The sequence below is a fragment of the Triturus cristatus genome, chromosome 10, assembly GCF_964204655.1.
Source record: "Triturus cristatus chromosome 10, aTriCri1.1, whole genome shotgun sequence".
NCBI classification, from domain to species: Eukaryota; Metazoa; Chordata; class Amphibia; order Caudata; family Salamandridae; genus Triturus; species Triturus cristatus.
The window spans coordinates 288,596,259-288,740,437 of record NC_140593.1 but is presented as its reverse complement, the minus strand read 5'-3'; the positions used below and the strand labels follow the sequence as shown (position 1 = coordinate 288,740,437).

Genomic DNA, 144,179 nt, shown 5'->3' with positions numbered 1-144,179 from the left:
TCTTCATGTCAGTTTTTAGGGGCTGGTTGTGGAGTTGATATATTCTTTATGAAGTGGTTGGTTTTGCTGTTGAAGAGGATACCTGGCTGATGGGGGTGGCTTAGTAGTAGTAATGGTCACTCACTAAGGGGCATATCAGCAAGGGCCGGCGATAATTATCGCTCAGCGCTCTTAGCGCCAGGATAATTATCGCCGGCTAACGCTGGATTGTATCGCTGAGATAGCATGCTATCAGCAACGCTTATCTCAAAAGCGATACAATTCCAAGCGCAAGCTGCCGAAAGTGCGATTATCGCTGGAAATCCAGCGATAATCGCACAACGTTTGGCAAAAGCTTGATGATAGGGCAGGGTATACTAAGCCATTATATCCACCTTCCATTGGATATAATGGCTAAGTAAGATTGAAAGCAGGCCTAAGGAAAGTAGCAATAACCTAGGTTAGTGCTACTTTTCTTATCGCTATGCTGTTTAGCATGCAGCTTGTTAATTGGAAAAATGTTGGTTAGCAACATTTCTCACGCTATTTAGGTGTGGAACGCCCACTTTGCATCTTGTTAGAGATGCAAAGGGAGGCGTAGGGAAAAAGGGTGCTAACATGCGATTATGCATGTTAGCACCCTCTTGTTAATAGGGCGATAGCTTTATCTCCGCTTTTTTGGCTTTTAAAGCCAAAAAAGCGGAAGTAAAGCCCTTGTTAATTTGCCCATAAATGTGTAAGAGGTTTATACATTTGGGATAGGCAGTATTGAAATAGTACAAAGAGTTAAATAGTTTGTAAATAAGTGGCTGCTTACCTGAAGTTCTTATTTTGGAGATGCAGAAAATCTGGACCTTTCCAAGCACAGACAGACCCAATAGGCAGCACCCTTAACTTGCCTGGCTTGGACATCCAAAGCCCTTGGTTTGAATAATCCTGATGATCAGGTGACCTGGAGCAATGGAAGACTTAGACTTAAGAAACAATAGGACGCCAAGCCCTAAAAGATAACCAGTAAACACCTTACTGTGGGGACCAATCAGAACCAAAGCTCTTAACCTGAAAAATAAAAGCAACATAAGTCTTAGCCATAACAAACAATAGGAGGCCAAGCCCTAAACCCTACAGCGAATACAAAGCATAGCCCTAGCAAACAATGTGAGGACAAGTCTTAAACTGCAGAGGCTTGGCCAATGGGAGTTGCTGTGTGCTGCGTTTGTCCCTCTAAACTATTTCCCAATGCCTCTATGCATCTACTGATTGAAAGCCTGAGACTATAGAAAGATCTATATTTCTGTAATCTATTTCCAATATCATCAGATCTCACTTGGCTAATTTGATGTATTTTAAACAATGCTAAACTTCTGTAACAAACCTCTTAGCTTGTATGAGGGGATATAATACATATTACTTTCCTATGACTTGTATAACTTTATTGTAGTTGACTACTTTTGTACTTACTTTGGTATTAGTAAAGTGTAGGAAACTCAATTTAGTAAATTACTCTGTCTTAGAAGTGTTGTGTTAAATTAAGATGGTTTCTGTTTTGAATTTGCCACTGACTCTTCTTTCATATTGTATAATCCTTTTGCAGAGTCTCCCATTCAACATGAAAAAGAAACCTAATTTCCTGTGGCATCTTCCGTATTTGGGCCAGTGGCCAGTTAGGGCTTTGGGAAAATAACCCCCCTGCGGCAATAGATACTAATAGGCATTCAAAGAGTTGACTGCTGTCACTGTTCAGAGGAGTAGGTGGAGGGTCAGATTTACATTTGAAAGGGAAGTGGAATAATGTATCATCTATTTCATGGGTACCGCTACTTACTGGTGAAATCAGAGGAAATTCAGAGGGGAGCTCATACACAGTTATTAATAATGAAAGGGGGCTTAAATGACAAGCCATGAAAGAAAGATGACAATGCTGGTAGTAGAAAACTGCTAACAAGTCCCAAGATGCACTATTACAAATTAACCTGCAGAATCAATGTATTTAAATCAAAGAAAACTGGCTGATCACCCAATTCTGAACATACATTTTTAATGTTTGATAGATGACTTTGCTCTATGCAATGTATTTGCTTCTAGCAAAACATCAATTATTCTGGAGCACGTGTTCTTCAATATGTGCATAACTTGAATGTGTTCCAACATTGAAAACTCTGATACCCACTGCATTTCGGGTGGCATGACCCTTCATCAGGGGAAACTCGCATCAGCAATGTACGGTAGTTCGAAATGGTACTTCACATATCATGAACCAGTACAAAAATATTTAACAAGGTACTTATGGGAAAACTGTTTCACCCATGCGCTAATTCCCATCTTATAGCACTGTCTGTGTGTTAGTGAAATTTCATGCTCATAGCAGTGGTCACTAACAAATGATATCTGATGTTATCAAATGTCAATTGCCCCCATGCAAAACGCTATAAAAAGTCAACTGTAACCGGGCTCTGGAACATCATGTTCAAATAGTCGTAGTGAGTATCAGACACCACTTGTGGGCAATATATAGCAATGAAATTATGAAGATTACCTCGGATCCTCAAAACTGTGACCTCAATAGAACCCCTTGTGAATACCTGATGTGAGTGCGTCTTAGATGTTATTAGTGCTCATGCTTTCAGTAACTGAAAGTGTACTGCCTGTCGTGACCCTGAAAGCTGACAAAAGTAGATAGTATAAAAAACACAATATCAATGGAGAGTAGTTTGAATATCAGTTAAACCCTCTTCCATAAATAATAATAGCAAAGAATATCAAATCAAATAAAGATGAAGAAAAGAAACAATAGAAATTATAAAATACAAAAAATACAATGGACCCAAAACCACAATGGCTGCTATCTTGAAAAGTATTACACTTAATGGAAAGAGGACTGATACATACATCAGACACTTAACAGTGCATACATTGTGTATCATTACAAAACCTAACAGGATGGTGTAGCAAACCCTTAACAGATAAAGTGAAGAACAGGAATGGTGCATCTTAGAATGCTAAACAATGTTCTATGTATTAAAGAAAACATGACGATTCTAGTTTCTTATTAATTCCATTCGGTTTTAAAGTATCCGACCGCTTGATCCAAATTATTTATCTTTGTAAGAGTTTTTTGTAATTATCTATGTTCAATTGATCTTTGTGAATTTCCAGAATTGGAAATGCAGATTTTCCACAGTTTTAATGGGTAGAAAATCATGGTTTTATTAAAGGCACAGAGGCTAATATTATGCATAAATCCTGTATTGCTCCTCACACAGCAGCAACAAGAAATAGCTAGAATTAGAACATCTACCAAAGTCTAGAACATTGAACATGCATAAGAATCCAACACAGGCAGCCATCTTCCTTCTTTCAACTGCTGCGAACAAAAAAACAGTTCCATTAAATAATCGTGAGACATCAACCAAAATTCAAACTCCATTGCTCCTGCAGTCCACGCTTCTCAGCTCTGACCTACATAATTAAAAATAACAATACGGTGGGAGGAGCCTAGCGCGCAACCAAGATGGCCGCGTAGGTGCGAGGCTCCCGAGGACCTCCGCAACCTCCTACGTTTATCCTGTCTTCATCCTGAATCGGTTGAGGGGACTGTGTCGGTGAACCTGAGCCGAGGTGGTACCCGTTTTCCATTTTTGAATCGGACCCCGGGTGCAGGGGTGAGCATCGACTGAAGTTTGCGGCCTGCTTCTCTCCTGACCCCGGACTCGAGTTGGGGGGTGACCCAGTGGCGAAGTGAATAACAACGGCAGGCCGAGCCTGGCGAGTCGCGTACCCCACACTTTCACTTTCGCTTTTGAGTCCCCTTGCCGTCATCGCGAGTGGGACTACGGCGCTTCTTTGTGTGGTGGTGGCCTCGCTGGGGGACCCTGCCTGCCTGCGGGGACCCGCTCCGCCTTCCTGAGGTGACCCCCCGGGGCTCTCGGCCTTGATTGCTTGCTCTCCACTGCGTGACTAGTGAGGGTGCGAGATACACGACGATGGCCACGAAGCAGGATGGAGATCGGCTGAAGGCCAAATCGACCCGGCGTGGCACCGCACTTCAAGTCAACATTATGGATCGCTACACCCTCCCGAGGGGGTCTCCCGGCGGATCGCATAAGTCTTCCGAGTGTCCCACGGATGCCCCGGATTTGCCTACGGATCTGACCTTGCAGGACGTCATGGGCGCCATTGCTGTGATGAAGACCTCAGTGGGCCAACAATTCGACACCTTGGTGCACAAACTCGATGCGGTCCTCATCGATGTCAACCTTGTTAGAGCAGATCTATCTAAGACAAATGACCGGGTTGACTCCTTGGCCCATACCGCGTCGGGCCTCACGACTGAGGTAGCGGCCCTTCAGACGGAGGTGCGCCGGCTCCGGCAGGCAAGTGCGCTCATGGATCGGCGCCTGGAGGACTCCGAGAGCAGGGCCCGGAGGAATAACATTCGCATTATCGGAGTGCCCGAGGGACGGGAGGATTTGGCGGCGGATCTCTTTGTGGAGGACCTGATTTCTACCCATCTCCAGCCTCGAGGACTGAGTAAATTCTTTGCGGTGGAGAGGGCCCATAGAATTCCTGGCGCAGACCGAAGGTCGGAGCTCCTCCGCGGCCTCTTATTGCCCGTATCTTCAACTTTCGGGACAGGGATGCGATTTTGCAAGCTTCCAGACTGCAAGGGCCGCTTAAGCTGGAGAACATGGAGGTGAACTTTTATCCTGATTTCACGCAGGCGGTCCAGAAGCAGAGATTGAGTTTCATGGGCGTCAAGCGGCGGCTTCGAGACATGAACTTAAAATACGCCATGCTTTTCCTGGCCAGGCTGCGTGTGGAGGCTGATGGTCGCACTCACTTTTTTGACCGTCCTGAGACGGCCGGGGACTGGTTGGACACTTTGTCTGGGGGACATGATCGGGATGGGATGGGGGCGGCGGGAGGAGAGTGCCCACCGGACCGGGTATGAGGTATTGACACTGGGGCTCATTCCTGATGATGCCACTTTTCGGCCAAGCTTAGGGTCTCTTGACTGTTGTGTCTTGTTTCCCCTTCATTGGAGGTGGTGCTGTGTCTCGAGGGGGTTCTCTTTCCTCCTCTAGGGGGTCTTTGTAGTTTAGTTTACACAGGGGCGACAGGCACACTGCAAGTTGGGGGGGCTGTTTGGGCTCATGCAGGGGTGCAGGGAGGGGGGAGTTTTGTTTGGGATGTTGGGTTGGGGTTGGGTATTGTTTATTTGTGCCACAAGGCAGAAGTATTGTTGTGCTATCTCTAAAGTGCTCTCTTGGGGGAGATTGATCGGTTTTGGCTATGATGGGGGGTAGGGGACTGAGCCTTTTGTCCTGGAATGTTAATGGACTGGGGGACAGGATAAAACGGGGGGTGGTCCTGCAGTTCTTAAAACGAATTTCACCCGATATAGTATTTCTGCAGGAAACACACCTCATTGGAAACTCCTTTCGTGCCATGAACAGACGGGGCTATCGCCTTGTAGCCCACTCGGGCTTCACATCTGGTTCGAGGGGTGTGGGCATTATGGTTAAAACCTCGCTCCCGTTGAAGGTTGATGAGGTGCTCCATGATGATAGGGGACGATATACGGCTCTGGTGGGTAGACTGGAGGGTAAAGTGATTGTTTTGGTTTCTGTTTATGTCCCGCCAGGGTTGCAAACAACTACTTTTGCTGATTTGGGGCGCCTTCTTCTGGGCCTGCCGGAGGGGATTCTAGTTGTTGGGGGGGATTTTAACGCTGTAATTTCCGGAACTGAGGATCGTCACCCTCCCAGGGATCTCCCCGTGCCCAAGCTTGGTTATCTGGCCTCTTGGATACCCTGGGGCTGGTGGATTGTTGGCGGCTGAAACACCCTACACAGATACAATACACCTTTCATTCCGGGGCTCATGGCAGTCTTTTGAGGCTTGATTATGTTCTGATGCCAGCAGCACTGGCGGGGAGGGTTGGGGAGGTACGACATCTGGCTCGGGGTATTTCAGATCACTCCCCGCTCCTGTTGCACTTCGACATTGTCCCGAGGGGGGAGGGTGGTCCCGATTAATCCCTGGTACCTGCGCGACCCCACAATTCGCGCAGATTTGGTTAAATCTCTTGAGCGATATTTTGAAGACAATGTGGGGTCTGTGTCATCTGCGGTTTCTTTGTGGGAGGCGTTTAAGACGGTACTCCGGGGGGAGACCCTATCCCTCATTTCCCATTCCCGGAGGCGCGAGCGGGAGGAGGTGACCCCTATCGAATCTGAGATAACTGAGTTGGAGGGTGATCTGGAGTGTGGGGTAACGGATGACAAACTGCATGCTCTCCGACTCAAACAGGCGGACTACAAGGCCCTAGTCACGGAGGCAGCCAGGGGCCTGAGTAGAGAGCAACAGGGGCGACTGTATGATGTGGGTGATAAGGCTGGTAAACTGATTGCGTGGCTGGATAAAAAGGAGAGGGCGAGTCGAGTTGTCCCGTCGATTGAGAGACTGGATGGTGTGTGTGTCACTGAGCCGGAGGAAATTGTTGATTGTTTCGCTGAGTATTTCCGTGGGGTGTATTCCCCGGTATCTTCCCGCTCGGAAGAGGATTCCCATGACCTGCTTAAAGACATTGCGCTGCCTTCCCTTTCGGAGGAGGATAAATTGTTGTTGGACGCGGCCCCGACATCTGAGGAGATTGCCCTCGCCATACGTTCGGTCGCCTCTGGCAAGGCCATGGGTCCTAATGGCCTTCCCATCGAATTGTACAAATTACGGCCGGATACGCTGGCTCCGCATCTCCGTGCTATGTTCCTCGCGGCCCGGTCGGCGGGTTCCCTCCCGCCGGACCAGCGTCTTGCCACTATTGTGGTTATTCATAAGGAGGGGAGGCCGCGGGATCGGGTCACGTCTTACAGGCCCATTTCGCTGTTGAATGCGGAGCCGAAAATTCTCGCCAAGGTGCTGGCTAATCGGCTGGTTGGCGTGGTGTGCGATCTGATCCACCAGGACCAGTCCGGCTTTATCCCTCAGCGCAACACCGCGCTTAACCTGCGGCGTCTGCATGGGGTGCTCGCGAGGGTCCCGTTCATACGAGAGCCATCCATTTTGGCGTCCTTGGATGCCACTATGGCGTTCGACACGCTTGAGTGGCCATATATTTGGGCGACGCTGGCTAAGTTTGGGTTTGGCCCGGGACTCATTGGCTGGGTGAAACTGTTGTATTCCGGACCGCTGGCGCAGGTGGCGGTGAATGGTAGAGTATCGGCGCCGTTTGAACTGGGTAGGGGCACGCGGCAGGGCTGCCCGCTGTCGCCGCTCCTCTTTGCGCTTGCCTTGGAGCCCCTGGCGGAGTGGCTGCGGTGGCACCCTTCGATTCGTGGTCTCCGATGGACCCCCGAGTATGAGGATCGCGTATCCCTTTACGCGGACGATATTCTTTTGTACCTTGCTTCCCCGCGTAAATCACTGATTGTGTTAGTGGATGTGTTGCGTTCATTTGGCCGCAACTCCGGCTTAGTCATCAACTGGGCTAAATCCTGTGTGTATGTCCTCTCGGGGGAGGCTCCTAACCTTCCGCGGGGTTGTCCTATCCAGGTTGCTCCGCAGGGATTTAAGTACCTGGGTATCTTTATTACCCTGGACGCCGCGGCCCGATATAAACAGAACTTACTCCCCCCCCCCTCCAGCGCCTGAAGGAGGATGTGGCGCGTTGGAGGCGCTTGCCGCTCTCGCCGCTCGGCCATGCGGCACTGTTTAAGATGATGTCGTTGCCACGTTTCTTATACGCTTTACAAAACACGATGGACGTCGTCCCGGCGCGCTACTTTCGGGAGGTGGAGGGTCTGCAGCGCCGCCTGTTTTGGGATGGGAGGCCGCGTATCGCCCTCGCGAAGCTGACGCTCCCGTGGTATGACGGGGGGTCGCCCTCCCAGACATCAAACGGTACTACTGGGCCTCCCAGCTGGCTGCGATAAACCACGGCCTTTATGTGCCCGCCCTTAACCCGGCTTTTGAAATGGACAAACTGTTACTGCCGGGTTGCGACTATAATCGTGCGCTTTACTCTAGATCGCTCGACGCACGTTTGACGGGCCCTACGCGGGTCGCGGTACGGGTGTGGCGCGCGGCAAACTTGGCGATGGGGTGGAAGGATCGGTTGACCCGGGCGACGCCACTGTATGCATCTGAGCGACTGGGCTGCTTGTGGACCTCGAAAGGCTTTGAGAAGTGGGACATGATAGGCATCAGCAGGGTGGGCGATCTCTGGACGAGGGGGGGATTCAAAACGTTCGATGTGCTGCAGACGGAATTCCAGTTGCAGGACAGGGAGTACTTCCGATATGTACAGGTTCGTCACGCGCTGTGTTCCGTATTCCCGGATGTTGCCTCCATCCCGGAGTGCTCCCCTCTGGAAGATAGCGTGCTAGATGGGCATGTACCGGATGGCACTATCTCATTGATTTATAAAAAGCTCATCAACGATCGCTCGGGACTGCTGGCTGGCCTTCGTGAGGCATGGGTCGCCGATGGATTGGAGCTGGATGACGAGGACTGGGTGTCTGCGGTGGCCTCCCCGAAAGAGGTGGCCATACCGGCCCGCCTTCGCTTCGTCCAGCTCAAAATACTCCACAGGGTTTATGTTACGGGGCCGGGTCTGATGCGTATGGGATATGCCGTGAATGGGCTGTGTAAGCGTGGGTGTGGTATGTTAGGGACCTTCATCCATACTTTGTGGGAATGCCCGGATGTGGCGCTATTCTGGCGTGGTGTACATGTGGTGTTGCAAGCGGTCACGCATGTGACACTGTTTCCCGAGGCTAGGAGATGTCTGCTAAATGTGTGGGAGCCGACTGATTACACGGTGCCGCAGACATGGTGGGTGACTCTGGGATACATGGTGGCCAAGCGTGACATAGCACAATTGTGGGGCTCCCAGAGGTCACCAACGGTTTCGGTGTGGAAGGACAACATGGATTGGTGTATGTTTCGGGAGAAGGTAGTGTATGTGGCGAGAGGTAAGCCTGGGAAATGGGTGAAAGTGTGGGGCCCCTGGAACTCCTATCGTGGCGGGATTTGTGCCCCGCCGCTGATGCCTGACTTGGCAGTGGCCCAGTCTCCCTAGTCTGCTTGTCACCTTGGTTCTGGGTATTGTGTCCACTTTGTTTCTGTCCCGGCCTGTCCCCCCCCCTATTCCTGTGGATCGGTAGAGTCCTCCCCAGGGGAGCTCATAATGCTGCTTTGACTTTCGCTGCCTTGTGGATTTGTTTGTAGTTTCTTATAAAAAATGGAACCGTCATTTGGGGGGTCCGGACGGTGTGGCCGCCAACGCTTCCTTCGACTTCTGGGATCTTTATCACTTGCCGCTTGGGTTTAATAACTGTATTTTATGCTCTTACTGCTTGCTAGCGGCCGGCCTGAAGGTTGTAGGCCCATCTTTGTATATCTTTTGCATTCTGTAATAAAGGTTTCAAAAAAAAAAATAAAAAATAAAAATAACAATACATCAATAGGGTAGGGTAAAATTAGGGAGGGATAATATTAGCCTCCATGCCTTTAATAAAATTATGATTTTCTACCCATTAAAACTGTGGAAAATCTGCATTTTATGGCAAGGCCCAGAGGCCAATATTATGCATGTTCAAAGTTCATCCAAAACTCTGTGCAAAATATTTTCCACAGGTTTAAAGTAAAATCTTTTAAACGTAGTGTCAGTAGACCAATCAGAAGCTTTCAATATACCACTTAAACTTGATCCTCTCATAAAAGCCTTACTAGCCATCGCCCCTCTAACTGAATGTGCCCCGAATACACTCACATCAACCCCTGACTTCCTCATCACCTCCTCAACCCACCTAGCTAAAGTAGGAGCTGAAACCTCCCTAAAAGGATTCTTAAAAGAAATCAGAAGTTGTGAACAACCACACGCTCTTAAACCCTGTGTTCTTTTCTCATATTCTTTTAAACAATCAAGCACACACAAACCACTATGCCCGTCCAAGGTCGGATAAAATATCGTCCTTGACATCATCTTAGTCCTCCTCCTTATTTCAAAACACACATGTTCCGTCTGGTAACTCTGTGAGGTCACCTCTAATTCTCTAATGTCTGACACTCTTCTAAAAGAAACCAAACACAAAAGCACAGCCAACTTTCAAGATAACATCCTTAAACTCAAACCAGAATTTGGCCCCCAACTCTCCACTTCCTTCAAAGCGACCGACACATCCCAAAGAAAAGTGTACTTAGCTCTAGGAGGCATCTCCAAACGAATACTCTTTATAACTCTTTTTACCAAAGCATGTTGAACCACCGGCAATCCTCCAATCAGCACATGACCAGCTGAAATTGCCGACCTGCTCAAATTCACAGAGCTGTACACAAATCCTCTTCTAAACAAACTAGACAAATAATTCACAACCTCCACTAAATCAACTGAAATGGGATCCAAGTTCCTCTCAACACACCAATCCCACCACTTTCGCCATGCCGACTTATATGCCTTGGTTGTTCCTGGAGCCCATGATCCACAGATGAGTTCCGAAGCCTCCATCAATAAGCCTGACACCTGCCATACTCTCCTGAAATCAGACACCCCAGAAGCCTCAATTGCCCTGAAATCACTAGATTGTGAATGTTCCCCTGATCATCCATCAATAATTCCAGGAAACTTGGAAGCAACACCGGATCCTCCACCAACAGATTCATTACATCTGGTGACAAAACCTGAGCCTGCTAAAAGGGAACAATCAACACCATATTCGCCTTCTCTCTTCTCACCTTCAGCAACACTCTCTGTATCATTGAGAACGGAGGAAAAGCATACTTCCTTCCCGTTCCACACTCTTGCAAGAAGGCATCTATCGCTTTCGCCTCCGGATCCAGTCTCCAACTGTAAAATTCCCTCAACTGAGTATTCAACCTGTCCGCAAACAAGTCCACCTCTAATGGACCACACCTCTCCTGAAGACTCAGAAACACTGCCTTGTTCAATCTCCAATCGCTCACATCCCTCAAATACCTTGAATTCCAATCTGTTTTTACATTGCTCTTCCCTGGAATGTACTGTGCCTGGACCATAATATCCCTGTCCATACAAAACTTCCAAAACTCCTTCGCTAGCTCCGCTAGCCCTCGAGAACGTGGACCCCCCAACTTGTTCACATACCGAACCGCCGAAATGCTGTCAATCTTCAGCAATGCACAACATTTCACTTGCCCCTTTAGAAAACTCCTTATTGCAAATGATCCAGACCCCCTGTTGTTATTCCTCCACAACTCGCTCCCCCACTTTGCAAACTCGCATCCGATTCTATCACCATCTCTGGTTTCCCCCAAAAAATCACTCTCCCATTCCAAGCCTTCAAACTCATCAACCACCAATCTAACTCCTCCTGTGTCTCTGTTTCATTCTCACTTTCTGAGAATATTTCACTCCCTGCCGCAAATGATATGCCTTTAATCTCTGTAACACTCTGTAATGAAGAGGTGCTGGAAAAATTGCCTGAATTGACGCTGACAACAAACCCAGCAACCTGGCCAACTGACACAATGTTATCCATTCCGCCTCCTTCACTCTCTTCACCTCTCTCTGAGTCCTCTTCACCTTGTCCATCGGTAACTTCAATACACATTCCAATGTCTGTATCTTGAAACCTAAAAATTGAATTTCCTTTGCTGGAACCACACTCGATTTCTCCCTGTTTACCACAAATCCTAAATCCTCCAAAACCTTTATCGCCAACTCTGTCTGCTCCAAAGCCTAACACTTTTCCTCTGCCATTATCAAAATATTGTCTAGATATACAATCATCCGAATACCTCTTGGCCTCAACCATCCCACAACTGGTCTCATCACCTTCGTAAAACACCACGGAGCCGACGTCAGACAGAAGACTCTTGAACCTCCATCTCCTTCTGTTCCACCTGAACTGGAGATAATCCCTCTGTTCGACACACATAGGAACCGTCAGATAAGCATCCTTCAGATCCAACCTCGTCATCCAATCTCTCTCTCTTAACAAATCTCTTAACATGTGTATGCCCTCCATTTTGAAATGGTTGTAACACACCCAGTCTTTCAACTCTCTCAAATTTATTACCGGCCTCATCCGTTTGTCCTTTTTTGCCACCAGAAAAATTAGCACCCTGGAACATTTTCTGCAGGTTTTATCGCACCTATCTCTTCCAAAGCTCTCACTTCCTGTCACACTAACTCTTCCTGGTCTTTTGCAAACCTCAATATTTTGGACACCTTACCAGAACCGGAACAGCCATGAAGTCTATCTGATAACCCTGTACGGTCTGCAAGACCCAAGGATCTTGTGTTATTTCTTTTCACCTTAAAGTAAACTGGGCTAGTCTGCCGTCCACTTTTAAAAGGGTAGAAATAGGGTCTTTGCCTTACCTGAGGAAGCTCTTCCTCTCCGTTCAGATCGCGTGCCCCGACCTCTCCGTAGCCATAATTGTAGGGTCTGAATCCCCTCGAAAAAGAACCTCGAGTGATTCCTTGCCCGCGGAATCGACCCCGCATCCTCCTGGCCGATCCAAAAACCCTCTTAATATCTTTTTGGGCTTCTTGCAAACAGTTGAAAGTACCCACGTATCTAGACAAATCTTTAACAAACTCTTCTCCGAAGAGCATTCCCTCACTTCTTTCACCAAACTCTTTATTCGCCAGCTCTGCTAGCTTGGGATCAATCTTCATAAGAATACTTTTCCTTCTTTCAATGCACAATGCAGCATTTGCATTGCCCAAAAGGCAGATAACCCGCTGCACCCATTGGCGCATTTCATCCACATCAACACCTCTATTCCCAGTATGAGCGTCTTCAAACAAATCGAAAACCTTTGTCAAAGGTCTGAGAATATGTAGTAATCTGTCTTGACACCCTTTTAGGCCTTTGTCTAAACCCCTCCTAGGGTCTCTCCCTGATTTGTTAAAGAAACTCATCATCTTTGAATCAAGTTCAGGAGTGTATGCCACCTTATTTTCCAAAATAGGCCTTGGGCACTCCGACCGAAGCCTGGTCCTCACCTCTTTAGGAATTTCCCTCCTAATCCAATATGAAATATATTTTGCCACATGTTCAGCTGGCATCCATTGAGGTGATAATGGGTGTTGTATCAACAAAGGGTTGAACATCTCTTCGCCCATGGGATCCACAAAATCCCCTAACTCCAGCTTAATCTGTTTCACATCAGTTTTCCTCCTTTTTCTCACAACCTCCTCCTCATCATCACTATCCTCAAAACTTGTAGAACAAGTAAGTTCAACATCACCACTTGTCGAGGAGGAATCACACGCCACCACACTATGGCTTCTTTTCTTTGCCTTTATAGCGAACCCTTTGGCCTTTATTGCCCTCTCTTCTCCATGAACCTTTTTTTTTTTTTTGCAGAGTTTTATATAGCGCGAACTTGACCCAAATCCAATCAGGTATCAGAGCGCTTTACATAGCACCAGTTACGTTACATGAGGACACACATTCATTTTTGTTAGGCACGGGGAGATTAAGTGATTTGCCCAGAATCACAGGATGTTCAGCGTCATTACCGAGACTTGAACCCAGTTCCCCAGGTCCGAGGTCGAGTGCCCTAGCCGTTAGGCCAACTCCTCTCCCCCAACCTTACGTTCATGACCTTTTTTCTCCATGATCTTTTCCTTATTATTTTTCTTCTCTTTTCTCTTGACATTGGACTGATTTGAGTCACTAGCAACAACCTCTACCTTCTCGGTAGACCAGAATACCTCCTCTTCAACAGGCTTCCTCCTGCTACTCTGCTCGCTTTTACTCTGTTCGCCTAATTTTTTCTCCACTGTACTTTCTATCTTCTTCTCTAAATTAACAGACAACTCCCCAAACATCCTGTCCATGTAAACCTTAACCCTTTCCGTGCTCATGACGGAACCACTCCGTCATGAGCCACGGGTGCCGTGTGCTCATGACGGTGTGGTTCCATCATGCTGCGGCCGTTGGCGGCAGCTCCGCCCACGCGGCGCTAATTCCCCGCCTCTGCGGGCGATTAGCGCAGTGGGCGGAGACGTGACAGAACCACTCCGTCATGAGTACAGCTCACCCGTGACTCGTAACGGAGTGGTTCCGTCACGAGCACAGCGGCACCGCAACTGCCCCCAAACCCCCCCAGCGCCACGGCGGAATTCCTGCCGCGGCGAAGGGGTTAAACCTCTCCTGAAAGACTGAACCCTCACTTTGCTCCATCCTATCGAAACTCTCAATTTATAATACTCCTTAAAACAATACAACCTAAATCTCTCAATGAAAATTTTACTTTTCTTTCAAGGAATAAACTATTCCTCATAAAACTCTCCTTACTATCAGTCGCTATAGATAACCTCCTTTCGACGCTCCTGTCACAAACTGTATTGTCCCCACAACAAACTCCTAATCAATATCACACTGGCTTCCCAGATATATAGTTGTTCTTACACTAAATATCCCAACTCTTCAAAATGGCCGCCGTACACTACGTAACGCGTACGGCGGCCCGATGTTTCCAATCTAATTACCTCAGCTCTGAGTACACTCGCTGAGGTAAAAATCCACAAAGATCTCGTGCTGTGAAAACAAATGCACGCTCGTGCCCCTTCCGCTCTATGATGCTTCAAGCTCCACTTCTGACCCGCAATCTGCTCGAGCCCCGCCAGTTGCAGCATGCGCAATTAACCGCCAAACGGTAGGAGCTTAAATAATATTTCCTTAACGTGTAAAAGTTAAAGCACTCCAGTTTAAAACCTTTAAACATGCCAATCTTTCTATGCGTACAAAGCCATCTTACTGCAATTCTAAATACAGTATACACAATACATATTAAACACAACCAATACAATTCTACCTTATAAAAATTAAATCACATTAAAGTCCCAGTAAATTACAAAGGGCATTATTAAGAATGTACTTATCTCTCCGTGAGCAGCAACAAAAGAAGGAAGATGGCTGCCTGTGTTGGATTCTTATGTATGTTCAACGTTCTAGACTTTGCTAGATGTTCTAATTCTAGCTATTTCTTGTTGCTGCTGTGTGAAGAGCAATAAAGGAGTTATGCATAATATTGGCCTCTGGGTCTTGCCATAAAATCTAACTTCGTTGATATAGTGACAATGTCCCATCCAATGTGTGGCCACACTGTACATCTTGTTCTGATTTAAGTTACTTTTATGTTCTGTAATTGTGTTTTCAATTTTACTTTCAGTTTTCCCAACATAGAAAATGCCACACGGGCACTCCAGACCATAAATTACATTTTAGCAGGACTGGTGCTCACATGGACACTCCAAAACATTACATTATATTTTTTTGTACACTTATCTGATATTGGAGTCATAAAATTGAGTGCATCTACCAGTGTTCAGCTTAATTTATAGGCAGATGCATGACATTTGTTGCAAAAAGGTGGAGGCCCATATTGTATGTAACTTATTAAGGGAGTTCCGGGCACATGCATCAAGGTAGGATTTTGCGAGTCCTTAATTTCTAATATTAAGGAATCGCAATTAGGGACTCCCAAAAGCCTATACATGTAGAAATCACTATTAAAATAGCGATTTCTAAACATTCCTTAATTGCGACTCGCAAATTGCGAGTCGCAATTAAGAAATGGCTACCCATTCATTTTATGGGCCGGAATGAATGGGACAATGCATGCGCAATTTGCGAGTACCAATATGTACTCGCAAATTGCGCATGCAATTTCAAGGGTGCAAAGGTGTCAAAAGGACACCCTGTTGCACCCCTGAAATTGTGATGTGCACCCATGTTGCGCACACACATGCCCCAAGGGCATGTGTGTGTGTAACTGGAAACTTTGAAAAATGCATTTTAGTGCATTTTTCAAAGTTTTTGCAAATTACAGACCAGTTTGATTTCTCTGTTATTTGAGGTCCCAAATTGTGAAATCGCTATTTCAAAGTACTTCTAGCAGTGCATTTAAGGAATCACAAATTGCAAGTCCTTAAATGCAATCGTAATTTAGGAACTCGCAAAAAATTGTGAATTCTTAAATTGCGCTTCCCAAACACTTTCATGCATCGCAAAAGGCCAATTTGCTATTGCAAACGGGCAATTATTGGGAATTGCACCATTTGCGATTGCAGTAACCTTTGATGCATGTGTCACTTCATGTAGAAAGAGTTAGAGAGAGGACAATGGAATTTATTTATTGTTTGTGATGGGCTAGGTTTGGCCTTTACCAGTAGGTTGATGGACCTTCTCTTCTTTACTGGGAATACTATTGATTAACAAACAGTAAACACGGGGGTGGCTTGGACACCAAACATGGCGGTCACACTCTAATACCACTGTGTGTGGTCGCCTTTAATTAGACTGAATCAAGTTGTGGAAACTGCAGGCTCGGCTCCCAAGGGCCCCACTGAACTGATGAAGTGGGGAGGGAAGCTGTGGTTGCTTAGGTGGCCCCCTTGCTAATCTGCCCATGGTGAATAGGCCGCACTGCGTCAGAGAGGTGTGGTTGCATGCCCCGGGCTGAGGCAGGCAGCATGGTTTGCTGTGCCGAGGACCTTGTTTCAGGGGGTTGAGGAGCAGATCACGGGGAGTGCCATTTCTGGCCCCCCTGGTTTTCTACCCCCCTCTACCACTTTTTACATAGGAGACACCCTTAGGTTGCTCAGCTGGAAGCAGATGCACTCCCCCCTTGGAATCCACAACACAGCCGGAGGCTTGACCCATCCTGCAGCTTTGAAATTCTGACGAGGTGATCGAACATCAGCTCTGACATTCCCCTACCGGTTGCTCCCAGGGGCTTAGCAGCACATGCTAGTAAGGAGGCGGTGGGCCTGTGGTAATATGTTGCATGGTGAGTGCCTAAGGAGCAGGTGCTACTGGACTGTAGAGACAAGGCCCTCGTATTTGGGGGTCAGCAGTAGGATCACGAGGAATACCGCCAAAGGTGGACGCTCCCCTCTTGTGTTTCTTTACCACCCCTCCCCTTCCTGGTCGAAGGAGGCATTTTGGACCTCCCCATTGGATGTAGATACATCTTCTGGGCCAGTGTCCTGGCTGGGGGTTGGACAACAATCCGAGGCCTAGATCTACACACTAAAGGGGGCATGATTCGGCGCATAAACAGACATTGATGACATCCACGAGAGTTGCACATTGCTTACTAGTCGAGAGGCGGCAGGCCTCAGGGTGAATTGTGATGCATTTGCCACCTACGGAGTACATGGGAACCCTACACTGTTTACCACAGATCCTGTGTTGTTTGCTCCGCCTTGCTGGACACCATTATATCTGCTCATTTGTATGCTGAATGGGCTTTCCAGTGTATCAGTGGTAACCCTGTTAGGCATTGCGTCCCTTCTGTTTTACTCCAAGATTCTTCAGACCATTCCCTTGGGCCTTCTTGGAGGCCTTCAGCTTGCACTACCAGGAATGGCCGTGGGATCTGACTGCTCGTACAGCCGCACACGATAGGCCATGGTGGAGGCTTGGCAGGTCATTGACGCTGTTGCAAACCCCATCGACAAAGCAATTGTGTCCCCTACCATCATGGACAGGGACAAGGTCCCTCTCGGGCACCAAACAGCGTACTCTGAACAAATACTCACAACCCAGAGGTTCATCTTCTCTTGGTGGGGAATGTGGAAAAGATGATTCAGGTCCTGACAATGCAGCACTCCTGTCACCTATCACGCAGTCATGACATGTTGAATGCTAAAATCAGAGCTGTGGTGTTAATTTACTCCACCAGGACCTCAGAAAGGCCATTGAGCAGATTACGTAGGCAAACACTATGGTGTCTGGGGTGGAGGACTCAGTTGGCACCCTACAACAGACAGTGACTAAACTTACTCCTTTGAACAAGGAGCTGGCAGCGAGAGTTGAGGATGCTGAGGGCAGGGTTTGCCATGATAAACTGTGGTTTGAAGTCTTTCCTAAGGGGTGTGAGGGTCCCTCGATGGAACGTGTTCTTAACCAATGGCTCCACTTACTGATGCTTTCAGAGGCGCTGCCTCCTGCTTCATCATAGAGCGGGCCCATGAGGCTTTAATGCGATGCCCTCCACCTAGGGCACGGCTCCATCCTGCAAAGCTCTTAAATTATCTGGACAGAGACGCTATCCTTAAACATGACCAGCTACAGGACAAGATCACCTACCAATTCCACATCATCAGGTACATCCCTGACTATACCAGGATGGTACAGCAACAATGGCACTCCTTCTTGGTGTTGAAACAGCGACTTCGGGACCTCAGTATTCATCTCATGGTATTATATCAGGCTAAGTTAAAGGTCATATGCAATTCACAGACACTCTTCTGTGAGACACATGAGGAGGTCTTTCAATGGACTGATCAAAGTATTTATTTGAAGCTCCACACTCCTCCACATATGGATTTCAACTCGTCACAAGAAAACAGACTGATTCGACCTGCCAAAACCCTGACAAAGAACTGCAGCAGGTTTCGCTCCTCATGGAGTAGTTCCAGGGATGATGGGGGGGCCCTGGCTGATGGGGGGGTGCCTCGGAGATGCAGAGGGCAGCCTCATCACCTTCTACATGATAATGGTGCAGTACATAAATCCTTGTGGTGTCTGCAGTGACTCTTGAAGTGCTTCCTGAAGATGAGCAACCACTAAACTCTGAATCTGGTATACTAGTTTCCCCAGCTTATTGAACTTGTTGGGTTTGGAGTTCCATTGGGACGGGCCTGGTGGGGTCCCCTGTTGGGGCATGGCTGTGGTCTGCTTTGCGACAGATACTTCTAGTTTTTAAAGTATGGGTAGAAGGGAGGTGGGAGTTTGGGACTTGTTACAATTATTATTTTTGTCCTTATTATTATTATTATTTTGCACACCTAGTACACTCTTCTCCATTTGCCGGCCTTACCTGCGGAATGTTATGAGTGGCCCAACATTAGATGGCTCCCTGGATCAGGTTCAGGTGGTAACATGGAATGTGAATTGTCCACTTGACAAGGTCAAGTGAGGGGCAGTTTTTAAGCATGCTATGAGGGTGGGGGCAGATATCTAATTACTGCAAGAGACTCATCTGGCAAAAAGGTCCCTTGTCTAGCCCTGTTCAGCTACACACACGTTTATCATTCAGGATTCATGCAGAGACACCAGTATTTTGATCAGGAATCATGTTCCATTTCTGCATGTTAGGATATGGGTTGACCATCAGGGTCGGTGTATGGCTGTGACAGGAACGTTATATGGGGAATCCCTCAAGTTTCTCTGTATTTACGCCCCTCCTCTCCTCTGTCAGTCCTTTATAGACCTGATGACTAGGTTATGAAGCAAACTTCTCTATGCGCTCATGGTGTTAGGGGGCAACTGGAAAAGTGTCCTGGACCCTTTGATGGACTGGTGACATCCACATGGAGCATCCCGTGGACCTGATAGAGCCCATATGCCTTCTTTTGTGTCCTTTTTTAGGTGTGGTTAATGTTTGGAGGGTACACCATCCACTTAGGGGGAGCTGCACATTTTTCTCCCCAGCCCACTGCTCCTTTCCTGCCTTGATTATTTTCTTATTCTGCATTCATATTTACATAGAGTCTCAGGTGTCTCTGTCCTGGCATGGGGGCTCCCTGATCACTCCCCAGTGGCCATCCCACTATGCATGGGTCATTGGTGCTCAGTGTTCCGATGGCGCTTAGCACCTTGTCACTTACAATGCCCAGACAATAGATTCTATATAGAGCGCTCCATAGAGGCATATCTTGCCATCAACATTTATTCAGTAGCACCCCAGGCGATGCTATGGGAGGTCATGAAACTCTCACAGTGTAGGGTGGATATGAGGCACTCTACTGGGGAGCAGTGACTTCGGTCACAGGACTTAATAGATCTTGAAGCCCGTATGGTGACTTAGATGTATGGGGTCTTATGGATGATGGGCAGTTGGCATGTAGAAAACTGGGGGAATATGTACAGCTGAAGTGGTGGAGTGAGGCGTTAGCCGTCATGGCTTAACACCTCACTCCGCCTCTTCAGAAACTCAATGCTGCACCATATTTACGAGAATATGGTGCAGCCTTGCGTTTCCCCCTGCGCTGGCACTAAACTTAGTAGTGTAGCTCCAACACAGGCACCCTTGCACCATATTGCAAGGGTGTCTGTGTGCAGGGGAAAGATTGTTTATGTACAGGAAGGTCCCCCCTTCCTCTACATAAACAATCTTTAAATGCCATTTTGTCACTTCTATGTGTGCTGCTTAATGCAGCACACATGAAAGTCAGAAAATTGCATTTTTTTTAAAAGATTGTTTATGTGCAGGAAGGGGGACCTTCTTGTACATAAACAATCCAAGGCTTTTTGCTTTTTCCATGGAAAAAGCAAAAACGAGGAGAAATAAAGAATTTCTTCTAGTTTCACCAACTTAAGACCAGGTTTCCCTGGACTTAATTTTGGCGCTGCCTCCTATTTACGTCGCACTTGTCAATAGGAGGTAGCATCAAAATCAATGGGTATTGCGGTGGAACAATCATCACAACACCCACTGCCCGCCCTTTTCACGCTAAGCATTGCGTGAAAGGGTGCCTTATTTACTAGGTAGCATTAGGCCCCATCAAGTGGCTTAACGCTGCCTTGTAAATAAGGCAAAGCCCCTATTGCCATCACAATGTCACTAAAAGTGACGTTGTGATGGCAATAGCAGCTTGTACATATGCTTCTGGGTCTTTTGTAACAACAGTACCAACAGAACCTGATGTGGGAGACCAAACAGTCTTGCCAGGCAGCCCAGGGCCACAAATACCAATGGGGAGACAAGTCAAGCACAATGCTCCATAGATTGTGTCAGGGTCCTCGTCACCCTCCCTCCATTGCTCTCAAATGAGATTCAATGTATTTATTTATATATCTACTGAGTTTTATAAAGTGCCATCCAGGTATTAGATCACTGTACATATAGTAAAAAGGTCATACATACATGAAAACCAAGTGCCAGGAGCAGTGTAAAACAAAAACACATACAGTAAACCACAGAGGCTTTGTAGGGGCATGTTCCAAGTGGAGTGCTCGTGTAAATGATCTAGCATGGGGATTAAGTATATCTAATGTAGGAGACCTTCAACAAAAGCTTTTTATTTCTTTTTTGAAGAAGGCAGAAGAGGGAATTTTCCTAGTTTCTGGAGGAAGTGCATTCCATATCCTTGGGGCAAGACCGAAGAAGGTGCATTTGTTAGTCTTTTTTTCGTTGAACTTCTGTGGCTTCAGCAGTAGGGAGTTAGACCTTCTTGAGGAGAAACTACCCCCAGTTCAAGTTTTTGGGCCAGGTAGACAGGTATGTTGTAGTGAAGGGCCTTAGTAGTCATGCAAGCTATTTTCAGCTGGATTCTAGCTTCAAATGGGAGCCAGTTTAACTGGTTGTGGCCAAGGGTAATGTGCATGAATTGAATCTCCTGGATCCAGTGATGAACCTAGCAGCAGAGTTCAACGTGGCACATAGAAGGGCAAGCCTTACTTTGGGTAGGCTTGCCAGTGTAACAGTCCCATAATCTAAACGGTTGATGACCAGGGATTGGACTGCTAGCCGAAAGTCAGCTGGGGCAGGAAAGGTTTAAGTTTTCTCAGCAAATTCAGTTGGTAGTTGGCTTCCCTGGTGGAGGAACTGATGTGTTCTTGCATATTCAGGTATGTGTCCAATGTTAAACCTAGAGATCTAGTGGAATTGATCACCTGAGGGGCGCAGTTGAGAGCAGTGAGTTGTTTGAATCATTCTTGTACAGGGGCAGGGTGATTGTAAGAGGCAATCAGGAGGAATTCAGTTTTGAGTGTGTTATACCTGAGTTAATTGCAGGTCAGCCACTGTTGCGTTTTCAGTAGGGTACAGTTGAGCAATTTGATAACGTCCGGTGAGATAATTTTCAAAAACAGTTGTGTATCATCGGCGTACATGTGGTAAGGAATGTTGGAGAGCTTGAGAAGTTTGGTAAGTGGTTGAATAGGATGGGAGAAAGCGTGGATCCTTGAGGGACTGTGGTGTAGGTTTTGGTTTACTGTGATTCTCTCAGATATATTGTGAAAGAACAAGGAACATCACTTTAATACTGCACCACCTAGCCCAATCCTCTTTTCAAGAAGGTCGAACAAATTATCATGTTTTACTGTGTCGAAGGTAAAGGAGAAATCAAGTAGTATAAGCATGCAGGATTCGTTCTGGTCTAACATTCTCATCAATAATATGTGATAGTTTTGTTTCAGTGCTATGACCTGTTCTGAATACAGATTGATAATGATCAAGGAATTGAAATTGCTCGATGTGGTTGCAGAGTTGCAGGTTCACATATTCCTCTAATATCTTCGCTAGTGTCTGGATGTTGTTGATTGGGCGGTAATGGGAGAAATCGGATAGGTCCACATTCGGTTTGAAATAGGGGTGACCTGCCCTATCTTTAAGCAGTCTGGAAACTGAGCGAGAGATGCATTGACAATCTTAGTCCAAAGGGGGAGTAAGGAATGGCTGAGTTGATTGAAGAGCTTTGCGGGCAGAGGGTCAATGAAATGGTTAGAGGGTTTAATAGTAGTTAATATTTTGAGTAAAGAAGATTCATCCAGGATTTTGAAAACATTTCACGAGGCATTGTTTTTAGTAGTGTAGCCATAGGGAAGTGAGTTATCCTGGAGCCGAATAGGTGGGAGCTTCGGCTGGGTCTGAGTTAATAGAAGCTGTGAATTGCATAGGAGATCAGTTTCAATTCTCCTTATCTTTTCCATGAAATAGGTGGAGAAATCGTCATCACTTGGTAAGGAACCCTTGTCAGCCAAGTGAAGGTTAGAGCTGAAACTGTTTGTTGTTTGATGATTTTGAAGAGTTTCTTGGGTCTATTCTTGGCATTGTCTAGTTGTGACCTAAAATATTCTGCTTTGCAACTTCGCATGTCTTTATTGTAGGAATTTCTAGCCGACCTTAAGTGTTTGAGTTGTGTGGTGGAGGGAGATCTTCTCCGTGATTTTTCGGCAAGCCTTAATTTGCATCTTTCCTCATTGAGTCTGTGGTTGAATCAAGGTTTAGAGTGTCAGTACAGTATTTTCTTTTGATTGCTTAGGAGCAATTATATCACGGGTGTCTGTCATGAATTGTATGTAGTGTTCTGCAAGATCATTAACATTCTTAATATTTGCAGGAGGCCTCTGGAAGTTTTTACAAGTAGAAGTTAGATTGAATGGATTAATATTTATCAAGTCTCTGGACCACTGACTGGGTTTAAGAGGTTGGTCTTTTCTAGATAGCACCTTCTCCAGGATTAGGAAGGAGATAAGGTACTGGTCTGACCAATCACAGGTATTATAGATTCAAGTTGGATGTGATTAGATTGAGGGTGGAGCCTCTAATGTGAGTTAGGCTATGGCAAAACGGAGTAAGTTTGAGATAAGTGAGGATGGTCTTGAGGGTGGTCAGTATGGGGTCATTGTCATCATTCCAATATATGCTGAAGGAAGATATGATTACTATGCTTATCAGAGTTAGAGGAGATTGTTTAATTAATTGTTCAGTGAAAAGTAGGTCGTTTCCCAGGGGGTGATACATCGTGTGAGGTTTGCAAATTATCTTGTTATTGCTCCAAATTTCAATATCTAGATATTCACAGCAGGGCATTTGCACATTTTTGGAGTGTTTCAAGGTGAGCGTGGAGTGGTAATTGCATGCTGGTCCCCCCGCTATTCCTGATCTATCCAGTGTGATGATGTCAAATTTGGGGGGATTAGACTGTTCAAGATAGGTGAGGAGGTCTCCGTAAGCCACGTTTCCGTTAATATGATGAGGTCAAAGTCATGTGTGAAAATGAGATGTGAACTGTCAGCATCATGTTTAACCGCCAACCTGTAGTTGTAGTTGAGAAGCATAGACCTGAGATGAGATTCGGTTTCACAAGCCTCACGTGAGTAATAGGAACTTGAAGTAGGTTGTTCTCATTTAAGGATCTGTAGTTGTGACTTGGTTTTCTAAGTGGGTTGGTGGAAATAGTCTGGATAGTAGCTGACGAGGATGGCATATCTCCATTAGTAGAGGTATAAGATAACAGAAGGTAGTGGGTGTGGGCCTTAGATAGGTGGTCAGTAACCCTTTGGAGTTTGGTGATGGGATTGAGATGGGGTTGAGTTTTCTAAATCAAGTTCGGAGAATGTTCGCAGTATGATGGCACATGCCTGGAGTAGTTTGGCAATCCGATAAGGAGTGAGCAATGTTGTTTGTGACTGGGGTTCGGTTTGCCCAAGGAGTAAGGTTTAGATTCAAGAGCATCTCAAGATTTGAAGTGGTGCGAATAAGGTTCTGAATGTTGGCTTTAACTAGCTGAAAGCCTTGACTAAGATCAGCGAGCTTGTTCACAAGAGAAGTGGGGTAATCCATACCTAGGTGAATAAAGTGTGGCGTAGGGGCGGAGGATGTTTGTGCTTACTCCATGGTGTTCAGAAGGGTCCATGGTAAAGCGGTAACAAAGGAGGAGGGGGGGTGATAGGAGAGGTGATAGGAGGGTGAGGGTGGCTAGAGGAACTGCTATGGGTGGTGAAACAGTGGGCGGCCTTTGCGTAGTGTGTCACGCAAAGTTCAGCGAAACAGTAAAAAATCACTGCAAGCCTCGCAGAATTCCATGAGCACACGGAATTGCTTTTTCCGCCCTTTCGTGATGCGTTTCTCCTGTTCGGGGACGCTGTTTGTGAGCTCGGGGGGAAATATCTCGCGAACCTGACCATGCGGTCGCCAATCGGTGCAGCCACGTTGTCCTGCCCGCACCCGATGCGTGTTTCCTGTTCGCGACCGCGGATGTCCAATGGTGCGTCCGAATGATTTGTTCACAATCGCACACTCTCGCGGACAGATAGGAAAACTTGTCGGCGAACGCAGGGATCCCGGTAAGTCGCTACCGCGTGCGCGAACACGCATTTTAAAAGCACCAACTTGGAAATATCACGTTCTCCACAAAATGCGGAATTGCAAAAATTCCGCAAATTCCGCGAGCGGAGTGGAATTTACCACCCAGGCCTAGTGGTGATGGGAAGAGGGAAGGTGCTAGAAGTGGTCGTCTGAAGTATCATAAGATAATTTTCCCTCGGTGGCACGTGGTGTTGATGGGCCACTGATGACAAGTTGGTAACCTAAGTGGTCAAGAGATTTTCCCATTGGGTAATAAATGGGGAAGGAGAGGGTGTGTCATGAACAGGGGAGTGTCCATGAATGACCCCTGGCTTTGTTTGTTGCTGGCTCTAACACATTGGATATTGGATATTAGTGCTTCTGTGAGTTAAGAATCGGGGATGGTCAGATAGTAGGAGTGAAGGGGAAAGGCAAGGTACCTTTCCTCGAGTGGGTGGTAAGGGGTCGTCAACGACAGTTTTGGTGTAGGGATGGGGATATTGGTCATGATGTGAGAGAGGTGATGTGCTAGAGGAGGACCTGGGTGGTGCCTGAGTTTCCAACAAGGGTCTGGGAGATGCCTGAGTTTCCATCAAAGAGCAGGGGAGGAGCTGTGGACTTCTTGAGGAGAATGGGACAATATTCAGCATCTTATTTTTGATTCTCATGAATATTTTGTCAAAAAGCTCTAGGTTATGGCCTGAACATTGAATGAGTACATTTCTATTGTTGTAGAGGGAGATGGTAACTTTGGCCATGAAGAGCGGTGAGGGTGTTATAGATATTCCAAGGTCATGTGGTGTTTTACCTGCTGTGCTAATGTAATGGCTCTCCTCCATTGTGCTCTTTTATTGGTGAAGAAGATTAAATCAGTAACCACCATTCCTTTGTTGGGACAAAAGCAGGTATCAGAAAGGAGTGTTTCAGGGTTCTGTTTGAGTAGCTTATGCTTGAAATTATTTGTTGAATTTTTTAGAGGTGGGGGGGCAGTTAATCTTGAGCGCATTGCGGCCTAACTGTGCCATTTAAGCAGTCAGCAGGATTTAAGTTCTCTGATTCCATATTGGCTATTGATACAATAATTTATCAGTAAATAGTGGCCTACTGAGATTTTCAAATGCTGTGAACAAGTGACCAGTGCACAAATTAATTTTAACTGTCTCTATATGCTCATTACTGCAGTCCACTTGAGTAGCATAATTACTTCCTGTGTATGCTGGAGTTTTGATAGGTAGAGATGTTTTTCTGTAGGAGGCGTTAGGAGGTATAGAACTTGTGCGTTATACAGCATTGAAAGGCAAAAAAGGGCATACAGGGTAATACAATTTAAAAGATAGCATGGAGTTGGCAGGGAACCAATGCGGAATTATCCATATTAGGACTGATAAATACAGAATTTTGAAATAAGGGGTGGTGCTGCTATTCAGGTGTTCAAGCTAGAAAAGATTATTATTATTGAATTGAAAGGTAGCCTGAAGAGACTAGAGCAGATCAGATCATCATGAGAGAGAGGAAGCCAGCCCAATACAGTTGCAATATGGATGCTCCTATTGGGCTCCGGTGTTGTAGTCTAGTTGGTGAAGCTGAAATCTGAAGTCCTTCTTTCCTTATATTGTACCCAAAATATTTCAACTTCCTGGAAGTCACTTTTCAGTTTCTTGTAACTGTGTGTTAGTCCAGTCCTCTGTTCACTACAACTAATGGAGGCAAATCGCCATTTTAGCTTGAGGCCAGTATGCAGGGGAAGGGAGAGAGGTCCCCAACATGGATGGCTAGCTTCTGACACCCAGCTTCCAAAAAGTTCAACTCTGCTCCTGCAGTCCAAGGAAAGCACCAAGTCGAGATCCGCGTGGGGCCCAGGCTAGTGTACTTTACCATGATGCCAGTGGGGGTGTTGGAGAGCAGTTGAGCAGGAAGCCGAGAAACCCATTGAGTGGGCGTTGCTGCCAAAATAAAACAATGTGTGAAGTAGCGGGACTCCAGGATGGACCCCCACACAAACATGGCGAAAAGCATGTCATCCCAACACAATTCAGGTGAACTCAACATGCATTCATAGTTGGTTAAATCCTGCCGCCCATACAAAGAGGCAGCCTGGTCGACTGTTGGGAAGCAGGGAGAAAGGCAAGCGGGTCACCAGTTGACACCAACCCCGGTGGGCGCCTTAGAAAGGTGATTGGAAAAGTATTGCAGAGCCACCTCGCAGCCCATGGTGCAACCAGAAGATGGCAGAGGCACCCCACGAAGAGAGCCACAGGTCCAAACAGCTGCAGAATAGGAACAACCATAACACCACTGGTAAGGGTGACACAGCCAAATCAAAGGGCATTGTGCTTACTATCCCAGGGAGGTGGCCTGCAGTTTTTACTGCCCACTTAAAAAGATGTATATGCTCGAAAGGAGGTGTTTTCCTAGGAAGAGATAGAGAAATTTGTGACTGTGCTTCCCCTTAGAACTCTCTCATCGGCCAATCTGACTTGTTGGATGGTGCACCCACCGAGGAGGAGCTCTCATAGGCCCTGGCAGGGCTGCGTCATGGAAAGGCCCAGGAGTCTATGGGTTTCCATTTGAGTTCTTCAAGGCCTTCATGTCCAAATTCAAGGGACACATGTTGGGGTGACTCATCCCACAGTTCATGATGTCCTTCCATGTGACTAGCGACACACTGAGATAATAGTATTTCCTAAGCCTACACTGCCAGTAGAAGACCATTCCTTCAAATTTCCCTCTCAAATTTGGAAGTGAAGATCCTAACGAAGGCACTGGTGAACAGGTTAATATGCTTCATTCCCGACTTAGTTCATCCCACCCAAACCTGATTTATGTGTCATATAGTGGACCAAAATGAGGTACACTGCACACAGAGTCCTACAAAACCACAACTGACTTACAGAGGTGCAAATGATAACCCAAATACTCTCTTTTGTGTTAGTGTGAGTGAGCAGTTAGGCCTACCAGAGGGTAGTGATAAGCATTTATTGTACACACAAAGGCAGTAACTGAGACACACACTCAATAAAGAAATCTGAAACTAATTTATATAACAAACACATACTTTTATATGAATTTACATACCAAGATCATCGTAATCAGGTAGGTACTTTTCCAGTTAATAATTGTTACAGTTTTCAAAAATTGACAGTGCACTTTTTGGGAGTGGTAATGATAGCCTGTGGGGGAAATAATCTACTGCATTTGGGCACATAACAGCGACTTACAGGACTGATATTCTGGGCTTAAGGTGAGTATTGGGCAAGGTCCAAGGCCACCCCAACAGGTAACCTCAGGAGGCTCTGGGACATTTGTGTGCAGAGGTGTGTCCCGGCATTGGGTGTCCCATTCACTTCAATGGAAGCACGGTCTGCAACCAAAGCCCAGTTTTCTGCACTCTTTTTACCCAGTACAATATTCGATGTTAATATAATTAATTGACATTTACAAACAGGTTGAAAGGACCTCCAGTGGTTCTTCCTTCCGATATAGATAATGTCCTTCCACTCCATGAGTTGGATATATTTGTTCACATTTCTTTGCTGCTAAATTTCAGCCCTAGGTTTCACTCTTATCTTAGATTGTTGTACACTGATTTGACAGTGATGGTGCGAGTGGCTGAGACTTGTTCAGATTCGTTCCCAATTCAGCAGGAGACAAGGCAGGGATGCCCCCTATCTCCCCTGCTGTTTGCACTTGCCATGGAGCCCTTGGCAGTGTGCATGAGGATGGACACTCAGAGCCATTATTTTGAGTGGAGGCTGCACTCTCAGATAGAATAGCCCTATACACAAATGATGGCCTCTTCTTTCTGACCACTCCTATAGCTTTGGGGCCTTGTATTCTACAAATCATGCATATTTTTGGTGAATCATCTGGCCTGTATCTTAACACATCTAAATCTACTGTGTTTTAGGTTGGTAGTTGCTCACAGGATCTCAGTTGGACATCGGGATTGTGGATTGCCTCCGGTGAATTTAAATATCTGGGTGTTTTTGTGTCCCACGATACAGCATTGGTGTGGATGCAGAACTAAGAACCTGTACTGGCTCAATTATGGCAAGATATTTGAGTTTGGTCAGTTTTGCCATTGACCCTGAGTGGTAGGTCTGCAATTTAAAAAAATGATTTGCTACCCCACTTTTGATATCAACTGGAGAATTTCCCTAATGTCATTTGACAACAATGGTTCACTACTTTAAACTCAATTCTTAATAGTTTTGTCTGGGTGTTGGGGGACCGCCTGCATTGCCCTTGGTAAACATTTACAATCTACTTACTCACTCTTTGTCTTTGGTTCCTGCAGAAGGGAACAATCAGGACAGCTGGGTCACGGACAATGTGGGTCTCTCTGCACCTGAAGCCCCTCAATGTGCAGGTTGATTTTCCTTGGCGATGGTGTCCCGACTGGACAGATATTGAGCCCTAATCTACTGGTCATAAACGATTGATAGTATGATATCCAGGGCGAACCGCTTTTGCGTCTGAAAAATGGCAGATGGGGAATACTCCTTTCATTTCTTATCCATACGATGGGGTGAATGCAGTGGTCTCCCTCCGGCGACTAGAGTAGTCTTGAATTAATGGAGGTACTCACTCCAATGGATGAAGTGGTGGGGAGATTGACGCAGTGAACACTGCTTTGGCAGAGCTGTCTGCTGCCACATGCGGCTGCATTGGAAGGTTTCAGGCGATGTGATCTGATAGGGATCTCCACTCTGGGAGGTATCATGTGAGGGAGGTTCCTCAAGTCCAGGCAGAATACCAACTCCATCGTAGCCAGTTTCATTGCTACCTTTGGCTTCACCATGCACTAGCCTCATAAATTGTAGCCTTGTCTGGCATTCCTGAATTTAACTCTTTGGAGGGTAAGATTCTGGGGGATCTAGGTGACCACAAGATTGCAAAGATTTACCAAACGCTCATCCATCTCCTACTCCAACCATTCGGACATGCTCATTGCCCTCCATCGGTCATGGGAGTCTGATGTAGAGCTAGATTGGACCAAGGCATTGGAGGTGCCTAGGGCAGCAGCTATTACAGTTAGATTTTGGTTGATCCAGCTTAAGTATCTTCATTGGGTATATTTCACCCATCACTAGCTGTGGCAGATGCAGGTAATCACCTCCCCAACTTGTCTTTGCTGTAGCGTGGGGGATGGCACATTTTTGCATTCAGTATGGGGCTGCCATGACTTGGATAGGTTCTGGAGCAGGGTGACATCCTGTTTGGGTGGGGTCTTGAACATGACAATCTCAGTGGACCTAAATCTCACTCTCCTTCACATTACGGATACACTCGGGGTGGGGGTAACCAATGTAAACTGTTATTATTCTTCCTGTGTCTGACTCAAAAACAACACATAGCAAGAGAGTGGAAAGCCATGCCTTCCCCATTTTTGACTGTGTGGGAAAGTAGCCTGGATTATTTTATGGGTTTGGAGGTGACAGTGTATAAGGCTTGGGTTGTCCACAATTGGTGAATGATGAAAAGTGCTTGTTTATGGGATAAGATGGGGCTTGAAAAGGAATGGACTCGGTGATCTGGTTTCTGGACATGTTCTGTATCCTACTGATAGAATGGGGGTAGGGGTGGGGGGGAATGTGCAGGTATTTGCTTTTGTTTATACCTTCCTTTCCTATGCTTCATGTTTTTTTCATTTGGCCATATATATCTTGTAAAATCACAAAACTTTGTTTTTTTAAAAAAAAAACAGTAATGCACTGAACTAATAAAGAATGACTCTGTAATGTTTAGCATAATGATATGGATTGAAAACAGCAGCAACAGACCAACCCTCTTCCTAAACTCAAAATACACACTACCCCTTCCCCAACTCATACCACCCACAGCATACCTGCCTCTTCCCTAAACCCTAAACAATGATACAACCCCTTTACCAACACCATCCACAGCAGACTGACACCCCTACAAAAACATACCCCTCTAATTTATCTCAGTATGAGGAAGAAGCACTCTAATATTATTGTAAGACTAAAAGAATCATTGCATGGGGCCTAATATCCCAAAAAGAGTCCATTCACAAAGTTACATAGAGTTTCAGTCATTGAGTCATTGTCAGTGTTTTAAATTGGAAGTAAAGAAATAAAGAATGAACATTATGAATATATGTGTCTTGTGATGCTTGGACTCAATGAATGAAACTCTATGTAAATCTGTGCATGGACTCTTTTTGGGATATTAGGCCCTATGCAAAGTTTCTTTTAGTCTTACATTAATATCAGAGTGTGTATCCCTCCTGTTGTGATATTTGTAGTTATTGGGGCATTTTGGATGGTTGGTCCTGGGAGGGAGCACCTTTCTTGCGGGAACTGTACAGAAGAAGGTGATATTGAACCATAGCCATTCTAGATGTGTTTTTACAAACCTCTAATTTATCTGTTCTACCCTTAGTTCCTGCTGATCCTTAATCAGGGTCTCCAGGCACTCCAACACGTTGTACAATAGTGTCTCTTTAATTTTAGGGGGTGGGGGCTGTAAGTATTTGGGTATGGATTGGTGTGACTCAGCTGCCTGTGTCAGCTGTGAGGATTTGCCTGCTGTTAAGGTATGGGAGCTTCTGCTGCCATGGCTGCTCCTCCAGATCCCCCAGCCTATGGAAAGTTGGCACAACTGACTGAATTCTTTCGAGTCACAGCACAAATGGAGAAAATAACTGAATTGTATTGGTGAAACGTTCTCCAGACAACATTAAAAGATGTTTAAAAACATTTCTCTGCAAAGTGATATTGTCACAGAAGAATGCTATGCATTCATTTATGCACCAGTTTGTATTTGACTTTTCATGTACCAAAGTTAAGGGAGGTAACCTGGCCACATGGTTTTAGACAACATATGCCACATTATATTCATTCCACTTCCCATGCTCTTCCCATACCTAGCTACCAACCCCACACCAAACCCTATCAATAATTCATTATCAGTACAACAAATATTGTTACTGATTTAGGGAGAGAGTGTATGTTAAATAAGGTTGATTTTAGGCATATTACTTAGGATTTTAGGTATATAGTGGAGGTAGGTTTATGGATGATAGAAAACGGACTATTACATTGCATAAGAGGAAACATAGGAAGGAAAAGGTTAGAAATCTGGGATAGAGGTGTGGTAGAAGTATTCAAGTGCCATGACAGGAGGTGATGGGTGAAGATGAGCATCACACCCTCTTCTATCCATTAAATGGTGCTGAAGCAGAGACCCCCAGCATAGTATGTTGATTAAAGTGTTTGGACACAGGTTTAGCACCAGGGGACCTCTTTCTCCCATCATCCATTGCGGGTTCGGAGAACCAAACCTGGGTTTCTGAACCCTAAACAATCTGATTCGTTTGGCACAATCTGAAGAAAGATTTTGCTGTCACCATTGCAGGTTGCATAGGTTTGGTTACTGCGTCCTGATAAATGAAAATGAAGGCTCAATAAGGACACAGAAGGAGCACCTCCTGACCCCTAGCTCAGGGAGAGCAGCCCACAGAGAACCCTTATCGTTAAAATACATGAAGATTTTACCGCTGGGCCAAGGGTCCCTGAACTCATAGCAAGAAGTCATGGACCATTTGTTGGGTCAACTCACAGGTTTGCAGTACAGTTTGAGAACCATAAAGAGGTACAACAAAAGCTGACAAACCTCATAACAGGGTCAGCTAACCCTTATTTAAAAAAAGAATAATAATACAGGGCCTGGCCATAGGTGACAAATACTGCTGCCCAACACCTTCAACCCCATAATATTTATACTAATAAATAACAACATGAAAACGCACAACATCATTAAACAACAAGACATATTCAGACCAATTTATAATACTACATTCATAGTCATCTCATTTATATTGTTGTTGAGAATGTGATGTGTATTCTCATCTGTACAATTATTGAGGATAGTTGTAATTGCATCCGTCACATCGAGGTTGAGGCCAAGAGTACTGCATCTGGTGTTCGGGTTGTGGATTACAGGGCTGTTGTTTGACTTTTAGAGTGTTTGTTTTTGTTTTGAAAAATAAATTCACTTTTACTGTGGATTTTAAGAGAATGTTTTTAAGATGTTATAACCAATGGAATAATTGCTTCACTTTAACCTTCTTTAAAATCCACAGGTAAAAACTGACTTTTTAGGTCTGGCTTGCGACAAACATTTAACAAGGAGAAAAAAGGAAGAAAGAAGAGAAGGCTTCTCTTCTTTCTTCCTTTTTTCTCCTTGTTACTTGATGCTTATGCAAGATGATTATCAATATGAACATTCCATATAGAAAATGTAAGATTGTTTAGCTGTTTTTTCAATGTGGGGTCCATTGAGAGATTATGGACATGAGGTATAACGCAACAACTTTCATTATACCTGTATTGGATCGTAAATCATTTCTCTGAATTTAGAGATTTTATGAAAAATGTTTGTCGCAATGTAGGCTTTGTGTATTAGATTATCATCTAGTGTATGATATTTTTAATTGTTAGACTTTTTTGTAATTGTAATTATATATCTATGTATTTTTAACAGCCCTGAAGAAGTCCTGTGTCAGGACGAAACGCGTCGGCTGTATCGCATTGTATTGTCCATTGAACTTGGAATAAAGAGACTGAAATCAAGGAATACTCTGTCTTCTTGAATTGAATTTGACATATATATATTGTTATTATTGGATTGTTTTATAAATTTGTGGTGCATCTTAGCTTTTGTCTGATTCAACTGATTATGTTCCCTAGGGAACTAGCATTGTAACAATGGGTGCTACTCAGAATGCACACATACCCTTAATCTATGTGTGATAACATACTATTGAGGGAAAGACACTAAAGGGTGATATTAACATCAGGTGCTGGCAAAATAGAAGGTTCCATTGCTAGTCTCATTGGTATTTTTGTAAAATCTGACAGTTGTTTAGTGGGGTAGGTTTACTACTAGTTATATCGAATTTTGAGCAGATCTATCTTGGGGAATGATAAATTGAAGGGTTGCAATTAGAGTTTCATGTACTGATAGCTTTGAAGCAGTTTAATTAATCTGCATGGAATTTGACACTGAGAAAATTAACCCTGATGCAAGACCAGGAAAGCCCTTCAGCCAACCCCTGCTGCATACAGCCAGAGGTGGTTGGGCACACACCTGGTTGAAGGTTGTGCACAGGGCTGGACTGGGAACATTTTGTCAGACCAACCCTCGTATGGTGCATATTGAATGTACGCAATGAGAGAGTGTGACAACTGCAAGGGAGGTTGTGGGGGTTCTTATTACATTTTTTATTATATATTCAATAGAATTTGCTTTTAAAGCACAGTAAATGATGAACTTACAGTGCACCAGGATATGCTAATCTGTATTTGGACTCTTCAGTGATTCCCTCCCTATCAACCGCCAGCAGTGCCTCTCATCTCTCCATAGCGTCTCTCTCACATGCATTTATTTGTTTTATAGCACCTATCATACCAGTGCAGGGTGTTGGAGCACTTGGCATCACACACACATACAGAGATAATAAATTACACGTATAGGAAATGTTACATAAGACAAAGGATACCACAAGGTGCAGATGCACATGTTATCCACACTGGTAGGCATGTTTTAAGAGTGGCCGGTTTGGAGAAGCACAAACTCGAGCTTCAGAATGTAACACAGTGGTCAAGGTTGACTTTACTAGTAAGAATTTATTTCTACCCAAATGAACCTGTTTTAGCAAAGGTAGAATAATGAAAGACTGGGAGAACCACAACTTTCTAATCTGTACCATGCAGTTTACATGCAGCTCGTTGAAAGCAGTTCATAGCTCAATGTGCTAGATTACGATTGTAACTTATGAACTGCACAGTAACAAAAAAGATCTCTGTGACAAATGCAGTGACCCCCTAAACTATGCACATAACATACTGTTCTGTGATCTGCATTGTACACTTTCTTTGCAGCATGCAAAGCAAACCTGGGCCATGTTCTCAAGGATCAATCGCCGAGTTATCGGCACTTTATCTCTTCGAAAGTCGCGATAATTTGATAGCCCCATTCACAAGCTGGTGCAAACAGCCGATATCACCAGTTTTCCGGCGATAGCATCCTCAAAAAACATCTCCACAGACGACCCCGACAACTACCGCTAATGAGATGCAGAGTAGGCGTTCCCGAGCAAAAAGCCGTGACAACAGCACTCCAAAACATTCTCAACGACCAGCCACATCGGTGATAAGATCACAAAACAGGCGATAAGGCATGGTAGCACCAGGAAACTAACACCTGCTCTGACCTGGTGTAAAGTCAGATGACAACAGGCACCAGACAAGGGAGCACAGCCCAAAGCCAAACATGAAGAACAGATGCCTCCGGGCAACTGAAAATGCAGCCCGGAGCCCCAGTAGGGTAACAACACCCACCGCCACCACACACAGCCCCCCCCTGAACCCCCATCCCTCCGGGCCACCACAGAGACTTCACGGGCAAAGACAGCGGACCCACAGGAAACGCACCAGCCTCACAGACTCAACACCAGAGGATGCCATTGCCCACTACAGGCTCAAGCATCCTCCACATCCTGACCATCATTGACCAGCCAGCCGACTGCACCAACACAGCGGACAAGCAACATCCCACCCCACACAAAGCTGCTGGCTGTGATGCACCTGTTGACCTCTGGTACGGGGGGTACCAGAGGCCAACAGATGCATCTGGCACTGGGGTACTTGGATGTGGGGGAACCAACACACGCCAGAGTCAGAGGAGTCTCACAGCCAGCCACATCCAAGTCCCTCACACCTGTCTTGGATGCCATCATCAGCCTGGTACCCCAGTATCTATAGGTCCACCACAATGCGCAGGATCCACTGGAGACCAAGCAAGGACCATATGCCATAGCTAGATGCACGCACGTGTTGGGAGCAATCCACAGCACACATGTCTGACTTGTGCCCCCTGGTGACACAGTACACAATCACCGCAACAGAAAGCACACGCATTCCATTAATGTTCAGGCAATAGTGCAACACCAGGGACTCCTCACCAATGTCGTCTCCAACTACCCAGCCAGTGTGCATGATTCCTTCATCCTCCGACAGTCCCTCATCAACCAGCACTACTGGATGGCACCAAGGGAAATGCACAGCCCCTTGGCAGGTTCCAAATGAATACCCCACACACCTCAACTCCACAACCATGCAACTCACAACTCTGGCAATATACACGTCACAAAATCACATACAACATGCAACACAACATGCCCACCCACCAGACACGACAGAACAACTTACAATGTTAACATGGGCAAGCTTTGAACATGAGCCATCAACAGCATGGCACCCCAGCCACACAATAGTGGAATGTGGGGAGAGCTGGGAACCAGGCATGTGTGAAGGAGGCAGGAGAACCATGATTGGGAAAGTAAACAATGCCAAGAGTGGCGGCGATGTGCTGGACAGACCGCAGTATGCAGAATGAACCCATATCCATGGCGACATGCATCGCTGGTGTATGGAGTGTAGTGGACAGTGGACGCAACCATGTCACCCCAACCAGTTGGGGAGTAGGTTGTTAAGTCCCCCCCCCGTAGGCGTGAGCAGAGTGGGATGGCCCAGTGTTCGCCAGGCCAGCGTAGGGGTGTGAATTAAAAGCACCTAGCCCTGGGCATGGTCCTCTTCCAGAATGCCCAACGTCTCTGCCAGGGCGGCACCTCTCACCCCGCCACGAGGCTGATGCCGTCCTCCTAAGCAGAGATGCCTGTGATCCTGTGCGCCTGCCATACCTGGGCCCGCTGGACCCCGAACCCGTCAGGCCCGCACCAGCGCAGCCAGGCTACACTGATCACCTGCTGACACCAGCGTGTTGCAAGGAGGGCCCACCACGTGCCGGCACAAGCTCCAAGCCTGAAGCCCGTGACCCAGGCAGCCGCTCAGACCATCACGGCCTCCATGACACAGGCCCGCTTTACTCCTTTCTCGCTGACGTACTCTACTGCTGCACCCCACCCACACTACGGTCAAGTAGGTCACACATTTGGAACTGAGTCTTGATCACACGATGACAGTGAACATTATTTAAGGCAGAGTTTATGTCAGTATACTCCCTTCGATGTGGAGCCACCAAGTCTGTGCATAGCATTACAACCACACATGTCTGTGGGCCTACGCAGACTACTACCCTCGGCCAAGGCTGCGCACGAGTAGGTCACAGAAATGGAATTGAACATCGATTATTCAAAGGCAGAATACATATCATTGCACGCAAGGAGAGGCGTAAGGGGATGACGCATTGAAGTCCGGAGGGAATAGGATCATCGTTACGGAGGTGATCGAACACTACTGACAACTGCCCTGGTGTCACTAACTCTGTGCATCGCGAGCCAACGGCACATGGCTGTGGGCCACTGCTGACCGCTGCCTCCAGCCTACACTGCGGTCCAGTAGGTCACAGAGTCTTGATTTAGCGATGACGGAGTTCATATCAGTGTACCGGCATAATCTCAGACTGCATCCCCTCTCAGCCCCGGTGCCACTAAGTCTGTTCCCCGACATTCATGGAAGCTCTCTGGTCGTACATTGGTGGCATCTGAGCCTATGGACTAGGGGTAATTTTCATCCTCATGTAGCTGTTACAGAATTGGTGGTGAAAACGAGGCTGTCACTTTCCACTCCACCATTTGCTGCTCCTGGATAACATCAGACCTTCTGCATCATGCCCTGGAGGACACCTTCCTCTGTCCCCCCCAGGCCTCCACCACTTTCACCTTTGACATCGATGAGGACCCTCTCACTGCACCAGGCCCTACCTCAGTGCACCACAAGTAACTGTCCCGTGGCAGGGTGCCTGTGCCAGCCTCTGTGCATCTGGGGCCACTAACTCTGTGCTGGTCAGGTCCGGAACCCCTTCTTCTGAGATATTGGATGGCCTCTGAGGCGATGGCCTGGGGGTCATCAACGCCATGTGTCTGGCACAATCCGAGACTTTTTCTTCACATGAGCGTGTTCATCTCTAGTGCCCCAACCACACTGCACTGCAACTCACGGCCACTTCTGTTTGCATGTTGGGTGTCCTCTGGACTTTCTCTGACTCCCTCTCTGTTGCTCAGCAGTTGACTCTGTTATGCAGGTGTTTTCATTTTCTGTGACACTGGTGTCCACTGTTCAAGTAGTTTCCAGCACCAAGCATTCCGTGCGTGCTGGCTTACATGCACCACACACACATCCAGCACAGGCATCACTGTACATGTGGCCCTGCCAATAAAGGGGCCGTGTGCATGAGCCCGTAGCCAATTCAATATGATATATGCGTGTGTCCCTGTGGTCTTGTATGCATGAGGGCCCTGGGCCCTACGACATTGCATTATGCTGTGTACAGCGGACACAGGCATGTCACCTCAGGCAGAGGGTTCGAGCCTGGACATGTAGCTTCGTCGTCACCCACTCAATTTGTAAGGCGAGTGGCCTGGGTCGTCGTACGCAGAGCCAACGTGGGTGTGTGACTGCTATTTGCGTGACCCTGGGTGTGGTTATGTACTGTGAAAGTGCATCTGCATGTGTCTATGGCAGTGTGGGTCTCCTTTGTGGTGTGTAGGTAGCCCCTGAAGGGTAATAGACACCAACGGATCTGATCTAGTTCGCCTTCCATGAGTTCAGACCCCACCCACACCTGTTCGGCCACCTCCTTTTGGCGTGCTGACACATGGCATTGGGGTGCCGTGGGTGGGTGGGTGAAGTGTCGTGAGCCAGCTGTACTTGCTGGTGCTTCCTGCTGTGTGGTCTGTTGCAGGCTTTGTGTTCTCCTCAGAGTGGCTTGGCTGCCCGGGTCCTGGTGGTGGGTTGCGTGGGATGTCTATGGGCTGTTGTAGGGCATCGGTGTCGAAGGTGTGGTGGTCCTCTCTGGCATCACAGATGTGTTGTCTTCTGTGCTCTGCTGGAGGTGTTGTGTGCCCCTCTGCAATGTGAAGGGGAGATGCATGTTGACATTGTGTTGACATGTATGTTGGCGCATTGTTCTGGTTTACATGCAGACTGTTTGACAATGTACATTGTGACTGTTTGGGAGGTGCTGAGTATTGCTGTGGGACAGTGTACATTTGGACTATATGACGGATGTGTGGTCGTACGAGTACTTTTCCATTGCACAGTTCCCGGCTCTGTCAGATGTAGTAGTCATGTTTCTATGGTTGTGCGGAGCCAGTTGTGTCCTCTGTTCTGCAGTGTCAGCTTTGTGCATTGTACCACGTTGTCGTCAATGTGGGTGTGCTATTCTTGCTATGTGTGTGTGCTGCAGTGTGCCAAGGGGATGAGGGACATGATCCAGGGTAATTGTGGGTGTGCAGTGTGCTACAGCTCGTTGTGCATGTGTGCCATTGTGCCCATCTCTCCCCGTCTCCCCAGTCCCTGGTCATTACTCACCCTGTTGACGTAGTTTCCGGTCCTCTCCGGTTCTGTCCGTACTCCCTACTCCTTGCACCATCTCCACACTAATGACTGTGGCCAAGCTTTCCTCCAGCTCCTCCTGTGGCGCAGGACTGCCACCTCCTGTCCCCATTGCAGCCTTCCTGTTTGGGGCGGGTCTGTGCCTGATTTAGGTTGTCACATCATGCCAGCGCCTCTTGGCCTCCTCGATTGGCCTCCTCTGCACTCCGACTGCATTCCAGGTGGTCTACATGTGGTTCAGTTGATGGTAGTGTTCTGTCACCTCCGTGACGCTGATCCGGTTTTGCTGCGGACTGCACCCAGCCTTCCTCTCCCTCTTCTCCTCGGCCATCCCGTCCCGGTTGTTCCCAGCTGGTGGTCTGTGGGGGTTGTGGGGTTCGCGTTGACCTCTGCGCTGGATCTGGGTGCATCCATGGTGCTGCGCACTTTGGATTGTTTCTGCTGTGTTTTTCTTGTTCTGCTTTTATAGTGCATTTTCCTGTCAGAAACGTGGGATTTGCAGGCCTGTGGCTGGTTTTCGCAGCTTTTTGTATCGCGCTTGGCCTCATCGCAGCTTTTTAGGCGTTCGTGGCGTTAAGTTTAACGTGGACATTTGGCGCGTTATCTGGTGAATATCGCATGGTACCGCCGTGTTGTGAATAGTTGGTTAACACGGCGTAAATTTCCCGCAATAGACTGCAATGTTGTAGGTTGCGTTAAGTAACTTTTGCGTTGGTTATCACGCGTTCTTGAGAATATGCCCCCTTATGCGCGACTTAAGATGAGCCAAAACATTCACTAGACAAAACTCTGATCTCTTTCCAGCAGGTACATTAATCCCCAGTTATAGTGACAGTTTTATTGTTGCCTAAAAACTGCTAGATATACAAGGAACTCTGTAGAGGGTGCTTTTAAAACTGTTGTACTACTACAAAACCATCACCAGTAACACAACCCGCAACCACCCCTCCAGTCTCCCTGAGGAAGCGTTCAATGCATGGTATAGCTAGTCTGGACTTGGATGTGCATAGTGAAGAATGGGTACATGAAAATGAAATGAAAAAAGATTTCTAAAGCGTGAACTACCTGACGGTTGTCTAGGCGCTGTCCAGAAAGGAAAAAAGCAAAACCTGCTTAATAGATGATTATGGTTGTTAAAGATTTCTATTGGTTAAAAAGCCAGGTTTTTAGTGCATTCCTAAAAGTCAACAGAACAGTGGTATTTTTCAGGTTGAGGGGCAGGGAGTTCGACTATCTGGCTGTGCAGTCTATGAAGCTTCTCCCACCCCAAGAGGATCTCTTGAACCTGGGAATCACAAGGTCTTGTGAGGATGCAAGTCGCAAGGTTCTAGATGTAGAACATTTTTGCTTGAGATAGCCATGGCCAGTATCATATAAAGGCTTAAATGCAATGCATAGAGGCTTAAAGTCAATACACTTCCTGATCGGACGCCAGTGCAGCTGTTTTAGATAATGCAGTACCTAGCAGGGATACCTAGCAGTAGCCTTGCAGCTGCATTCTGAATAGCCTGTAACTTTTTCAGGAATCTATTCTGGATATACATGAAGAGGACATTGAAATAATCTAGGGTTGATATAATGAGAGTGGACACTGCATTTTTCTGTAATTCCACCGGGATAAAAGGGAGAACTTTCCTAAGCACTTTCAACAGGTAGAAAGAGGCAGATGTAACATGATTAACATGACCCTCAAAAGAGAATTTGTTGTCCACATCAACCCCAAGACTTTTAACATTTGCCACTGGGGTCGGGAGGGTGTCCCGTTCCGGGGGCCACCATTGCGGGGGCCAAAAGGAGGGGTTCTAACCAAATATCATAATTTCCATTTTTGAGGAGTTTTTGCTCATCCAGCTCCCTATGTGCAAAATACAGTTGTAAAATCTGGTGGCAGTGACCTCCGGGTTGCTAGCCACCGGCACCACAATTTGGGTCTCATCTGCATATGACACAAACGTAAAACCATATGATTTGATCAGAATCGCCAGTGGAGATACATAAACATTAAACAGGGTAGGGCTTACACCTGAGCCCTGTTGGACTCCACAAGGCAGGGAAAAAGGGAATGAGCTGAGACCATCCAAAGTCACCACCTGCTCTCGCCCTGAAAGAAAAGATTTTAGAAGGGAGAGCGCATTACCTCTAATACCTAAGGATGTGAGGTGACCTATGAGCGGTGAATGGCAGACCGTATTGAACGACACCGAAAGATCAATAAAATCAGTGCTGTATTCCCTCTGGTATCAAGAGTTTACCTGATTTCCTCAGAGGCTGTGATGAGTGCAAGTTCTGTACTATGATGGCTTCTAAAGCCATATTGAGTATCATCTAGTAGGTTAATGTCAGTGATGAAGGAGTTCAGTTCCGCATTAACTGTTTTTTCAATAATCTTTGCTGGGAATGGGAGCTGTGCAATTGGCTGATAGTTGTCAATCTGAAGGATCCAGGTTCGTTTAATTAATGGGAGTATAGAAGCTTTCTTCCACTTGGATGGAAGTAGCCCTTACTGAACATCTTGGTAAAGATGTCAGTAAGCAATGTGGCTATTGTTTCAGCAGCTAAATGTGTTATCTTAGAAGTATAAGGATTATTAATACCTGATTTAACAGAATTTACAAAAACAAAGTTTGATCTGTGGTGAGGGGAGAGAAGGATGTAAAAAGTACGAGGTGCTTCCCATCAGGGGAGTTTTTACTAGTCATTGAATACGGACCCTTGGTGGAAATGAAAAATGCAGCACTATCTAGTGTCAGTTCCAGGGGAAAGCCTACAGTGAATTTGCAGGCCAGATCAGATGTTATTATAGGAACATCATCAGCTGCTGTGCAAGATGAGTCTGTACTAGCTAAGAAGGAGTCAAATACTCCCTTAACCTTATCTTAGAAGAAAGTGGCCAGACCGTTGACAAACTGTTGACTAACCATATTGCTTTTATTCATGGACAGTTTTGGCAGTTTTTTGATTGTTGAGAAATGTTCCTTGGAGGATTTTTTAGTTGACTCAATTTTATGGGTAAAATAGTTTATTTTTTCCTTATGTACCATGTCCTTGTAAATTTGGAGAGACTGTTTGCAAATTTCTTGTAGTGTAGGTCCTCCATTTTCTTTCAAGCCTACAGCATTTTTGTTTTTGGAACCTGAGACTGTTGGAGAACCAAGGTTCAGAGGGTGTGATTCTCTGATTATGGTAAGTTTTAAAAGGGATGATTAACTGATGGATAGCTCTGTCCAGCCATTGATGATAGTTAAGGGCACTCAGCTTGAGATCATTCGTGGCCAAGGGCTGTGTTTGGGCCAGCGTTTGGTGAAAGGTATTGGCGTCAAGCTTGTGCCAAGGGCCTGGGCTCTTCGTTGTTTTGGAGATTACATGTTGTGGATCTTTCTCTTCCAAACTGAGCAGAAACATAATAGCAAGGTGGTCAGACCAGTTAAGAGGGAGATAGGCTACTGTTTTTAAGGGAGGGTTATCAGAAAATATTCCATCCAGTAAGTGACCTGCCGTGTGAGTAGGTCATACAACTAGTTCCATCAGATTAGCACTAGCCATGAGATCAATACGATGGGCAGAGTCAACATCAGGATGGTTGTTTAAAAGGAAGTTAAAGTCTCCAAGTACTGTGAGGTCAGGGAGGTCAGCTTTAATTGCTAGTAGTTGGTTTGCTGTGTCAAGAAAAGCTGATTTCGGGCCATTAAAGGAGTATCACTTGTTAATTTTGATTTTAAAACGAAGTGCCTCACCATTTTAAACTGCTGAGAGTGCTTGAGTTTGGATTTTGAAGGATTCACAATGGATCTAGTCTAGTGATCATAAAACCTGGAAGAAGCGCTGGGATTAAATCGGGGTCAGAGAATTCACCAGCCCCAGTTTCAGTTAAAAAATTGAGATCGAGGGCTCTTGAATCAATAAAGTCGGTACTTGATAGGGCATTTTTAACAAGAGACATGGCATTTATGAGAGCACATCTGCAATTAACTAGCTGACTGTGTTTAACTACTACCCTAGTACGAAGGGAAGGTGTTTGTAATTTATCACTGGTGAGAGAAAGCTTGCAGTTGGGGCAAGACACACAGTCATCCATGTGGGAAGATTGTAGTATGGGTCCAGGGCACAGCTTACCAGGTTACATGAGTTTAAGCGGGCCATCCCGCGTATAGCGGATGCTGGCCATTCCATGGCTGGTCTGTATGGTATTGCGGTCTAGTTCGTGAACACTGTGTGACCGCGCTAGGCATGACGGGAGCGGCGGTGGCCATTGCGTACGAGGGCTCTGCGTGCGACAGTGGCCCCGCGCTCTCCCTCCGAATAATAAATAAAGTTATTGGAAACCTATCACGGAGTATTGTTCTGTTAATTGGCGGCAGATCGTCACTACAAATTGGCGAAGAGGTGGCGCCTCGAGCGGCCGCAGCTCTGATCCACGCTTGCACGGTGATTGGGACCGCCACGCTCCTATGCGACTTCCAGCTCGGAGGGGGAGTGCAGCAGCGGGACGCCCAGCTTGCTGAGGTGTTTCCCGCTCGTGAACCATATGGCTCATACATCAAGGCAGCCATCTGGAATTAAGCAGCACATCGAGACTGCACAGGGCTGATGCCCAACGCGAGAGGCCATCAAGTCAAGCCATCCCCACAGTAAGTGCCTGGCCAGTGCTCGTGCACATGTGAGGGGGCACATCGCCTACAGGAATCTCCCAGCCCAGCCAGCATTAACGCTTTGCAGCCCCTCCACAGCCCCCAAGCTGAGTACCCCGGGTCGAGGAGTGAGGCACCCCTGCCAACCAGAGCCCGGGCCCCAGGCGAAACAGAAGGAGGGCCACACAAAGCCTGCTCGCAGTTGCATAGAGACATCCTGGACCGCCAAGCCTGCTTGCCCACTGCTCCTGCATCTACTCGTAGAAGGTCTATCAGCCCCCAGTCCATCACCTCGCCAGCATGTGTGCGCAGACCTCTTCACTTACCAATCCGGTCCCTTTCCTGCTGAAGTCGGGGAACCGGCTATTAAATGGGAGGATTGGAAAGGCTATTTCCTGAACTATCTGTCTGCTCTGGAAGATGAGGGGGAGGAAGCATTTTCCAGCAAACGCAGGAAGAAAATTATTTTGCACAATCTGGGGCGGTCGATCATCACTACAGTCTGATGGATGGTGAAACCAGCAAGGAGGCTGGTGCTGAGCGTGGTCCGAGCCAGGACGGGTGCAGACGGGCTTGCCTTCAGCGCCAGTGGCACGGACAAGCTCTCGGACCAGCATTGAAGCCTGGCATCTGGGTGTGTGTCAAGGGGCATTGCTGAGGAGTGCTGATTCTGTGCATTAAAATTCAAAAGTGCGGGCAAATGAGAACATCAAACTATGTCCCAGCAGCCCCTGCTGGCCCTCACAAGCACCCTTGTGAGTCACAGCTACTAGCGAAAGCAAGACAAGCTAAAATGGTGAGAAATATAAAAATAAATTTGCTTTAAAAACCACAATTGAAAGTGAAATTATGGCTACAAATTAAAACTGAAAACACTCTGAAATTCGCAATTAATTATTAATACCTCGATCCTTAACTTGCCCGACAGCTATACAATTCATAACTTGACATCAAATGTGTTTTGCTGACCTAACAATATTCAATACATTCCAACCCCTAAAAGTGCTTATAGTCATCTCTGTCAAAATGGTAAGCAATATAAAATATTCTATAAAATGAAAAACAAACCTTCGTAACTGCATTCGTTTGTTTATGGTTTGCATGGCCGCCTTGCACATTATGATAGTGGTGCCGCTCGAAGGCGCTGCTGGTGTTGAAACTCACTCTTTCCTTGGCTTACGGTCACAGAGGACGCTTTCCTGCCACAGCGGGATAATTGCACTAATTGGAGTTGTGTACCCTCCCGGGACTGCGAGGACCAGGTAGCCCGGCGTCAATCCACCCGCCCCACCTGAATCCTCTTCCCGGCTCCTCCCTACAAGCCTACTTCCCTGCACATTGGTATATAACGTGGCCTATCCCTGAACGCGCTAGCGGGACGCGCGCGGATCGCAACCCGGAGCGAAGACCGGGCAAAGAGCGGGCCCTCTAAGGCCCTCCGAGGCCGATCGAGGCTGGGCTGGGCCTGGTCTCTGTGACTTTGGGTTTCAGGGGTATAATATTATTATTATTGTAATGGCCCTGAGTGGGAACGAATTACCTGGGGACACGTTGAGGGGCGTGGTAAATGGCCCCCTAGACAGTTATTTTAAGAAGAAGATCCTAATGGTTGACGATCAAGTTGATACTTTAGCCGAGCGTAGATCTGAACGACGACGCTCAATTGAGAACATGAAACGTAGGGCGCCAGGGGATCCTATTCCTCAGGTTCCCGCAGACGTTTGCGACAGTTGTGATATTAGTGTTGTCCTCCCTTCCCAAGAGGATGTCCCGCTATTATTACGTGAGTGTTCCCCTACAAATAACGTTTCCAGTGTTCATGTTATTAGTGATTCCCTTCCTTTAAATCCTAAGGCCTCTAATACACGACTTCCAGGCCGGGGGTTACAAAACGGGAAAAAGGCTAAGATCCAGGCCAAGGGGAAAATGTATGGTCCTCCTCCTAGGAAAATAAGGCGTAGGGAGGGGGTGGCCCCAATTAACCCTAGGATCCATCATTCGGAGTTTGGCCAACATACAAGGACTCGAAATGAAATTGTTACAGGGCCAGCTATAGGGCCAGATTGTAGGCCAATTCCGGCTACTTGTACCTTCTCTGGGGGACCGGATTTAGCCGCAATTAATCCGGAGCCCATTCAGCCCGCTGTTAACTCTCCGCAGGCGCCTGCTATTGCTACTGCTCTTCTAACTAAATTAGGGGATATGTTTAGTACTCTCATATTGCCCATTACTGACAATCTGAGGAGGCTGGAGCACAGGCTTGAGAATATTGAATCCACACTGAGAAATTTGACTACAGTAGAAAAGGTGCAAACGAATGGTACTAGTTTCCAGGCCTCAGTACCTACTACTAATAATATTCTCCAAGAAACTCCGGATTTTAGTAGTAATGTACCACAGGTCGGGGATTATACAGCTCCTGACCATGTTAGAATGGGCACCCGGACGTCCTTGGAACACCCAACCAGTAAGCTTGTTACAGCCAATGGGAAGGAGATTAGTATAGCACCTCTAGGGATTACACGTCAGGAGCAGGGAAGCTCCATGCGGGATGGGGGTTTTAGGATCCATGGTCCACAGGTTGATTTACCCCCAGAAGCTGTGCCCTTGGTGGTGGTTTTGACAGGGGTCCCGGTATTGGCTGATAATAAGAGAGAAGACTTCTACCAGTTGAAAAACAAAATTATACACTGGTTAAGAACACATAGACCTATAAACAGGAATATTAATGGAGAGATATTATACGCCAGACGTCTCCCTTGGCTTGGTGGTACAAGTAAGGACGTTGAAGGAGACATAGTCCTGATTAACTTTAGAGATCCAGAAGCGGTTGATTTTATATTGAATTGGCCTCTAGGTAATGGTAACAGCCAAATTAGTCCTCGAGCCCTGACCTATTTTTATCCTAGGTCCTTGGTGTTTCCCCTAACCCATGCCGGGAAAAACTATAGAGACTATCCAGTCATCCCCACAGCACTACATGCTACGAACCTGCGATTCGACCAACAAGGTTGGAATACGATACCTTTTAGAGGCCCCAGGTACAACAAGCAGAGAGTGGACCATAGGAGGCCGTTCATGCCCCTAGAGCTAGGGAATAGGTTTGATGTTTTTTCCAGCATGGATGATTGCGATTGAAGATTACAGCATAGGAAAGGTAAACGGGATAGCCAAAGTGTAGGCAGATTAGAGGGGAACGCAATTGTGATACCTAACGAAGCTGATGAACCCCAAACTAGCGATGGGGTATCTCTGCTCCCGGAAATTGGAGCTGCTGTTGGATTCTTTGTTACCACCCACCTTCTATCTGTGGGAGGTAGTACTAATGATAATGATAAACAGCTCCTAAACCAGGTAGAGCATCTTGAAACAACCATTTTAGGGGTAGCGGTTGGAGAAAATAGAGTTATCTCAGCCCCGCTCACTAGCGGTAAAGACGTAATTCACCTGTTGTCTTGGAACATAGCAGGGTTGGAAAAAAAATTGGCTCTCCCGGATTGGAACAACTTTATTGAAAAATTCGATATATGTATGTTCCAAGAAACTTGGAGTTTAACACCAGTTTATAAAACTGGTTATGCTACCTTTTGTGTACCCGCTTCCAGTAATGGAAAGGGTAGACCCTCTGGGGGCTTGCACACTTGGATAAAAATAGATCTAAACTGGAACATTTCAGTTCATGATTCGGAGTGTAGGGACATTCAACACCTTTCATTTCCAGGCCAGGTGAAGGGAAGTAAGGTGGAGCTATTTAATATTTATGCTAGAGGGACCCAGGGAGTTAAAACGCCTTGCATCTTCACGATTCTAGAACAGGCACTAGCTAATTGTTCCCCAAATTCCCAAAAAATTGTGGGAGGTGATTTTAATTGTACTTTCGAACCCTTAAGTGAGGATGACCCCCTGGGTATAGAGGAGGATGACGCAAGTTGGTCTATCCCCGCACTGGCACTACCCCCGATTAAAAAGTGGTCCGCTAGAGCATTACAGATTAGCGCTCTTACTGTGGATTATAACTTAAGAGCAGTGAACGGTAGATCTCCTTCTGATCGGAATGGGGCAATGACGTTCAACAGACTCAATAGCCCATCCAGAATTGATTATATTTTATTGGACGTCACCATGTGGCGTGATCTAGTTGATATGGAGGTGGTTCCCTCGCAGGATAGTGACCACAACCCTTTATGTTTGTCGTTAAGGTGGAGAAATTTAATAGGTGGCCTAAACACAGCCCCACCGAAGACAACAAATGAGGTAACTCCTTATGACGGTAACCGAAGATTGAAATGGGACAAGGTTGCCTCTCACCCAGACAAACTGGTAAAGATTAAGGCACACATTGATTTGTTGACTAGTGAGTTGGAAGCCCTAGCCATGGGGATAGGGGCTGTTCAGGATTCACCCTTCCCTTGGGTATATAATAACACCATTGAAGAAGTTGGTAAACTATTTTTAACTAAGAGCAATAAAACAAAAGCTCCTAAATACAGCAACCCCTGGTACACTACTAAGTGTCGGGCCAAAAGACGTGAGCTAGCTGCCGCCCTCCGTAAAAAGAACCAACCGCTAGTTAAAATAGTTAGGAGGGAGTATGCCCACGAACTAGCGTGGGCTAAAAAAGAGTGGGAGGAACAGCATTGGCAGGACCTCAAAAATGCATCTAAAATGAAAAATGGCTCACTGTTCTGGGACTTGATCAATAAGGCCAGAAATTATAATAGGCCTCTGCTGGCTAATCATATTACTAGCCAACAATGGTATTCCCATTTTTCAACAATATACGGTGGTCAAGATGCACCCGAATTCTTATTTCGGGATCCAGCCAATCGGGCCCCCCTTGTAGCCACGATCGAGAATCCATTTGTCCCCTCTGAGATAGTAGTGGCCATAGGACACCTAACCCCGAAGAAGGCAGCGGGCCAAGATGGTATTCCGGGGGACCTTCTTATGATTGAACCCACAGCTTGGGCCACACTCATCGCATTAATAATGAACCTAATAGCCAAGGGACATCCTGTCCCAGACTCATGGAAGGGGGCTGAAGTGATCACAGTCTATAAAAAGGGCGACAGGGATGACCCTGCCAACTACAGACCAATTAGTCTGATAGACGTGATTCAGAAAGTGGTTGGCAGGGTCATCATTTTGCGAGTAGGTGCATGGATGGAGGAGGAGCAGGTCCTCTCTCACTTCCAGGCCGGGTTCCGGAAAAAAGTGGGTACAATGGACCAGGTCTTCCGCTTTTTTGCGATCTATTGGAAAACGGTGTTAATTAACCAGGGTAGTTTCTACCTGGCGTTTATAGATCTCAGGATGGCGTTCGACCTGGTCCCCCGATCTAGGCTATGGGAAGTTTTGGAGGAGATGGGCTTGCCGGGTTACCTTCTGGATCTTATAGTCAAGCTCCATGAAGAAAATTATGCAAGAATCAGATGGGGTACCCAAGGCCAACTGACCGAGAGGGTTCCCGTGAGGAGGGGAGTCCGCCAGGGATGTGTCATGGCGCCGACCCTATTTTCCCTATTTGTGAATGGTGTGGTGGACCACCTGAGGGACGAGGCGGCAGATGCGCCATCCCTGGCTGGGGAAAAAATACCAACTCTCCTCTTCGCGGACGATACCATTCTGATTTCAAAAACCCCGGCAGGTCTTCAAAAGCTACTACATCGCTTTAGTGATTTTTGTAATGATAGGGGCCTTACAATTAATACCTCGAAAACGAAACTAATGGCCCTTTCCCCGTCCAGAAGATTACGGAATAATTTTTCGCTTAATGGGGAGTCTCTGGATATGGTGGAGTCCTTCGATTACTTGGGTGTCAGGGTGAATAGTCGGATGCGCTGGAATGACCATCTGGCTAAAATGTTATTAAATTTCAAAAGAGTTGCTGGGGTGGTAATACGCGAGCATAGGGAGTCAGTGAGTAAACCCGTGGCCCCGGCCCTAGCTATCTATGAAGGCCAAATTTTGCCAAGTGCTCTGTACGGCTCTGAACTATGGGGGTTCGAGAATCTCCAGGATTTAATTACCTCAGAAAACAAGTTCTTGAGAGATCTGGTTGCCTTACCAGCTTCTACCCCATTGATACCATTACGTATAGATATGGGCAGGCGCCCCCTTAAGGAAATAGTGCGCCTTCGCCCTCTACTTTTTTGGGTACGGCTGAGAAGGACTGAGGAGCTCAAGAGCTATGCTGCTGCATTGGATGAACGTATCTTGTTGGATAAAGGTAACAGGATTAAGTGGTTGAGTAACCTACGGCAGCTGGTGGGACTTATAGGCCTAAGTGATTTATGGAAGAGTCAATCCCCGCCACCCAAATTAGTCATCAAGAAGCTTTATTGGGAGTGGGTCCAGCTGGAGAGCTTGCGTAGAGGTGCTGTGGGTTCTCTCACCGAGCAGTTTCTAGAAATAAAGGGGTCATGCCAATTTGAACTACTCCTTGATTACATCGAGAAACCATTGGACAGATCATTATACTTAAAAGTTAGGTATGGAACCCTCCCTGTAAATGCCTTTACCTTCGGGTGGAATGCACAAGGTAGTTTATCAAAGGGGTGCCCGTGCTGTGCAGCCCCTATTGAATCTGTGGCGCATTTTATGTTTGCTTGCCCGGCTTACAGAGTATCTAGAAGGATATGGCTAAAACCTTTATGCAGGGGCCTGGGCCTTCGATGTCACGCAATGGCCCTGCGAGTTCTCTGTACTGATACATCCTCCTCATCAATGGTGTGTGGTGTCGCCAAATTTATCGGAAGTGCTTGGGTGATCCGTATGAGGAGACTAAAGCTCGCACTTACCTTGCAGGCCGGGACGTCACAATGAAGGAATGGCTCATGGGCTAGGTTGGTGGCCCCTGTTATTTATTTAGTAGGGGAAATGAGTAGTTATGCTGACAAACGCAGAGTAAAACTGATGAATTTTAACTTGTATTTTCTGTACTGAGAATTTTTATGTGACTTTTGTTGTACAAATTTTATTGATGATTTATATTGTATTTTGTAGCATGTGCCTACATAGGCCATGAATACTGTATATTACTTTTATGATGAAATTTTTTATCGAATAAAGTATCACTGACTGAGACTGACTGATAGTGGTCAGCATTTGTGGCCCTGCTATCACGGAAAACTGCCAGAAAAATGACCCAGTATTTCTGAGTCTATGCGGGTATTCCCTATAGAAAAGTCATAATTACTGGAATTAGGTGCCAGCATACAAGCCTGAATCAGAAATACAGTATCCCCACACCAAATTTTGATACTTGTAAATAGGCTCTTACAAGCTCGCTTCTGATTTCTGGAGACTACCCCCCAGCATCCAACTCTAACTACAGCATTTGTATATATGTTTTACATAGTTTGTATTCAACCCCTCCAATCACATCTCCCAACATTCTCCCCAGGCACGTAGATTATGCGTGTCAATGATTTGCAAGCTCTATAATGCTCTTATTGATATCATATAAAATATTTGTAAAGCAATGTCACTGTAGGACAGTAGGGTCTGGGATGGCCCTTCTGGGCAAAGGAGTCCATGATATATTTTAGTGGAAGAAGGTTTTGGCAGTATATGGATCAGGCTGGCTCGAGTATGATCCCCCAGCCCTTCAGCTGGAGAAAAAAACATAGGGCCTGATCACAACGATAAACCCATACTTTTGTCCAACCTAACAATTGTTTGCTATGCACAGAGGGATCCACTAGCAGTATCTTAACAAGTGCGGAGTCTCTACACATAAAAGGATAGGAATTGTGTATATGTGGAGACTCCACACTCGTAAAGATACTACTAGTAAATCTGTGAATAGCAAACAATCGCAAACGTACACAAAAGTGTGAGTTTACCTTTGTGAATCTGGCCCATAGTTTTCAATAATGTATATTGTGACTCATATCAGGAATAGGATTTCTTCTGAAAGCAACTGTGCGTTAAAATAAGAAATATCTATGTTTTATAAAATTAGATTAAATAATGTGAGGTACAAAACAAATCAGTGGTAGACTGCTTAGAAGAGATGTACACGCGACAAAAGGGTCAAACCTGACGTAATAGGGAACTCCTAACTTCACTAACGGTATCAGATATTTTATCTTCAGTCAAATTCTAGCTATCAACTAATGAAAATAAGGTTGCTGTGCTAAATCAGAACTGGGGATCAGAACCACGTTAAGGGATTGGAATGAGTTTATAATGACAGTGAAAATAGCCTACCTTTGCATACAATCACACAACGCAGGAAAGCGCAGCAAGTAAAGTTGCTCTACTGAGTTGCATGAACTGGAGAGAATAGAACGGTGCAATATCTGCTAAGAAGTAACACTGTTCTGCTCTCTTCCTTGTGCCATACTGCAAGGGTGTCTGCATTGTAGTAAGTTTAGTCTTTGTATGTGTGCTGTAAAATGCAGCACACATGCAAAGAGGGAAAAACAGGAAGAAATTAAACATTTCCCCTTGTTACGCCTATGTCAGGGAAGCCCATGATTTTGGCAGAAATCACTGTCTACAGTGTTTTGATAGGAAGGGATTTGCTGCAAGACTAACTGGTAGTTGCTGTGGTTTGCCCAAGCAACACCCATGGAATGCCCCCTTAACACAAACTAATGCAAGGTGTTGCATTACTTGGATTACGATCTGTTAGAAATGGGATTCCTGGTTGGCTGAGGTATGCGCCCAGGCAAGGCAGGACCCACCACTTTAGTCAGCATAAGCTAGATACACAATAAGATAGTCTGTGCTCACCCTTAGGTAGCTTGGCACAAAAGAGTCAGGCTTATCTACAAAGGTAATGTGTAAAGTATTTGTACAACACACATACATAGCAACCCAATGAATACACCACAAAGAGACTCAACACAGGTTTGGGAAAATAGAGAATATTTACCTGAGCAGAATAAGACCAAAGTGACAAAGATCAATTCAGTAAAAGCCGAAAAAATATTTTTTAAAGAATTAAATGCAAAAAGCGTGCTTAGAAGTCACTAGCGGTCAATCAATCAATCAATCAATCAAACAGGGTTTATTAAGCACAACTACTCACCCGAAAGAGTCTTAAGGCGCTGAGAGGGTGGGGGGGCGCAGCTCCCAGATGTTCACGTCAATTCATCGAAGAGCCAGGTCTTGAGGTCCTTCATGAACTTGGAGAGTGTAGGAGTCTGACGGAGGTGGAGAGGGAGGGTGTTCCATGCCTTGTCCACGAGGGAGGAGAAGGAACGACAACCTGTTCTGGATTTCTTGATGAGCGGCACCGTAGCAAGGGAGAGCTGGGCTGAGCGGAGGGATCTTTGGGGTGCATGGAACGAGAGGTGGTGGTTCAAGTAGGCAGGTCCGCTGTTGTTGAAGGCTTTGAGGGCGTGAGTGAGGAGCTTGAGGGTGATTCTCATCTTGACGGGGAGCCAATGTAGTGTTCGCAGGTGTTGTGTGATGTGGCAGTGGCACGATAGGTTGAGGACAAGTCTGGCAGAGTCGTTCTTGACGTTCTGGAGTTTGCGGGTGAGGTTCTTGTTGACCCCGGCGTAGTGTGTGTTGTCATAGTCAAATGGTTAATTCAGGTCATGAGGGGCCGGTGCAAATCCAAAGTTCAAGCTGACCATGATCGATGGCAGGACAGCTACCGTACCCAGACAGGTTCCGCTGAAGTACTACTTGGATGTGGCTTTTGTCGACCATGAGAGCTTACTGCACAATCGTTGAGCCAATCAAAGGGGGTCACATGTCGTTGTTGAGCTCCGTTGAAGTCAATGCAACGTGTCATCATTGGCCGGCGCAGAACGTCGGTGTCGAGTCATGCAGTCTGTGAATCCACTGTCATCAAGCAGCTTCTGTGTCTGAGTCGGTTTTTGCAGAAAACTCAGCTGCAGAACCTTCCAGCAGAGTCAGGGCGCAACAGGCAGCAGGGCAACAAGCAGAAAAGCAGTCCTTCCAGAAAAGAAGCCCAGTTGAGTCCACATTACAAGGGTATTCTAAGTAAACGAAATATGCCGATCAGGTATAAAACAATGATACCATGTTTAGAGAAGAGTGCACATGCATTTTAACACCATTTAGCAGTGGTAAATTGCTCAGCGTCAAAAGTCAAAAAAAATTTCAGAAAAACAGGAGGAGGAAGGCAAAAACTTTGGGGTGGTCCCTCAAAGAGGTCCATTTTCTAACACAATCCTACGCAGATCTCGATTTGTGTTGGAATTTAAATCCAACCAATAGACTTTCCATCAGGTTTGCTTTAAACATAAGATGCAAAGCCAATAGAAGGTCTTGGTAAATCGGTATCACAGTTTTTAGTCTGTCTTGTTCAGTACTGATGTACTTGTATGAACATGCAGGCCCAGTTTACCAAACTGTCACACAACACAGCAAGGCAACTGACGGTTGCTGCACTGAGTTGTGTGACAGGGAGAGAGTAGGAAATACCATACCTACAGTTATATAGCACAATCCTGCTCTCTCTCTCTCTAGTGCTGGGGCATAATCAGTCTGCTGGGCACCACGCACACACCTTTGCACCATAGTCTAATGGTGTCTGTGTGAGTTCAGCATAGGTTTTGTATTGAAAGGGTACCCTACCAGTACAAAATACTAAGCCAAGACTACATTTGAAACGTTTCCCATTTCAGATGTGTGCTGTACAGTGCAGCACACATGAAAAGTGAGAGAAGTTAGAAGACATACAAGTATTTATGCTTTTCACTGTCTGCTTCAAACAATCATTATTTTTTGGTGCAAAAACCTATCTACTATTGTTAGTAAATAGTATTTAGCATCAAAAACATGGGTGGTGTGTGGCAACTTTGCACCCATGCCATGCCCCTTGAAGCACAGTAACGCAAAAATAATGCTTTGTGCCGCTTTGTATCACTTTGAGGCACCTTTCCAATGCAAGACAACATGTGTGCTGGAAAGGAAAATCCAACAAAAAAATGTGCAGGTTTGTGTCATTTTTGTGATACAAACCTAAAGCAAAAGGTTTGTAACTCAGGCCTGCAGCCCAGTCATCGGCGGTTGCTTTGTTTTCTGACCCATAGACTGATGCATCAGAGAACCAAGGGGCAGATGTCTGACCGTTTTTTGCGGTCGCAAATGGGAATTCGGGCCGTTTGGAACTGCAAAATTGGTCAGCCCCCTGTACAAACCATATTTTGGACTCGCTAACCGATTAGCGACTCGCAAATTATGGTTTGCGACTCGCTATTAGGAAGTGGCGCACCAAGGGCGTCCCTTCCTAATAGCGAGTCTGACTGCAATGTATGATTGTTTTAGGACCGCATATGCGGTCGCAAAACACTCGCAGTTTACCTCCCTTTTCAAAAGGGTGGTAAGCCAGTCGCAAATGGGGGACCCCTTCCCCTGTGTGAATGGGTGCGAAAATATTTTTTAAGAGCAGACAGTGGTCTCAGGGACAACTGCCTGCCCTTAAAAAATCTAACTGAAAAGTTTCAGTTTTTCTTTTTTAAATGCATCCCGTTTTCCTTTAAGGAAAAAGGGCTGCATTTCAAAAAATAAAAACTGCTTTATTAAAAAACCAGTCACAGACATGGTGGTCTGCTGACCCCAGCAGGCCACCATCCCTATGAGTGCTAGCCATTCCCAATAGGGTCGCAAATTGCGACTGTCTCATGAATATTGATGAGGCATGCAATTTGCGACCCCATTGGGAATCGCAAACAGCATCTGAGACACTGTTGTATATTCACTTTTGTGAGTCGCAGCTTGACGCAATTTGCGACTCGCAAATGTGAATGTTTGTATATCTGGCCCCAAGACATTTTGCGATTTCCTGATGTGTTTAAGCCTCCTTACATGTTTCTCTCCAGGAAATGTAACAAAAAGTGCCTCGGAAGGGGTTTATATCTGAGAGTACTTGTATATATATCTGAAATGTATTTAGTGGCCAGAAAGGAAAGAGCACCGTTGTTTCTGGCTATGAAAATTGTTCTGGAAAAATAAATGTGTCCAGCAGCAGCAGACAAGAAAAAAACAGGGAGACCTGGCAAGTGAAATGAGTGGTGATTGCCCAATGACGTGCTTTGGAAGCAGAGAATCCCTTCCCAGCTCTGCTTAAATATTTGGCCAACAGCCCAGGATTTCTTGCCAAGGCATTCCTTCAGAGAAGAAAAACGAGCTAGGCGCCTTCATAAGAGATGAAGACGCTAACAAGATAACGGCAGGCTTGTGGGGCATCTGGGGAAGTGGATGGTTTATTTAACTTGGGTTGAAGTGCACTCAGACTTGGGACTTTCCCCTTGAACGTCGCTGCTTATTCTTCCTTTATGATTTCTCGCAGAAGCGGAAAGTACACGAAGCACTTTTACACTCTTTCGGGATTTTCCCACTGACCGCCCCTGACAGTCCTCCCAGTTAGACTCCCAGAAAGGGCTGTCCTATGGAAAGTTGTGAAATCGACTTACATGAATAAATAGAAAGTCAAGCTCCCGGCAGGACATTCTGAATTAAACCACTTCGGAGTGCAGCAGATTTTTTCTCACCGCTAGTAAGTGCACCTGAAGGTATTTAAGTGTTTTATTATTTACCAGTCACAATTTAAAGAGGGTTCATGTTAAATATAAAAGCATGCATTGCAATTGATACTTGTGTTTAGTACAACCTCCTGTTAAATAAACGGGGAGAGGATGTGGCCTTACGACTAGAGCAGTCGACCTTGAAGCTGGGTACTAGGTTCCAGTCTCGGCAACGTCGTTCAACATACTGTGATTCTGAGCAAATCACCTAATCTCCCGTGCCTAACAAGAATTAAACAGTCCTTCTGTAACGAAACTGGTGCTCATGTAAAGCGCTCTGATACCTGGTTTCTCGGGTCTAGTTCGCGCTATATATAACAAAAAAAAGTTAGTACAGTTTGACATATCCACTTATTAGAAAAAAAAATGATTTGCTATGTATAAAGAAAAACTAAAATGCGGCGAGATACTTCATAAAATACAAGAAGATCTGCATATTTTGTGATTTTATTACGTGTTATCTGAATATTGTGTAGTGCTAATTGTACTACAAATTTTCCAAATATGCATGGTAACATACGCATAAGACTGCGGATGACTGGAAAATGTATTAAACCATAACGAGGTAGTCAAGGCAGCACATAGCATCAGATGAAAAAACATTCATAGGTCTAGATTTTGCTTTGGGAATAGGTGGGGAGGATGGAATATTTTATAAACTCAAGGACACTTCTATTTGCTTTGTCAAACTGATGGTACAAACGCATCTTCTGCAGTAATAGATATTTTTCCCCACAGACGTGTTGTATTCGTGATTTTTGCCAGGCGTGACTTAACAAATAACAAAAACTTTTCGTTCACATCTGAAATGTAACGGTGTAGAAGACTGCTCACAATCGATATGCTACAAGCCAAGAGCTCTGAAGGAAGCGGCTCAGCTGGGTGGAAAGTAGTGTAGTCATAAAAATATCGAATAAATGCCCATTTATGCAGCTGCTACCAGAATAAAAATAGTGTGAGCCAAGGACAAAAAAAACACAATTTGCTGAAGGTCAATATATCGCTTTACAGACTAAGGGGCAGATTTTCAAGCCCCGTGCGCCACTTTTGCGTCACTTTTAACATGGGAAAAGTGACGCAAAAGTGTCGCAAGGGGCTTGTAAATCTGCCCCTAAGAGCCCGATTTACATTTTGGCGGGCGGGTTACTCTGACACAACGGTGAATGGATGCATATCCCCTACATGAAATATAAATCCCATAGGTAAAAGCATTTAGATTTGGAGGACGGGATTTCTGTTACGGTTGTGTCTGAGTAGCCCGTCCCTCGAAATCTAAATCAGGCCTAAGCTTGACTGTTTGCTCCAAAGTATGTGTATACCTGCAGCCTTTATCTTGCTTTGGTTCTGACTGGACTTGCATAGAAATGCACATGAGAGTACGTCAAAAGAGCTTGTTCATTTATTTCATTTTGATAAAATGCTTCCAGGACTCCCATTTTGAGCATATTTAATTTGTAAGAAAGTGGAAAAATCTGCCCTTTAAAAAAAACTTAATACAATCGTTTTGGAGGGAAGTACATCCTAGTAAATTGTTTTGACATGATACTTAAAAAGACACCTTTACAAGCTGCAAATGAAAAGTGGTACAAAAGGCCACTTTAATGTTTCTTTATTGATCTCAAAAGAATGAAAGGCTAAGTTGACCTTGCCACGATTAAAATTAATTGCCTGCAGGTCCTACTGGTTATCATCAAAATCAGCTCGGTGAGAATACATGCAGTCTTATGCTTTGAAAGTATTATTTGCGTGAAAAGTATTATTTTTTGTAATGAGATTTATCTGTGAGTAGGGTTTACGTTCACATTTTTTTTCTAATTTTATATTATTTAACTTACTGCCAATAAACTGCTTTCTGATATTTTCCTTCTTTCTGAATTTCCGCTGAGCGCAAAAAAGGGGCGTGTGACCATCAGAACAAGAGAATCTCTTTGAATGTCACCCCACTTTGTGGCGCATTCTTTGCTTCACATCCATGCAAACAGTGATTGAAGCTACACACTGCAAATGCATTACTTGGAACTGAGTTTTCAAGCTTTCTCAGGATCTTAAGCTTTAATACGTTTGTAAATCTATAGTTGTGATATTGGTAATCAACTAATAATTATATAGAAAGGAAAAGAGTTATTTTCAAGTCCTTAAACTCATAGGGCCTGACTCTACTATTTTTTGGGGTATTCACAAACTACATGTTGATAGTAATTTTACGACTGAGGAGATTCCGCAGTCGGGGTGGAAAACTTCGTACATAAAAAGATAGGCCTGTCCTATCTTTTTCTGTGTGGAGCACTCATATAAAAGATGAATAGCAGACAGAGAGGGCAATACTGTACCTCAAAACACATATATACGGGCCACCCCAAACATCAATGACTACCATTAAAGGCCCTATTGTACCTCTGTAGTGCGGTGTAGGCGAAGGACTGTGAGAAATGTGCATCTTAGAACACAACAAACACTGCCATTCTAGCTCCCTCTGCGCTCCAATCAATGCATCTCTTTTGAAAATGGAGTGTTAGCATGGCGTAGTGACAACTACGAGTAGAATGGCAGACCAATTTTGGCAACACTGTTAATGGTAGTGAGATCTTACAAGAAGTCGCGTGCAAGCTGCTTGTCCTATTGTTCCCTGCTGTCACTTCCTTACCACGCCCATAACACTGAGCACTGCCTGCTGTGAGCAGGCCACCTCACAGTGTTTCTCCCACCAGTGCTAATGCTTACAACTTAATGAGTTGCTATTAACTGTTGCTCAGCTAGTATGAGTCTGCTGTGTTGAACGTTGGTGCTTGGTGATGCGTTAATATGTTGGCGTGGTTGAGACGTGCTGAGTGTCAGTTGGAGAATGGGCTGAGCAGCAGGGAGGCCGCTCCTGGTGAGGCTTACATTAGCCCATACCCCAAATGACTCTCACAAGCATCCAACATTCCAGTGCATCACAATGCACAAACATTCCACACAGCACACTCCTACTGGCTGTGCAGCTGGTATAACATGAATATAATTAAATAGCTGTTCTGAATTGGAGGTGCTACTACTTGTATTAGTTGGGTATAGCAGGTGACTGCATCATCGTGGTAAAAAAAAACTTCTGAAACTTTTGATGGCGAAGTGGCATTATGTTAGTGACTGGATGGCAAAGAGTGTTGTAGGTGACTCAGCAGTGATGTCTGAGGATTCTTCAGCATGCTCTCTATTCCAAAGTCCCTACCCGATGACCAGTGTTTATTCCCTAGTGCTGACCCAGTCCCCTTCCTCCCACCTTTCCTTTCTGGAAACTCTGGGACCATCATGTGCATCCTACCTGCCCTCCAGTTGAAGGAGTGAGGGGCGGTATTGTACAGAGAACACACGATGAGCTGGATTAATTCAAATTAATATGAACCATGCTCTGAAAGATCCACTTGCTCTAGAACAGTACACTGTGTGCCTGTTCCAAACATGTCGCCTAAACTAGTATCAACATCATAATTCCCTTCTCCTCCGGGGAAAAGACCAACGGGAGAGACAAATACTCATGCCACAATCCCAGTTATTTTCTATAGCCTTAGAAAAGCTCGCCTATTTCTTCTAAGTTTTGCAAACTTTTCTATTACCATTGGCACTTCCAATTGGATGTTAGGTCACCCAATATCTGTTGTCTCTGTGTTGGCTATTGCATACAGTTTCTCTTCCTTCCACTCTAGAGCTGAGAACAGGTCATAAAAGCCCGAACCTGCCCCCTTGGTAATCTGCATTTCAAGAGCCCACATAGAAGTATTGATCCGTGTATTCTCATGAAGATGTTTTCTCGCCACAAAGATGGACCAAGGCCCTTGAAGAAATCTCCCTCACCTTTGCCTTTTACTCCCTTTGGTTTTCTATTCCAACTGTGTTGGTCTCTGAAAAACTGCCCTCTGTGTCCTCTAGAATGCATATCCCTTACCTCATATTCTGTGCCCCTTTCCAGTGGTGTAGCAAGGTCAGGTGGTACCCGGTGTGGAAATGTCTTGTCACCCCGGCTTGACAAAATTGCAAAATATGTGTTTAAAATACATATTTTTGCCATTTTGTCACCCCCCTCAGTGATGATACTTGTCACCCCATGCTTGACAACATGGCAAAAAGATGTTTTTAAAACACATATTTTTGCCATTTTGTCACCCCTCTCAGTGATGACACCCGGGGCGGCCCGCACCCACCACACTCCCCTTCCTAAGCCACTGCCCCTTCCCAAGACTCAGTTTATAACTTGTCCTGTGCAAAAAAAATCACTGAAATATGCTGTATGCAAAGGTGTGGCCCCCCTCCCTGAGCCTTTAGAAGCCCTGTGGACCCCATCATGCTGGAAAGTATTGATTTTTAACCCGTTCCCCTTGGGGGTAATTCCCCCGTGGTGTGGGGGGAGGGGGCCGCGGCGCCGCAGTGCTCGTGACGAGCTCAGCTCGTCATGACTCACAGTGGAGCTGTGCTCATGTCGAGCTGGGCTCGTCACGACCCCGCCCACTCATTAATTCTCCCGCACAGGCGGGAAATTAATTGCGCGTGGGCGGGCCGTGGCCATTATGACGAGCTCAGCTCGTCATGAGCACAGCTCCACTGTGACTCATGATGAGCTGAGCTCGTCATGAGCACTCAACCGGTTAAGGGTAGGGGCGTGCTGTCCCCTCATCCCCCGAGACTTTACAGTCCCCGGGGACAAGGCAGAAGGGTACTGTGACTGCAATGGAGGCTGGATATTTCAAACTCCATAGCAATCAACTAAATCCACAGCAGAAATTGAATGTTGCCCTTGCAAATGCTGCATAGTATCCCAAACTATATTTGCCACGTACGTTCTCTGCATTTGTTGTTATTATTTCAGGATCATTTTCACATATTGCATAGTAATAGTGCTCTAATAAAAAGCAGTTCACCTGGAAAATGTATAGAAAATTAATTTTATAGGTTTATCTTTTGTGGAGTTTTTCTAAACACAGTGGGGATGGTGCATAAAAAGAAAGGCTCTGCGACCACAACTTTACTGCGTCTAATGGGTGCAACTATCTGTCTTTCCTAGAACTCACGGAAATGTACAGAAGTATATCTAGAAACCTGTGCCAGTCACAGGGTACCAGGGATATCGCTGAAATAGGTTTGTGAGGTCCTTCTATTTTTTTTTGATGTGTTAGCAACGCCCCAATAAAATAGTGTTTGCGTTGCAGAACTGCACATTGAGGAAAGATAGAGCCTTTGTTCAGCGACACATTTTTTTAAATTCTTTTTTCCACAGTGAAAGTCTTTCTATTCATATAAATCCCTTCTACTACACCCCCCTAAAGTTATGTTCTCGTTTTCAACCCGTAAAAGTGATTTTCTCTCTGACACTTTGGAAAACTGAAATTCCCACTCATGACGTGGATTCAGAATATTCTGGGATATTGGGAAATGTCATACGGGATTAAAGGGATTTATGACTGTGAAGTCAACTTTTACGATATCTTTGAGCCATCATTTCAACCATTTGTACTTATATGTTTGATTTCCAAGCACATTTGTGAACCTCTGGTGCTACTACTAGGCAGACTTACATAGGGAACCTTCTAAATCTTCGTTTTGAGTCTTCTAATCCTCAAAAGATTTCTAAAGAATCAGGTCCGATCTGCTTTTAGCAAAGTACACCTACCTGTTTTCATTTTTTCTAGTATTACAGAAGTATATGTCTGACGTAATTGTTGCAAAATTCACGGTTTTCAAACATAAGTGGAAAGGGAAAAAGCTTTCAGCTTTTGAAAACTTGCCACATTTTCCAAAGAATTATGTGAGGAATTTGCATTCAACGAAAATGTTGATTTAACATAAATAATGTATCATTTTCACTGAACTATGTTTGCGTTACGTCACAGCTTTTTCTAGTAGAACGCTATGATATTACCACTTAAACCAAAGACTCTACCTGAATTATAAGGTTAGTTCTTTGTAGGGGTGAGGAACTCTGCTATACATTACCCAACTGTGCAACTGATCAGATTTTAGAAATTTGATATTGAATACTGTACCAGATAACAACGCGGCAGTGTTTATTCCATTAACATGAAATATGTCTATTAAGAGGGTTTATTTACCCATAGAATGGCACCCCCAGAGTTCAGCACAGCGGGCTTGCACCGGGATACCTTGTTGGGCTGGATCAATCAATCATAAGACTTGGCCAACTCAGATAAGGTGACCCTATATCGATGGATCATAACACTGAAAAGCACTGTTTACTAAAGCAAAATTGTTTTGTGACAATGAAACCTTTGAGGACCCCCAAAAGAGTATAAGACAATAATTTCAAAACATTAATTGATTACATGGTCAGCATGAAAACAAACTTAACTCTAAGACACACAGCAGTAAAATGTAAAGAGTCACAGAGAACATCTTAAAAGACAATTATCAATGTGCCTGTATGGATATCTTCTAAAAACAGATTTTAAAATAATGTAACGTGATCTCGGGTGAAACAAATGCCAGTTAATAACAATAAGGATGTTTGGACTAAAGAGAATTTCAAAATGGCATCACAAATCCATTCAACTGATCACAATACCTAAATTGAAAAACAATCGAGAAATAGAAATAGAAATGTTACCTAATATTGGGATCTGTTGTATTTCAATTTACACACATTAAAATGGAGACTCTGGTCTTTTGCTGCAAGTAAATTGTCTTCCATTCAGAGGCTGGGTCTTTGTGTAGTTGTTTGGTGGGTGAATGAGTGGATTGATGTGCGTGTGACTCAATTGAATTGTGGTTGCATTCATGGATGGATAGTTTTATGAATGGATGGATTACTGGGCAGTGAGAGATGGGCGATGTGATGGACAGATGGGTGCGTTGATGAAACATTGGGTTAGTGGGTTGGCGGATTATGGTATATCTGTAAAAATAGAAGGTTGAATGAATGAATGATAAGTGGATAGGTGAGAATTGAAGGATGAATAAATGAATGAACGAAGGAATGAATAGATGGATGAATGGATGAACGAATGATTAGATTGGGGAGTTGTTGCCTGGGTGGATTGACTACTTGCTGGATGGATTAGTGTGAAGAGGGGCGAGTGGATGGGCAGGTGAGTGGGTGGATTGGGCAGAAAGCGAGATATGGTGAGCCATAAGGTGCGAGATTGGTTTTTTGTCCATCCTGGTTACAAGCTGTGGTTGCAGGTGTTGCAAATGGGAAAGCAAATAGCGAGGCATGCTTACCAATACAGTAATCACGATATGACAAAAGTATGGCACTGACTACCAGGCAACACTGCATGGATGAAAGAAGTGGGCAAATGGGTTAGAAGATATGAAGTTAGAAATAAAAAACTTTGACTTCTGCCCCAAGCTGAAGAACAAACACTTTGTCAAGAGAATGCTGAGACTCTTCTCCAGTGAGTAACAGAAATGGAACTGGGTCTAGGATGTGAGGGTAACAATCATGTTTTTTTTGGTGAGCTTTCAGTGCCTTTTATTTCCCACCTTCATAAGCTAAATGGCTACGTTGATAGTCCCATGTTAGACAACATGCATTCTCTGAGTTGTGCTATAAATTACAAGAGGGAGGGCCTTCTATCTTTAAGTATCATTGCCACAGTGCTATCCCATGTTCACACTCTATAACCTCACACTAGAGAGTGCTGTAAGGACTAGCAGTCTTTCCTCCATGGTTGTAGCATAAACATTATTAAATAATTCATAAAAACAAAAGCTAAAGTGCAGCACTGTCATTGTTCAGTAGGGACCACCTCCCCTTTTAATACAGGGCCCTGCTATTTACCCGTAGAAATGTTATTCTTAAGACAGCATACAAGCACTCTGCAATGTCCTTTCCTCACTGTGTGACAAAAGTGCTGTGTCCTGAGGGTGGAAAACTTCTGCGCTAGAGTTATGAATCAAGCCTAGGTGGAGTTTGCAGAGTTCCACTACGTGGAACTTCAAGAAGAGACAAAAAACATTTTTGCACTACGTGGAATTCCACGAGCGGCAGAGTGCATTAGGGTCATGCCGTTCGCAGTGATTTTTAGCGCCAGGTATTTTTCCCTCTCTGTAAAATCATTGCAAATGGCACCATGTGCAAAGTAAGAGGGCACAGCTTCCTTTCTTCTGCTTGAGTAGATTTTCTACTCAGGTGGCAGCTTTCTCAACGCGAACGGAAGGTTTCTCAATGTGAATGATTGCGACCTACCACGACCACTCGCATTGAGAAAATCGACCGCCCGCATTGAGAATCTTGCCAGGAGGTTGATTTCCGCGATCTCTGTGAAGTGACAAAAAAACTCTGACGTGACTTGATTGCTGGGGATCCCAGTTGAAGTCTTGGTGGTGCACATCCTGTGATTCTGGGCAAATCACTTAATTTCTCCTGGAGATACGATGCACCATATGAATCTGCTACAAGACGAAAAAGCATTAAGAGGCAAAACTTTATGGAAAAATAATCTTCCCAGCGCTTATGATAACAGTATTCCGGCTATGGGAAACTGACAAGAGAAGCAGACAAGGAACAAGCATTGGTAAATGCAGGAAAATATGCTACAGCCAATAGAAATGGAGGGAAAGTAAGTAGCATGCACAAAAACCAATGACAAGCAAGGAAAGAGAGAAGGCGAAATGTAAATCCCTTTTAAGTTTATATTAAAAACAATAGATTTCTCAAGCATAGCAAAAGCCCTGTGTGAACAAAAACTAAAAACTGAACCATGCAAATGCGCAGGTGACTCAGGAGAATGGGGATTCAACGTCCTATTCAACATATTAGCCAAGACCTAGTGACTTCACATTTCAGGATCGTATTTAATCATTCACTGATCAGTTAAACTCCATTTTGAAGGCCAATTGTTTTAACAAACAAACCTTACATGAGATACGGTTACATAACCTCACGCATTCCAGGCGCATATTAAACACCTTATTTTCATTAATACGTGTTTTGTTAATCATCAGAAAACAAAGTAAATGTTTTTTTCTTACCAGTTTTGCATGCCTAAACACAGGTTACCCACTGCACTGGCCTAAGCAAGTCTGTACATGACCAAACAAACAGGACTAATCAATTAAGACTTTGGTAAACAGATTAGACAAGGAAATGAAGGTGAGGACAAGTCTGTGAAAGTTTATCGGTTTGGCATGGTTTTTGTAAATAGAGACTGGAAATGTGACAGACGGGATCAGAGAATCCAAAAATGCTGTAGCGTTTAAAGTCTTACACTGTTTTCACATTTGAGGAAAACATTTTTTAAAACTTATTTGCATTGTAGCATTCCAGCAAGCATGTCTAATACTTCTAGAACGCCTGAGTGAATGCACTTCAATTCTATAAATCACATAGTTGCTGTTACTTCCATATTAAACTACATTGGCTAGTTTAAGTCCACAATTTAACATGAACAAGGAGGAACTTACATTCTGTCATCTTGAAGACCTCCATGAACAACAAATCAAAATACCCAGACACTTTCAGCCCTCAAGAGATGTTAACAATCTTCCCAAAATCTACAATACACTTGGACCAATCACATACAACTCTAAGCTTATGCCTCCAAGCCTAAGCTACCAGCACCTTGGTTCACCTAAGAGCGCACCAAGCACAAGCCTGCCATTCAAAGACAGGACACGACATAGAGATGATCAAAATGCATGGAAGACCTTGCTCTTCTGAAACAATCCACTCCAAACATCATTCGATCATCACCACAGCTAAAGCCACCTACTGTATGACCACCATTAATGGAGCAATCAACTTAAGCAAATCCCTCTTTAAGCCCGTCAAACTGTGTGCCAATCTCATCCAAGAACCCACTAGTCCACCACCAGCTGAAAGGCACAATACTAGCCTCTTCGTCTTCATAAAGGTAATCAACAAAATCTGATCTGACATCAATTCATCATCATCATTCACCTCATCGCCTACACCCAGCCACCCCACCACTAACTGGTATCTCCACCATCCCCAACACTATCACCAGCACATACCTATCCAACATTCTGAACTCATTCCTACAAAGATGATGTGCTTTCCTCCTCCATCTTCAGGTGTCAGCAAGGAGAAGCTCTCACACCTCTTCTCCACATTGTCAACATCTCTCTGTCCCAGGGCAACTTCAAGAACAGCCTCACGACTGCCCATATCTTCCCTGTAAATAATTGGACTATTGTTTGGAGGGGGTAAACACCCTTCTCAAGCAACAACCACAATCCTTGTCAATGTGAACCACAAATGCCAGTAAATTAGACTATGAATAACCAACTAGTAGCTTGACACTAAAACAGTCAGGCTTAGAGGCACTATATTAAGTATTGGGCCTGGCCCTCTCTGCAGCGTCTCCCATAAATATTTTGCCTTTCACCCTCCACTTTTTCCTGAATTTGTTTTTGTTGGCCTTAGGACTCTATGCACTTTACGACTGATAACCAATGCTAAACTGCTTTTGCTCACTTTTCTAAACATAGTTTGATTGGCATATACCTAATGGGCATATTTAATTTACATATAATTCCCTTGTAGAGGGGTATACCTTATACCCAGGGCCTGAAATGAAATGTCACCAGTGGTCCTGCAGCACTTATTGAGCCACCCACTTAAGCAGCACCCTAAAGAGCCTTGTTTAATTGTGAAGTCAGGTTCTTGATCACAATTTTTAAAATGCTACTTTTAGAAAGTTTGAATTTTTCTGCCCTTATTCATTTTTGTTTCTGTAACCTAGCCTGCATCATATGAGTGTGGGGAATTGACAGACTTCGTGAAAACCTCCCAGACACTCACACAATAGAGGAATGAGGTGTGCCTGAATGGGCCATGTGCTGGCAAGATGGGGAGGATCAGCTGAGCACAATCCTACTTACAACTGACGAGTCTGTGCTCTGCCTTCAAACAAAGGGCCTAAAGACCCTGCATTGTCACTTCAGCCAGCTTGGAGCCAGGGGAGGCAGAACATTCCATGCACTTCAAAGCCACTGTCTAGAAGCTTCTCCCACCTTTTACAGTCAGGGCACCAGGGTATAAAAGTAGGACCTTGGATGCCAACTCTTCAGTTAACCACTGGACCTGTGCAAGGACTCTCAGAGGACTGCCTGCTCCTGTGAACTGCTGTACACTCTGCTAGACTGCTGCTGTACCTGGAAGGACTGCTTTGCTGGCTGTCTTGAACCCTCGGAGTCCAGCCCTGCTGTTGAGCCCTGCATCTTCACCTGCACCCATGATTGCCAGAAGTGACTCCAAGGGCTAGATTGATGGCCTCCTGTTCAGAGCCACAGGAACACAAAAGGCTCCCACCATCTTGAACCCATACCTGAACCCAGCCTGAGTAAGTCCTGAACTCCCAAGAGGAGTCCTACCAGCCTAGTATCTTAGTTGTGGTTCCAAAAGAGCCCAAATTACTAAATCACAAAACTGAGGAACAAGAAAACCTTTGGCCATAAACTACTTTGAGAAACTGGAGGAGAGCGGGATCAACCTGCTGTCCGATCTGCCAGAGGTGCATCGCTCGTCAGACTGACTTCGCGACTTCTCCCCCTAAGTTCTTCTCCACAGCAGAAAACCCTTTTCAGTGGTCCTTCACCAAAGGGATATCCAACCTTGTGGAACTGTCTTCAGCTTCAGCCCTCTGCGTCGTCCCGCTGAAGATTTTCAACTTCAATTTTGACGACTAAATCCAAACGCAGAAATCAGCACCGAGGCATTGACCCCAGGTTATCCGATGAAGAACCTTCTTCCTCGGACACCTCCTGCTGCCTTGCCCCCCTGAACTTTACCTTCTCCGAAAAAAAAATCAGAGTTTCTTCCAAATCCGAACATAAGCGCTGGCCGGGTCAAATACATTTCTTGTATGGAATCGGGTTCCTTCAAGGGAGGACATATTTTTCGACTTGGACCAGTCTCACATGACTAAATGTCAGCGGTTGGCGCTTTGTTCTTTTAGGTGCTAGTTTTCACTAAAAAGTTTAAATATTAATAACTCTGGTTCTACTGACAGGAGTTTTGTCATTTTAGTGTCAAATAATATATTAAAATGTATTCTAATTTCCTAAATTGGTTTGGGATTTTTCTCGAGTTGTGGTTTCACTTTACTACTGTTTGTGTGCACTGCATAAACACTTTACATATTGCCTCTAAGTTAAGCCTGGCTGCGGTTTGCACCAAGCTACTCAGGGTTAAGCGCAGTTTAATTTACTGACTTTTTATGGTTCACCCTGCAAAGGATTGGGGCTGTTGCTTGGCCACAGCTCACATCCCAGTCAACCAAAAACCCAAAGTTCTCACATTAAGTATTTATGAAACACACACACAATAATAAAGTGGAAACACAACACAAGAAAAATCCCACACTAATTTAGAAAATGGAGAAGCTTTTAACAAATAAAATGAAATCAAAATGTATTAATTCCAATCATTAGAACACGACTTATGAAGTTTTAAAAGTTTTTAGTGAAATATAGCACCTAAAAGATCAAAGCGCCAACTGCAGGTATCTGGTGGCACGAGACCAGGACAAAGTCAAAAGTTAAGACCGACCATGATGGAGCTCAGTTTGGATACATGAGGTGTATTGGGCCTGTTCTTGGCTTTCCTTCGGACTTAGAAGAAATGTCAAAGAAAAGTCCAGGAGAAGGTCAAGTTCAGGAGGGCAGAGCACCAGGCTATGTCCCAGGAGGAGTTGTCATCGCTGGGGAGCACTAGACGAGGTCTCAGTGAAGCTGATGACAATGGCGGGAAAAAGATCTGAGCAGGAGGACCTGCATCTCCAGGCCGATAAGGGAGTCGTAGTCGAAGTCGCCGTTGAGCTCGATGAAGATTTTTACCTTCAAATTTAGACAATGTTGCAAGCTGTATCTGAGAAAGGCTTCACAAGGTTGGATACTGTCACTTGGAGGTCAAGCTGAATAGGATTTGCTGCTGCAGACAAAAACATAGTGGGAGCTACCGCAAAGTTAAGCTGACCGGCGGTGCATCTTGGGCAGATCAGCTGGCGGGTAGGTCATGGACTTTTATTGGTTCTTCTAGTGCTCTTTGGTAAAAAATATTTTAAGTCTCAACTTTCAGCATTAGGTAGGAGCAGCCCCTCTAATACTACTATCAGGAACTGGGGGGCACCACTTGGGGGGTTCGGACTCACTTTAGCAGAGGCCAGGTACTGGGTTTAGGGTCTCTAGAGTTTGGTATGTTGCTGTAGCTCATACAGGAGGCCAGCCAACTAGCTTTTGAAGTCACTCTGGTAGTTCTCGGATGAAGCTTCGCTCCTTCAAGCAGGAAGGCAGGCCTCAAGCAGCAGGGTAGTCCTCTGGTAGCAGCAGGGCAGTCCTCATGAGTACAAGGCAGTCCTTCTGAAGTCTTTTTCAGGTCCAGGACTGTACTGAAAATGTGGTTTAGGAGGTCCAATATTTACACTTGATGCCTTTGAAGTATGGCTGGCAAACTGACTACCCCGACATCTGATTCTGGAAAGTTCTTCTCCTTCCCTGTCAAGGATCCAAGTATTCTAGGGTGACAAATGTCAGGTGTCAGGTTCCTCTGTGTGTGTGCTTTATGCAACCATTTGAAATGTAAGTGGGGTAGGGTACAGCTCCACCCCGGGTCATGTCTGGGAGGAATACATAAAGGCCAGCTGCCTAGCTATTCACAGTACAGTCATGCGACCCAGGACACAGGCAGCAGGCACCAAATGGTTCAGGCAAGAAAATTGCACTTTTCTAAAAGTGGCAATTTCAGGATTGTGACGTCAAATCTGACTTTACCTTTGAACAGGATTTTAAATTATTATTCATTTGAGTCCAACTATTCACCCTTACATCTGCTTCCAAAATGAAAACGAGCACTTATTAAATGTACTATGCTAATCCAATGTTATCCAATGTGAGAAATATGCCTTGAATTAGTGAAAAAAATAATAATAATGCACCCTGCTCTATGGGCTGTTTAGGGCCTACCTTAGGGATGGTTTCTATGCTTTAAAAAGAAAGGTTTAGGCTTTTAAAAAGGTTTAGGCTGCCAGGTCAAATTAGCAGCACTACAGGCTGCAGTGGTAGGCCTGAGAGGTTTGAAAGTTCTACTTAAGTGGGTGACACAACGAGTACTGCTGGTTTACTATTAGCATTTTACTTACAGACCCCGGGCACATGTAGAGCCATGTACTAAGGATGTATACGTAAATTAAATACGCCAATCAGGTGTAAGCCAATTGTACCATGTTTTCGGAAGATAGCCCAAGCACTTTAGCACTGGTTAGAAGTGGTAAGGTGCAGAGAATCCAAAGGCCAGCAACATCAAAACTCAGAAAACAGGAGGGGTGAAGGCAAAACGTTTGGGGGAAGTCAACACCATGGGTAACAGGCCTAGCACACTCCCTGGTGTAAAATCCTATATTAGATCCAGCATACCTTGCCAATTTCTGTCCTGTAAACACCTTATATTTGTTTTAAACTTTTGTTGAGAAGGCAGTTGAAACCCAACTACATGAGCACATAAGATGAGACCACATTGCGGTATTGAAAGAGTCACTTGCATTGCAGTCAATTACGCCCTCATCTTCAGCAACAAGTAGGACTCTTGCCTTCTGGTCCTGCTTGAACTCTCTGCAGTGTTCAACACCATTAGCTAACTAGCATTGAGCTACACCCCAAACCTCACACGGGCTTCACTGGAGCATTGCCACTATGGACCACATCCTACCTACCCCAACTGACAACAACATAATCAGATGGGAACTACCTGATCGCAGAACTCACCCAATCATCTGCAGAATCCACCAGGGCTACATCTTGCCACCCATCATTTTCAACCTATAAATGGAAAACTTAGGAGTCATATTTGCAGACATTGATATAAAAATCCACCAGTATGCATGATGATACCCAAACAATGATAAACAGAGTGCCAAAGCCTGCTGCAAACACACCCAAGGCTGGATCTCAAGTAACTACCTGATAGTAAATGCCAAGAAACCCAAATTCTTGTGTTTTCCAAGTATGCCAAACATCCTCTTATTTAGTGAATCTAATGGGCTTCACATCCCAACTGACAGAACAGGCCAAGTCCATCTGATACACCCTTGGCTCAAACCTCTCCCTCAAAGAACACATTGCCAAGAAGATCAAAACAGCCTGGTTCCAACTCTCTATCCCAGGAGAAGACTTCAGCATGACAGTTTAGGTCTTAGTACTCTCCACCTTACTGGCATCCCAGAGACTACCCTCGCTTCCCAACCCAAAAGGCACCCTTAATGCAGTAGCACAGCTCATTAAGGAACTGAAGAAATCTGATCACATCACCCTAATGGTAAAGAATCTACCTCCTGTGCAAACCTTGATCAGCTATAATACTTGCAAGACACTCTACATCAAGACCTCTATCTGTCTAGCTAACAAACTAACTGCATCTGGAGGTCATCACCAGACTAGGGACTAAACACAGGAGAGAAAATAAATCTTCTCCATGTACGCCTCCAGCAACAATGCCTAAGGCCTCAGAACATTATCAAACTTCCTACAATTTAGGAAAAAACGGAAAACTCACCTCTTCAAGTACACTCCCTCAGATGGCCAAATTCTTGCCCCTTAAACTAGCTCTGCCTCCTTCCTCTGCCATCTCCCACATGGGCAATGCTAGCCAGCTCGGTTCACAATTCAGAAGTACTAAAACATGTAATCAACATACTTCAAACCATACTTGTTTAATTATATTGGAAACCTTTGCAGGTTTGTAAGGGTTTTGGTGTTCTTTAGCCTTGTGCTTAAATATTGCAACCATGTCGGATTACATTACTCTCCAATAATAATAGATCACATTTCCATATTCCTTTAAGGGTTAAATACAGCAACTTCATTAAAGACTAGTGAACCATTTTGGCTGTTGTCTGGACCAATTATAATTTGGGCTAGTGCAGATTTCATAAACATTTGAAACAATGTTACTTTGCCACATGATCACAACATAAACTAGCCACCATATTTAACCAGTACATGGCCAGATGGTTATGTGCCAAATACGGGAGGGTGTACATGGTGTGCACCTTTCTATCATACAGTATCTCATCTCAACTTGTTAGAGACCACGTCAAAACATTCTTCCTCTCTATCAAGCCTTTCTTAAGCCATCTTGACTTTTAGATTCTTCAAGTTGCTTGATTGAATCTCCTCTCTGGAGTGTTCTCCCAACCCATTATAGTCCACCCGTTCCCTCCTGGACCTCAAACCAGCCTTCTGTACATACCTCACTGCACTCAGAAGCCCAAGCCCATGCCTACCCCTTCCACTGCCTTAAGCCCTCTTCACCCACCTGCATCCTAGGTAAGCCCTGATTGTAACCGCAATGTAAATATGTCAAAAGGCTGCAAAAGGGTACACTTTAGATGTTGTATCTGTGTTTGTGCTTCATCACCTAACGTTCATATACCATTTGCTCAACTTTTGTTAAACACACTAGTCTGTAAAAATGTGTTTATATGTACCGCTTTGAAGCTAGCTATATCGGTTGCAAAAAGAATAAATAAATACACTTGTCATTAAGCATGCCAATTGGCTGAGCCCTTATTAAAATGAAAAATGGGAGGAAACGTGTCCTAGCACCTAGAACTGCTGACTTGGTACTGGGGCCCAAGTTTGAATCCTGGCCCCTGCTCAACATCTTGTGATTCTGGGCAAATAATGTAATCTACTAGTGTCTAAAAACACGTAACACCTGGTTCTCTTGTACAGCACTCTGCCAAGTTTGTCCTATATATAAATGGAAAAAAACTGAAAACAATAATTTGTAGTAAAACCTAGTATGGCGAGATATTACACAAATTCCACTTCGGCTCGGGCTCATGTGAGTAAATCCATTGCATTCATAGCTATAACATGTAATAATAATGTGTTTTTATAAGGTGCGTAATGTCACTTATGTGTCATAATTAAATGTGTTACGCTCACCCAATATAATGGTACTCACTAGATACACTAGATCCACAACAAATTAAATAAAGTTCCCTATGAGGGAGGGTTGAAAAAAGTGATCAGTGTAGAGATCTACAGGTGAAAGAAAGGGGACTTACCTTCCTGGGTATATGTATACACTGGTGAAAACTTACAATGGTGTAACATAACCCCTCATGCACTACATAATATGTGTCACACACATCCTACACTCTGGGGGAAAAGAGAAGTTCCAGCCATAAAAGACTACACATATATACCAGAGAATGCTGAAGACATCCTTCTAAATTAGGTGTGCAGTTAAAGAGGCCCGACCTCCATGACCATTAAGCAGCTGCCACTAACTGTTATTGGTTTCATGGTCTGGTCATGTGGATGGTAGTCACCCATATTGAAGGGACGTCCCTACTATGTGAAATACACCATCAACACATAGCAGTACAGGACTTCTATGCTTGGGACATTCAACCATGCAGTGACCCAAGTGGTGGACTAGACTTCCAGCTGTGTAACCAGGCAATAACAGTGGGGCTGATGGAAGCAAGGTTTTTTCAAGTCTGCTTCTGCTTTTGTGCAAAATGTGTGAAATATTCCATGCACCACATCCTACTGGGTTGTCCACCAACATTTATGTGCCACTAAACCTTTGAATTAATGATTTCAGTATCACTGTAGGGAATCAAATTAAACTGATTTGTCAAACTCAAAAGAGTTGAGTGGGTATGAGGGTCCCAGCTGGTATTTTGGAACAAAGAGCTATCTTACCAATGGAGAGAGGCCACTTAAAAGTAAGAAGAGCGATGATGATTATCGAGTGGCACAGTTAAAATGAAAGAACTGGAAGCGAATACTGATGAGTGCGTATTCTGTGGATTTCCTACAAAAACTCTGGAAAAACGTTTGTAAAGCTTTGAAAAGCAAACAACTGTAGTTTCCTGAGGGCTTTTGTCCAGCCCCTTGAGGTATGCTACCCAGTTGAAGGTGCTTGTGGAAAGTGATCTCCATTACATGGAATAGGAGTTCCCACTGTGGGGTTCTATCCATCTTTCTTTGATGAAGACTCAAGTCCAGCCTATAGGGTTCAGGTCCAGGAAGCTCTCGGCTTATATTGAGTCTGTAATGCTGATAGGGCTACAATTTGAGCGAGATCTCTGTTGTGACTGTGGTGCTGAGAGCTCATGATTGCCTGCAGGGAGAAGGTGTCATGACTAGTCCGCTGTGTGTTCCTTCCAATCCAGTCTGTGGTACTGAGGGTCTGTGTCCATCATGCGTTGATATGGGCTCGTTTCTTGCCTGTTCCGAATTCATGCATGTCTTCTAGAAGACGCCATCTGCCCTGCTGGGGCTCTAGCAGTTCCTGCTGAAGGCTCCTCTTCACCCTGGGGAGGTCCCTTGTGCAGCGCGCTGACCGAGGCCACTGCAGCGGACAATCAAGAGCTCTTTCTAAGTGTCAGGAGGTTGATTCCTGCTTCTACGTTCCCATAATCGTCATTCCAACCTCTTCACTAATATCTATCACATTTATGTTTGCAATAACTATTGGAGTAATATATCAATGGAAACAAATGTTTATTATACACAGCAGTGACATGATTTTTATTTAACGGGAAACCAAAGGCATATGATTTGGTAGAACAGGGAAAGCACACAGAATATCAAAGTAGCTCCTACCTACAGCAGAAGTGGAGTTCCACGACTTTATTCTGATCAGGAAATCAGAACGTGTTAAATTGAACTACAGTGTACCATAAATCCACCACCCTTTGTGACATGCCATCTTAAGAGCACAGATGCAGAAAGGAACTATATCATTAGTGCTCATTTTACCAAGATGCATTTTTTAATCATGTAAGCATGTCACCTATATTTGTTATAAATGGAACTCTGGGAAAGGCTTTGACTGCCCCTCAGCCATTTGCACTTTATGACGAGCATAGAAAGAATGTAGTATTGTAACACTATGTTTAGTTTGGAAAAGAGCCTTTACAACATGTTTTTTTACCTCGTTGTGCCTTTACCATGCTTTTTTTAGCACACATATGTTTACCAAGTTCATGCCTTTACATCGCATGCCTTTACAACGCATTTAAGGTAAGTTGGAGGGTGTGGGGGGTCTTCCCCTAGTTTCTGCTGCCCATTCAAAGCTGTTTAGACCTCAGCAATATTAATATTGTGGGCGAGACAAAAGCTAAGCACTACACACGTGTTTGATTTAATTTAAGTTAATATATGTGGAGCAGTATAAAAATAAACTAATGCAAAGATTAACATTTACATGAATGCTAAAAATTACGCAAGCCCATTCTTCTTCAGTTTATGCGTGCTTGAAAATACTGAGGTGTTAATTATCATCAATTTATTTTGTAATACGTATTCCAGTTCCGCTCCATCAACTTTAATTGCAACTGTAATCGGTGGCGTCGAATAAATCGTTATGATAACTTTGTTGAGAAGTGTTTCTCACTCAATGGTATCCTCCATCTTGCCCAGACGTGTGACTTCATGAAAACATCCAAGCTGTACCACAAAGTATAGATTATAATTACTTAATCACACTGCATGACATGAGTTGCATATTGCATAAGGCCATTTTGACATTTCTTCATTAACATGCACTAAATTACATTGTCAATCAACGCGGTTGGGGTATTTCCATCATCTTGAAATTTAGGAATACAATTTAGGAATAAAAGAACCACTGCAGGACAGACAACACTGTGTGATGTGCTGTGATAAGAAGAGTCGGATTTTGTTGGATGATGCCCCAATACACAAAACATTATTGTGCTTGTTCAATGTGCGTTTTCCATCCCAAAATTGCAAATTATGCAAAAAAGGCCAAACCAGGAGTATAGTCGGCCAACATGCGGAAAGATAACTTCTTTAATATCAACCTTTGAAGTTAGCTGGTCAGTGGCATGGGGTGGGGTTAGAGGGCCCGAGGTTAACGATTCCCGCCAGTGTCCCCACCCCGTTCACCAGTCACTGCGAGTTTGTGGCAGGGACTTGGCATTAGCGGTGCACAATTACTGGTTTGTTAACCACATGTGTTTTTTCACAATTCCAGTCCCTGGTCTGCTCATATGTTTTAGGTGGAAAATGTGTGTAAAAAAGTTTTTGGTTTTATCAGGTACAATCCTCACACAGTAAAACTTGTAAGTGTGCAGGGTGGTGATGCTGCAGAGCTCCTTGTGTCTCAATGTTCTTGTGCAGTCCTTATGTAGGAGCCTCCTCTGGTCCTATGGACCTTTGGTTGTCAACTGGAAGGTCTGAAAGGAGCTAGCATCTACTGCACATTTCAATAAACTGAAAGCAATGCGACTTCACAATAACAACAGAGAGGATGATGCCCACCATGGAAGTTGTATTAACAAATTTGTCAAGGCACAAACCAATCAATTAGTAAGTCTTTTTATCCAAAAATCATATATATGAATATGGTTATGCATTCTAAATGTGTATATTCTAAAGAAGAGAGGAGAGGATGTAGCCTTACGGCTAGAGCTGTCGACCTCGAAGTTGGGGAACCAGGTTCGAGTCTCGTCAACGACGCTCAACATCCTGTGATTCTGGGCAAATCACTTATTCTCCCTGTGCCTAACAAAAATGAATGTGTCCTCATGTAATGCAACTGGTGCTCATGTAAAGCGCTCGATACCCAATGTCTCGGATCTAGTTCGCGCTATATAAAACTCTAAAATAAAAATAAAAAAGAGAGGTAAAGTATCAACATAAAAAGCACAGAATATAATATAGATGGGTTCCATAAAGGAATTTCCCTATTGTAGATAAAGCATTGAAAGTGACAAGGGGAAGATCAAAGAGGAAGGTGTCGGCATCAGAAGAACCCTATCAAGGTTCTTGAGGAAGAAAGGGGCATTCGAGCACGAAGCTCAACAGTCGGGGCTGGGGAAATCAGCATAGTCATGAAAGGTCTTCTCTCAGAAAAGTGATGACAGGGGCTGCAAAACTATTATAAGGAACACACAATAAATAAGCAATGGAAAGTCCTGGAAGCTTCATCCCATCAATTTCGTCTAATCAGAAGACAATGATTAGGACACAGGCACACATAGCTGCAAAGCCTTGAAGTTAGCTCCAGTTTGGACAGGCTTGTACAGGAGGCTCTCACGCATCCCTATGCACTACTTTACTACAGCCAAATTCCAATTATATGTCTAATCTTAACAGTTCTCGACAATAAAAAAGGCCTATTATGCAAACGGGCACTTCGTGAGACTGCACCTGCAGAGGAGAGGAGAGAAAACAAGAATCTGCAAAGCATTTATTTACAAAATAATTTAAGTTGCAGAGGCCTTGGCACAAATCATGTAAATTTTCATAAGGAGAAATGGCCATGAGACGGGTACAATTAGCATGAGTGACTATAATGATTATAAAATGCTTATATATGTGGCTCTCACTACACATAAATACAGCCACCTAGTATTATTTGATCAATTCAGTACATTCACAGATTTAAACTCATAATAGGGGCCTTAGTAGGTAAGGCACAGCTTCAAAGGACTAAATGTTGCACATAGGGTCACAATTTTAACCCTTGTGCTTATTAGTAGGGCACCGTCCACCAACAAGCATGTGTTACTGTTGCAACTGATTCTAAGATTTAACCAGCCACACTATTATTCAAGCATGCTTGTTCTTTCTTAAAATAAAAAGGCCCTCATCCAAGACTCACTGTGAGAAAGTGGGTTCTTGGTTGACTGGGATGTGAGCCCTGTTCAGGCAACAGCTACGATCCCTGGCAGGGTGGAGCACAAAAAGTCACTAAATTAACATGTGCTTAACCCTGGGTAGCTTGGCACGAAAATAAGTCAGGCTTAACTCAGAGGCAATCTGTAAAGTATTTATGCAGCATACAAACAGTAATAAAGTGAAAACACAAGAAAAATCCACACAAATTTCGAAAAAGAGTAGTACATTTTAATATAGAATTTGACACCAAAATGCCAAAAATCCAATCAGTAGAGCCAGAATTAAGAATTTGAAAAGTATTTAGTAAAAACTAGAGCTTAAAAGATCAAAGCACCATCCACGGATATTTACTCTCCAGAAATGGCTCAAAGTAGAAAAATATGGCCGGCCACGATGAAACGTAGTTTGTGTACAAGAAATGGATTAGGCCCTGTAAACGCTTACAAAAGAAAATGTTCTGAAATGTTAAAGTTCAGTGGGGCAATGCTGTAGGCGGTGTCCAAGGTGGAAGCGTTGTTGTCAGAGAGCCTCTGCATGAAGTCGTGGTGAAGTTTTCTACGTTCGGACTTAGTTTCTAGTAGCGGCTGCTGGAGGGAGTTCTATAAGGTGGTGGGGCGGGGTGGGGGAGGGGCAGGGTGGGGGGTAGTAAACTACGGTATATAGCCGAATGGAGGTAAGTAAACAAATAAATAAATCAAACGAATTTCATTGCACGCGCTGCACCACATTTGGCGATGCAGCACGCGCAATGAAATTTGTTTTATTTATTTATTTGTTTATTTACCCCCCACCCTGCTCCTCCCCCACCCCCTCCACCGCCCCACAGCACTCCCTCCAGGAGCCGCTACTGTTAGTTTATTTTTGGGAAGTAAAAAATCTCCAGTAGGACGGGACTGGTAGCTGGATGCAACAAGAGTTCCACAAGGCTGGATACCCCTGAAGGACTGCTGAACAGGATTTTCTTCTTTGTGGAAGAATGTAGAAGGAGCTGCCATGAAATAAAGTCAGTCCAACTGGTGATGCATCTTGGGTGGATAGACGAGCAGGTTGATCCCAGTCTTCCCTCGGTTCTCAGAGCAGTTTTTACCCAAAACTGTTTTACGTCCCAAAGTTGGCTTTTAGCTATCTGGGCACCTTTAGCACCACCACCAAGGTTCATTGACTGGAGAGGCACAACTTGGGGGGGTCAGGACTCACTGAGGCTGGGTCCAGGTGCGGGTTCTAGATGGTTGGAGCCTTTTCTGTCCCTGGGGTTCTGATTAAGAGAACAGTCCCGCACCCTTTGGAGTCACTTGGGTAGTCCTGGGTTCATGCAGTGAAACAGGGCTGAAACAGCAGGCCACGCCTCAGAGTTAAAGGCAGGCTTTGGACAGCATAGCAGTCTTTCCAGGTGTAGAAAAGCAGTCTTGTGGAGTACACAGCAAGCCACAGCAGCAGGCAGCCGTCTGAGAGTCCTTCCACAAGTCCCGAAAGAGAACTGAAGGGTGGGCCTGATTATAGCTGGTGCCTTCTTTGAAGTAGAAGTTTCTAGAGAATTCCCTGTGAAGTGCTTGAAGTTTCCTGTTTCACCTGTCACCTTTTTGGAAGTAAAAAATTGTCAGCCGGAGGAGGCTGTTGCACAAGACAGTTTCAAGAGGTCGGATACCCCTTTGGCGAAGGACTGCTGAACAGGATTTGCTGCAGTGGAGAAGATCGTAGCAGAATCAACAACAAAGTCAGACCGACTGACGATGCACCTTGGGCGAATCGACAAGCAGGTTGGTCCCAGTCTACCCTCTGTACTCAATGCAGTTTCTAGCCAAACATTTTCTAAATCACATGTTATGGATATTGGCTACCTGGGCACCTTTAGCAATACAACCCATGTCCTGGACGTGTGGGACACCACTTGAGGGTTCAGAACTCACTGAGGCTGGGTCCAGGTGTGGGTCAAGATGGCGGGAGCCTTGTATATCCCTATAACTCTGAACAGGAGGCCAGCAAACTAGGTCTTCGAGTCACTCTGGGTTCAGGTGAAGATGCAGGGCTCCAACGGCAGGGCTGGCCCCTTAGGGTTCAAGACAGGCTCCAGACAGAAAAGCAGTACTTTCAGGTTTCTCAAAGCAATCTTGCTGGGTGCTCAGCTGGTCACAACAGCAGGCAGACCACTGACTGTCCTGCAGCAAGTCCAGAAAGTAAACTGAAGAGTGGGTCTGAGGTTCCTTTTTAATATTTGGTACCTCCTTTGAAGTTGGGAGAAGCTTCTAGAGGTTTCCTTGAAGTGCATGTAATTTCCACACTTCCTTGCCCTGGCTCCAAGCGGGCTAAATTGACAAAGTGGTTTGTGTGAAGCCACAGCACATTCTATTTATTTAGAAGTGGGACTGTGCCTAGCTCCATCCCTCCATCCTGCCTGCAGATGGCCTATTCAGGCACACATAATCCCTATTCGCGTTGGCCCTTTTTGCAGGGTCATCCCAGAACTTTTTGCCTTCCTCCTGTATTTTTTCTGACCTGTTGTTGGTGGTTTTATGACTCTGGACACTTTATCACTGCTGATCATTGCTAAGGCGCATGTGCTCTCTCTTGTGAACTTGGTAAGATTGGTCTACACCTGTTTGGCATTCTTAATTTACCTGTAAGTCCCTTGTACAGTGGTATCTCATATACCCGGGGCCTGTAAAATAAATGCTACTAGTGGGCTTGCAGAGCTGCTTGTGCCACCCACCGAAGTAGCCTTTCAAACATGTCTCAAGCCTCTGACTCTGCAGGGCCTGTGCGTGCAGCTTACTGCCACAGTGACATGGCATGGCTAGTGATTGCCATGCTCAAACTCCCCTTTTACAATATAAGTCACTGCTAAGGTAGGCCCTAGCTAGCCCTATAGGCAGGGTGCGGTGTAGGTAAAAGGACATGTGCCTTAACTGGGTGGCATGTCCTGGTAGTGAGAAACAGCCTAATTGGTTTCTCACTGCTGTGAGACTGCCCTCCCATAGGTTTGCATTGAGGATTCCTTGATATGTGCTTCAGTGGTAATTTCTGATCTGGTGGTGGTAGCATGACCATGTTTGGTATGTTTGGAATAGTAGTGATAAATCCTGCTTATTGGTGGAAGCAGATTTACTATTACTATTTTGGAAATGCCACTTTTAGAAGTGGGCATGTCTGTGTGCTTATGTGTCTTTGTGCCCTGCCTGGATGTATATTTATCGTCTGGTTCTGACTGACAGGAGAGCGAGGATGTGCATTCACTATAGACAGTCTCCAGGAGGGGTTAAAGTGTGTCCTGCCTTGCCTTTCCTGGGTGACTCAGCTCTAGGCTGAATAGACCTTGACTGAATTTAGAGTAGAGGGATGAGTTTCCCTTGCACCTGAATAGGCCTGGTCTGCATTTGGAGTGGTGGGAGGAGTTGCACCAGCCCGTGAATAGAGCTGTGCCTGCCTTCTACAATGCTATCTCCGGCCCCCAGTGGTGTGTCTGGGGCACAATGTGAATGGGGGTGTTGTGCAGTTGTAATATGTGTTTGAAGTGCTCCCAGAACAAAGACTTTTGCACCCTAAATACAGGGGCAGTGAACCCATGAAAATGAGAAGAAATTGCATGGACTTGTACCCAGCTGCTGCTGGCTCTACGGACTGCACCTTGTCAGAGGATTGCCATTAGGAACTGCTATTTTACTTTATTGTTTGAAGTACTGTCCTGCTGCCTGCTGGGCTGAGAGAAAGACTGCAACTCCTACTACAGAAACCTTTGTGCTTGCCTGCCTGTGCCCTGGGGTTGGTGTGCTACCAGTTTTCTCCCAGGAGGCCCATCACAGGAGGAGTGCTGGTGGCTACTCATGATTCCTGAAACTAGAGCACATGGTGAGCGCTTTGGCTGACCTGCAGGAATTCCTTTTAGTCCTTTCAGAGCACTGTGTTGCTTTCTTTCGTGTTTTAGGGTAAATGCGTGGTGAGCACTGTGCCTTACAAGAATTCATTCTTTAAGGGAGTGAGGAGCACTTTCACTTACCCTGCCGCGTATGCCACACTGCACTGTCCAAATACGCCGGGAGGGGAATGCTGGAATACCAATCAGCCCCCACTGCCCCTTGCTTCCGAGTTGTGGGCCGGGCCCCACCCTCTGCTGCCCTTACTGTGAAGAGGTGGATGTCCCGCATGCAGTGGGCAGCTGCCATGAACAGGCAAAACAGTTCTGGCTACCTGTGGGGGACCCTGAGGGGTTGCCCCACCGTGGGAGGTGGTCTGCCCCTCGCCCCTGCCATGACATGTACCTGGAGTGGAGTGTGCCACACGGGATCACCATACGTCCGATGATAGGAGTTTGTGGCTGCTCCCAGTGCATTTTTAACAGTGTCCAACTACTTCACGGACCTCGTGGATTAGTCGGACGCTGTTTGGACAAAGATTAATTCAATTAGAAATGAGAGGTTATCTTGCGAATCGGTTATGATTTATTAGAATCCTTTGAAATCTCATAAAAAGTGAGTGAGACACCAGCAAGTATCTACAGGAGTTTTCCTATGTACAACGCTGAGTTCTGAGGATGGTCTTGCGAACACATATGGCCATGAAAGACCGAAATCAATATCTTGATTTAAATTTTGTGTCAGTGTGTTTTGAATACTGAGAATTGAAAATATATGGGCTATTAATTGTACTGACCATATTACTTGATGGTAAAAGGGTATCTATACTACCTCCAATCCCCTAAGAAACTGGTGCATCGTATGGGATTGTTTTGGTAGTTACAGTGTTGCTGTTTGCTTTCTGCATATTTGATACAACTTGTATGTACTTTTCATGAAATGTGGCTGTGACACTCAATGAATGACTTCAAGTAAAAAAATATATGGACATTTGAATACATCCTTGAATTAAGTTGTTATTCTTTCATTGCCTGGATCGCATCTGTGACTGATATAATTGTGAGAATTTAGTATGAATAATTCCTCAAGGAATTCTTTGTATATGTACTTGACTTTACTCAATTCCTTGGCGATAATTGGGTTGCCCTATTTTGTTAATAACTTTCTAAAGTGGCATTTTCAAAATTTTATTTCGAAATCTGGCTTTACCGTTAAGGAGCATTTTTCATTACAATATCATACATACCAAACATGAAATGCTTACCTAGTCCTGACCAAAGGTTAGCACTTATTAAATGTAATAAGGCAACCCAATGGTATCCTATGAGACAGGTAGACTTCACAGTAAAAAGTGAATGTAGGTATTTTTCAATACCCGCATATGTAAAACTTAAAGGTACATGTCCAACATTTCAACTACAATTCACCCTGCCATATGGACTACCTATATCCTACCTTAGGGGTGACTTAAAAGCAATTAAAGGTGAGTTTAAGGCTTGACAAGGGAGTTATATTGTCAAGTGGAATTGACAGTTTAAAACTGCATTCAGCCTTGGGCAGGGTGCAGTGTATTTAAAGGGTACGATGTGTACTTTTAAATTTTACATGTCCTGGTAGTGAAAAATATTTAAATTAGTTTTTCCCTACTGCAAGACCTACCTCTCCCATAGGATAACATTGGAATTATTTTCTTACATTTTATAAGTGTATTTCCAAATGGAAACTGTTAGAAATGGGATTTCTGGTTGGCTAAGGCTTGCGCCAAAGCCAGGCAGAAACCACCACTCTAGTCAGGTCGAGGGAATTACACGCCAAAGATAACCCCTGCTCACCCCCTTGGTAGCTTGGTACGAGCAGTCAGGCTTATCCCGGAGGCAATGTGTAAAGCGTTTGTGCACGCACACATCAACAACACCCCAGGCACACCACAAAAGGAACTCGACACAAGGTTATATTTAAAAATAGCCTTTGTATTATAATAAACACATTAGATCATAATCACATAATATACACTGTGCCAACTGGCACTGGGCAGTATCTACAGGGGATTATATACACCTGACAGGGCCAATTGGGCCACTGCCAGAACAATCACAAATCACCAAATGTAAATGTAGCACAAATAATAAATGTAGAGCACAACCAGTAACTACTGGTAAAAGTTAAGAACACACTATGCAATGATAATCACATTAGGCATAAAACATATTAGGCCTAAAAAAAACCTCAGCATAACCATATTACGCACGTAATTCATAATCATAATTAGAGGCATAGTTCAGGGCATAAAGGCATCGCGCAGTAGACATCACACTTAGGCATAAACACAGTGTGCCCCAACTGGCCTCTCACAGGGCTCCAACGCCCTATGTCCAACAGTGTCAGGGCTGGCTGCGCATGCAGCCAAAGCAAAAGTGCGCAGTCACACCAGCCTAAACACAGCAGCTACCCACTAATTGCTGGGCAGCTGTGTAATCTCCAAGATGGGCATTGGCACCCTCTGTCCCCCACTGGGACTCTAACAAAATAAAGGTGCCCCAAACGTTGCAGCTGCCTGCGAGCTTGCAGGGCAGCTGGGTAATGCGCCCTGGCACCACTGTGCCACTGAAGCCCCACTGGGATTTCTAGAACACAAAGGGCCGCTTGGTGCAAAGGTGGAGCCCCACTAGGACTCCTGACTACAATAACTCCCACGTTGCAGCTGCCCGTTCTCAAACGGGGCAGCTGGGAAATCAGCAGGGGCACTCACGGTGCCCTAAGCACTACTACAGGGGGGCGGACACCGGCAATGTGCCCCGACACACCCCCACTAAGTTAACAACTGAGCCCCACTCACCGGGGCTTGCGGGCCTTCTCCACACAGAGGCGGGGTAGGCTCCCGGTTCTCCTCTTCACGGAGCAACTTCTCTGCCTGGTTCCTTCCAGGCCAGCACCGCGGGTTTCTCTGATCTTCCCCCGGTCCCTCTCCTGGGACCGGGACTTTGGTAAGAAGCCTGCGAGGCTCTGGACGTCCTGGTCACCGTTGACCGGGCAGCGGCATCACGCTGTCTCTCTCGTCGTCTCCGGGGACTTTTGGGTGTTTTGCCAGAGCGGGGTAGGCCCCTGCCTGGCTTCTTTGCATGTGCGGGGCTCCCCCGTCACCACAGGAGCCCCTCTCTTCACTTCCGGTGGTCTTCCTCCGCAACACGCGGGGCTTCCCTTTCCTCCCGGAAGCCCTGACCCTAGACAAGCACCACCTGGCCTGACTTCCTGTTTTGCTGCCCGATCGTGGCAGCCGGCGGTTCCTTCTCTCGGGCAATGCAGGGTGGGCTCCCGCTTTGAGATAAAGGTAACTGCGGGGTGGGCACCCGCTTTTAAAATCGCTTTCCAAATGCGGCAATAACGCGGGGTGGGCACCCGCTCCTCTCAAAGATGTGCAACGCGGGGTGGGCACCCGCTATGGAAGTACCGATGCGGGGTGGGCTCCCGCTCGGTTTTCAAGCAGTACTCAGCTGGGTGGGCTCCCGCTCGAGAAGGGCACAACTGCAGGGGGGATCCCCACGCCGGAACTTCCCTTAAAAGGGTCGCAGCTCCATGCTGCAGCCAACAAATAGAAGCGCAGCTCCTCTACTGAAAGACACCACAATAAAGCGCTCCTCAGGAAAGGAAGATCAAGCGCTTCTTCAGAATGAAAAATAAAGCGCTCACAGGCGCTGCAGCCCCCAGGTCCAGGGAAAGTCTTTTGGAATGAAGGGGGCAAAGGCTGGGCCCAGGCAGGCCAGCTCACAGGGCCCCCCAGCAGGGAGGCAGTCCCTAGTGGCAGTTCCTCCTGGCGCCCAGCAGCAGCAGCAGGCCCCCCTCAAGTCAGGGACAACTCAGCAGAGCACACTCATGGGGTCACAGCCCCTTCTTTTATACACATTTTTCCTTTGTTCCCCCAGCACAGGGCTGGGGGAAAACCAGATGCAACTGGTTTGGGGAAGCTTTGGAGCACTTTGTTGTGCTCAGCTCCTCACTCCATTGTCAGGTGGGGGCTAGGTGCTCAGACGCACCACAGGGGGCAGAGCCTTCCTATCTACATGTAGATCTCACTATTCACCACTGGGCAGACTCATCCTGGCTCATGGAGCAAAGCACACCATCCAGCCCCTGTCAATCACAAGCCAGACATACACTCCACATCAGGCAGGCAGGCAAAATAGCACACAGAAATGCCAACTACTAGAAGTGGTATTTCCCCTATAGTTATAATAAATCTGCGCACACCATTGCGCCACATTTATTCTTACGAGTTCGCACATATTAAACTTAACCCTGCACTCCTCTCACACCAGGAATTACTATGGACACCCATATTCCCCATGCATTCCAATGGGAGGGCAGGCCAGTCTCACTAAATGTGTCACAGAGTGCACGCACTTTACACTGGGACACAATGCTAAAGTGCCTAGGGGTCTAAAACCACTAACACTACATAGGGAAAAAGGCTAGGATAAATGCAAAAAGTTTAGGGGTGAACCTGCCAAAAGGGCCAGGTCCAACAGGAACAGATCACCCCTTCCTGTTTGGTGTCTCTGGAATGGCAATTTCAAATCATGCAAACCTGAGCAGAACCAATGCATCTCCGCTGCTGTGTGGAATGGAGCCATTGCAATGACTCGCCTTGACTCCACATGCCACAACACCTTGGGAACCACCTCTGTGCGACGCACCCTTGGGTAAGACCTTCACATCCCTCATAGCAGCCTTGTCAACAATGACAAACTCCTCATTGCAGCCTCACGGCTCTTTGGAACCCATGCATCGCTCCGGCTACGTGTTGTATTTTTTACGCTGGACTTCGCAACGCAACCCTGTCGATGGGATCCTCAACAACGATGCAGGCTCTCGCTTTGCAGACTCGCACATCTCGCAACCAACACACGCTTTGGTTGCAGGATGCATCTGCAAAGCGAATTTTGCACTACTTTCATTGAAGTCTTTAAAATTGAATATCGCAGGTCCTACCAATTGGATTTGTGTTGTTTTGGCCTTGTTGTTTTTATTAAAGAAATTTCTATTTTAATGAGTTGGTGTGGGCTCCTTTCTGTGTGGTGTTTTCACTTTATCGCTGTTTGAATTGTTGCACAAATACTTTACACACTGCCTCTAAGTTAAGTCTGACTGCTTTGTGCCAACCTACCAGAGGGTTGAGCACAGGTTAATTTATGGTTGGCTTGTGCCTCACCCTAACAAGGATTGTGGTTGTTGCTTGACCAGGGCTCAGAGCCGAGTCAACCAACAGCCCAACTTCTTACAGGATGTATCTTTATACCAGCTTGATTTCACTCTGAGGGAATGTCATTGTCTCAGTGATCATGTCAGTGTCACCTAATCCTCTCTGCCCAGCACCTACATGCCTCTCTGAACCAGCGGCGGCAGACACAGGTAAGCATGATGGGGTGGTGAAGTGGTGGGGCGGGGCAGGGCATGGCATGGGGGAAGCTGACAGACGACGGAATAGGTGCTATTTATTTATTTAGCAATACCTATTGTGTCATCTGTCGACTTCCCCCGCTCCCAGCAAGCCCCCGCCCACCGCGTTTACCCGTACTGGCTGCCGCTTCTCTGAACCCATGTTTATTCCTTCATGTCCTAGTATATGTGTTGCTCTGTCCTGTGATCTCACCCCTCTGTTGTATTGTCATGCACTCCCTAAATCATCATTTTGTTGTCTCCCTGTCCCATTGTCTTTGTCTTGCTGTTCCAGTGTCCATGCCTCTTTGTCTTGTCCACATGTTCTCTCCTTCATGCCCGAGTATCTGTTTTGCTCTGCCCTGTGACAACGTCTCTCTGTTCTATTGTCATCTACTCTCTAACCCCTGCTCTTTGCCCACCTGTCCAAATGTCTGTGCCTCGCTTTATTAGTGTATGTCCTTCTGTTTGTGTCTTTCAGGCCCCGTGTACATAGGCCCATGCTCAAGTGTCTGCATTTCTCTACATGCTTAAGCTTGTCAAGCTACCCCATTGCTTATGACTTCATATTCCCTTGTCTGTGTCAACTTGCACCAGTGTCTTTGTTTCCCATTGAAATTGTGTGTATGTTTCTGTCAAAGTGTTTGTGCCTATATGCCCCAGTTACCACATTTTCCTAATCCCACATTAAAGTCTCCGTGTCCTCTTGCCTACACGGTTTACATATTTTATTCCAGAGTTTAATCCTCAGTGGTATTGAACATGAGACGTTAAAATCTTTTCCCCATTGGAGTTCAGTTGAAGTTTTAGCACGGTGATTCATGAAGTGCTCTGTATATGTTAGAAGCTGAGGAAAAGAATAAAATAAGATGGGTAAGATGTGATTGAGATCCATGAGAAGTGGTAGTAGGGGAGAGGAAAATAAGAGTAATTAAATAATTTCTGAAAGTTGGAGATATTTCACAAGAAAGGCATTTGGTAAGTAAAGGAAGATGGAGCCTGTTGAAAAGGAAGAATGGTATTCCCAACAACAAGTTGTTTAACCCATATAAATCCTTTAACTTGCCAGGATTTCCAAATAAGTGTTTTGCCTTTAATTGTAATCAGCTTATCTTACCACAAGGAAGGGGAAAGTTCAAGTTCCATCTACAATGGAGGATGATGGGAGAGACCGCCTATAAACAAAAATCTGGATTTATTGAGAAAGAAAGCAGTATGATAGGATATAAAATATGGACGAATAACTCCACCCACATCTTTATCTAGTTGGAGTTTAAAACACATCTTTAGATGGTGTTTCCTAAGTGGTGGTATGTTTATTAGAGTAGCTGTCTTGTTAGCACCAAGGGAGTGCAATAGTTGTGTCGGCTGTGATCAACAGAACCTTGTAATTTAACATACTCGATGAATTGTAAGAGAGAAGTTGATTCCAAGGCATAATATTGCTCCTGATGAATTTCAACAGTGGAATCCGGCATAAATAAACGTGACACATATGGCCTTTTTTAATGTTTTACTACCCATCATATGCATTTGCTTTTAGAAAATGCCTAGACCTCTATTAGATAAGGAGGTGTGTTAAACCATTACCACTGAAAACATTTAATTTGATGCATTTCCATGGATGGAAACAACTTAATAGGGTACATGACAACCTATCAACTTATAGACTTGTAAGCTTTCACTCAGAAATAGTTACACTTACTCGCCTTACCTAATTTACAAATTATATTGTACCGCATTCTGGCAAAATGTCCTTATTATTTTATTAACTTAAATTCCAACAAATTCAGGACTGGTATTTTATTTTGCAACACGCCCATTTCATACAATGAAAGTTCTGTTTAGATGTAAAACCTTTTGTGTCCAATGGCTGTATATGTTTACATTTGCTACATGTAGTCTGCTCTTTGAAACATATTGCAGCTTGTCCCAACGCTCAAAAAAACAACTGTGATGTGATTAAGGGGAAAATTGATATGGAAATTTGAAAACGCCTTAGAATAGACACTGAGAGCCCAATTCACGATGGTAAACTTACACTTTTGTGTAAGCCTACTCTTTTTTTGTATTCACAAACAAATGATTTAATATTAACTTCATGACTATGGAGACTATGCAGTCAGAGCGGAAAACTCCTCACATATAAATATAGGCCTGTTTTCCGCTCTGACTATGCAGTCATACATTTACTATTCAATTGTTTGTTTGTGAATGCCAAAAAAGAGTAAACGTACACAAAAGTGTATGTTTACCTTTGTGAATCGGGTCCTGAGAAATTAGAACTGGGAGAAGCTCAGTGTATACCTGAAGTAGGCCCAATATTCTAACCTAAGGTTGCATTGCAGATGCTTTGTTTCTGCAGGATCTGCTAAACCACCAGAAACCCTCATCATTTAATTTTAATGAGGCAGGTTTCCTTTTTATGAATCCCTACAAATGCAGAGATGAAGAATTCAAAAAAGATGTGGTACCTGCAAATGGACTTCGGGCCGGAGACATGCAGCATTCCCCCTGGACGCAATCTGGTTTCCCCATTTCTGTCACTTTGATTCAGAGTTAAAGCTTTCTGTCATCAACAGCTTCTAAATTACGAACCCTGGGGCATATTATCAAGAAACGGCGTTACACTTATCGCCGCTTTAGCGGCAGAAAACTGCAGCTAAAAGCGGCGATAATGGGCTTGATAATATGCTGCAGAGAATTCCAATAGAAACCCATGTTCATACCAGAACATGGGCTTCTATTGGAATTCTTTGCGGCATATTATCAAGCCCATTATCGCCGCTTTAGCGGCAGTTTCCTGCCGCTAAAGCGGCAATAATTGTAACGCCGTGCTTGATAATATGCCCCCCTTATTGCCTGTTTTACGGTAGATAACAAGCCCTTATACTTGCAAATCACAGGAAGTTTCAATGTGTACATTCATTGTGAGCTGAAAAGCCATTTCTGACTTTCAGTTTAACTTTATTGCAATGCATATTTCCTTTATGTGGTCAAAAACCTACAGTTTTGCAAATCCCAGGATGTGCAGTCCCAAATGTCTTTCTACATCTGGCCCTTACTAATGATTTTAGATACTACAATTAATATAGAAATAATTACGTTTCTGCAATCACGTTTTCTGGTCTTGCTTGAGTATCACGTGGAGAGGGGCGTTGGCTCCGCCCACCTGTTGGGAGCCAGTAGTTCATGTTTTGATTAAGCAGAAGCTGTGTGCTCCTATAAAAATGTGCTTGATAGTGGTGGTCATTTGTCTGATTTATCCAGCTGCCTGAGGTTGCACTTTCAGGGTCACACATATGACATTGCAATACTCTTAAAGTGTCTTAGATTACTAGATAATGTATATTGTTTTTCTCTAGCGGCAGCACGGATAGAAGGGGAGCAGTCATTAATCTGCATGGATTTGGGGTCTGACTTGAAGGTGCATCCATCACCAGACCTTTAAATGTACACCAATGTTATGCTGTAGTTGTTTGCTTCCACACAAATACATATCCATTCCCATGCTATTTAATTGTAATGCTTCACGTCACCATACAACATTCCCTTACAGCCAGACCAATTGGCATTGCCAATGCTTGTTATATTTGCATGCACGTTTATATGAAGAGGTGCACTCTAAGGAGATTATGGCATCCTGTATGGTGAATATAAATTTTAATCATATTCAATTCACACTATGGGGCATATCAACAAGGGCTTTATCTCTGCTTTTTTGGCTTTAAAAGCCAAAAAAGCAGAGATAAAACTAGCGCCCTATCAACAACAGGGTGCTAACATGCAAATTCGCATGTTAGCACCCTTTTAATCTACGCTTCCCCTTGCATCTCTAATGAGATACAAAGGAGGCGTTCCAGAGTAAAATAATTGGAGAAATGTCGCTAAGCGACATTTCTCCTATTATCAAGAATGTCGCTAACCCTGCTAGAGACAAAAAAAGCAGCGCTAACCTCGGTTAACGCTGCTTTTTTACGTCTGGTATTTTTCTGACTTAGCCATGATATCCTATGGAAGAAGGATATCATGGCTAAGTTTGTCTGTCCCTATCAACAAGCTAACGTGAGATTATCGCTGGGTTTCCAGCGATAATCTCACGTTAGCCTGTTAGCGTGAGGATTTTTATCGCTTTTGAGATAAGCGTTGCTAATAGCACGCTCTCTCAGCGATAAAAATCCACGCTAGCCGGCGATAATTATCCTAGCGCTAAGTGCGCTTAGCGATAATTATCGCCGGTTGTTGTTGATATGCCCCTATGCTTGGTTCAGCCCTGACCTTAAACGTTATATAACAATGCATCGCTTAATGTATCAGCTGTAATAAATGGGGTAAAATCAGACCAGCTTAACGCCCAGTGTGCTATGTGTCAATCGATCCGTTTTCCCTCCCTCTTGGCACACCTTTCAATTCGTGTCCCTGCCATATGCTTCTTCCACAGCCGCAACTCTTCCTTCTGCTCGGAGCATGAACTAAGCCTCCTTTGCAACCACTTTATTTGACAGTAGATTTTTCCATAAAGACTGAAATGTCAAAAGGCAGCTCGTTTTTTTTTCAATTTCAGCTGAGTGGAGCTGCATTAGGAAGTGATTTTTTTCTCAAACAGAAATCCTTGGCGTGCGAATGACCACAATGCCGCGGTGTGTCTTATGAGCAGAGCTGATGAGCCTGTCAGGGCTTTTGGTGCCAGCAATCTCGCTAAGTGATGTTCGAAGATGATAACGCTGCAATTTCTGTGGAGGTGAAAGCTGACTGAACCAGTGCTTGTTCATGGAACATTCCTGTGTCAAGAGGAGCCACAGTTTCAGTGACAAGATGGAAATGCACAAAAGGCCCTTTTATTGTTAGGAATGCATGTTTGGGAAATTCATTCGAATTGCAAACTTTTTATAAAATGATCAAAGGAAATTCTTGAAAATTGCGGCTTGCTTGTACCTCCTTACACACATGCAGAGTCACAAGTTTAATATCTGTCGCATTAGGGGCCATATTATCAAGCCAGGCGATAAAATTATCGCCGCTTTAGCGGCAGAAAACTGCCGCTAAAACGGCGATAATGGGCTTGATAATATGCTCTATGGAATTCCAATTGAAGCCCATGTTAGACGTCCTTCACATTTAACATGGGCTTCAATTGGAATTCCATAGAGCATATTATCAAGCCCATTATCGCCGTTTTAGCGGCAGTTTTCTGCTGCTAAAGCGGCGATAATTTTATCGCCTGGCTTGATAATATGCCCCCTAGTTCCTCAATCACACGATCTACACCATCTGATGGAATATCACATTATTTCGAACATCTCACACAGAGTTAGCACTTGCATATGAAACATGGGGGCATATTATGCATATTATGGAGAAGTGTGGCTCAATGTGGAGAAGTGTGGCTCAATGGTTAGAGTGGCAGATCTCGATGCAGAGCACTGGTCCGGGACCAGGGTTCAATTCGCGGCAGGGTCTCGGGCTATAAATTCCTTGGACCGGATATTCTCGCCTCAGTGCCTATTCTAATCATGGGTCCCACGCTGCAACTCTGGGCAATAGCTTGCTTAAACTCCACAACGGCCCCAACAGTGCTGGGATGCCAGGCTTCACCATGGGTGTGACCAGGAGTGGACATTTCACACGGAAAGCCAGGAAGGGTTCCTTCAGCAGTATGAGTACAGCGCTGAGATACCCCTAGGGGGGATTCGGCGCTATATAAGCACATACACATTTACATCATCAAGGATGGCGTTAAAAATTATCGCCGCTTTAGCGGCTGCTGAAGCGTCGATAATGGGCTTGATAATATGCCCTTGTGAATTCATATAGAAGCCCAGGTTCCGGTGTGAACATGGGCTTCTATGGGAATTCTTCAGGGCATATTATCAAGCCCATTATCGACGCTTTAGCGGCAGTTTTCTGCCGCTAAACCGGCGATACTTTTAACACCGTCCTTGATAACATGCCCCATAAAGAGTTGATGCCCACGCTCCCATGTGCCCTCTGCTCCCCCCTGTACCGACGGCGAGGTTTAATGGCACTGAGATGAAGGCTCAAATGGTCGTTGTGCAAGGGAGGCCACAATTTTTAGCAGCACGTCACCAAAGTTTGGGACACCGGTGCTTAATAATCATTCTACATAATTAATACGGTACATTTGAAAGATTAGTTATTACTTTTGCTAGATATCCTTTCCTAACCACAAACGCTCCCCCAGTCCGTTTGGTACGCGCCTTTCAATGGGGAATGAAGCGCCTATGACTTGAAAAGCAGAGTGGGAAAGAGCTCTCCTATAGGATGATGGATAATATCCGAAGAGTTTTGTCTAAGTTGGTGGGAGGAGTTGTGGTCCGTACAGCCTACAAAGGGAAACAACTAGTAGAGACATCATTCCTTGTGAAACCTCCTTTCATGACTGGAGTTAAGCACATAAAAAAAATGCAACTAGAAACAGTTTCATCTAAAACATTGAAAAAGTTTTGGGTTTCGAATCACATGCAGAGTACATACAGCACAGGCAGCAGCAGCAACAAAAGCATAGGAACACACAACACAGCAGCACTGCACTATTCAGTTACATGAAATGTTCTTCACACAAGTACAATACAGGCAAAACACATAGGGCTTCATTTATGAGGAAGTTATGCAGTGCAGCTCAGCAAGCCACCCTACTGCATGCACTGCATGACAGGGAAAGGACAGGAATGCACCATATTTAACCCCTTCCACGTGCGGCAAATTCTGCCGCGATCCGAGGGGGTGGCGGGGCTGGGCGTGGCGCTCAGGTACCCAGGACGGCTCCCAGCCGTCATAAATCACGGTGGGCGTGTGCTCATGACGGCCGGGAGCCGTCCGAACTCCGCCCACCAATTAATTTGCCTTAACAGGCGGGGAATTAGCCGCGCGTGGGCGGAGCGGCAACGGTCGGACGGCTCCTGGCCGTCATGAGCACACGACTACCGTGACTCATGACGGCCGGGAGCCGTCCTGAGCATCAATGAGGTTAAGACAATACGGTGCATTTGTGGCCTTTTCTTTGTGCTGGCACCCTCTTGGCAGCCTAGTGCCAACGCAGGCACCCTTGCACCATGGTGCAACGGTGCCTGTGTTTCATGCAGGATTGGTTTTTAGCAGGAAGGGGCCCCTTCCTGCTCAAAACCAATCCTTGGAGGCAGACAATAATCTTAAGAAAGTTGTAGAAGTAACAACTAGAAAATATTTTGACTGGTACTATGAGGTCGCATTTCGACAACCACTAAGTACTCACTGTGTTGGAACACATTTCGATCAGTTGCCTACGTTGGGTGGTAATGCAGCTTCACTAAAGGCTGTGTTTCTTGTTTTGTGACGTTGACGTTTATACACAAGAACAATCCTTTGTATTTAATACTACTAACACTAGTCAACTGCAGAAATCACACTGTTGAGACATTCTGTATTTATCAGATCCTTTTTCTTCGAATGCATGTGGTCGATGTATTTGCAGCCCCCAGGTGACCAGTACTGGCATATGGCAATTAATTGATGTGCTGACAACAACTAAACTCATTATAAAGGTCTGAAAAACACAGATAATACTGATGTTTTAAGTATTATCCCACTACAGATTCTGTCCAATCTGCTATAAATTGCGAAGTGATCCTAGTCTTTGTGCGACTTCCGTTCACATGTGGCACACCCCCCATTCCGGGTACATTTGCACATTTCTACTGCACTACAACATTGCACCCATAGTACAGCCTCTGACAGTCCAGGGACGTAGCATCATGGGGGGTTGTTTGGGGTGTTACACCCTCCTAATAAATGTATTTTCTGATAAATAATTCGGGACAGCTGCTTTCAGTTGGGTATTGCGAGATGTCAGTCGGATTTCAACAGTAATTTTGACATAAACAGAAAAAATCACGCAACTCTCTCTCACAATTTTGTGTTTTCTCTCTTAGTACTAAAACCCAGTCCCCATTCCTCTTCCTTTCCACTGCCACTTAGGCCCCTCTTATGCACCGTGCCTGTCATATAATGTATTTAAGCATTATATGCCAGCCTTATTATCAAAAAATCTGAAACTCACTCCCCCCAATCTTACTGACCAAGCTATGTCCCTGTCTGACACTAAGGGCTCAACCACAATTTCAGTCGGAGTTGCCTGGGACCGACACCGTTGTGGTCTCGGGACCGTCTGACCTCCGGTCGGCAGTCCCGACACCGCAATCACAATACAACTGGACATGGTGCGGTCGCATACTCCCATTTCCTTATGGGAGCTTGTGCTGCGGCCATAACCCAGCCATAGCACAAGCTCCTAATGAGAAATAGGAGAGTCTGTTAATCCCTGCGCCAAGTGGTGGGCACCTCAGGTGCCTCCCAAACGGTGTAGGGATTAACAGAGGGGCACCATAAGTGGCCCCTAACTGGAGGCTGCAGGGAGAAGGGGGCCCTGTTAAGGTCCATCAAATTCACTTTCCAGCAGGCTTCCCAAGTTGAAAAGCCCGACATGGAAAGACTGTCAGAAACTAAGCATCATGATCCCAATGGCGGAAACCATCGGAGCCCGTCGGAAGCCAGCCGGAATGATCAGCCGGTTTCAGTTTCAACTGCACGCATTGTAATGTCAGAACTGAAACTGTGATGAGGTTGGGAAAGCCTCCGACCATGGGCCTCATTGTAACAAGACCCCAGATAGAAATACTTATGTTGCCATCCTGAGGGAATGGCCTAGATGTGTCGGCTGGACTGTCCCATGTGGAGCCGGACAGGGTGGTTTGTATATGGTTAGTCACTGTTATCAGCAGCACATAAAGCAAAAAAGTGATGGACAGGAACGCAGCCCAGAGTAGTGTCCGGCGGCTGAGATAATTTCAGGCGTTCTTGTCCACGGTTTCTTATTTTCGCTCTAAAGGAATGTGGACAACCCTGGGTACGAACAGTTCTGATTTTTCTTGTCTGCATTAAACGTCTTTTTGTCAATCCATGCGTAAAAAACAGCACACGATTCAGCACTATCAAGATGTGGTACAAAACAAATGATCCAAGAAAAAGCGCCATATCTGTTGAACAGACAAAAAAAGTCTAAGGCTGTTTAATGTAAAGCAGGGGCGCACAGCTAGTCCCGTCGCACAAGCAGCCCCTCGAAGTATTTTTTAGCCTGCTAATTTTGTGAAATTCCCATTACAACGAAGCTCCTGTGAGCCACATCTACTTAAGAGAAAACCGGATTATTACTATCAATCCACGTGCTTTGCTTTTGCTGCATCACTGGCACGCGCACCAACAGGAAGCAGAGCAGAGTCGGAATCATTTGCCGCTGCTTTATGGGGTGTGAAAAACGCAGGACGATGGCATTGTCCTGCTCAGTGCGGCAGCCCTGATATCACTGAGCTGAGCCTCCACCCAGCCTGTAAATATCAAATGTGACAGAGCAGGCAGATGCCAGGGCATGTGGATGCAATTGCATCCTCTGATTGCCGCAGAGATTTACGCCTCAGTATTGACAGAGGGCGCGTTATATGTACTCATTGCATTGCTTTATCGCCAGGCCCCCGAGCGGAAGGCTGCAGTTTGTACAGAGAGCTCCAGAACGTTGTGTCTAATGAATGCGCACTCGCCAAGTGGGCGGAATGTACTTACAATGATGGGGGTTCAGTGTTTTGGCAACAGGAAGTACAGAGGAAAAATATACAGAACGATGAGAAAGCGTCACTGACTTGGGGAAGAACTAATATCTGAATTGAGCCCAGACTTTTGTTTCACATTTCACATTTGTACCTTGAATAGAGGGCTACTGTGTACTCTCTTGTGTAATGTGTAAGGTTTATTGCTTTGGGATGTGCAAATCTGCAGAATGCCTCACATAACCAAATGCAACATGGCCAGGCCTTTAGAGGGGTGGGAGGTGGTGACAGTCCCTATCTGTAAGGAATGGAAGGGGGTTCTCTCTTCATGCTTCACAAAGACACTTCACCTTTTTGTTGATCGGCAAAGTCTGCCATGGATGTGTTTCCCACTGTAAAGCACTTTGTGTGGGCTGCGCTGGACATATTGGACACAGGGAACCCCTTTTATTGGCTGTCGACTGATTTCAGGCACTGCGGCCAATGGGGATGTGCTTAGGGTTGATCAGTCGTAAAAGCAGCCCTGCCGGGATGCCACATTTACAGTCTTATGTGTGTGTACATAATCTGTCACTGCAGTGAGCTAATGGTCATGGATGCTGTGGCTGAAAGGATGGTTCTAAATATTCCCTTGCTAGGCTGGCTCAGAGCAAGAGGCGGCTTTCATCTGCCAATACAACCTGATGTCCCTGGCCACTTGGCCTCTATGTCTGTTCGGATTATGAAATGACAATGTTTAAAAGATATTGTTGAGCGTCGCCAAATATTAAGAAAGGTTTTGTACCAGTTGATGTATACTGTCCTTTAAAACAAGAGCTGGTAAAACTCATAGGTCTGGCTTTAACTTGCTAACACATGGAACGCAGGCACGCACAACACCACGCAGCCTACTTGTGTTGTGTCTCTGTTCAACTGGCTTTTTTCTGTGTATTTAAAAGTACTTGTGTTTAAAGACAGCCCCCCCACACATTTACTCTCGTGTTCTATCTAGGTGGAAGATGTTGTGTCCTAGTGGTAAGATAGTGGGGTTCTGAATGAGCAGAACAAGGGTTCATAAGCTCAGTAGTTCCAAAGCCGCAGTCGTGCATGAAGGGAGATACAGATGCTGATCGAGATGCTGCAGACCTCGGGTTCAGGAGGGCAATTGTGATATAATGTGTAGGAAAAGGTTCGCTGTATTGAGAAGCGGTGACATTACAAAGGGAGTGTGGTGTGAAAGATGTATGATTGTGTTTCAAATACCTAGCTCTGCGGATTGTTTTAATAGGACGTGTTGTGGGATCTGTGATGCCAAAGAATAAGGATACTTAGTGGTAATTTGCACTTAATGCAGGTGTTCCAGCTTTGGTGAGTGCATAAATATTGAAGTATTGAAATATGTTGCAGGGAATCTTATGTCAATCATTCCAGTCAGCGCTTGAGCCCTTGTGTGGTGGGTCCGTTTGAGTGCTATTGTTTTTGTGTACCTGGACTGGATTGGCAGGTTGAGAGACAGTGGGTGGCGGGGGTTATTATGAGAACTGTGGGTTTGTTGTTTGGCAGTAAGTGTAGGAGCAGCTTGTTCTGGTTCAGGCTACCTGGAAGGATGCTGATATTATGCTGTTTGATGTCATCCTCTGTGTGTGCCAGATAATGGGGAGATGAATAGTGGAGGATGGTTGTTTAGTGTTGGGCAAAGTAGCAAAGTAGGGATGAAAAGCATGGTATCAATGTTCACCTACCTACCCATAGTGGTAGTTTTTAGTGACTTCGGGGTATGAAACAATATTGTGAAGGCATGATTTTGAGTGGATCACAACCTTCCCATTCTCATAAAGGGCGATGTGGAGCTCACATTTCTGTAACTGATAACCTGAGATAGTATGATTTAAGCATGGTGAATTGACCCACGAGAGGATGTTCTTAATAATTCATTAATAGCAGGTACAAATTTAAGAAGCCCTGTATCAGAATAGGGTGTTTTTCTCTGATTATGGTTTATTAGTTGGCCATGAGGGCTTGCTATATTTGCTATTTAAGTGTGATGCTGAAGTGCTGGGGGAATATCGAAGGCACCCTATAGCCTATTATGATAAGAAGCTCTCCATATTGGCTTGGTGGCAATAGTAAGACATTCACAAATGTGTATTCTATTGATCTTAGGGTGCAGATTCAGTGTGGAAAAGCTGAATCGTACAGCCACAGAGTATCATTCAGTACATAGAAAAAAAAAGATTAAGATGTCGTATTAGGTGTAAAAATGTGCAAAGCCAATTTGCTTTTCTGCTTGGTTATCCCAGATTTTTCACTTCTTTCTAGATCTAATATTTGCTACAATAAGAACTCTGTTCTGTGACACGGCTATTCAGTGTCTCAGTTTGTGTCTTCTGGCCCTAAATGGTATTGGTAAAATTGTTTTCACCCAATTGATCAATTTAACTTTCCTGTAAGGACAAACTTGCCAAAAATATATGGCTTCTAGTAGAAACAATGTGCTCCGCTTGGACTTCAATTAAAAGACACTGCAGTAACACATGACAAGGAAAAGTGTGAGCCATATAGGATAACCTATTTTTATAAATTAATAAGTAACCTCTAAAGTGGGCATTACACACCCTTAAGACAAGGTGCTAATGTATAAAAAATGTGGCACCCTTACTTTAAAAGCGGACTCTTACAGTGACTGAAGCCTAAAAGGCAATTTCCAGTGTGTAGATTGAGCTACATTTTCGAAAGAAAATGCTTCAAAAGTTATTCAAATGTATTTTCCACTCAATTTTCAAAATGCGATTTAATGGTAGAATCTGATTTTTGATAACTTTAGTGGAAGAGTAACTTTCTAAAATTTACTTTAGTCTTCTGAGCCACTCACAACATCTCATCAAACCTCCATGGCTGTGATACACATCCTTAGCAGGGAGAGTTAACTGGCTCCTGTTTTTGACCACATGAAGAACAAGGTAGTGTTAGCTCCTGGCAATGTACCACGGATTACCATGTCAACGTTTGGACATTGTCTGGTGAGAACGCAGCTCATCTAGATTGGGGAGCTTAAAAGAGAAATGCCTAGTGGCAGAAGGATACTGCTATATTGAAATCGGGGCTCCAGAGTTTTACACGAACACCATGAGAAAATGCTGCAAAACGAGGTATGGGGACTGCAAAAAAATTGTTTGGACTTGGCGGCAGAATTTCTCCAACCATTGGCAAGTGCCCAGGATGAATTTCCACCTGAGGAAGAAGGCTCTTCTGGAAGAAAGATTATTCACAATTCCTAAGTAGAGGACTCCCTCAAGGATTCAAGAACTGCTTGAAATTAACAGGCACTTCTCTGTGTAATTACCAGCTGCTTGTGCCGAATCTCCCTGGGGCTGAGAAAAATTACTCAAGAAATTTGTTTGGCCTGACCACGCTGTGTTGTTTGGGATGTTAGCGGCCACCCTCCCAAATGAATAACACAATTTCTGACAGTGTTTCTTACTTTTGTGTGACAGTAACCCGATATGTAAAGTCACTGGTACTTCAACACTGTCATGAGTGTGGAAATTATTTGGAAGAACTTAACAAAGTTATGTGCAAAATCACATTTAGGGGCCGATTCCAATCCTGGAAAAAGGCCGTACGAATCGTCATACGGAGCGTTTTCTATGTACGACTCATACCCGGTAAACTGTCCGTACAACCTAGGAAGTACGATTCGTTCAGAAATCCTATTTCCCTACGAATCGTACAAAAGTAAGTAAGTAAAGTAAATTGATACATGTATAGCGCACTACTCACCCCCAAGGATCTCAAGGTGCTTGTACGATTACCGCTGTGGAACCCATCCTGGCTTTCCCTGTGAGGCGTCCACTCCTGGGCACCCCCAAGGTGGAGGCCAGACATCCTTAGCGTTGTGGGAGATTAAGCAAGCTATTGCCCAGAGTTGCAGAGTGGGACTCAATGATTGGAATAGGCACAGAGGCGAGAATTATCAGGTCCGTGGAATTTTTGAGCCCAAGACCCACCAAGGTGGGGAATTGAACCCTGGTCCCGGGCTAGACCTCTGCATCAGGGTCTGCCGCTCTAATCATTGAGCCATACTTCTCCACAAAAGACCAAATGGGTCCAAAAAAACTACGATTCTGATCCGGAACAGCCTGTACGTGACGTCCGTACGTATTTAAGCAGCGTTTTATGGCCCAGCAAGTAAGATTCGTCCCTACGTCACTTCGTACGGCTCTTTTTTTACGAAAGCCAATAACAGCGGTAAAAGCGGAGTCCCAAGGGGTACGAGTCGTACAGGCATACACCCCTGTGCGTTGTGTATGTACGGTGTGTACCCCCAGCACATATGTACGCACCGTACCCCCAGCGCATATGTGCGCACCGTACCCCCAGCGCATATGTACGCACCGTACCCCCAGTGCGTATGTACGGTGCGTACATACGCGCTGGGGGTACGGTGCGTACATATGCGCCGGGGGTACGCACCGTACATATGCGCTGGGGGTACGCACTGTACATACACGCTGGGGGTACGGTGCGTACATACGTGCTGGGGGTACACACCGTACATATGCGATGTTGTTGTAAGGTGCGTACATATGCATGGGGGGGCCTGTATGACTCGCACCCCGGGAACAACTTTTCCCGGGATACGAGTCATACAAACTTCGCTTCGTAGCGGGTAAAGTAATTCCCCGTGTACGGGACGTTTTCTGTACGAATCATAAATCGGAAAGCCGGTCCGGATCGTACTTGTACGCTCGGACTTTATTTTTACGATTCGTACGGAAAAGTGTCCGGGTCCGTCTCGTACAACTTTTCCCGATACGATTCGTACATATCGGGCCGATCCGTATGTATTTTTCCCGTACGAATCGTACTTCACGGGTCGGATGTGACTTGTACGATTCGTACGGAAAAAAATACGGATACGAGTCGTACGGAAAAAAAAATACAGGATCGGAATCGACCCCTTAGTGGTGCAAAAAGGTATTTCTACAAAATCATTAGGAGTATGGAAACTCTTAAAAACAAATACATATAGCACAAAATTGCATTTAAGTGCAAAATCCCCCAAGGTGCAACATCAAGAATGCACTCTACGTGCAAAAGCACATCTACATTAGCGATAGGATTTAGGAATACAGTCTATACATATCTGCAAAACCATATATATATATATTTCTTTTTTAGTTCAAAGTAATTTATTAAGATTTTACAGAAAGTTAGGCAGTTGTAAACAAAATAAATACACAGTAGGAAAGGATGGATACATCGTGGGGAGGGGGTGTAGGCTGTGCATAAGATGATGCAGTGGACATTCTGCAATATTGATTGAACAGTGTAATGCATATAGGATATAACATTGACATGTAATTCTAGATAACACATAGGAAGCATAGCATGATATTACAACATGATATCATAATACATATGGTATTGGCTGTAATACCATGTATACAAATTGCATACCAACCTTACAAAACAGGGCTAGACTGCATAACTTCCTCATAAATGAAGCTCTATGTGTTTTGCCTGTATTGACCATATTTTTGGGAGGAAAATCATATGAAGGCGCAAAACCTCCTCAGCAGGAGTGTGGTGGGAAACAGATCACATTTACCTCCATCATCTTTACAGGTGCAAAATAAACCTAGAGGCATCATCAGTTGGACTATAGAGACACTTTTAAGTGTCAACACATAGCGAGGGACAAAATTACATTAACCTTGGTGCAACATCAGCAGGAGTGTTAAAGCTCAAATTAGAGGAAAAATCACAAGTAAAATCACCTTTGAGTGCAAAATCACATGTAGAAGCAAAAGGAAAAAAATAGGAATCTAGCTGCCTATGACAAAGATAATGGTTTCCAGTTGCATCCTCAATTGAAATGCCACGCCCAGGTTTCCATTTCAGGGGTTATGGCATCGGAAGGAAGAGATGAATGCAGTGAGTAGAGTTGGGGCATGAAAAACCTATTTCAACTCAGTTTCAGTCCAATTAAAGACAAGAGGACATTACGCTATCTGGTAGCAAATGGCACATCTTATTTTGAGAATGTTGTTGAGTGGTAAGGGGGTGTGGTAAGTCAAAGAAATTGTGAGAATGTTTGTATGCCATCTAAGTGGCATTAGAAGTGAATGTTGGCACTAGGGAAGTCATTATAGTTAATAAAGAGAAAGGGGCTCCGAATCTTGAAGGATGTTACCAGGGAAAGGAGTAGGTGATAGTTGAGGTGTGCCCCACAAAACAGGCATAAATCAAACAGAATGACGAGACAATCAAATAGTACTACCTGTATTACTGAAAGAAGTAAAAGTGTTGAGTTTTTTTGCTGTTCACACGTGATAATATTTCAACAAACAGCAAAATGATGGAAGGAGTGCTTCAATTAATCTAAGAGGTGACTGCCACATTCCAGCCCATCGCTAGCTAGCCATTTAGCCACTGTAGAGATAGACTAGTCGTATGTGAATCAGTCTTGGTCCTGCTCCTAAAGGAACAGCCTCATTGATTTTACAATGTCTTTGTTAAATGAACTGTCTTGGTAAGACTTGTCTGAGGATATAACTCATATTGGGCCAGATTTCACTAACCCTGGAGATACCAGAACTCTTGAAGTTTTGTAACTCCAAGGGTGGGTAACAGCCATTGCACAGGCCACTACTAATGAGGGTCTTAGATGGGATAGCTGTATACTGGTTTGTTGAGTTGTTTAAACCTAATGCATGAACTCTGATGATATACTTTGTTTTATTTTATTTTTTGCAGGCATGGAGACAAACTCAACATATAACATGCCGCTGGTTCAAAGATCTTCAAAAGAGAATGAGACAGTGTGCATTTTTGGAACAGGTGATTTTGGAAGAGCCCTTGGGTGTAAGATGCTGCAGTGTGGCTATAATGTTGTGTTTGGAAGCAGGAGCCCAAACAACGCTAATCTGATCCCAAAAGGAGCAGAGGTCCTCGGTCATCATGAAGCTGCTCAGAGATCCGGAATTATCTTCCTTGCAGTCCAAAGAGATCATTACTCTTTTCTCATTGGGTTGGCGGATGTCCTCCAGGGCAAAATATTGGTTGATGTAAGCAACAACCTCAAATTAAACCAATATCCAGAATCCAATGCAGAATACCTTGCTGAGTTGGTTCCAGTAGCTGAAGTGGTCAAAGCATTTAACACTGTGTCTGCCTGGGCGCTGCAATCGGGCACTTTGGATGCAAGTAGACAGGTAGGAATACATGTGGAAAATTGTATATTTATGGTCAAAAAGAGCAATTATTAGCATTCGTGATCTAGCATGCAGTGATAAAGCAGTTTGCATTCCATCACATAATGCATATGGACAATAGGTACCGAAATGTTCAATTGTCTTTCAGTCATGCAGCACCACCAAAGGAGTCTTCACATAGACATACATATACCTCATATCTGGCTGGAACATGCCTGGTGTTATAGACGCTATTTATGATGTATATTGCAATTTGAAAGCAGTATGACTTTGAACTATTTTATCTTAAATGTGGTCCCTCAGACAAACGCTGGACCCCTAACTGTTTCTTCCATCATGTCTCATGTGACATCAGGTCACTTTCTCATTACAAGTACAGTAAACCAAAATTCTTGTTGGGGTATTAGTCTTGTTTGCTGTCCAACAACGACCCCTCTTGTTGGAACATAACTATCAAAGACATATACATCTTCCTGCTTATAGTCCCCATATCAAAAGCCACACATATGATGATATGAAACTCCTCCCTGTCGAGCTCTTATCTTTGCCCCATGTCCTGGCACTGACACAAAGATTGCTGCCAGTGAGGCTGCTCCCAGCACAACTGGTTCATACTGCAGGGCACCTTTAAGTTTCTTACATAAGTGCAGAGAGCAATGGGAATCTTTAATAGTTACCTGGCTGTAGTCTTCAGACATATGCCTATGTCCATGCCTTGTACCGCCTACTCCGGGCACCACTGCTACGCCAGTGACCTTCCTGCTGCAATTGCCATGCCAGAAACCATTTACATTTTAAGGGCTAACAGTCATCTAGGCTGCCTCCCCTACAGCCACTACATATTCACTTAAATTCTTCCCACACCTCCTCCAGACACCTCCCTCTATCGACTCTCCTCACCCCCCCCCCCCAATAAAAGGCGTTTGATTCAGAACACAATTCTCGAAAATCTACTTCACAACTTTCCAATGGCTATCCCAGGCAATCCTTGCATCTGCCTGTTTGAAGGCGAACTTTAGCCAACAACGCTTGTTGATTGAGTCTGATCAGATCCTAGTTCTGATGTCTGTAGATATTTATGGCTTTGACTGGTTTATAATGTAGTGCTAACATGCTGTCTTCCAGCCGTCTCATAATGCTTCGACCTATTGAGTTCTTGCTAGTAAAAACAGACAGCAGCATCGGGCATACTGTTGAATGCAGCCTTTGTCAGCCATGAATGTGTGACATCAAACTATATTACTGACATTTGTGTATCATGCATTCTGTCATTGCAATGGCCTTGTAGGCCTCTCTGAAGCATGGCCGTATCCACGTTTCTGGTGTCACAATGGCAGACTAAATCTTCAAGCATCCCGTGATAATGTGCTACTGGTATTTTGTCCTGGGTGCTTTCAAGGTTAGGTTACTATGTCTTCTTCAGTGATGAGTCGATCTGTGATTCTGGTGGGTAAGCGCAAGGGTAAGGACTTTGCCAATTGGATAGGCCTCATCTAAGTCAATAGGCTTGGCCATTGCCCTTCAGATGGAGACCTAGATTGCGTTTCTTGGTTTCAATACTGCTGGGTACCGTGATAGTAGACTCCATGGCACATCTTGACCATGCTAGATATACACAGTGCGTTCTGAACAATGTGCTCTGTTGGAGGTTCGTGTGTGGCTTGCCCTGGAGGAAAGTGCTGATGTAAACCCAGTGATATCCAACTGTATCACATATTTGCATTCTGTTGAATGTATACAGTGTGTTGGGTTGGATGTTTGTGTTTTCTTGCCGCTTGCGCAGTAAAATCCATTACTGCTTGGTGGCAGACATTTGGGGGTTTTGCATGTTTACAGGCATCTATCGGATGCCTCACCAAGAGGCCAGCAAGGAAGTATGTGTATTTTCACCAAACGAGAGCAACACAGTGGGCCTAGTTTTCTAGACCGTGACATGATCAGAAGTTCAGCAACCCTTTTAAAGGCAGGTGCACTACACAACAATTAAAGGCTCGGTTACCACATTCTTCCCCTAGTGAAAATGTGTCAATTATGAGCAAGGGTTAAAATACTTATTTAGCTAACTTATGCAGCTATTGGGACAGCTGAGTGTAAACCTTGTTAAAATTAAAAACTCATTAATCAAGAGGATCAGGTTGACTTACACCATTTACTTCTAACGTAGAATTATGTGTCTGGATATGCCAATGATTCACGTGAACATGTACTTTTGAGTGCTTCACATTTTTTTCATGACTTGTGTGTTCTCTAGCAATTTTGACCCTGTAGGGCTTGGGGTTCTCATGGGAATACCCAATTTTAGCCACATCCACTGTGAATATGAAAAAACAAATATCATTAGGATAAGCTATATGGGGACATTGACGGCTTTATGGGTTACAGCCTGCCGGCACACACATTGTCACCCGGTACCTTTCAGATAACCAGAACAGACAATGTTTTGGGGAATAATTGTTCCCCTCTGATAAATCTTTAGTGTAGGTGATTTGCACTCTGGTTACTTTTGGGGATTACAGTTTTTCAATCCTGCTGAAATCATGTATACATTTGTAAATTTAGAACTGGCATTGAGCTATGTGTCTACGCAACTACTTTTACTTTTAAAAATAAAACACTGTCGAGACATTGATTTATTGTTATTGTTATGCATTGCTGAGTTATGAATGTCTAAACCTTGGCACTTTCCTTAGTCAGTTTTGCACTGCTACGGCTTGCAAGCTTCAAAGTCAAGGGCTAAAATGCATACGTGGTCACCAGCTTCATGATCCCTGGTACAGTGGCATTAGAACACAAGAGATAAAGGACCCCTTTTGATACAATTACTGTCCAGCAACTTATGATTGCTGTGGGAACCTCCCCGACACTAACAAGGTATTTCTCACCTCCATTGTAAATTTTGGAAATTAAAATTTTGCCCATCTTTGGCTGCAACTTTAAACAAGCCTTGGCATAGCCAATAGGCCTCGCCTTTGAGACCTTATAAGTGTTTAGCCATGCAACAGTTGCATAACTAAATACTTATAAGGTCCCAAAAGCGAGACCTATTGGCTATGCCCGCGAAAGGAAAGTGATCGCGATCAAACATCAAAGCGGCCGTGCGGCCGCGAAAGTGAAAGTAATGGCGCACATGCCCTGTAGCTCTAGGCTGGCCTCGTAGCACTTTTTGGAGCCCTCTCAATAAGTCTCGCCAGACCAGCGCATGCGCAGGGTCAGGCGATTGGAGCCCTCTCAATAAGACTCGCCAGACCAGCGCATGCGCTGGGTCAGGCGAGACCTAAAAACATGGGTGCTTGCTTTGAATTGATTATTGGCATTCTAACCACAATATCTAACACAGTAAAACTGGATTGAACCGACACCTTGAAACAGTAACTTACACATTCAATTACAATTGAAAACTGTTGTTTAAAAACATTTTAAGTGCATGGGGTATGGCCTGATGTGAAGGAAAATGGTTCCCTGAGCTCTAGCTCCATCTCCTCAGCCCCGCATCATCATCTCCGAAATGAGCTAAGTGCACTAAACACACTCTAACTATATAGACAAGTGCTCCGGAGCAGGTAGGGAAGGAGTCACAGGATCCAAAATCGCTCCTTGATGCCTCCACTCTACGGGAACAATGCTACCAAGAAACAGGCTCTCTTCAGCCTATGGTATGGCCGCCTTTATACCAGTAATGTGGCGAATCCGTAACTAAAGAACCAAAGAGATCGGCCCAGATAGGACTAATACCATATCAATCCTCCAATCACTAGCCTCTCTACAAGCAATCTGAAGTGAGTGATTTTACCATTACAGACATTTCAGCTGTGATACACACAAGCAGGCAACAGTCAATTAAGATGACAGCAACCCTGTAATTATACATATCACCCCAAAACTACACCTGTGCTCAAGTGGGAGTTCCACAATCTTAGAAGCGGCACGATTTCAAATAACCCGCTACCGCTTACGACTCCGCTGAAGTAGCATGGCCTAAAAAACGGGTTGATTGAGGTCCACAGCATGGCTGCTTCCTATTCCACAATGCCATGAGGCGGCAACTAAAGAGTGAGCGAGACTGCAACAACTGGGACAAAGACCTCACAGTGCCTCCGATCGATAGCCTCCTCACAAGTACTCAAAACCAAATAGTGTGGCCACAATTACATCTGTGTTCACCTGCGGATTCTACCACAGTTGTGCAACCTTGAAAATTGGCTGTATGCAATCTAAAACATGGTCACACACCCTCCCGTAACGCGGTGAGGCTGCAACTAGAGTCTTGGGGTGAGCACACTGACCAGAGACTCTTTCCACACCAAGCCGCTGATCCCGTTCTTCCCTGCGTACAAAATGCAGTAAGTGCTTGTGCTTCTTTTGTCTATTCTGTTTCCCTCCCGAGCTAAGAGCCCTAAAGTTTACGCTGTGGCCTACCTGCATGATTCCTCTTCTTCTTGGCCTTTTCATGTCGGATCCCCAACTAGCCGTGTTGCAACACTAGACGCAACTCCGTTCCACCAGGAGAGCAGACTGCATCTCCACAATTAAGAATAGTGCTTCACTTGCCACTTTGGTGCCCAAACTAGCTACCCTAACCATATGTGACCCTCTATAACTGAAATGTAGGGCATGACATCACCACTAGAGCAGAGTAAAGAGACTTGAGAGGTCTTCAACACTATCTTTAAGAAGGATTGTCTACACATTACGAAACACCACACTCCTGAGTAGGCGTTCGTTTCAGCTTCTGTGAAAAGTGTCCCCAACTCCAGTCGGCAAAAGAGGGGGTGTACATACATCATATATTAAATTAAAGGCTCATCTCACTGAGCGCTGTAGGAAGCTGGCTCTTTATATAGTATACCAAAAAGAGATATGCTGTGCAAAGAGTCCAGGTATCCCTTATGAGTGGACAGGGGCTTGCTCTAGAAATCCTAAGGGGCTCTATCTAGGGTAGTATGGTCGAGCAGCACTAATAAATAAATATATGAATCCAGGATTTGTAAAGTGCAGGAAATCACCCATGAAGGTACCAAGGCGCTGCATTGTAGGCACAGGAGATTAAGTGATTTGTCAAGAATCACAGGATGTTGACGCCAACGCCGAGACTGGAACCTGGCTCCCACTAGCTTTGAAGTCGGCAGCTCACGCCTTTAGACCACACAGAGTCAATAAATGATGCACACAATCAAAAAGGAGATCAACACCAATTTGGAGAAATAACAGGTGTCTTTCTATATGTTTTGAACCTGAGAACTTCATTATCAGGTAAGTACTTTTTTTAATAGACTTTATACAGTTTTAGCCCAGTTAAACAACAGTGCGTTTTTGCGCATAATTCTTTCCTATGGGGGGAAAGGATATTTGCTACATACATATACTTGCGATGCATTTTCGTGGGACCCCTTTCTGTTGTGAGTTAGTAGAGCTACAGGGACCAAAGTTCCACCAGCAGATCGATTGTATCTACCCTGGTGGGTCTAGGTGCAGAGGTGCTGGATAGGCTGGTAGCCTTGCACGGTATGTGGTAGAAGGGAAGGGTGGCCACCTGGAAATAGGCTGCAAGGGGGGACTTGGGGACAAGTCCGGGAGCTCCAAACAAGGGCTCAGGTATTGAGGGTCCTAGGAGCATGGAGGTCAGTCGGTTTCTTTAGGACAGGGTGGGACGGCTTGGATGCAGAGTATTTGTGGTCGGCTGACTATCATGCATCAAGGCACTCACTGGTGTCAGTCCGGACCAGCAAAGGGGGCTAAAAGAAGACAGCTGGGCCACTCTGCGATTCTGATGTCCCTCGGAAGCTGATCATTGATGATGTTTTTGGATTTCTGCTGTTTCCGGCTGAACTTTCAACAAGCATTGGATGCTGCAAGGGTCTGGTCCCCCGGTATTGGTGCAGAAGGGCTCGTGGAAGTCCTAGCGTCTTCAGTCCTGGCAGGAGATGGATCTGACTTACTTGAATGCACTGACCCTCTCCTGGGAAGCTACTGCTTGGTGGACCCAGTGGACAGCGCTTCTTTAAACCGGACATCGCGGTCAGTGGCTGCGGGGGAGAAGCTCCTTTACTCCAAGGGAGATACTGGCTGTGGGTTGAATTGCTGGCAACCCTCCGGGGATTGTGGGGGATGCAGAGCTGTAGGATGAGTTGGGTCTTTTCAATTGTTGAGTCTCTGTGTGGCGGGCAGGGTTTGTCACCAAAATACTAAATTTAGGGGTGTTGGGGGAGTGTAGATTAGTAGCCAATGGGATACCTACCCTTGGGGTACTATGACCCCTACATGACCACTTCCTGTGGGAAGTAGGAACAACCCAGTCCCAGTTTGATAAATTGTTCCATAACCAAGAGAGCAGAATTTTCCTAGAATGGGAAACATCAGGCAGCTCATCTTAGGGGTGTAACTGTCCTGGCTGTGCTCCACGTCAACTAATTTCCCACCTGTTCTCATAACAAATGGGTCTCAGGGGAGGGAGTGGCATCTTCCAGGTCTGGGGGATGCACGGTTCGCATATCAAAGGCAGCATGGCTTTGAAGCCTACATCCTTGATATGCTGATTGCTAGCCATCCTGTTTGGAGGATGTGTTAACACCTCCTGCCAGAGCAGACATTGTTCCTGACCTCTGAAAGCGGGTTTTCTGACCTGCTAGGGGGTCAGAAACTCATCTGTTGTGGCAGGCTGAACTGGACCAGTCAGTCAGCACACTAATGGACTAATAGGATTCAGGGGGTACCTCTAAGGTGCCGTCTGGTTGCATGTTTTAATAAATCCATCAATGGAATCAGTGTGGGTTTATTAATACAAGATGTTTGATACCAAACATCTTTGGTGTCAGTGAAGCCCTCATGTAGCTGAGGAACACATAATCACCAGTGTCCAGTACAAGTGCTCAAGATGGTTTCCCTGTTCACTGGTAATGTCCAAGAATCGATTTGGACATCACAGGGGCATATCTGCTCATGCAGGTAAATCCTCACATGTAATATAATGCACCCTGCCTTAGGGATGTAAGGCCTGCTGTAGGTGTGACTTACAAATATTGCATGCAGTGTCAGCAGGCATTGCACACAGGAGGTGTTCTTTGCTGTGTCTTCACTTTTGTCTGTACTATGTCACGGAGCCAGCAATGGCAGTTTGCATGAGTGTGGTGAGGGGTCCCTTAGGATGGCACAATATATGCTACAGCCTTTAGTGAGCCTCCTTAGCATCCATGCCCTAGGCACCAGGGGTACCACTCGCTAGGGCCTTACACAGGTGCCAAAGGTACTGCCAATTGGGGAAACAAGTCCCCAGTTTTTGGGAAAGAGATCTGGCACTGGAGACATAGGTAGCAGGAACCCAGGGCACTTCTGTCAACATTGCATCAACTACCATACACAAAGAGAGGGCGACTACTTCAAAAGGGGCACTTTTTTGCACCTACCAACTGAGTGTGGTTGCCCCCCACTTCAGCTTACTTCAAATCAGTTTGTTCCAAACAGCTAAACCGTCAAGATGGCTGAGAAAGAATCAAAAACAGGTACGAAAAGGACAAAGCAGAGCCTCTGGAATCTATAATTAAAATAACTCAATTTAAGGAAACAATAAACACCCTTTTTGAAAAGCTTTTCCGATGTCTTACAACATGCCCAGACAACAAAAGTCAGAATGGACATTATGCACCAAGATATGGGGGGCATGAAATCGGATATCAAACAAATACCTGACAAGCTATCTGTAGCCGAGCAGCACATCAGCGACTTTGAAGACAATCTCCACAAAGAAAGACCTCAGCTCATCACATAAAATGTCAACACTGATGCAACGCTCTATCGCTCAACTCGAGAATTGAAATAGGAGGGGCTACATAGGATTTTTTGGCTTTCCTGAAAACAGCAAAGGAAAATATAGCTCATGCATTGACTTTCCAGAGGACTGACTTCCTTGCAACACTAATATTTCTTTCGACAAACGCTTTGAACTTGAGAGAGCGCATTGTATCACTACACAACAAAATTATCATGCTTCCTCAGTGGGACTGCCTAGACCAATAACCCAGAAACTCCTGCATTACCAACATCTGGAACTAATCCTGAGCGTCATACGTGAGAACAGAGGTATTAAGTGGGAAGGTCACCAAATCACTGGATCACCATCTTGTAGTACTATTCCAAAGACTCTCTCTCTCTCTCTCTCTAAGATCTAAGTTACAGAACCCGAACATCCTCTTTTCCTTTTCAGGGCCCGCCAGATTTCACATCACCTACATATGTTCACCGCACCTGTTCCATGATCACCAAGACCTGGCTTTTTTTTTCTTTTTTAGATAACATTCAAAAGGCAGAGATGGATACATCCTCTTTCAATGCAATGTATTGCCACTTCCTATGGGGCATCAACCTCCTTTCTTTTTTGATAGACAGTTACGTACACCCTTTGATGATCTGTATGTTTTGTACAGAACACAATTTGAGCTTGCCTGCACACACTACCTGATAATGTTCTTTTGCTCATATATCTCTTTGTCACAAGCGTAGCCATCTTGTTAAGGTTTGTATAGCATCCTCACAGCTCATGACTGTGGTTGTTATCACATTTCTTTATTACTAAGCCGAATATTACATCTATTTGTCATTCAAATAAAGTTGCACTACCAGCTGCGATTGCAGCCTGTTTCTTACTTGACAGCATCCAAGTGAAGCAGAGGTAATTTCACTCAATTCTCCCAAAGGCACTGCAATGCCTCACTAATTTGCCTTTTTGACGTCTATCCCTCCCACTGCTACTTACCTGTTCCCTCCTTCTGCTTCCTGTGCCACAGTACTAAGATATTTGACATTGTTATTAATTTTTAACATCAATGTTCTACTGGTATCCACCTCTTCTGCTACAAGGAGATTTCCTATGTGAAGGATGCTCACGCTGACCTTTCTGTATTGTTTCAATTCACTTTAGCTGTAAATTGTTTGACTTTGCCAATTCTTAGGCCAGTAAGTCCACTTACCTGCTCTGAAACTTGTTTACAACCACAATATGCTCAGTATGTTGGAGTTGTTTACTCACTGTTATTGCTCTAATTCAACCTACGCTGTGATACACATCAGTAACAATACATATGCAATAAAGCTCATTCCACATTTATGATTCTGTTTTGTGGCACCCAGAAGATGTTTGCTCTCATCCTTTGGGTCCCATGCTATTCCTTTTTCGGGTTGGGCGGGGTTGGTGATTTAAGGTGGGTGGGGATGGGTTATGGAGTTGGTGGGCTCTAATTTATTGTTGTATTTATTTTTTTCTGTATCTCTCTTCTCTCCTTTCTTCTGGTCATAACATCATGTTCAGCACGGTTCTAAGTCACATCATCCACACCATCCATGTCTGCAGGCTTTTGATGAAAGACACTCTTGCCATGAAGTATCCCCTCACATGATACATTGGGATGACCTTGGTTAAACGTGCAGCTCCGTCGTTTCACCATATCATTTATGCTGAAGACTGATTCCCTACAACGTCTTTCACTTAACACAAAAGGATTGAACCATCCAGTTAAGAGGAGGAAAGTTATACAATAAACATACACATTCAAATGTGATCTACTGCTCCTAAAATAATCTAAAATATCTCTCACAGACATCTCCTCCTTTATTGCCCCATGGATCTTGGAGGTCATAGGTTCACCTGTAAACAGGAAGAAGAATGGGGTGCTTACTGTCATCACCAAACAAGCAAATATTTGTGTATTAGACATGCTCTCAGATCAAAACTGGAGGTGGATAGTCAAAAAACTATTGAAAGCAGGTGAAGAATTTTATTTGCTGAACTTATATGCGCCCAAAACTAACAACATAAATTTCTGGAAACACATTGACAAACTTATTGCTGAACTCCCCAATGATTCCACACTGATAGTGGGAGTTGACATCAACCTTACCTTTGACCCCACTATAGATCATAGCTCAAGAGCCAAATTCAGGATAACCTCATCCCATAAAATTTTACACAAGATATGTTCCAGCTACTCTCTTGTAGACAACTGGCGTATTCAGCACCCGTACAGCAGAGATTATGCTTTCTTCTCTCACCCCCACCAATCATTTTCCAGAATTGACCACATATTATTATGTAAGAACTTGGCTAGGATGATCATTGATTCTTCCATTAAACCTAGACAGATTTCAGATCATTCAGCTATTTTGGCTTCACTAGACTGGGCCACAACCACCCCAAATGATAAATTCTGGAGACTTGATCCTGAAACATTACAAGACTAACCTCATTTAGAGAAGATCTGCAATGCTCTTGAAAACGTCTTTCAGGACAATCATCCTGAAGACTGATATCCCCAGGTGCTCTAGGACACCTTCAAGGCTACTATTAGGGGGGTTATAATCAGAATCAGCTCCCAAATTAGTAAATCTGCAAACACAAAGATGAAACATTTGGAAACTGAAAATAAACAGTTAGAATTCAGGCATTACTCCGAGAAAGGCATTCCTCTATTAGACACCCTAAACTGGAAAAAATATGAATTTAACAAACTCCTGAGCAGCAGGGCAGTCCACTGGGTAACCAAATTTCACTCAATAAAATCATGTGCTGGCAGTACTACTGGTAAAGTGTTATCCCATTACTTAAAACATAGACAAAATTGTTCACAAATTACCCCCATCAGGGACAAGGAGGGACAGTTACACTTAGACCCTCATAAAATCTTCTGTGTCTTCCTAGAATTCTATCAAACACCATATGATGAAAATACAATTTAATTTGTAACTCCAAAGATAGCTTGACATAACTCAACAATCTTAACCTTCCTAAACTAGATGCCCAACACCAGTTTCAACTAAATCAGGCTATTACAGATTTGGAAATTCAATCTACTATTAAATCCCTTAAAGTCAGAAAGGCCCCTAACCAGATGGCCTTATAGCCCACTCCCACAAATTATTCAGGGAAGAGCTGCGACTACTTCTATAGGACCTCTTTCAAGACTATGCCAAGACTACTTGCATAGGGTTGACCATTGCAGAAGCTATTAGTGGAGTAGTGTGGCTCACTGGTTAGAGGCGGCAGACCCAGAAGCAGAGGACGGCCCGGGACCAGGGTTCAATTCCCGACGCGGCAGGGTCGTGGACCAGGGCCAGCGGACTCGATAATTCTCGCCTCGGTGTCCACTCTAACCAGGGATCACACTCGGCAACTCTGGGCATTAGCTTGCCTCATCTCCACAACAGCCCCCCACATTCGCCGGGGATGCCTGGTTTCACCTTGGAGATACCCAGGAGGGACCATCTCACAGGGATAGCAAGGACGGGTTCCCCAGCGGTCTACAGCAGCACGACGCCTCGGCAGCAGTGCGCTTTACAAAAAACACATACACATACATTATAGCTCTAATTCCCAAGGAAGGCAAAGATCTCACTTATCCCAAAAACTAAACACCAATATCGCTCATCGACAAATATATACAATAAAATACTGGCTTAACGTATTGAACCACTTTGCCATCTCTGATTGGCCCCTATCAAGCTGGCTTCCTCAAAGGCAGACTCTCCAATGACAATATTAGTTTAGTAGGCCACGCATTACAAATTGCCAAAACTAAAAATCCATCCATAGGAGCCACAGCACTCAGTGCTGAAAAAAGCATTCAACAAGGTTGCATGGCCCTTCTTAAAAGCCATATTGTCCTGCTTTAATCTAGATGAATCATTCATAAACATGGTAATGGCTCTGTACCCAAATTGCAGCACTACAATCAGGTCTAATGGTGTATTATCTGACTTTTTTCCACTCAAACAAGGCACCAGACAGGTCTTCCCTCTAGCCCTACCCTCTTCTTTTTAGTCATTGAACAACTCTTGTTAACCTTTAACAAACGTATTACTTTAATAGGTCTAAATATTAATGGCAAATCTTTTCAAACAGTAGCCTATGTGGATGACTTACTAATAATAACAGAACACTCAGACATTGCTATTCCAGAAATTATGGCCAAGATAGAAAATTATTCCTCAGTTTCCGGCTACGCCCTCAATAGGGATACATTCAAGGTTCATCCACTTAATATTATCTGCACCAAAGAGGCAACCCAAATTTATTAAGTATTTAGGTCTCAAATGCAATGATGACAGCATGGAATGTATACAACACAATGAGTCCTTGGTCCTCTAAAACGTTCAGAAATTTCTGGAAGGTTGGACACCAAAATTCCTGATATGATGAGACAAACTCGGATCCATTACAATGGCTATCACTCAGATTATTAACTACTTACTAAACATGCCCTCATCTTCTGCTCAGATGATTTCTTTCACAACAAACATTACCTTCGTAAACAAACTAATATGGAATTCTACAAAATCTCATATCGCCCTAAAAAAACTTTGCCTACCCAAATATTTAGGTGGTGCTTATTTTTGCAGACCTCAGTAAATACCAGCTCACCTTTCTGGTTGCCCAAGAGGCAAAATGGCTTGATAATACCTCTGACTTCATCCACCCATTGCTCTCCCACGAACAATCTCTTACAGAAGATCTCTCATTGATGTGTCTCCTAACCATTTCCATTTTCGACACCATGATTCTGAAACACACGAGAAATGTTTTGATACATCTCGACCTTTGTATCTTAGTGGAAAAACATATAAACTTCTTACAGACCTCAATCTGGTTCAATAAAGACATTAAAGCTGATCTGATATCTCAATAGGAAAATCATGGGGGTCAAAGGGAATTTCTACGGTGGGTGATCTTGGCTCCAAACAAAATCCCTTATTTATCTACACCATTGAGCAGAAATACAACATCTCTTATTACTCTGACCTTTATAACTTCCTTAAACTCAAATTAGCCATCTCCAAATACAAAGCCTTCTTTTTTAGAGATGCCTAGCTTTCAACCCTATATTGTTATTTCCAAGAGGTGGACACGTGGTCTCTAAGATATATCGAAAACTCAAACCTATTTGCACTTCGTTATGTTCCACTACTTAACAGAGGTGGCGCACTGACTGGTCCCAAGACGGACTATCTAACCCATCAGACAATGACTGGACAAAATTGTGGGCTTCTCTACTCACTAAAAAAATCACACCAAATTTTGCCCAGACCAAACTATACCTGCTTCACAGAGCCTTTTGGACCCCACACCACTTGGCTGCACTGAGTTTCGTGGACAAAGACACCTGCTGAAGTTGTAAATGCCAAAATGCGGACCTTGATCACATGATGTATGCATGTCCTTTGCTCCACACTTTCTAGACTAAAATCCTCAACATTAGCATCATTTATATTGATCTCCCTAGGAACGTTTCGTTTTCTGTTTGTGGAACTTTCAGTCCCTCATATATGACTGAACTACAACAGGATGTCTTACTCTTAATAGATTTAGTCCCTTACGCCACTGGAGCCTCACTTTTTGTGTCTCTCTGGTGGTGCAGATTACAAAATCATATCTATGAGATCACGTAAAACCACTATGCCTGGCTTTGAATGGCCTCCTAGATGTGGAGTAAGGCTTGGCAGTGAAAAATGCTGGGTTGCCTTACTCTGTGCTCCCGAGGCATACCATGGACATTGCAGTGAGTTTTCCCACACAACACCCATGGATTTTGTGCTCTGCCAGATTTACAAGATCATGTAAACCAGGGGAAGCACCACATCCTTACGCCTCCCAAGGAGAGGCGCAACGAGGATAAATATCTTTATTTCTCCTCGCTTTTTCCTCTTTCTTTGTGTGCAGAACACATAGAAAGAGGAAAACGCCTTTTAGGATTGTTTTTGTGCCCCTTCCTGCAGAAAAACAATCGTGCTAACAACACACACAAAAACAATCCTGCCACCAACACGGGCAACCTTGCACTTTGACGCTAGGCTGACAAAACAGCTCCAGGGCTGGGTGAAAGGAAGGCGCATTATTGCATACATGCATGCATTCCTGTCCCACACCAAATCCCCATAATTAAGGTCTAAATGTTTACCTTGGCCCACAAAATCAACCTGTCTTGGAAATCAGTGGGGAATGCCTCCAAAAATAGATGTTGGGAGTGGATGAGATACTTTAGGAGCGCACACTCCATACTGCCTACCCAGCATCCCTGGATCTCGGATAATAAAACTCTATCGAACAGCCGAGTCTGACACCTTAAGTTGATCAATCCTTCCTGAGTCACTACGAAATACTCTCTATACGCCATCACTACCAACATCCCACTATGCTGATGTGCAACCAAGATTTTGGTGCTTTCTAACATAGTCTTGCGGACACAGCCTATTTAGGCTCAACAGGTCCTTTACATTACCCGCATGTTAACTTTAGCAGCCTTCCTTCCACTCTTTCGCTTCTCTAGTTCTTTGTTTTTCTTCTTCTTCTATCTGCCTCTCCTTTCTTCTTTCTTTTCTTTTCTATTCTCTTTTATTTTCCCACCACGTGGTTGAGCAACATAGATATTGATACATTAGTGTGCTCTCTGATCAACGTTTACTGTTTTTTATATAACCCGTGTGTAAATTGCCTTGCAACTGTACTGTTCGTAATGTATTTAATTCATGTATGAATGCAACCGCTGTTTTGCACCAAAATCTTTAATAAAACTTTTAAAATAAAAAAAAAAACTTGTAAGTGCTTTTGGACCGGGTGTTAACTAATATGAAATTCATTGGAGATTGAAAGGCATTTGTTGGAGCTAAATATTAAAGTTAATCATTAAAAAATAAGTGTGAACATCTTAGTTCCAAAACATAAATGTTATCGCAAAATTATGCTTTCTCGAGAAAAAATGGTAAGTGCTGTACAGGAGCCTTATGAAACCGCGCATTTTCAAATGAGTAGGTTTAATGATGACATGCTGCCTAAAAATGATGCAAATTGTCTTTATCTTTTATCTCAATCTGAAAATTGTAAATTGTAAACGTGTTTCTGCCTGCAGGTGTTCGTGTGCGGCCATGACAGCAAATCGAAGCAAACGGTCATGGAGATTGTCCGGACTCTTGGACTCACCCCACTTGACCAAGGTTCTCTCGTAGCAGCAAAGGATGTGGAAAATTACCCACTACAACTATTTCCCATGTGGAAAATGCCCATGCGCATATCTACTGCGCTCGCTGTAGTCATTTTCTTGTACTGTCTGGTTACCGAGGTGATCCACAGCTACGTCACCAAAGGAGAGGATTACACATATGCCATCATGATTGCAATTCCGAACAGAGTCTTCCCAATCGTCTCCCTCATCCTTCTTGCCTTAGTTTACCTTGCTGGCATCATCGCTGCAATGATCCAGCTGTACAGAGGAACAAAATACAGTCGCTTCCCCGATTGGCTAGATAAATGGATGCTGTGCAGAAAGCAGCTTGGACTTGTCGCCTTAGGGTATGCCTTTCTGCATGTTATTTACACGCTTGTGATACCCATCCGATATTACGTAAGATGGTGGATGAACAATTGGGCCATTTCACAGGTAAGATGAAGATGGTAACACATGGAGTATTTTGGAAAGAATGCAAATTTAGAGGGTTACTGTTTGTCTAATTAGCGATGATGGCATTGCAAAAGTAAAAGTGTTGGGACATTTATCAAACAATATTTAAAGTCATGCACTCAACACCCTAATTACTTAGATCCATGTTTTACATTGTTATTTTAAGGAACCATGGATTTTCATTCTTTGCGTCACCCCTAGTGGATGGATAAAATATCAGTGGCATGACTCAAAAATGCAAATTTGGCACTTTTATACTATGGGCGATGTTAAAGTTTTAATCAATAGGTTAGTTTGCAAAGCAGAATATTAAACTCTAACTGGATACCAAGCTTTTCATGGGTCAAAAGATTACAATTGGAAAGTAAATTAATGAAAACACAGTTGTTTGAGGGAGTGCTGTGAATATTATGCATGCTTTTCACACAAAAATCGAATTTTTCAGATTTAAATACGTTATTCAGATGTTTTCTTTTCAAAATGTTGATACTGTTTGTGAATAGTTTCAAATGCTATCTAAAAGCATTTGTTTATTACTCTCAACATTTTTTAAAGCCATTAAGAAGTTGGCCTAGATAGACTCATGCTTTGCATCAGGCTTGCATTACTTTTATAATGCAAAACTGCCATAAGTGCTAATATGGGATGTACTTTCCATCACAATTCTGGATTTGAGTTAGATAGTATCCAAAAGTAACGCAAAGTTGCGCAATGCGCTGCCTTGCGTTCCATGAGTGGTACTCATGGGTTTTGATGCAAATCCCTATCTTCAATGAATCGTAGAAATTGATTTTCACCAAATTCCAACGCCTCCTCGAGGCAGGTATGACAAGGAGAAATGCTTTTTTTCTTCGTTTTTTCTACTTTGTGTGTGTGCTGCGTTGTTCAACATTCATTCAAAATGAGAAAAGGCTGAAATCATAGTTTTTGTATCTTCAAGTATAACACCTATGTTTTTCAAGAGCACCTTTGTGCATGGCTGCCATTGTGCGCCAGCACGGGAGGGAGAACAGCTCTACATTTTAGCAGATATGAGGGCAGATTTACAAGAAAGTGACGCATCTGTAAAGACGCGTCACTTTTCCTGCGCCACCATTAGAAACCCTTGCACCACTATGGATGCGCTGTATTTACAATAAGGCGCACCATGGCGCAAGGATTGACAGATGCGTCAGAAATTTTGACGCATCTGTTGAAGCAAAAGTCACGCATTGCTGGAGTCGTGTCGCAAGCACGACGCAACTCCAGCCATGCAGGGGGAGGCCTATCCTCATTGTGCTGCGTCACTCCTTACGCCTGCTTCAAGCAGGGGTAAGAATTTGACACAGTGGCGTCCTAGAAGTGGCGCAGTGAAATCTAGTAAATTTCACTGCGTCAATGGCCTTTTTGCATTGGAACGCCCACCCTGCATACATTATACCTGACACAGGTATAATGTGACGCAGGGCTTTACAACGTGATGCATCTCCCTAGATGCGTCACGTTGGAAATGGTCCGCATTTTTACACTGCTACTGCGTCACAAAAAGTGTTGCAACAGCGGCGCAAAAATGATGCAAGGGCTTGTAAATCTGCCTCAAGGTGCTGGTCTGCTCTCTCCATTTCACACAACGCAATAGAGCAATTTTAGTTGCTGCACTACCTTACATTCCTTCTTAGTCTGTCACATATTGTTTTAAAGTATTGTTTTGATTCTAATAGATATTGCTTACACACACACTAGACCAAGTACGATCAAAAACTGAGCAACATTTTTATGATTTTTCAGCTTTGGAATACTAACTAATTCTAACTTTTTAATAAAATCTTTTTATGATGTATATGTATGCCCTTTGAAAATGAGGTCTCAAATGGGGGTTTCGAATGTCTAACTCAAACGTTTTTACAATTCTTTTACTTGATAGGTTCCTGTCAGGGAAGAAGTCTTTCTTTTTGTGTGTTAGAAAATAGAGCAGAATTTGGACTTTAGCCCACTCCTAATTTCCTTGATCAAGTGAAAACTGCCCAATGCAGAGATAAGGCTCCATTCTACTGGATGTTTGAGGACACAGATGCTGGGTTTAGATTTGCAGACCTTGTCAGTCCCAGAGGCCGTGCTTCATGATCGGCCATCTTTGCCTATCCGTTGTATTGGGGTATTATGTTGTAAAGCTGCAGTAAATCACGGTGCATTTATGCAAGTGTTGTCTAATGTCTGATGATAACTCTGTCTACTTCCCAGAAGTGGTTCTCCTAGCACACAATAACATAATAGTAGCAGAATTAAAACTGCAAGGAAGCGGTCAAGATAGTGAGAGAGATAAGAGACAGACAGGAACACTTAGGGCCATATTATCGAGAAGGGCGATAACATTATCGCTGGTTTAGCGGCAGGAAACTGCGATAAGGGGCTTGATAATATGCCCTTGTGAATTCCAATAGAAGCCCAGGTTTGATGTCCTTGACACCAGAACCTGGGCTTCTATTGGAATTCACAAGGGCAGCACACATACACAGAGAAAGATGCCTCTGAGGTGTGTTTTTGTGCAGGAAGGTGTGCCTTCCTGCACAAAATCAATCCTGCCTGTAACACAGGCACCCTTGCACCATGGCACAAGGGTGCCTGTGTTCGTGCTAGCCAGCGAAGAGAAAGAGCTGGAATGTGCCATATCTTATTACAAATGGCACATTCCTGCTCTCTATATTTGACGCAGTGCAGCAAGCGTACCTGCAGCCAATGTAAAGCTGGGATAGCTGAGCATGGAAGACTGCTCTGCAGGTCATAGTTTTCGGTGTGGCCATTGGAGAAACTGACTCAAACCAGCCTGCCAACTAAGAAGTGTCAACTACCCGCTACCAATGAGCACCTATGCTACTCTAGACAAATATTGGAGCTGAAGTACATCCAGTTGCAACCTGAGAGAAACTGTAGGCATGTTTTCCAAGTCTTAAAGGTGCTTTAACAGGATGTTTCCATGAATAGGCTGACTACAAAGGGGAGCTTAGGGCGACTATAGCAACCCAAAAAGATGAAGAACAAAAGGCTGAACATTGTCAAACACTCACTCCCAGTCACTGATCTGGGCTAAATTCATAGGCGTTTTCCTCACCATGCCACCCCAGTTTTGGCTCAGCCATATGCAAATCAGTCTTGAGCCTGCTCCCAATGGGAACAGTGCAGCCCAAACTGCAAGACCTGGTCCTCCCTGGACCGGGAAACAAGCATCCTGGGACCGGATTTTTGGGTATCACCCTTCATCAGCCAGGCTATCTTGAATTCAGTGCCATAGCAAACACAGCACCCACGTCTGGCATACACTTCCCACTTAGGGCACCTATAACAACATATAGGGTAGCTAGCCATTAACAAGCCAAGAAGAATGTCTGCAGTGAAATCACTGCATTGCTGCCTATCTTCTCACAAAACACACGGCATGCACCTAACAGAGGGACTCTTATGCCTATTAGCCTGACCTAGTTGCAAAGCACTGTTTTTGCATTCAAAATAAAGAATGTGTTTTCCTCTCAGTGCCTGGTAATCTGGAACCGTTTATTTGCAAAACTGTGTTACGACCCCTTTTTCCGAGTTGCTATCTGTTGCATGGGTTAAAAGTGGTGCTTTTTAAAGTCATATTTGAATTTGTCTCTTCACTGCATTAATAACTTGGGTAACTGATTATATTAAACTCTGTATCTCTTCACTATAGTGTGTCTGTTTATGTTCACTTATATTTTGACTAAATACCGATTATGAAGAACATTTACGTGTTTTTACAGATCAAAGGCAATGCGACAGACCCCTTTGATCCAAACTACGCCTGGCGTTCGGATGCCTACCTAGCTCCGGGCATCCTTGGATTTTTTTTCTATGTTCTTTTGGGGATAACCTCCTTACCATCTGTGAGCAATATAGTCAACTGGAGGGAGTTTCGCTTCGTACAGGTAAGTGTAACATATGTATTTGATTCAACTGAATTCATCAATTATAATTAAGATTAATCCATTGTTTTCAGAAACGGTTTACTTCATTAAATATTAACTATACATGCACCAGTAAGACATTTTTGTCACTATATATAAAATGATATTTCAAATTAGGACAACACTATTTTCACCAGGTTGATGTTTAAATAAGCTTCTCCTAAAGATACTTGGAAAATAAGCAGGCTCGATGAAGGCCAAATGCACAGTGAAACTCCTGGGGCACTTCGCTGCCACCTGCCACCATTATCTGGCCAGGATCATTATTACCAAACTCTTCTTATGACCTATGCACGTTGTATATAGTTGTTGACCTGATATTTGAATTGCCAAGCAGTGTGTCAATAGAAACATGGATCTATCAGGATCTGTAATATTGGCAAATAGAAAAGTAATATAGCAGCTGTGTGACTCAGCTTTTTTCTTTAATTTCAGGGGCTGTAATTAGAACAATTATGTATTAGTATCATTAATGTGATGCATTTCTATCATTAATCCTATTATGCCATAATTATCTGCCTTTGAAGCATTGAAGCAACACTTCTGCATAGATAATACACAGCTGCTGGCTATTTACATGATTTCTCAGTCAGGCAGAGCCCATCCACACAACTGTACACAACAAAACAGCAGTGCACAATGCCTCAATCCGATCGTTGCCGATGGACTCTCCGGCGTATGTGTTACAAATGTTATTTTAAAAATCAAATTTTTAAAAGAAGTCTTGAACGCCATCTGTTAGCTCTCAAGTCTCAAAGGTATCTCAATGTATCCTATACCCCATACTGCATCTCTCTACTTTTGTGTCACTTTGAGATGCACGATGTACTTGAGGTTCTGTCCCCATATATTTAGACATTAAGTATTGGCTGTCAAAAGAAACCTGTAGACATAGCTGTACAAATGGTATTCCAACAAAATATTGTCTAAACAATATTATCAGACACAAATATTGTGTCAAAATATTGTGATATCAAGAATATTGTGGGACTGGATATAGAAGGCAAGAATATCATTTTTGGGATTTTTTCTATGATTTTTTAGTGTGTTTGTAAATAGGATTGCTTTTTAATTATTTAGCTGAGTTTTGTTAGCTTTCGTGTTCTACTTATTTATTATTATATTGTTAAGCATGTTTAATACTTTTTTGGTATTTCTTATTTTGATTTGGTAAGACATTTACATTTTGTATTTTATTTTAGGTAATTTTTTTGAGTGTGTTATGTAGGGGGATGTATTTTAATTATTATTTTTTTAATTTAGTACGCATGTTTTATTAATTGTAATTTCCTAATTCAATAATGATGTGAAAAATACTTACTGCATAGTATTTTAGAGGTGCTTTATTAATTTACATTAGTACAGGGTAGTGAGAATATGTTTCAGCGCCTGGAGTGCCAGGGACGAAGCAGGAAACGTGTCATGTAGTGCACGCATGTGGCCTGCAGTTGATAGTATAGTAGGGTATCAAGGAGCATGGGGAGTGGGAAATGGGGACATTGCAGTCTGTAGTGGTGTGAGGAACTGTCCATCGGGGTATAGGTCTCAGAACAGTTTAATCTTGTGTTTATGTGCATGCATAATGGCTCGTCTATCCAGAAGCGGCAGTAACTGGAGTTATTAGCTGAGGAGTTCTCAAGAGACCCTTGGTTGTTTACCCGCTGATATGACCATGCTGGGTTGCAAAAGTGGGGTGTTGACGAAAAGATAAGGAATCTGGGATGAATAATAATCTTTGCAATCACAATTCGGCCAGCTAGGGATAGGGGTAGTTTAGACCATATAGTTATTTTGTCCTCCAGCCAGGTAATTGTCCGACCGTAGTGCCCTCGCAACAGCTACTCCATGTCGCAACAGAGCCATATGCCCAGATATCTAACTGGATCATCTGCCCTTTGCAAAAGGTACTCAGTTGGAAATTGTTGTGTATTGTCGGTAAGAGGGATTAAAATGGATGTAGGCCACTTAATTTGTATGCCAGAATAGCCACTAAAGCCGATCATCTCCCTTGTCAGAGGAGCCGAATTCTCCTCCCGATCAAAGGCATATAGGGTGATAACATCTGCTTACATTGAGGCTTGATGGTGAATAAAATGGCCCTGTTTGTCTGGTGTTGCTGAAGCCTAACTGCCACCGGCTCCATCGCGATGGCAAATAGGAGCGGTGAGACCGGGCACCCTGGTCTCGTGCCCCAGGTAACTGAAAGGGGATCGAAGATTACCTCATTTAAGCACACCTGTGCTGTGGGAAGAGTGTAAAGTAGTTGCACTTGCTTAATAAAGCTGGGGCTATTGCCAAGTCTGACCAAAAGGGGAAAGTTGCATGCCCATTCTAAGGAATCGAACGCTTTGGTGGTATCGAGTAGGTAAGCCACTGCAAAGATTCGAGGGTCAAGGTGGTGCAACACTGCAAGATAGTGCAGATGTTGTGTGATGTTTAATGGCCAAGAATAAAGCCTAACTGATCGGATCATAATATCATAGGTAGGAGAGGCTGCAAACTATATGCAAGGACCTTGGCATACATTTTATTGTCAACATTTATGAATGAAAAGGGTCGCTATGAATCACAGAGGTTGAGCGGTTTTCCTGGCTGAAGTGTAGTGATAACTGCCTCTCCCAATGAAGGAGGCAGGGCGCCTGTGTTCAGGGAATCCTGCAACATAGCTAGAAGATGTGGAGCTCAGAGTGAGTGTCAGACCGGGCTTTTTCAGCGGGTTTATCCCCAGACTTTTTGCTTCTTGGCCTCCTATGTTTGACCCTGTTTCTGTTAGTTTTAGGTTCTTGGGCACCTTACCAATGTTGATCAGTGCTAAAGTGCATGTGCTCTCCCTGTTTATGGATTGGCGTTTCCACGATTGGCTTGTTTGACTTAATACTAAGTCCCTAGTACAGTGCACTGTGTGTGCCCACTGCCTGTAAGTCAAATACTGCTAGTGAGCCTGCAGCACTGATTGTGCCACCCAGACAAGTAGCCTTTGAAAGGGGTCTCAGGCCTGCCGCTGCAGTGTATGTGTGCAGTCTCTACTGCCATGTCGACCTGGCAAGTGCACCCACTTGCCAGGCCTTAACCTTCCCTTTTATTACATGTGAGTCACCCCTAAGCTAGGCCCAAGGTACCTCTGTGAGCTGGGTGCAGTGTATGTGAAAGGTAGGACATGTACTGGTGTGTGCGACATGTCCTGATAGTGAAATACAGTGTATTTTGTTGTTCACTATGGAAAGGCTTTCTTTCCCACAGGAAAGAATTGGAGTTTATTTATAACATCTTATGAGTATAACTTCCCATTGGTACAAGGTGTAAAGATGAAATTGAGTATGCCTGAACTCAGAATATAAAAATGCATCTTTTTGTGATTTTTATATTGTGTGTTTGAAAATACCACTTTTAGAAATTGAGTATTTTCTTGCTTAGCCATCCAGTGTGCCTCTGCTGGTTTGTGGATTGACTGTCTGGCTTTGGAGTGACAGGGGCTGGGGATGTGCATTCTCTCAGACAGCCACTGGGGGGCTGAGGTGTGTCTTGCCTTTCCTGACTGAGTCAGGACTGGGCTGAATACACCTGAGCTGCATTTAGAGTAGGGGAGGAGATTTTCTAGCACCTTTGTGGGCTTGGTCTGCCTTACACAATGCTGTCTCCATCCGGCCGGGAAGCTGGACCAAGGAGAACAGAACTGGCTTGTACTGAGCACAGATCTCTCTTCCACAAGATAACAAAGAGAAATTGAGTATAAATATTGGGGCCCAGACCCCAGAAACTAAGAATACTTCTGGACTCAAAAGGAATCTTTACCAAGGAGAAGAACTGTAAAAGCTGTAAGAGAAGAACTGCCCCTTTGGGTGACTGTTTCTGCCAAGGAGAGGACAAAGACTTTGCTGTGTGCTGTGTATCCTGCTTAAAGAAGATCTCCAAGGGCTTGAAGTAGAGCTTGCCTCCTGTTCTGAAGTCTCAGGGACACAAAGTCTTCTCCACCAGCTCCCCTGAACTCCCTTGCTTGGATTTATGACCTACTAAGAGGTGCCTGTTCCTGTGTTGGGCATTTGGGTGTTGTTCCTGCTGCTGGGAGCTGAGAAAAGAGAAGCAACTAAAGAAGCGTGATGCATCCGCCCCCGTTTCGGACGCAACACTGCTGTGCAGGAAGAATTTCCACACATTGCCCCCATGCCGCTGAAGAAACCGAAGCAGCGTTTGCCCGCAGCGGGAGAAATCGGCGCACGGTGAGTCTCGCGCACCGAAGTCCGAGATCACTGCACCGACTCTGACGCAGGCCTTGCTGTGCGACTGCAAGAACCAACGCATCCAGGGGACCGCGGCTAGAGAGATCAATGCAACACTGTTGCCACCGCCATGTCAAGAGCCAACGCCTCCCGAATCCCCATGCATTGCACCGGGCACCTGGTCTACAGCTACGTCGGGGACCGCAGTTAGAAACCGACGCATCACCTCCCTGCACAGTGAGAAACCAATGCATTTCCTCCTCTTCAGTAAGGAACCAAAGCATCACCTCTCCTGGAGCAAGAAACCGATGCCTCACCTTCCCTGGGCATAAGGGACTGACGCATCAACTTCCCTGCGGATGTTTTTGCCTATGATTTTGACGCATCCAAGGTACTTTGTGTGTAAAGTGTTGCATCTATAGTTTGCCTTGGACAGAACTGTTTTTACCTTTTAAAAGTCATATCTTAATAACTGTATTTTGGATTTTTTTTTCATTTTGGTCTTGTCTGGTTTAGATAAAGATTACTTTTTTTTCTAAACTAGTGTGGTGTCCATTTGTAGTGTTTTCACAGTATTACTGTATGTGTGCACACTGCCCCAGAGATAAGCCTTTCTGCTTGTGCCAAGCTACCAAGAGGTTGAGCAGGGGTTGTCTAAGGGCGCAACTCCCTTACCCTGACTAGAAGCATGGATCCCTACTTGGACAAAGGTGAAAACCATTGCAAACTAGAGACCCCCATTTCTAACAGTGAGGCATACTCCTTATAGAAGGCTGTGGGGAGCCCATCAAGGCCATGGGGCTTGTGACCAGACAGGCCTCATATAACTTGCTCAATTTCCTCAGTGGTGATGGAGAGTCTAGATAGGCCAGGTGTGCACAATCAAGCCAAAGCAATTGCATGGAGTCAAAATAGTCGGTCAGTGCAGCAGGGCCCAGAGTCAGGGTCGCAGAATATAATTGAGCATAAAAGAATGTCATGACATCCAACTATTCTATTGTGGAATAGGCGAGCTTGGACTCAGAGTCTGGGAGCTCAGTAACATAAGCGGAGGTCCGCGGAGCACATAGCAGAGTTGCACCTGTCTTGCTCAAGGGGGGATCACCCTACCTATATCGTCTATCGTGTGGCGGTGTAAAAAGCGAGTTTCATGAAAGACTTCCTCCTGGCACGGTCGCTTATATTGATGTAGGAATAGTAAATCTGACCCACCAAAGTCTAACACTTTCCCTACTGCTGCTCAGATTAGAGTGGGAGTAGTAAATATTACCACTCCAAGTATAATATGATTTTTTTGTTGTTGTTTTAATAGATATATTTTGGGGTAATTTTAAAAAGTTAGTGAATCGTAAATTATTTTCTTTATTATTTCATTTTAAGTAGTAAAATGCGCAAAATTTTACAAAGCACTAAAACTTGCACACTGCAGCACACAGACACTTTGTCATCAAGACTTCTACCTCACCCACCGCCCGATACCTTCCTCTATCCCCCCCTTGAAGGAGGCTTGTCACAAGTCAATGTGCATACTACTGCTATACTGTGTGATTTCCTTGTCACCAATGTTGTACAGCATGCTGAAACTCCCGCTGCGTCATGAGTCAATGTATATAGTACTGTTATATTGTGCGATTTCCTCACTGCGAATGTTGTAAAGCGCTCCAATACCTCCAGGTCTGGCCAGCACTATATAAAACTCCTAAAATAAATAAATAAAATAAATTGTTGTATTTGGCTTATACTTTTTTTCTAATATTATTGCATACATGTTTAATGTTTTATATCCGGTGTTTATTATAATGAATTTGTATTAGTAGTTTCTATTTGTATGTAAATAATATTTTGAAACTATCATGTTTATTAATTTTTGTAACCACATAGTTTTAGTTATACTGTGTTTCTATAGTTTGTATGCATAAGTATATTTTTTTTAACATACTATTATTTTTTAAAGTAAATGCGTGCATTAAAGTTAATGTAGCATGTTATAGTTAAAATCCAATATGCTTACCGATTATTTGATAATATTCTGGTCTTCCATGTTTTATTGTCGATATATTTTGACTTTACATCCAAAGTATATAAAGTTAATATTTGTGCTATCTATAGTTTTGGGTGATATTTTTGTTGTGGATATATTGTCATGGATATTTTTGTTATTTCATCAGACAACTGTGTAAATAAACACCCTCAGAGGCACAGCAATATTCTTTAAGGTCTGTCCAGTGATTTTATTTTAAATCTGATCTCATGTCATATTCAGAAATATCCTTTGGCAAGCCCGTTGCAGCCATTGGCCACCTTGTGTCATCCTCTTTTGAACATTGGCTTGATTGAAGTTTTGTGCACATTTGGATTATCCCAGTAGAGTACTGAGAAATTATACATACATTTCGAGGTGGTGCCTGATCATAGAAATGAGTTGGTCTATGTGATACAACTTATTAGGCAGTTGCACCATGGACAATGCAGGGGAGGGTGTTAAATGCAGTTGCATAGAACGGTCTTGCTGATTGTAATATATGATTGACATTTCTGCACCTGGTGGTGCTTTTGCAGTCATGGTTGTCAAAACATTCATGGCAGGACTTGTTTCAGCCTTGGGTGGCAAGAAATGCACATATGGTAAGGTATCATCTTGATATCGGGAAGATGTGCATTTATGGTTGGCAACAAACGTAATGTGTATTTGTAAAGTGCATGTTCATGCAGAAGGGTTTCTTGCTGCTGAATAACAGATGTTTATTGTTACCCAACTCAATGGTGCACATTTTATAGACCTCAGAAGGATGAAAGGCTGAGTGGGCCCACCAGGATTTGAACCTGTGACCATGAGGTCAAACACAGGCCCCTACAGTGGATGCATTAGTCCACTAGACCACCAGACAGGGCTAAAATGGCGAGCTAAAACTAAACCATTTTCAGCATCATTTTTGTGGGTAATAATATAGTTATTTTCTTTGTTTATTAAAGTATGTCTCTGGACAAGATATCCGGGCATCATTTTTGATAAATTAACAGCGACTAAGAGCCGATGATCAATGGCAACATGGGGTCTAATCAGCAGCAGCCAGGGGCTTGAGGTCTAAAGATCATAAAACACCTGACGGCCTGAGCAGTGTTTCCAAAGTTCAATCTGGTGGCAGTGGGGTCTATGGATGTATCATGAGGCGGGAAGGAGTTCACATTCTGAAATGAACAGCTGACATCAGGGTATCTCTGAGGATGGAGCCCCTCCACAGTCCAGAGATCTGGATTAAATCCATTGTTCTTTTGCTCAGCATGCCTCCCCAGTTTAGACCCAGCCATATGCAAATCAGTCTTGACCCTGCTTCCCAAAGAAACCATCCATCCCGAATTGCCAGGCCAGGTCCCCCCTGGACTGGAAAAAAGCATTCCTGGATGGATTTTGGGGTATCACCCATCATCTGTCATGCTAGCTTGACTTCAGTAGCACAGTGAGCACGGAACCCAAAATACTTCAGACCATACAGAACAACAGCCAGACTCATCCTTGACCATCTCAGGCTGATACACATCGCTCCCACCTTAGAAACCTCCACTGGCTACCCATCCAGAAAAGATGCCAGTTCAAGATCCTCATTCACGCATACAAGGCCCTTCACAACCAAGGACCTTCCTACTTCAACCATCGACTGAACTTACACCTACCCGCAAGACACCTGCGATTCATCTCTCTTGCCCTCGCACACCCCCGCATCCTTTATAACTGCTTTAGGGGCCCTCCTTCTTCTACATTGTGACCAAGACCTAGAACACCCTGCCCATCCACCCCGTACAGTACCCTCCCTGGTAGACTTCAGAAAGAAGCTCAAGAACTGGCTTTCTGATGGAGACACAGAACCAGATACCCCTGGAGGTGGCAGGGCTTGCTCTATACAAATGCTTACAAATGCTTATTGACTGATTGATTGATATTCCTATCTCCCCTCTTCCTCTGATGTATTGATTATTGCACCCAGTAATCCAGCCTTCGAAGTCCACTCTGTGCCGTAAGACTTGATTTTTGTTGTTGTTGTTATTGGGTGGGAAGGGGGAGGGAGTAAGGCCTCCACAAACTTTCTCCTTTGCTCATCAAGACATTAACTTATTTCCACTAGAAATTAATTGGAAATCCATGCCAAGGCTATAAGAGCTGCTTGTGGGTAGGAGTGGAAAATGGAAAGAACATGCGCGTGGGGCTCCTCTCCTGCTGTCTGTTGTTAAGATAGAGATGCCACTAACAGCAGAGCATATGTTTCCAAAAGATATGGGGCCGGTTATGACTTTGGAGGTGCTGCGCTGGCTCTGGGTCAGCACAGCACAGCACCGCCAAAGCCATGCAGGGACCGTTCGCCAGATTACAAGTACAACTCAGGTCTGGTGGACTATTCTCTTGCCCTCCCCACATCAGTGCCCCGAAAATGGGCACCGCAATGGCAACGCAAAAGACGTTCCAGTTCGTATTTAATTTGACAGTGAACCAGAATCTCCACATGTGGTTCATCTCTTTGAGGCGCTCTATAACTAGGGCACAGATAGGAAAGGGTGCCATGCAGAAAGTTGTACTTTTGAGAATCCAGGTAAAGACAGCCACACATCCTCTAAACCCATTTTGCTCTGTTTTGACCTCGGTATTCTTCTTGTGACAAGAGTGCAGTTTTAACACACTGTAGTATTATTGTTGACAAAGCCAACCAATCTTGCTTTGCCTTTAGGGCACAGCACAGACTGCATACTCTACAGGCAGATATGTGATCGAACTGAAGAGGCTCAGGGGCAACACGTATCATCACACATGCACACAACGCAAACAGGCCCACAGGAACGCAGCATGAATAAATGGAATACATCAGCTTATCTCTCTCCATAGTAGCCCAGTGGGAGAAACTCAATAGGCTAGAATGCAGCCCCAGGCAATCTGCCTCGGCTGTAATTATTTCAAGCACTCCCTTAATCATTATATGGTTTGTTGCACTAACATGACAAAGAAAATGTGCTTATCTCGTTTTGAATGAACACATTGTATGCCTGTGGGCCAGTTTGTGTTGCATGTGCCTACCTTGCAAGGGTATATGTTCTTTGTGCAAGCATCTCTCTCCTGTAATGTTGCCTCTCTGTACATGCACTATAGAAAAGTGCAGACCTATTGGCATTGCCAATGCTAGTTTGGAAAAGCAACCCCAACTAACATGAGTACGTCTTACCAGTATGGCCACACACAAATTAGTCCCACTTCAACCCCTCAAACTCACACTGTGCCAGATAGCGTCACATGATTTTGGCTCCCTTCACACTGTCAACCAGTAGAGAGCCAATACCACAAACTGGGCTAAAAGGTGAGCTGGAAGCCCCTACATGGAGTGGGATTCTAGTGCATGCATGTTTGGAGGCTCTTGCCAAGTGGAAAGAAGGGCATTGGGCACTGCTCTGCAAAACGCCCCACCCCTTTTAATGCCCCGCCCCACCTATCAAGTTTTGGAAAGATTTCATGAGTTGGCAGGTTTTCAATTGTGTGAGATGTTCACAGGTCATGATGACTGTATATGCATTTGTAAATGATTTACCCTCATACATTTAAGAGGTTGTGTAATGTTTTTTTAATCTTTTTCCGTTTCTTTACAGTCTAAACTAGGATACCTTACTCTGATCCTTTGCACTGGACACACACTGGTCTATGGCTGGGATCGCTTTATCTTCGGCCCATTTTACAGATGGCATCTTCCTCCAGCTTTTGTGTTGTCTCTCATCATACCATGCGCGGTGTTGGCCCTTAAGTTTATCCTTATAGCTCCATGCCTGGACAGAAAAATAATGCAGATTCGTCAGGGGTGGGAAAGAAATCCCCAAAATCCAAAGAAGGACGTCAGTGAAAATGGAAAAACAACTGCGTAAATGTCTAAGTATGTTTGTATGTTGTTGTCATACCCTTTTTAGCCACTACACAATAAGGTGACACAACTGGCAAAGAGATACATTGCAGTTAATAAATGCTGCATTGTTTACAGAGGCCTGATAATTGTAAGTGAAATACCACTCTTTCCAATTACAGCTCCAATTCAAGTAAGAAAATACATTGTGTAGTCACGTGTGCTTCAATGCATTGTTTTATGGTTATGACAAATCTGGTTTCTTCCATTACATGGCTGTAATTCAAGGATCAGATGCTGTACTGTAGAAAGTGCACCAGAGATGCAATGGGCATGTGCACCTGCTTTGTGCCCCAAGGGCATTTTGGTATTACATAAGCGGCTGCAGGTGCTTGTGTGGGCCCTTCTGTAATACAAATAGCATTGCTGCACATGTAGCACCAGCGCTATCCATCATTTGCATGAGGGCATTGAATCATGCAAATGAACGGATTTCTTTGCCTCTGCTTCCATGCCGTATAATGGACGTAGGCGCAAAGGCAAATAAGCCAGGATATGCACTAAAAGTGCACCACAAAAAGGTGGCACATTGACAGTGCACCTCCTGAGGGCATCTTGGAGGATTAAGGGGGTCCCATGGACCGACCAGACATCCCCTTCCAGGGGGGTGCAGTCCATCCCTGCACCTGCATCCCCCTGTAAGGGGATCCATCATCCCTTTTGAAAGTGCAGCCGGGTTGCTGCCTGCACTATGAAACATGGAGTGGCTATGAAGCAGCCGCTCCGTATATCACTTGAATGCGCTGCTTCCCGGGCAGCACCAGTTTGCGGCTACTCTGAAGCCAGTGCCTTCTTTATAATAGGGTGCACTGCACACAACACACCTGTTTGAAGGTGCTCAGTGGTGCAGACAGGGAAAGTACACCTTAATCATAATACAGGCTCAGGTGTCGTCCTCTCCAGAGCATATACATAAATAGATGGAACTTTATAAGTTTGAGCCTTAATAACACACGGACGTGTACTAATAAAGGTCCTTGATTCATTGTATCTTTCTTCATTTGAATACTCACACTGCACCATGTTTTCATCATTTAACTTGAGCCACAGAAAACATGTTAGAAAGAAACTGTATGTTGATGCTCATGGTACTGTTTCTGTTCGAACATTGGTCTTCAAGACCACAGAATCAACCAATCTATTTTAGCAAATTTTAGTCACAAGCTTAACACCCTCATGCTGACAACTGAAGAGTCCCCACTTCCATCCCATCCCACATCTTCCCCATCTGGCTCATTGAGTGTCTTCTTGTTGCCCAACTTTCCCTCTAAACTGCAATCTCAGGACCCTTTCCCACTCCACTGTACTCAACGGCCACCTATGCTGTTTCACTGCTTCCACATCCCCTTTCACCCTACTTCTACATGGCATTTTGTTTCATGTTGGCTGTGTTTGAACTGTATAGGTCCTATACATGCTTACTTACTAACAAGCATTCCTAGATAAACAAAGCACTTAGGCCCTTATTCTGAGTGAACAGAATGTGATTTTCAAGGGCAAATGTATATACAGTGACCAAAGTTGGGAAAATACTTCTTTACTTTATATGAATATGATAGTAATATTACATTATTATGTCAGGAGTATTACTCTAATGAGAGTAGCAAAGGCGTTAGGTTCTTAATGTAGTACTTATTTATGCAGTTTCTGTAGTCCGTACATAAAGCCCCAACTCCCTTGATTCATGTATAGTAGCCATGATCCATCTCTTGAGAGTGATCCAGATCCTGGAGAGACATGAGTGAGGACAAGATTTCCATGCTCCATCCGTAGAGACCCTCCCATTGTCCCCCTTAGAAATCTCGCCCCTCCTCTCTTTTCCTGGCCAGAATTCCACACCTACCTTGTGGGACATAAGAAAGGCACACACATGTTGTTTTCTGTCCCAACAGCATCTCCCCATCTGACTTGGACGTCAGTTTGTAAAAGGGTTTTAGTTGCCTCCTCTGTCCCATTCTCCTGATTACTGGGCCAATGAAATCTCACCTCTTGCCCTGGACTTGTGACCTTTTATAGTCCTGTTGATCTAGAGCAGGAGGGCCTAGCACTTGAGAGTCCCACTCACATTAAGAAGGAATTCCCGGTTTCTGTACCTCGCTCAATGGCTCAGACAAGACAATTGAACATGGTGAAGAGTCAGTCCTGTTACGTTCCTTTACCCTGTACCATGACACACCCTTTAACTTACAGTGATACACCCTTTACCCTCTGACCTTGCTTGTCATTAAGTAGTACCCAGCCATTGCTGTGGTGCAGCACCGTACTCCACTCTTACCTCTCACCGTCCCTGCCGTGAGAACTCGCGAGGTTGAGGGGAAATTCTGCATCCTAGTAGTGAACCATGCATTCTTTTTCTCTTTTGCCTGTGAAGTATAAGCCCCCTGCTCCACTCTCAAGGAGTAGATTGTGAGTTCCCTGTGACACTTATCTGGACAAAAAACAGCAAAACAGGGTTACAAGTAGACATGGTTCACCACAATTGCTCTTCCTGGCTTCAACATTCCCTTATATTTTAACGAGGACAAATCCTCCAGGTCATACCAGGAGTTTGTTGTCTAGTAAAAGTCCAGGTTCACATGCAGGAATTAGTACAGGAACACCAACTCCCACATGTCATTCCCTTCCATACAGGACTACCTATATGCCTATTAAGATTAACACTGGGGGGCACACTTACTATTATTTCATGCAATGCGGGGGTAGCAAAGGAGATTGATGCACCTCATTACATGAAATGAATCGAGCAGAAATGCTCCATATTTATCAAGATATGGAGCATGTCTGCTCTCTCATTGCGCTGGTACACTTTGCATTGCCAATTCCATCACCTGCACCCTTGTGCCATACTGGAAGGGTGTCTGCATTACTGGCAGGATTGTTATTGTGCAGAAAGGAAAAGCTTCCGGCACCAAAACAGTCTCTGGAGGCATATTTATATTGCCATGTTTGCTGCATCCTGCAGCAAAAATGGAAAGAGAAAGTAACGAGTAGAAACAATGATATGTCTCCTTGTTTTACCTCTGTCGGGTAGGCGCACCATTTTGGTGCAATACCAGGTTTACAAGAAATTGTAGATCTGGGTTTGCATCAAAATACATGGGTGGATGCATGGGGACTCGTATGTAACTTTGCCGTTCAGAAGCCATGTAAAGCCACGTAGAGTGGCACTGCGTGGCTAGTAAATGCCAAAAATTGTTCTTTGCTGGGCGCTGAACCTAAAAAGTAATGCATCCCTGATGCAGAATCATAGTAAATATGGGCCTAAGTATGGTATTAAGGACAGTTAACACTTGGCCACTCATAATGATGATGCCAGTCACTTAGCAAGACACACAAAGGAATGTTAAATGGTAGGATCATGAATTACAACAGTAATTCTTTGAGATATGAGTACATTACGGTAGTGCATTGCATTTTTAGATTTCTTGCACCTTCCTACAAAGTGCAGCAGTATGATGTGGTTCTCTGTTCTTGCATCAGTATTTAAGATGTCAAATATCAGTGTTTCCTGCACAAACGATGTCATATTTTACAAAAACGAATTCTTCAAGATAAAGTAAAAAAATGGCATGCACATAATAACAAATAAGATATATCACTTTACAGTAAGCTATTTTGTGAAAAGCAAACTAAAATGCTGTGTGCCTAGAGTAGGTGCTTTCTAATTGTAGCAAAAAAGAAACGCTGTTGTTTTATATAACATTACACAGACTTGAGCAAAGTAAAAAAGCAGTGACATAGCACTTAGAAAAACATATAACGAAGTCGAATGCACAATATTAACCGAGGAAACATTGTATATGCATATTAAATACAGACCTTACGCAAAATGACGTGAAGACCCATCCACTAAGAATATGGGAACACAGTTAAATGGTGCAATTCTGCATGTTTATAGAAAACGCATGTTTTTTTTCTTACATTTTTAAATGAAAATATTTATGTTTGACTGCAATTGCAAATGAAAATATGCTCTCTCTGGTAAGGTTGGTTGCTATCAAACATTACTATTAAAATGTCTCAATGTAATGCATATTTTGGTATTTGTGAGTCACACCCCTGAATCTCACCGGCTACACTACGCCTGTGTTCCCCGAGTGTGTTCACCTTTGTGTTTACATTCCAATGAGAATTAAGTCTTATTTTTGGACCCAACATCTTGAAGATTGTGGTTTCATTTGAAGTTGCCTGTACTTGCTTTAGTTATTGTGTGCGAAGTTATCTTATTGTAAATACATGATCATTCCATTTTGTGACATGTTTAACAAATAAAGGTCCATCTAAAAATAAAAAAAACTGTTTGCATGAAGATTTGCATGCTTTTCAAATACTCACTAGTACTGAATTGTTTTTTCTTTTATGTAACTCTTTCCTTCTCTTCGGAGTCCAATCTATGGTAATAACTTCACCGAAGTGTCAAATGTCCCTCTTGATCCTGGGCGTCCTTTCAAAGTGTACAGTTGATAGTGTCTTGGATGTAATATAACTTAAAGGGCAGGTGTTGAGTGAGGTGTGTGGGGCTCAGAAATGTGCTTCAAACATGGTGCAGAAAATGTCGCTTAATAAAAACATGAGATGTTACTGAAACTGCCAGAAAAGATGCGGTCACGCAGATTTACAATTTTTATGAGCCACAGAATCCTATACATGGGTGCATCATGGAGTGCTTAGTGTGTTGGTCAGTGGAGACGGGGTTTGCGTGGTCTACATGGCATCCAGCCAGAAAACAACGAAGCCCTGTATGAAATGTCAAGCAAACTGGGTAAGTACTATGAGGGTCTACCCAGAAGCCCCAGAGCGGCAACCTCCAGGTTTCACTTTTAGGCAATGAGGCTGTGTAGCACCCAGACACAGAGGTCTAATACCTACAGTGTACTGAGAAAGTAACTAAGATATGCAGTGTGTGGGACCGCCCTGAAATGGCAGAGCCATCCACCCTGGAGGCATTTTTAAGCAGAAAAATAATACCAAGTGGGGTCCACCGAAAAGAAACAATAGCAAATCTCTCTGGAGTCCTTGTTAGTCAACCAAGATATGCAAGTGCAGTACATGGATGTCGAAGCTGAGCAATAGTACAACCAAAGGAGGTCAACCTAGGTACCACACATTTTGGGTCAATGGGTCTCCCCAGAGGTGGAAGCAATATGCCCAATAGTTGTTGTTGGCTTAACCTGGGAACCAGATTAGTCTGCATCAGTTGTTGTTCCTGTGGAAACAATAGGATTAGATATGGGAAGAAGAGAAGGAGTGTCATGGGAGAAGATTGGGTAAGGTGCCAGTTTCTGGGAACGATGCGCTACCAGATCCTAACAGGCTCTGACAGGAAAGAAGCACTTAATGTCTACGTGTTTTACCTGGAGGCCTAGGCTGCATTCCCTGGCTGAGGTAGATATTAAAAGGAAGACCAGGCTCGGTGAATTCACAGGTCAAAAGAAGGCCTTCATAGACCAATCAAAGCAGAATCAGGCAGAAGGGCCAGAAGTGATGACTTGTTTCTGTTTTGTGAATGGTAACACATATCCTGTCTTCACATTATTTGTCCTACTTTCATCACAAAGAGACTATACATCATATATTTTTTAATCTTTTAGAGTTTTGTATAGCGTGAACTAGACCAGAGACATCAGGTATCAGAGCGCTTTACATGAACACCTGTTTTGTTACAGATGGACACATTCATTTTTTAAGGCACAAGGAGATTACGTGATTTACCCAGAATCACAGGATGTTGAGCGTCATTGCCGAGACTTGAACCCAATTCCCCAGCTTCGAGGTCGACCGCTCAAGCCATTACAAACATTGCACCAAATTCATGCAGTATAGCTTTCAACGAGTTCAAAGAAATACACATAACAGTAGATGAATATTGTTTGAATAGAAGAAAGACAGCCTACCACATGAACTGATTTCAGACACCTTTTTAGGTCTGACCAAAGGATAAAAATGTGTTTGAGTAACCATTATCATCTACTGGTCAGCTTAAGTAGCATTCAGATTTTGCTTCTGAAATACAGCATGGCTCAGTGGGTACTTCCATTTCAGCCATTGGCTTTCTGCATTTTGAATGATTGTATTTTTCTTGAGCATACTTAAAAAAAATTGTCTACATCCATGACTCTGTTGAGGGGATAGTCTCTGCTTTCATTTCATTGTGTTGTTAGGTCTAGCCTGAGACTATATTAGTTGTCTCACCAGAACCACGCTATCCAAAAAAAGACACAAAATGCATACATAAATAAATACATAATTTTTTCTGTTCATCTGCCACTCACATTTTGCATCCACCCACCACAGCATACAGCATGGGGCAGTGGATCAGCCCGCATCGGCCATTAGTTGTCTCACTGTAAGTAAAGGCCTTTTGCCTATGTATGCATCCACCTAAAGAGAAGTGCACTTCAGTTCTAGGGTTGTTTAGCAAATACTTTACTTTGCCGGTATGTTTACTTTCCATCATTTTATCCTTTCTTTATTTTTTGTCATTACTGCTTGTTTAAATTATCTATTCAGGTTACATGAATTCAAAGCAAAAAGTGCATTCCCTTTGCATAAAAAAAAACCATATCCTTGGGATATGCATTAAAACCAAAATGGGTTTCGATACGTGCTGGAAGCACCCATAAAACGCAAGTTCAGGCGGGATTAAGATGTTAGAAAAGACAGAAAATCTTGTCTTTATTAAATACATTGTTGGTGCTTTTGGAACAAATATATGCATTACTCGGAAATTAGGGCCAGATGTACGACCCTTACATTTTGCGAGTTGCAAAGTGACACAGTTTGCGGGTCGCAAAATGCAATTTACAACAGTGTCTCAGACACTGTTAGCGAATCCTAATGGGGTCGCAAATTGCCTGCCTCATTATTATTCATGAGGTAGCTGCTATTTGTGACCCCATTAGGAATGGCTAGCACTGCCCAGGGATGGTGACCTGCTGGGGTCAGCAGACCACCACTTCTGTGACAGCTTTTTTAAGAAAGTAGTTTTTTATTTAAATACAGCCGTTTTCCTTAAAGGAAAACGGGATGCATAAAAAAAATGAAACTTTTCAGTTTCATTTACCACTGCCTGCTCTTAAAAAATATTTTTGCACACACTCACAAAGGGGTAGGTGGTAAATTGTGAGTGGTACATTCCAGGGGCGCTCCAGTGAGTCGCAAACGCTATTTTGCGACTCACTGACTCACAAAATAGCGTTTGTACATGCCAGGAACCTTTTTTGCAGTCATAAACGGGCCGATTTCCCTTTTGCAACCATCAAAATCGGTCGTACATCTGACCCTTAGAACCTACTATAGCTCTTTGACAATCTTTGTAGTGATATGGAGATTAAAACTAGGAGGAGCTCTGCATTATACTGTTCTCCCTGTACCTATTGGCCTTTCATTTTTTCCAATCAACTATAGTAATGACTGGGAGGAAAACACAGTAAAGTTATTCCCAATTAGAGTATACCTGACCAGCAATAGTGAAGAACATTTACACCACCAAGAAACATTTAAACTTTATGTATTAAGGTAAATATATTGCACAGATTCCTAACAGTGCACTGAATATAGCAAGAAACGTCTGTGTGTTGTACCTGAATGCAGTTACCCCACACAAGCTCCTCTGCTAAGAAAGTTCTTTGAAGAGCACTGTTAGGGGCCTGGCCATTGTAATTAACTTAATGTAATTACAATTAAGGTAAACTCTGGACTCTTGACAGTGCTGGGAGCCAGGCAGCACAGGAATTATGTGTTCCTTTGATACCTCATTGCACAGAACGAGGAATCCATATTTTACAGGCTATTTTCGCCTGTATTCCTCCCTTTTTTTCATTCGGGGCCAGGTCGATACAGAAATGGCAGAATTGTCCGCAATTGCGTATTTGATTACCGCAGATTGAAAAATTGGAATTTTACCTATCACTAAGCTAATTGAATGTGAAGCATGATTTCTTTGTATTTCCCACTTTATCAGAGATTGCATATGCAAATGGGTTCCCACATTTGGTAGTCGCCAAATAGCAACCTGCTGGGATGTATAAGGGAAATAAAATGCTCAATGGAAATAAGATAAGACATCCACCACTTATGAAAAAATTAACTTCAGTGTTACATTTATTTACCAACTGCTTCACCAAATACAGAAAGCTGCTCCTGAATGGTGTGTGCTATTGCCACACCAGCTGCAGAAGCACCAGGGGTATCAGGGGCTATGCAACTTTAAATGTCCAGGCTGGAAACAGACAATATAAGTATCTGAGTTTTCCAATGGCTACTGGATTTATCATGATATTGCTTATTAAATATGTTGCTGAATTGATGTGCACTAATAGGTTGACAGTAAATTTGGACACACTTGCAGTCATGTCTGCAGTGCATCCTGCATGCAGGATAGTTTATGTTGATATGCCATCCATTTGAGATTTTTCTGAGGGCATGGTTCAGCTGCTCATAGCACTTATTTTGCTTCATTTCACTGTCTAAGATAATGCTCCCTAAGGTGGACTTGCACAATGTTGCTCTGCCAGTGCTTATCATGTGTTCATTACCTTGTTGTTGACTACACACCACGTGATCAGATCCGACCATGTCACATTTTGCACACGCAGGGTTTCTGTGTACCCATAAATTCCGCAACGTTTATTGTGTACTTATCAATTAAATTTAGTGGAATCTAATTCTGGGTTATTAAATTTGTAAAGATCATTGTAAACTGCTTTCTGCATATGCTCTGTCCTTAACTCACTTTATTTATTTTATCATTTATTTACATGGTGAACACTATACAGTTATTTGCCTCGATGCGCCTTGCATTACTTAAATTAAAAGTTTGCAAAAACATTATAATGCTTCACAGAAATGGCAAGTCTAAACATTGAACAAAAATGTTTTCATGTCTTTTCCTGTCTTTTCCTGAAAACTAACTGAAAGAGCTGAGGGCTCGATTTAGAGTTGACAGATGGGCCATCATTCCTCCATCATGAAGGAACTGATCTGTCCATAAGGCAGACTGAATTGTGTCTATCATATTTATTGGTTGGGTGAAAAGACCTCTGTCCACCATGATATAGGACAGTCTGTCGACCGATCGTCAGTCCTCTGTTGTCAGTCTCCCAGTCCACTGTTGAAGGATACGACTTGCTATGGAGACATCTGACCCCCATGTACAGAGTTGTCTGCTATAAGAGTGGGTGGTGGGTACCCTCGCGATAGAGGGCATCAACAGCAGATGGGGTTTACAATGGCAGGTCAAAATCAACTTATCAACACACAAAACACGCTCCTCAACCCACACAAACCATTTCCTACTCACAGCATGAAACATCAGCAGCAGGCCTACATCAGCTTTTCTTTTCAAAATGTCTGGAAGACAACCCAGGCTCTTAGAAATTTAGTTGACTGCTATGATGGAGATAAGAAGCGGTGAACGACAGTTGTTCGGAGCCCTGGAGCCTTGGACCAGACAACAATCATGAGCTAGAGAAGGCACATGTGGGACAGAATATTTGGATACAGTGAATGTTATCTCCAACAGAAGGTCATCTGCAGGCGTTTAAATTATCTACAGGAGAGCATACGTTCCCTTGCTTATAGAGCAGTCCCCAGTGCCCTGGCAACTGGTGGTGGCTCTTCCAGGCCCCTCAGCTTCATGCCTTGGGGAGAGAAGGTGAGAACTGAATTAATTTTGGGAATTCAAGACAGAGTGGAGATTGATAAGTACAAATTTGCCCTGTGTGCACCCTGGCACCCCTATTTTCTAAAAACAAAACTCTCTACTAATGTGTAGTGATGAAGTTCCATGCATAGAGGTGATGAAGTAGATGTAGCCAAGTAGTGTCTTTGTAAGTTATTTATTAAATCCATAACATCAGTGGTAGCAGTGTTTTAAATTCCCCTCCCAATGCCATGCACTTGTCTATGCTATATTAGGTTAGCATTATGTGGCTAAATAGATGCCGTATGTGTTCACATTATATAACATTATATAACCCACTGAGTTGTCCCATGCAACATGCAAGCTTTTGTTAGCCTGGGAAACTCCATTTTGTATTTCATAATCCATATTAGACTGCTCGGGCTGTGCTCGCACTAGGCCTCAGTTTTCAGAATTGCTTGCCTCAGCAGAGCACTGTATTTCGTTATTATTTTCTCTTCTGTTCAATGTTGCTACCCGACTTACTAATGAACAATTATTCTGCTTCTGCATACCATTCTCAATGTGTAACTCTGCTCCCATGTTAGGAGACGCACAGTGGCCTTGGATTGTCGATAAAATGTACCCATCTGGCAGGTGTTAGCTCATCTCTGTGCCTCTTTTCTTCATGTCCGGGTCAGGCCGGTAGTTTTCCACTAAAGGCATGGCCGAAGTCTCCAAATGTTTTATCAGGCATTAGCAAACGTTGGGGGGTCAGTCCTTTGGCAGTCATCTTAGGGTGAAGGTCTGATCGAACTCCTCTGCAGAGCATTGGAAATAAACGTGCAAGTTACATTCTCTACTGTCTTACCTACTCTTCATTTGGGAAGGCATATTAGGTGGTTGTATACAACCCCCGTGGCCCTAGAGGGCCCCGTCCTTCAGTTGCCACCCAAAAAGGGACCCTGCGAAGTGATCTCCTCACCCGTAATCAGGTTGTAGTGTCCGGGGTGGCGTCT

At 44.4% G+C, this 144,179-nt stretch overlaps 1 protein-coding gene across 2 annotated transcripts; it reads left to right on the top strand.

The window, feature by feature from the left end:
- The first annotated feature begins 55,931 nt into the window (after positions 1 to 55,931).
- LOC146789339 (metalloreductase STEAP4-like) lies at positions 55,932 to 137,834 on the top strand. 2 transcript variants are annotated; one of them, XM_085631184.1, is made up of 5 exons: positions 55,932 to 56,298; positions 103,541 to 103,998; positions 118,884 to 119,411; positions 123,188 to 123,352; positions 133,234 to 137,834. In XM_085631184.1, exons 2-5 carry the CDS (start codon positions 103,543 to 103,545, stop codon positions 133,501 to 133,503), a joined length of 1,419 nt encoding a protein of 472 aa, XP_085487310.1. In that variant the 5' UTR covers positions 55,932 to 56,298; positions 103,541 to 103,542; the 3' UTR covers positions 133,504 to 137,834. The 2 variants fall into 2 exon arrangements, with proteins under 2 accessions (XP_085487310.1, XP_085487311.1); XM_085631185.1 differs by having other exon boundaries at positions 55,955 to 56,282.
- Positions 137,835 to 144,179: the final 6,345 nt, after the last annotated feature.

Excerpts from the sequence above, each read along its gene's own strand:
- LOC146789339 (XM_085631184.1), top strand. The coding sequence starts at position 103,543 with ATGGAGACAAACTCAACATATAACATGCCGCTGGTTCAAAGATCTTCA. Across the intron at positions 103,999-118,883 it reads CTTTGGATGCAAGTAGACAG|GTGTTCGTGTGCGGCCATGA; the intron begins GTAGGAATACAT and ends TTCTGCCTGCAG. Across the intron at positions 123,353-133,233 it reads GGGAGTTTCGCTTCGTACAG|TCTAAACTAGGATACCTTAC; the intron begins GTAAGTGTAACA and ends GTTTCTTTACAG.